The following is a 140,072-nucleotide window of genomic DNA, read 5'->3' on the forward strand; positions in this document are numbered from 1 at the left end:
CAATTTTCGTGTGTTTTGAAATCAAAGAAACCCTGAAAAGATTGTTGCAATTTGACAAGGACAGCTCCCATTGACTTCTACATGACCACAGCAACTTTTAAATGGTGTATTTCTGCATTCGCAGTTTTCGTGGTTTTCATGCATAATAAATGGGAAAAAATCAAATTTTTACACAAAAAAAAATTATGTTTCTAGCACAAAAATCATAAATTCGGAAAAAGTATAAAAATATGACCATTGGTAAATCTGCCCTTTAGTGTTGATCACGCAATGTGTAAAAATGATTTAAATCAATTGAGGTTAAGGAGACGAGAATGCTTGGCATGGACTGGCCATATGCCTTGCTTGCATGTATATTAGTGGAGCTCACTATGAGTGACTTGTATTGTGATTGTAATTAGCAAATGTTACATGTTTTTTACAGATTTTAGTTACAGAGAAGCACCAAATCCACTTCTTTGGAATATGGCTGAATACAGAATTTAACACAAAAGATTTATGTGGAACCTAATCAGAACAAGAACTTGGAAATTAAAAACTGAGAAAAGAAAAAAGTCACATGAGTCAGATTCAAATCACCTATACCCAGAATTTGTTTGAATTTAAATCCTGCGAACATTTCTGGCATTTGGCCAAGATTGGAACCAACTGGTAAAAGCAAATATATATTTTAGATGTTTTGTCACTTGAATTGTGTTAATTATATTTTAAACTGAATACAGAACCATACTGGCTGGCACCCTAGCCTCCCCTGGCAGCTATTTCACCCCCACCCATGTGCATACAGTGACATTGTAGGATGGGTCAGGTAAACAATGAGTTGGAAGATGGAGGGACAACAGCCCAGACTAGGGGTAGGTGACAGAAGAGGTACACGTCTAGCTTCCTACACCCGCATCCCCACCATTGCACCCTAGGCATGTGCTTCTTCTGCCCAGTCCCAGCCCTGTACAGAGCAATCATGGGAGAAACCTAATTTTTTTTTCATAGGGTTGCTCAAATGTCCTTTCCCATAAAACACAGGGACAAGTTGTGACAGAAGAGTATAAATGTGGTGAGCCCTACACAGAAAGCTGGGAATGTGTCTTCTCAATTATCAATTCTGCTGCAAATATCCTGGGTTATGTATTATACTGTATGTTCTAATACAATTAAGTAACTAAGTGCCCTTCACAGGCAAGGCTAAATAGGGATCTAAAAATCGCTGGAGGATCCTGCTCACAAACCTACAGCTGGACAGCCATGGCCTAATGCATCTGTATATACGCACTCTACAAAATCACTTGCCAACAAAACCAGACAAAATTACTGTTGTAATTATTTCTGTTTATTTTTTAATCAGGCCTTCTACTCATATAAACATTCCCACTGCATAGAGTGCATTTTTACAGTTGTGCAACCACATGTAGGCAGCTCATGCCAATAGTATTGATCAATAGTGCACTAATAGTGATTCCACCTGCTTGGTAAGTTGTATGCATTTCGAGGAATCTTAAAATGCATGAAAATAATTTCCCTAGTTAAAATTCACAGATATTCCTAAAATGAGTTCATTGGCTGACTATCAGAAAAGCATCGTGTGACGAAAAGGATAAAAACCATACAGGGGCGATTATAGCATATCTGAAATGGAAGCAACAAGATTGTAAATGGGATTTTCTAGGGGTGTCAGTCTGTTGCAATGAATGACAAATTTATGGTGTATGAATCTGGGAAATTTCTAATCACAAATATGTTTCGTAAATCATTAATAAGTCTGGGCAAATGGGAAGGGGAGAGATCCATGCCGAGAACCAACACATTTATTGCGCAAATCTTAGTCTGAGATTGATTGCATAAGAAATATTGTACAAAAATATAAAAATGAATGAGCTCAATGATAGAAGCATTCGGTGTGTCAGAATATGCCTCCCGTGCAAGGCGTTTGTGCTTTTCTTTGTGGTGAAGATACAGCCGCTCTCCGACAGGTTTCTCTGCAGTTCTGACGTCAGCTTTGTGCCAGTGTCACAGCTTCATTTGTCATTAGATCTGACGAGAGGGAACAGGCAACATGGGTTAGCTCCCTTCTCGTTAGAAGCAGGACAATTAAAGGAATACTGTCATGGGAAAACAAGTTTTTTTTTCAAAACACATCAGTTAATAGAGCTTCTCCAGCAGAATCCTGCACTGAAATCCATTTTTCAAAAACAGATTTTTTTATATTTAATTTTGAAATTTCACATGGGGCTAACCATAGTCTTCATTTTCCAGGGTATCACAGCCATGTGACCTGTGCTCTGATAAACTTCAGGCTCACTTTACTGCTGGGCTGCAAGTTGAAGTATCCCTTTAAGAACCATAAACGTCTCCCACCCCTTATGATACAAGTCAAGTTTCCTGGCTACCCCAGGTTGTGTTAAAGTCAAGATAGTACAGCTGAAGCACACAGAAAACTGGTAACCACACCAAGTGCATCCTTACAAGTCATCCCTGGGGGTAAAAGACTGTGCCCTCCACTTAGAGAACCCTTGTGCTCTGCTGTTGCTGCCCTCTGACATCAGGAGGTGCAGTTCAGCCCTGTCCTTACCACCTGTCTTAGGACAGGCTTTATTTGTGGGCTGTGCCTCCTGCTGCTCCCTATCTTCAGCCTATTAATGATGTGCCTGGTAGGGGGCAAGAGGTGGGATGTCTTTGTGCCTCCCCCACCTGCCTCCTTTAGATCAAATGCAGACTAAAGGTGGCCATACACGCACCGATATTATCGTACGAAACCTCGTTTCGTACGATAATCGGTGCGTGTATGGCATGTCAGCGAGCCGACCGATATCGCAGGAAGCTGCTGATATCGGACGACTCGCCGATCGGCCAAGTTAGAAAATTTTGATCGGGCGCCATAGAAGGCGCCTGACCAAAATTCTCCCTTCAGAGCTGAATCGGCAGAAGGAGGTAGAAATCCTATTGTTTCTACCTCCTTACCTGCCGATTCAGCCCTGAATGGTGTGTGGCGGATCTGACGATGTTTCGTGCGACCGACGGTCGTACGAAACATCGTGAGATCGCCACGTGTATGGCCAGCTTAACGCAGTCATGTGGGGCATGCTGCAGATCTCTTACCCTCTGGCCAAAATGGAGAACTGGCCATAACCACCCATGCTTCCTTTCACCGAATTTACAGAAACTGCCAGTCAGTACTGGTATAGGTTTCTACTAATACAAAGTCCTGCTGTCAAAAATTGCCTATACAGGAAGCGACAGCCGGCTTCAATGAAACTTAGTGGCACAGGCTGTAACAGGTACAGATGCACTGGAAGCAGCATATACCCAAGAGATGTCAATTATGAAAAGCCCCAGGGTATACAAATAAACAAATAAAAACAATAAAAAAATTATTTTAACAATGATATCCCTTATGTTATCCATGCAATAAACTAACATCCCCAGGGCCTAGTATATGCACATAGGACAAGCAGATAAAAGCAGAGAAAAAAACTTATAGTTACCACTAGTTAGTAAGTCGGAGGCAGACACTGCTAGCTTACAGTGCTTTCTGAGTTTTGTATAATCCATTCAATTGCATCCCACCCCTAGAGCAACACAGAAAACATTTAAAAACAGAATGTGAAAAAGACACAGCAGTTACACAGTCTGTGCTGAATCACTGAAGTCTTTACTTGTTACACAGTATTGTGCCATAGGGCATTTCTTCTACCAATACCCCTGCTAGCATCCAATTGTTACACACACATCTACTGCTGGGTGTATCACAATACATAAATAGAACTTTTATTTTAATTTTGTTTTCGAAATAATTGAGGCAGAATTTGTCTAAATTCCAAATGAAATAGCAGCAGGAAAGTTGCAATCTATCTTATAATGTTAATGTGGAAATCATATTGAATATCTATGGTTTCTGTTATTTCTGACACTAAACAAGAATATGAAACCAGTTTCACTTTAGCACTTCCTATCACTTCCTGATCCTAAAGGACTTCAAAGGAGCTGATAAAACTAATTACCAGTCCACTGAGAAGCCCCATGCTAATGAGCTGCTCAAAGGCTTCTACTTAGCTAACATAGGTTTGTGTAAAAGTAGATAGGGAGCTCTGAATAATATTCCTTGTTTGAAAAAGTAGGGGCTAAGGTCAAATGAGTGCTTTATAATAGCAAAAATAGGTGTATACCTTCCTTTTAATTGTAGAGTGACCTCTTCAACAGTTCTTAAACCTATATACTCTTTAAGGACGTGTAAACCCCACACACAAAAATGTAATCAGTGAACAGCCTCTTTGAAATCTTTCAATACCTGCCACTCTGGTTGTCCAGAGGTTAATAGTAAGGCTGCAACATCTCCTTAATCACTTAGATTTGCTTCTCCTCCTGTAACCCACTCAGCCCCCTCCCTCAGGAATTTGCTTTGGCTGTTGGCTTGTGGGCATGCTCAGTTGTTCTAAGCTCAGATTACTAAACACACCCCCAGTCTAGCAGCCAGTAAAGAGATGGCATTGCTGGTTCCCATAGAAACTCAGCTCTAGCTGTCTGCTTCAATTTTTTTCTCCCAACCAACTCTCCTGAGCTCTGCTCAAACAAAGCAGAACTTTTATCAGAGACAGTTGTGCCTGTGAGCCTGCATTCTTGATGAAATGTTTGCTGAATAAGGGTCTGTGTGTGTGTATGCTGCTTGCAGATTTAAATGTATCTGATTATGTATCAGAGGAAAAATGGCTACCAGGTGAAAGCTGCTATTTGCTTTAGGAAAATGTGATGGTGCTGGCAAGCGGAGGGGATATATGCAGTACAAATGATGCCATTTGGGTGGGGGAGATGTGCCCAACTGATTTACATTGTAGACAAATGTAGGCTTTACATGTCTTTTAAGCTTCCCTTGGTCTGTCTAATGCTCATAGACAGGGAACAAACATGGAATTCTCCCCGCTCAAACCAATAAGCAGAGTTCGGTAGAGATTACCCACCTTTCTGGCATTCGATGAGATTGTGCTGGCCATCAAGCCTTCCAAATAACTGCTCAGACTGACACCTTTTACAGTAATTATGGCTTCTTGGGTTAGTACTGTTCTGAAATAAAAAAAACAATGTGCTTATTTGTATAAAATATGGAATTCTGCAACTGAAATTATTTAATGCAAAGGAAGACATTGTTGTGCATTATTAGATGTAAAGGAGCAATGCCAAGAATTCCAGCATTTGTACAACTTACCCATTATTTAAGCTAGATAATAAGATGAATGTAGATATAGATAAGTGTTGTAGAGCTTTCCCACTTGATTATACTGCAGGGTCTGCTATTTCTGAGAAATGCTTTATAGGTTATTCAGTTTCAGACATTAGTTGTTAGTATGCAGCCCAAACTATTCCCAGTGGAGCCTATGGAAAGCATCTGGCTTCACAACTGACTTCAAGTGATAAAGCAATCAATATTTCAACTAAAATAAGTTTGAAGCTCCTCCCAGAAGCACACCTTAATACTGGACGGGCTCAAACCCATATACTTTGGGGAAAACTGCCCTATAAGTAATACTTACTGTTCTGGAAAATGTTCTGAGAATATTTAAAAAGTTTCTAAATCCAGACATCTGAATAATTAAACTAGTGTAATGTTGCCTACCAAGCAAGGAAGATGGGCACACAACCTATAAAAACTGATATTCTGCAGTGGAAAAATAAATGTCTTTGGGTTACTAGTTTGGGGATACTTACTCTTCTGGATTTTCAGGATGAGGAGTGTAAACCAGACGTTCATCAACAGAAACCAGGTTTGTTAGTGAAATCTGCACATAAAAGACACAAGTTTGTTTACTTTTGTCAAATAGAATTTAATTTTATAATAACATCGATAAATCATTGTCTGATCTGAATGATGAACAATCTAGAGCTGCATAAATGTGTCACTATATAAAGGATAAAAATATAAGGTTCCCATACATTGTTTGTTGGCACCCTATCTGCCCACAGTCAAACACTCTGCACAGGCACCCACTTGATTCAACTATAAGGCCAAGGGGTCAGATATTCAAATAAGCTTAATTCTGCCAAGCTTGGTGGACCATTAATGCTAACATCTGTTTTTATGGCAAAAGTTTGAAACAAGTGGTACTTTCTGTCTGAAACCAACATTAAGAGCATCTTACACATACCACTTACAATACACCTAGTCAAAACAAAAGCAAATAAAGGACAATCTGGCCAATGGAAACCAAAACAGCCAAACATTTGCCCATGAGTGGGGCCAAGTAAGCTTGCAATATGGTAGATTTAAGGAGAAGACACACGGAGCAACTAATCTGGCCAGCAAAAACTCGCATGTGATTAGTTGCAGCGACTTCTATTCTAGTCTATGCACGAAAAGTTGCTGTGATTAGTCGCTGCGACTGACTTCCTTAAAAGTCACAGCAACTAATCGCCCCGTGTGTCTTCGCCCTCGAATGAGAGAAGCTAGTAAATTAATTTGGCTGAACAATGCATTGGTGCATGTAAGCAAATGTGGATTAAACCAGCTGAATGGTCTTAGTGACTTCTGTATGATCTGTGCATTCAAACGCCTTAGCTGAGCTTTTGTTGTGCAGTTTGGCCTTTTATCTCTGTTGCCAAACCCAGAATGGGCAGAACTGTCTGTAGCCAGCTTCAAAGTCTGCTCACTGTTATTTATATAGATAGCATTAAGTACAGTAACAGATATTTTTAAGACTCTGGAATCACACACATTGGGCTTTTGCCGTGATTTAGTGGAAATGCAATCTTGACACCAAGGCACTATGTGAGCAAGGCCAAGGACACACTATGCGGATTCACCACTTTGCTCTGGAGGCATTATTTATAGATGAGGAGCTACATGGAACGCAATTCAGCATGGAAAATGAGAATTTCACTTACCTCTTATCGTAAATTCCATTTCTTCTAGTCCCGACATGTCAGTACGCATGGGCAGTATTGCCCCCACAGCTAGGAGGTAGGACCTATATACCAAAGCCAATCAAAATTAGCCCTTACCTATAAGACCATGTGACTTCCTCCTCACCACTGTTATACATTTGCCAAGCAATACAAGAAGCAAATAATTGGGATGGGAAACCCCGTACTGACATGTCGGGACTAGAAGAAATGGAATTTACGATAAGAGGTAAGTGAAATTCTCATTTTCTTCTTCGTCCCTTCCATGTCAGTACGCATGGGATCTACCAAGCCATGCCCCTAAAATATAAGGGGTGGGAACAATAATATCAACAGATGCTAAAAAACAAATCAAGCATCACAAGAAAAAACGGACCATTCCCGGCTACAAGAATCCTCTCAGGGACCAGAGGGATTTCCACACTACGGTTGCCAAAAACATCCAAGCCCGGCTCGGGAGGATCCTCTGCCAACAAGAAGAAAATGGTCACAATCATAACTCTGACACTGGGCAGTTCACTGGTGTTACCAGCCCCGCAGCAACCGACCAGTTAACCACAACTCTGATGCATTATCCACTAGAGCTGTCTCTATGCCCCCAATCCTTAGCACTAACCTGGGGCCCTAGAAAAATAATTGTGACACACAAGCCTCTAGCTCCAAAGCACACCGGTATCAGCTTAAATTGGTGTTGAGAGCCGTCAAACTCAACAACCCCCAGAGATCAGCCAAAGATAATCCAAGCACAGATCTGAAGCAACGAACAGTGAAAGGGCACACTAGCCATCAAGCCCCCCTATGGCACAAACAAGCTAGGGACTCCAGCCTGTAACAGAGCATGACAGGCTGAAACCCAACTTCCTACCACTCACTGTAGCTACCAACCTTGAGAGGCTTCCTAACCAGCAATGTTAGGGCCAGGTTTAGGAACTGTACACGACCTGCAGATGGAAGATCAGCTAACCAGTAAAACATGACTGGAATCAACTGGAAAACATGCATGGAACGACTGGTGCACAGCCAGCCCATACTCAATGTACCATCTAGCCACCCTGCATGAAAGTCAGAAGCGCCATATACTATGCATGCTAAACAACCAGCGGACAAACCAACACCCTGCCAGAAAGCAGCGGTGGACATGTCAAGAAAAGCACTGGAGAACACGCCAGCTGCCATCCCTGCATGCAAGGGCCCAGAGTGAAAGACAGCTAACACACAAGCAATAGCAAAAAAACTAGCGCTGTGCTTGCAATACATGACTCTGCAACCACTGATGGACTGTTCAGATACTGTAACTGCAAAGAAACCGCTCCCCAAACTAGCCACTGCTAGTAAGGAGTGGAATACAAGGTGAAAAACAAGCACCCACACATGCCAAGAAAGCAGCTAAGGTAGACAGCCACAAGCGCCAAGGCACACCATGACATGAAACAAAGACCATATCAAAGGCAGCCAACCACATGCCTGCACCAAGGACCACAGCATGACTGGCAACCATATACGCCAAGGACTAAGCCAAGGCCAGCAGCCACCTGCGCCAAGGAGCACACCAAAACCGGCAGCCTCCTAAACAATTGCCAGCATCCTATGAGCCTAAGCTCCTAACCAGGGCCAGTCTCCCTGGGAGCCAAAGGACAGAAAACAGGGCAAGTTGGCAAGCAAACCAAAGCTAAAACCGGGGTCAAATGAGCCACAAACCAGGACCAAAGGCCAAAATTGGTAAAACGCCAAGCAAGCCAAAGGCCAGAACTAGAGCCAACGGCCAAGCAAGCCAAAGGGCAGAAACAGAGCCAACAGCCAAGCAAGCCAAAGGCCAAAACCAATGGGCAAGCAAGCCAAAAAGTCAAAACTGGAGCCAATGGCCAAAACCTGAGCCAATGGCCAGGCAAGCTGAAGGCCAAAAACAGAGCCAAAAGGCCAATCAAGCCAAAGGTCAAAACCTGAGCCAAAAGGCCAGAACCAGAGCCAAAGGCCAGAGCCAAGCGGCCAAGCAAGCCAAAGGCCAGAACCAGAGCCAAGTGGCCAAGCAAGCCAAAGGCCAGAACCAGAGCCAAGCGGCCAAGCAAGCCAAAGGCCAAAACCAATGGGCAAGCAAGCCAAAAAGTCAAAACTGGAGCCAATGGCCAAAACCTGAGCCAATGGCCAGGCAAGCTGAAGGCCAAAAACAGAGCCAAAAGGCCAATCAAGCCAAAGGTCAAAACCTGAGCCAAAAGGCCAGAACCAGAGCCAAAGGCCAAGCAAGCCAAAGGCCAGAGCCAAGCGGCCAAGCAAGCCAAAGGCCAGAACCAGAGCCAAGTGGCCAAGCAAGCCAAAGGCCAGAACCAGAGCCAAGCGGCCAAGCAAGCCAAAGGCCAGAACCAGAGCCAAGCAAGCCAAAGGCCAGAATCAGAGCCAATGGCCAAGCAAGCCAAAGACCAGAACCGGGCCAACGGTCACACCAGCCAAAGGCCAAAACCAATGGGTAAGTGAGCCAAAAGGTCAAAACTGGAGCCAATGGCCAAAACCAGAGTCAATGGCCAAGTAAACTAAGGCCCAAAACAGAGCCAAAAGGCTGAAACCAGAGCCAAAGGTCTGAACCAATGGACCAAGCAAGTCAAAGACTAAACTAATGTCCAAGCGAGCCAAAGGTCAAAACTGGAACCAATGGGCAAGCAAGCCAAAGGCCAAAATCAGATCCCACTGCCGAGCAAGCCAAAGGACAGAACTGGGAAAAACGGCCAAGCAAACCAGAAGACAGAACCAGCGGCCAAGTGAGCTAAAAGCCAGAATGGAAGAAGCAGCCAAGTGAGTCAAGGCCAGAACCAGGGCCAGCGACCAAGCAAAGAAAACTGCCAAACCAAGGACCAGTGGCCACTCAAGCCAACAAGGACCAGCAGGCAAGCAAGCCAGAGTCCAAAACAAGGACCAGCAGGCAAGCCTATAGCAAAAATTCTGCTGCCAGGGGTGAGAGGCAGTAGCAAAGCAAGCCAAAGGCCATAACCCGGAACCACAGCCAAGGGCAACAAAAGCCATAAACAGACCCAACAGCCAAGCAAGCCAAAGACCGTAATCTGGGCCAACAGGCACACAAGGCAAAGTTCATGACAAGGACCGGCAGCCAAGCAAGCCAAGGCTATAGCAGAAAGTCTGATGCCAGGGGTCAGAGGCAGTAGACAGATGAGCTCGAGGCCATAAGCAGAAACTGCAGCCAAGTTAGGCAAAGGCCATAGACAGAACCAACAGCCAAGCAAGCCAAAGACCATAATCAGGGCCAACAGACACACAAGGCAAAGTCCATGAAAAGGACCAGCAGCCAAGCAAGTCAGGGCTATAGCAGAAAGTCTGATGCCAGGGGTCAGAGGCAGTAGACAGATGAGCTCGAGGCCATAAGCAGGAACTGCAGCCAAGTGAGGCAAAGGCCATAGACAGAACCAACGGCCAAGCAAACCAAAAACAATAATCACGGCCAGGGTCAGGCACACAAGGCAAAGCCCAAAACAAGGAACATCAGTCATGCAAGCCAGAGACATAGCAAAAAACTGGCTAACAGGGACCAAGAACAGCGGTCACGCTGACCAAAGGCCATAACCAGGACAACGCCCAACAGGCACGTAAGCAAAGGTCATAGCACAAGCCGGCAGTCATGCAAAATGACAGTCACAGAGCAATCAAACATTTACTAATGTTGGCTCCTATCATGCTAGCAGACAGAAATATACCTGTAAACACACCAGAAAGAAAAAAGGAGTTGTTGAACTACAACTCTGTTCATACCTGGTAGGAAAAAACTGCCTTTTAAGCCAAAGACCCAACCAGGGCCTGCAGAAATAAAATAAGCAGGAAAAGGTACAACACTGCCACAGCAGAAACCCCAGTTAAACCAGGAAGCCCCTGATGAAATAAGAGCTGCTATACCTGCTGTGTCTGCACAGTAGATTTGACTCACAAGGAATTCTACATATATGAAATAGCAATAACAAGGAGCCCAAGAAGCATACAAGCACCTAACAAGATAACACTGGCTTGTAGGTAAAGGCAAATTCCAGTCAGAACCCTGGAGGAAGACTGGTTAAAAGGTGCAGACTCCCTGTGAGAAAAGGAGATACTATACTGCTACAGCAGTGCAACTCCCAGCCAGTCTGGGCACACCTGGTGTAATAATGAGCTCCCATACCTGCAGAGTCCGCATGGTAGACTCACAAAGAAAAGCTAAGAATATGAAACAGCAATAGCAAGGAGGCCTAGAAGCACACAAACACCTTACAGGATAAAATTGGCTTGTAGGCAAAATGCAAACTCCAGTCAGAACCCTGGAGAAAGGGAGATACCATACTGCTACAGCAGTGCAACTCCTAGAACAGTCTTGGAAGCACCTGGTGTAAATGAGCACCCATACGAGCACCAATACCTGCACCCATACCTGCTGTGTCTGCACAGAGGACTCAGGCTTACAGTAAAAACACTAAAGATATCAATAGCAAAGTGCCCTAAAGGAGCACTTACACCTTACCAGATAGCAGTGAGTAGTCAGCAGCATGGCAACTCCCACAAGAACCCAGACAGCCTTCAGCTGAGGGACATAATTAGCTCATTAGTATGCAGGCCTCTCAGTGCACTGAGCATTTCAAACACACAGTGGAGACTGAAGATTCATACTCACCAGATTCAGGCTTAGTTATCACTAGCCCATATCCATACCCATGGCCCTTTAGTCCGAAATGTCTTCAAAGGCTCAAAACATCATAGGAAAAAGGAGACTCAATTGATCACAGGCAGGAAAGTGGAAATACCCACACCTGTATACTTTCCCACTAAGCAGCTGTTCACATACTGTGCAAACATGGGAATAGAGCAGGGGGCTATTTTAGCACAAGGCTAGGACCATGGGTATGCCCACACCTGCCTTTCTTCCCAATAGGTGAAAGTTTGATTACTTTACTTATTGGGGCATCAGGTAAAATCTTCTCCATTACCTGGGAATCATCCCTCTATGTATACACAGAGGTAATAAATAAAATGACAAAAACAAAAGAAAAATCAAACTGTGAAATCACAAAATGGTGAGGAGGGAGATCCTACCTCCTGTTCAGTAGGACAAAAAATAACAGTGGTGAGGAGGAAGTCACATGGTCTTATAGGTAAGGGCTAATTTTGATTGGCTTTGGTATATAGGTCCTACCTCCTAGCTGTGGGGGCAATACTGCCCATGCGTACTGACATGGAAGGGACGAAGAAGAAACACAAATATATGCTTTTTTACATCAATATGCGATCTGTGTAGCTCCATGCAGGCCAACACCGGGCCTGTCAATGGGGCTACGGTGGGGTGTGCATAAGAGCAGATCCATTTTCCTTTGCGCCTATAAAAAAAAAACCTGCTGAGGAAAGTGATGATTCTGCTTAGTGTGCCGTTGCAAAAATGGACAGAAAACAGGGATGTCTGAGCAATAAAATCTTCTAGCACATGGGGAAAACATTGTTGTCTGTGCTCTGCATTTTAATAGAAACATCACATATTACTCACATTTGTTGAGCACAGAACCATTTTCTTCTCTATTGGATCAACCACAGAATGTTCCTTTATGTACGTCAGTGTTCTGTTGGTTCCAAGTATCTACAAGAAACTCACAGAACTATCTGGTTACATATGAAACATGTTTCAATGTAAAATGTTACTAAACACAAAACAAACAAAATCAAAATTGCTTTTGAAATATTTAATTTGTATTTACTATAGTGGCTAAAACATCAGTATAGGAGAAGGAAACTTAAGCAAGTTGTTATTTTTCATAGGAGGCCAAAACACAATGCAGTAGTTGTTATAGTGAAAAAGGTTAAAATAAGTTCCCATTATAAGACAACCCTAACATTACTTACCGCTCTTACAAGGCTAGGCAGGCCCCACTCTGTGCACAGTAGTCTCTGACTGTGTAATCTGCCTTGGGGGTCGAGATTCCGGTCAACAACATCTACCCCCACTACACAGGGATTCATAGGATTTGGATATTTCCTCATGGCAGCTTTAATTACTGTATCCCATGGATGGCTACAATAAAAAAATAATTAGAAAGATAATATCTTCAGTTTTATACTGCAATTATTCATGCTTATGCACAGAGTACTGCTGGCTAGCCAGTCACCACAACGGACATAGGCGACAGCTAAAAGAAGCTCTTATAGTGAAATGAGCCTAGGGGGCAGGGCAGAGTTAAAAGCAGGAGGAAATGTTGTGGAAGAAAGTAAGGCCTACTAAGTGTTGATCTACTGAGATTTTTCAATTTTCATTCAATATTTTAAAAATATTTCTTTAAGGCTTAAGTGGGCTTGTTGTCTTCTTTAACATTTTAAGTGCCATCAACTCTTATGTTAAGGAAAAGTTAAGTCATTTTGCCAATCTAGCCAGAAGGTTATAGACCTGTTTATCAGGTATGTGAGTGCCTTATACATAATTTTGAGTGTTCTTGGAAACCTGATCTTGTTTACAGGTCAGTAATGTTGGGCTTAAAGGTAGGCTATGCTGCTCAATAATTAATATTTGAACTAAGCTAATAAATATTTTACAGTACATATTGCTGCAGGTAGGTGTCAGGCAGCGGGGATGGGTAACCTTGGCACCACCTTTCCAATGGCCTAACAGACAATAGGAGTAGATGCAAAGCCCAGTAGAAAACAATGAAAAGAAATTCCAGTTCAGGCTATTTAACATTTAAATGGTAGCTCTTAGTGCAAGCACTGATATAATCTCTTCATTAGAAGACAAAAGTAAAAAAATAAAAATAATAACAAATACTGAATGTTTCCCCAATCTGGCAAGTTTAGGAAGAAACAAAGGAACTCAAGCTTTCTACACAGACCAAACACTCCAGCTTTCTACGCAAATACAAAACCAAGAAATCTAAAGTTTGTGTTTTGTGATTACATCGTGTGGAACTACAGCAGTGATTTTATTTTTTTGTATCTTTTTGTTGCGGGCGACTAGTCTACCCGCGTGCCAAGTAAAAACGGTAGAACATAAGGTAATAGAAAAAATGAGTAGGGAAAATAGAGAAAAAGTAAGGCAGTGATTTTTAACCAGTTGGCCAGGAGGCAAAATTGGGTACCTGTGCTGTTTAGGGTGGGCCTTTATGTCTCCCTTTAACAAAGTGAAATAAAACAATAGGCAACAGTAATTAAAATAAGATGAAAAATGAACTATAAACGAGTCTTATAGCATAGAGGGCTACTTTTTTACACTTTAAGCTCCACTATTTCATTAGCTTGAAAATGTGCAGTCAAAGCAGCCCCAACTGCCTGCTTATCACTAAGTACTATGGCAATGGAAACCCCAGTGAGAATCACAGATGTACATATTCTCCTTGGTTCCATAGAAAAAGTAACTGGAACAAAATAAGGATAAGATAAAAGCTCAGGTTATCTCTCATTAGAGGGCAGTCCCACTCTCTCCCTCTACTATTCAGTAGGATGCAATGAAGTGCTTATGGGAATGTTGTGCTTAAGACTGCAACTCTCCAGCTCTTGCAGAACTACACCTCGCTAATTCATGATGATGATGGGGCTATTGCAGGATGCAAGAAGTTATGTAGCAGGAAAAAAGCCGAAAGAGCTTCTAATTCCAGTTTAGCGATACGATTTCTGGCCCAGGGTGGCTGGGATCAGGGTGCTGGCGCTAAGGCAATACTGAGAGGTGGCCCAGCCTGGCACCCTGAGACACCTGCAGCAGCACTGCACTCATCTCTACATTAGTAAATGTGTGGCGAGCCGCTGATGTTGCTACTACTATACTTCTAGTAGAGTCCTGGAGATTTAAAATCCCTGAAAGTACTAATGTTTTACAATAATTTGCGCAACATACTAAGCGCAATCCCTTCCTTTCACCTGAACACATGCTCCGAGCTCCAGATCCGCATGTCTCCCACTGGGCACAGTAGCCTGGGTCATACGGAGATGTGGCAGCTTGCTAAGGTGTCCCCCGGAAATCAGTGTGCGGCTGCCTGCTCCATCCTGCCGCTATGCGACTCTCTGCATCTTCCGATCTCCCGCTTCAGTGCCGGCTGGAACATGCGCGCCTATTGTGTGGGGAGAGACAGTGCAGCATCCCTACATGCGGCTCCGGCAACAGCCATTCCACCCGCACAAACCTTCCCGTGTGCCCCAGCACTCATAATAGGTGCGACTCACGATGGAGATGTCTCTGGGAAGCTGCTTCTCCTTGGGTACCAATGATGTAGTGCCCCGGCGCTGCGCATGCGCATCCATCCCTGCACCGCCTAGCCATAGGGGGCGCTAATAAAGCGCTGAGCGGCTTAATGGGCCGGGAGCCTTTTAGCAAGTAAAGAGCGGAAAGCATTTAGTGAGTAAGCAAAGGGTACAGCACATACTGACATTGCGAGGAAAATATATGCGATTAATGGTTTTCTTAATATGAGCCGCAGGTTGTGGCTGCCGATTGGACAGCGAGAGAGACGGTACCAATGTCTTGCACTTCCGGAAAATTCAAGACGTTTGTCTCTAACTCCGACATCACTGCATGGTTTTAGCTGTACTGAGAGTAGTGTAAAAAGCAATGTCTGGCAGCCAGTATGTTATTATGCTGCTCTACAGTTGGCCAAGCGTAGAGGCGAGTGAGCTAGGCATTACATTGGCTTTGGGGTGGTGCCCCAATCACTGCCTGCCTCGGGTCAGGGTGGGCTCTAGTTACCAAAAAATATAGGACTTGGTTTTAAAGGAAATATAAACCCTGACAATATTTGGGCTAAACATTAATCCTATCTGTAAAAATGGCCCCTTTATTGGTGCTTCTTATAGATCTGTAGGGACCCATAGGGTTAACATAGCTTTAAACCCTACAACTTCCTTAGTTTGTGCTGTTAGTGGGCAAAAACTCATGTATCAGTTTATAGTTTTACATATGTGTCTTATTGGTTAACAGGGAGACCCTTGTCACTTCCACATAGCGAAAGCCCATTCTGAAGGATTGAGTCGCGTGTACCCCATGCTCTAAACCTACACTAGCCGTGCTGTTAGCTTGGTTACAGCCAAGAAGGGGTTACAGTTCCCTCAGTTCTCAGTCTGTGTTTCAGATGAGGGGTGGGCTAGGATTTTCCTGGCCTTATTAACCTTTTGGTCTGTGGCCAGGGAGTACTTGCCCACTGAATACCTCCTAACTATGCAAGAATATGATATAGAATACCGCTATGTTAAAATAAATAGTGCTGTGTACTGGATGGGTAACACAACACAGTCTACACTCCTGGATCCTCTTTACTCAACAAAATGATTTCCATTATAACACCATCAGTATGAAGCAAGAGGGTTGCAAAAGTAATTTATTGTCATTTAGACAATAAATAGGATAGGATTAGGTTTATCTTCTTAAAGGAACAGTAACATCAAAATATTAAAGTGTTTTAAAGTAATTAAAATATAATGTGCTGTTGCTCTGCAAAAAAACTGGTGTTTTTGCTACAGAAAAGCTACTATATAAATAAACTGCTGTGTAGCAATGGGGGCAGCCATTCAAGCTGGAAAAAAGGAGAAAAGGCACAGGTTACATAGCAGATAACTAGTAGATAAGCCCCATATAATGGGGGTTTATCTGTTATCTGCTATGTGCCTGTGCCTTTTCTCCTTTGAATGGCTGCCCCCATGGCTACACAGCAGCTTACTTATATAAACTATAGTAGTCTTTCTGAGGCAAACACACCAGTTGTAGCAATGCAGGGCAACAGTACATTATATTGTAATTACTTTTATAAACTTTCATTTTTTGGTGTTACTGTTCCTTTAAGAATAAAGGTCATAATAAAAGTTGAATAAAACCTCTGTCCACCCTATACTACTATGCTAACATGTAACCCTGTACTTGTAAGTACAGTGCTAATTTTGTATACTTAATTGCAAACTTAAATGCTTAGACAAGTGCTTCTTGTCCATTGTGATAACATTTTGAGCTGGTGTAAATGTAATTTGTTTGTTATTGGAAAATCAATTAAAAAGTACCTTTAAAAGAGAGAAAGTCATTTTGGCATTTTACTGCCAAATGATTTGCCACATTAGTGCCACCTAGAACAATATATTTATTCTGCAGAAAGTTTTGCCATACCTGAGTAAAGAGCCTAGAAGTGCCATCAGATTAGTCACAATAGTACAAGCTAGAACACTATCTTTATTGTGTAGAATGCTTTGCCAAACCTGAGTAAACAGCCCTATTGTTTAAGATAGCAGCTGCCATTTTAGCTTGGTCTCAGTAGCTTCCCTGCTGCAGCTCAGATTATGCAGCACAGTTGGGAGGTGGAGAGAGAAAAGAAGGGAGCAGGAGAGAGGAGCAAACTGAGCAGACTTGTGTCATGCCCTGAAGGATTTTTCTGAGAGCAGGAAGTCTGACAAAGAAGAACATGTATACACAAAAGAACTAAATAAATCCTGTGTTTCTTTTGATAGAGGACCTTTCTGTTAGTGTTTATGGCTGTATAAACCTATGTAAAACATAAAGCTTACTTAGATTTTACCTTCCCATCTCCTTTAAAGTGATACTGACACTAAAAAACTACAAAAATATGAATGTACATTAAAAGCTACCTATAGGTCATGTTGATCGTTTTTCACTGATAGGGCTGCTTTTGTAAGTAATTGTTACTTGAAGTTCCCAAACCTGACTGTTTGCCAGCCTGACTGTCCCTTCTCAGCCTGTCAGTTATAGCTTCTAATGCTAACGGCCTCCTGCTGCACAAATATGGCAGCCCCTCATAGAGGGACATGGGGGATCAGATAGGGAATGTAAGAGTGTCAGGCAAATAATTTTCAGGCAAAATTATAAATAGCATGGAAATACAATGTTATGATACGTTTACTTTATTATAAATAAAAACTTTAATTTTAGGTCTCTTTAAAATGATATTGCATAAAACAGTTCACATGTAAAAACTGCTTCATCTAAGTCAAAGGTCCCCAACCTTTTTTAATAAACCATTTTTATGAAAATATACATTTAGTATTATGTGCCATTGGATAATCATGTATAGAAAATTGGCATTTTAAATACAAAGTATTTTGGGATCATAAAATTGATGATGCACACAAACATACCTAGGACACACATACATGTTAGGTCACATCTGCCAATTAATGGACAAAGTGTTTTACACACTTCTTCCTTTACAGTTAGAGCTACATTATTTCTGATCATGTGATTTCTGAGGGAACACACAGCCCATCTCTAAATGGAAAAGATGGAAAAGGGCAATATTTACTGATATCTATATTTCAAGGTTGGTAAGATTTTTTTAAAGGCCTCTTAATTTTAAGTATTCCTTCAGGGGTATCGTTTTTTGAAGGGAGATTTGGTATAATAATAATAAAGATTCTTCTGGCCTGGCAACAAGGTAGAGCCAAGAAAGTTTAAAAAAACAGTTTGTTGCAAAAATAAAACAGGGTAAAAAATATGCTGTGCAAAATAAAAAAATGTTTTCAATATAGTTAGCCAATGTCTAACATAATAGCCTGAATACAGCTCCCTTATTTGTATCTCTCTTACCTGCTATATAGTCTTGATGGACTTGAAGGGGGGCCACATGGGACATAACTGTTCAGTTAGTTTGCTTTTGAACGGATAAGATCTCCCAAAGACAGTGTGTAGAGGGAAAACAACAACGGCCCAAGTACAGAGCCTTGGGGTACCCCCACATTAAGAGGAACTGGAGATGAGGTTTTGTTAGCATAGGAGACAGAGAATGAACGGTTAGAGAGGTAAGATGAAATCCAGGATGCAGCCTGATTAAAGATACCAATCAAATGCAGAATTTGCATCAGGAGGGAGTGGTCGACTGTATCAAATGCGGCCGATAGATCTAGGAGGATTAGTATAGAAAAGTGACCTTTGGCAACCTGAAGATCATTTGTAACTCTGCACAGCGCCGTCTCAGTAGAGTGTGCAGGCCACAAACCAGATTGCAGCGGGTCCAATAAATTATGGTCGTTAAGAAAGTTAGTAATACGGAAGACAATATGCTCTAAGATTTTGGAGGCAAGCAGTAGGAGCGAGACAGGACGGGTCCAGTGTGGCCTTTTTTAAGATAGGCTTGACACAGGCCTGTTTGAATGAAGAGGGGAAACTTCAGAAGTCAGAGAAGAGTTGAAGATGTGAGTAAGAGCCAGAGTAAGTTCAGCAGCACAGTGTTTAAGCAGAGAGGAAGGCATAGGGTCAAGAGAGCAAGTGGTGAGCGGAGCCAACAAGAGAAGCTGGGAGACTTGGAACACAGTTACAGGACCAAAAGAGCTCAGACATGCAGAAGGGGGCTGAGGAAGGAGGAGCTGGTTTGTATTAGTAGAGGGGGGAATCTGATTGCAGATGGACTCCACTTTGTTCATGAAGAAATCAGCAAAGTCCTGGGGAGAGTGCATAAAGTGAGGTAATGGAGTTTGTGAGAGATGCAGAAGGGTACTGAATATAGAAAACAGGTGTTGCGGGTGTTGGATTTATTATTGTTTATAAGGGTATTGTAATATTCCTGTTTAGCCTCCGACTAGGCAGAGTTGAGGCAGGCCCATAGGAATTTATAATGGATAAAGTCTGCTTGCGTACGGGATTTCCTCCACTTACGTTCCGTAGACCTCACAAAGGAGCGTAAGAATTTACATATTCCTACTCATTTTAATGTAAGGCGTTTTACATAAAGTAAGGCTGATGCCACACCAGGCGTAGGGCTGATTTTTTCGGCAAGCGGAAAAACGCTTGCCGAAAATTCAGCCCTACGCCTGCTACTTGTGCCTGCACCCGAATGAATGGGATACGCTCGGGTGCAGGCACATGTAGCCGATATACGCACGAAAACGCGAGACTTTGCATTCTCTCGCGTTTTCGTGCGTATATCGGCTACATGTGCCTGCACCCGAGCGTATCCCATTCATTCGGGTGCAGGCACAAGTAGCAGGCGTAGGGCTGAATTTTCGGCAAGCGTTTTTCCGCTTGCCGAAAAAATCAGCCCTACGCCTGGTGTGGCATCAGCCTTATATAGTAAAATAGCTCAGTCAGCTCTGATGTGACAAGGGTGAAGGCCCTGCTCAGATAATTAAAAATGTTGATCGTGGGATTTTGCTATGTATGCTCTGAGCTTCATGTGCTGTCCCTTTGTACTGACAAACAGCACCAATGTGTAAAGCAGAGTTGGGGTGATAAATGTAAAGTGTTAATAAAGTATTTGAACTGTTACAATTTTTAAGGAAACCCATTTCACAAATATGTTTTATCCATAAGTTATTTTACTGTGGGTCTTCTGAATTGTTAACAGCAGCGACTACTACACACAAGTTACTCACAGCTGCTTCAGACTGATTTGAGCTTTGCAGTGTGAATGATTAGCATCTGCCTTGTTAGAGGATGCAAGAATGGATCCCCTGCATCCCCCAGCCTTTCAATAAACTTCTCATTATCCCTGCTTAACTACAGCGTAACCTCCATTTTACATATCCTGATTTTAAGTTTACCCTCATTTTACATCTTTTTTTTTATAATGCATAATGTATTTCTTTGATTTCACATTTTCACAGATTTACACAATTTTTTTCTGATTCTCTGAAAAATTGAAATAGGTTCTACTGTATTTGATTCAAACTTTGCTGATAGCTCCTGTAGCATTTTAGCCATCATTTTAAAGATTCTAAATCATTTTTTAAACTATTAATTTTTTTCCTTACACATTTTCTTTCTATGTATTGGTTTTCTACTGTTCTGCTAACCAGTCTGAACCACAACTAAGTGCTAAATTGCCCATTTTAATTAGTCAGTTTCTTTTTAATAATTGCCTTTTCAATAATTGCCTTATTTACATTTTTTACATACAGTCATAAATCTACAGACCCCTGCATTACTTCAATAAAGGCCCCAGTATGTAAAAAATAAAAAAATAATATTTAGCAACTGGACAGTATGTATCTGTATGGTTTTTGATTTTTTTTTAATTTTTCAATAGATTTAACAGATTAAACATACAAGTAAGTCATCTCAGCAAACTAACATTTCTGTGGGCCTTAAGTGGGGTGTGCCACCTTTTCTGGAAAAAAAACACTGGTCTTACTATATTTTTTCTCTATTAGTAACATTGTCATCAAGGTAGCAACCCTAGCCTTAAGGAGAAGAAATTTTTTATGGAGCAAAACAAAACACTGCTGTATATAAGAATCAAAATGTATTTGGTCCTTTAAAAGTATGTTATGCATGTACAAAAATATAACCATACCTTGACGCGTTTCATGGCGTCACGCCACTTTCTCAAAAGCTGCAACACGTCAAGCGTATGGTCCTATTCTTTGTACATGCATAACATGCTTTTAAAGGACTGAATAAATTTTGATTTTTATATACAGCAGTGTTTTGTTTTGCTCCATACAGAGTATCAATCAGGACAAGTATTCAAAAACAGTATACACCCTTAATTAAAGCACAGGCAGGTAATACAAAACAGAGAGGTAAGTAATGGCAAAGCCAGGGTAAGCAAGGTAAGGTGGTAAAAAATGGTGACCTTAAATCCAAAGCAAGGCACAGAAGAGGTTAAACAAAATCTGACACAAAGAGAAAGAAAGTTTGCCAGCGCTTAGTTTGCCTTTAAAAATAATTTTTACAAAAAATGAGGTGTTAGTACCACACTTTGGCCAAAATATGTAAGCTCACGTGCCACGTCAAGGCCCCTCATTGTACGTGAGTCCTACACTGTGTAATGACTTTGAGTCTGTGATGCAATTAAAATAAAGTCCCCCAGAAAACAATGTGACTGAGTATTAAGACCTATTGCACCTACCTTTAGCTCAAAAAGGCTCTAGTGGAAAAGCAGGGAGCTTTTAAGCCCCAGCTCATTAGCACACACATGAAAGTGATTCATTGGTTTAAAGGCTACATAGCATCTAGAAGCAAAATTTGGCTACAATTTGTACACAAAACACAGAAAGAAATCGCCAGCACTCGGTCTAACCCACGCTGTAGTGTTGACCAGCTGCTAGAAACACACTATTGTGCCAGCGCTCGGTCTAACCCACAATCTGGAGTTGACCAGCTGCTATAAACGATAAAAAGCCATTAATTATACACAAAGAGAAAGAAAGTTTGCCAGCGCTTAGTTTGCCTTTAAAAATAATTTTTACAAAAAATGAGGTGTTAGTACCACACTTTGGCCAAAATTAACAAACAAACTAAGCGCTGGCAAACTTTCTTTCTCTTTGTGTATAATTAATGGCTTTTTATTGTTTATAGCAGCTGGTCAACTCCAGATTGTGGGTTAGACCGAGCGCTGGCACAATTGTGTGTTTCTAGCAGCTGGTCAACACTACAGCGTGGGTTAGACCGAGTGCTGGCGATTTCTTTCTGTGTTTTGTAAACAAAATCTGAGTCCAGGCAAATGGACAGGGCAGTCAGGTAAGGTCAGGAACAGGATTAAAATCAATAAAATAAATCAATATACAGGAAAACCTAGCACAAGATGACATAATAACAGACATTAAACCAGTGGGCTTTACATTTTGACTAAAATAATAAATTAGCCCCTTAAAGTCAAGAAGATGATGTAACATCAATCTAGTATTCATTTATTATTTACATGATTTAATAAATATTTTGTATGTTTACAATAATTAAATCAGTACTTTTTAGACATGCCCTGCAAACTGCAAGCTTGGACGAATTGTACTGCTATAAATTTAACATATACATTTAGGCTCAAAAATCTAAATCTACATTTGGATCATGTAGGAATAACATCTCTATTCCAGATTCAGATATGAAAGATGCATATTTAAAGAAACTTTAGAATAAAATACTGCACTGTTGCTAGCAGAACAGCATTATGTGCCAGGTGTCCAGCAGGAGACCAGCACTGTGACATCATCACATGCCCTACAGCCAGCAGTTACGCTTTATGATTAGGAGTCATGTGTTTAGCAGATAAGCATTGTGACATCATCACATGCCCTACAGCCAAGAGATTGGCATTATAGCATAACCTACAAGTCTTTCACTGCATGTGTGAAGTTCAGATTGTAGATCTTCACACTGCAGAAAAGACTATAATTTTAAGCATATCTATTGAACAGAACTGTAAGTACATTATAGTGACTATTACAAACAGCAGTATTTTGATTTAAACTTTTTAATGGAACATTTTAAATATAATTTAAATTAGAAAAAGTATGATTTCATGCAGGGCCTGATCTAGGGGGTTGGCAGAAGAGGCATGTGCCTAGAGAGCTATAGTGAGGGCCCTAGTCTGGGCCCTTATCCCCCCATGGTCTCTGATCACTTTATCTCCCTCCCCTGCCCCTCTGTGCAGTTACCTGTGCACCTTGTTACTGCATACTCGTGCACGTTGGGTTGGAGGTGAGGTGTCCAACCAGCTTGGCCTGGCTCTGATTTATGGAAAAGCTAAATAGGTTAGAGGTTTAGATTTTAAAGCAAATTTCAAGCAAATAAAGCATTTGAGTTTATATAGAAATAAAACAGCATTATAACAGGGCAGGTTTAAAAATTCTGTCTTGTGGAGGAGAGGACAACATTGCCTTGTTAATGCAGTTGTTGCCCTGGCGGCCTGCATTTCCCTTTGTTGTGATCTGATTACTTGGCCCTCGATATTGCCAACCTCAAGGTGGGCATATCAGGGTAAGAGCCACTTATTTGGCATCCTCGCCAAATGAGCGTATATTTAAATGTATGGCCAGCTTTACACAACAAAAGTTTTTATTGACTATTTAAATTTATTTTAGCACTGCCAAGATACTGGACATAATTCTAAGTACTCAGAATTAAGGGTAGCTGACTAGTACATACTCTCAAGAGAATATAGGCTCTAGTTAATTAGTTAATTCTACCAGCTTTTTATTATCTCAGTAGCATGGATTCAAGCCTGTGTCTGTTATGTGTTAATTCTAAAATCTTATTTGTTTTTCTTGCCTCATTCTTGTTATTATTTCTCACCCCCACCCCCTTTCTTTTCTTGCATCTTTCCACAGTAACCACAATTGTATGATGTCTACTCTACATATTGTTTTATGGATTATCCTTTTAGAACTTTACCTTCTGTGCTACCATGCTATATCAGGTAAACAGGAAAATTTTTTTTTTAAAAAAATTAATTATTAAAATAATAAGACAAAACATTTCAATTATTGTCAACTGAAATTTACTATTTTTTTTTAATTATATATCAATAAATGAAGTACTTAACTTAATTAATCACCAGTAAAACATTTTTTTAAAGGAAAATACCCATTTGCATATTAATTCATTTTCATAAAATAAAACTTTGTATTTTGTATTTTATTTGTTGGTTTGTTATAAAGTTCGAATAAATTTTATATTAAAGGACTGCTGATAGGAATTAGACATTGCCACGCAAATACACTACTTTAAAAGATGATTTTAAGTTTTTTTAAGCTAATTTAAGCAATGCCACACCAGGCCAGTTGAGGTTTTTCTTTCTACCATTACCTAAAAAGTTGATAAGTAAAATGAGCATGTAGTTAACACAAAATCTTAGAGGCCTCTGACCTTCCAAAAAGTCAAAGACTGATTTCCTCTGTCACAAAACCTAATGTATGCAAATGTATAACTATGGCAAATATATCTGTAAACACCTGTCCGAGAAGGACTGAAACAACCTATTGGATAGCCTTTTTAACAAGGGTGGGGAAACCAGGGGCGCCATCTTCAAGTTTTACAAAACCTTGTTTGTATTGCTCGACTACACCACACAACACGGTGAAGGGGGGGAGTGGGCTCAGCTTTTTCCTGAACTAGATTTGGAAGATATATTGTGACTATTTAACAGTTGTACTAAAACATTCTCTATACCTTCATATCAGGAAATGTTCCTGAAACTTTTTTATGATGCTTATTACTTCCCCATAAAACTCGGAATTGAAACTATAAGAAACTCACAATTGCCCAAAATGTAACCAAGGTGAAGCAGAGGTGAGGGACTCCAAGGATTCTCCGGTGCCTATCTCCTTAACTTTACTTCTCTTACTCCAGAATGGCCCATATGAGGCCTTGTGACAAGACTCCCAAAAGGCAGCAGACAATTATTGCTAATTATCTCAGCAGTAGCAAAAAATGTATATTTTATAAGAATTCATTCAGCCAACCATTTATTAGTAGCGTATTATAAAACATACATGAAAGAATCACTAACATTGTATTTTTCTGTAGCAGTAGCAAAGGAAGAAGAGTCACAAATAAGTAATAATGAGTATTATGATGAATCTCAACAAGTTGAAAATGCACAGGCTACAAATAAGGCAGAGGAACAGAATTATGATGAGCCTAAGAACTTAACACCGTGGGGAGAAGCCCAGGTCCCTAGAGAACTGGAAATAAGAGAAGCCATATATGGTGTTTCAATTATTATCCTGTTTATACTTTCAGCTATAGGAGCCACTGGATGGTAAGTCTTACAATCTAAAAATCTAGTTTCTATATTTCAGGGTTTCAGATTTAGGTGGGTCAAAGGGGCAGTATAACTCAATTATTCAACATAAACTATCTCAATAGAGCTATCACTGAACATACTTTTGCCTGTTGTTTTCATTTAGAAATATCTTTGATATTTTATTCTAAACCAACAATAACTTAAACTGCGTTCACTATCCAAAATCCTGCTTTTAACTGGGTCACTTTGAGTAAGAAAAGAATAAATTACCAGTACACTAATAAACCCACTGGCAGTGGCGTTTCAGTGAGATTAGTCACCTGTTTTGAGATTAACAGTGGGCAACTAATCTCCCTGTGGGCTATGAGCCAATACAGTGGCCTTGTATATCAAATATTACAAAGGTTACAACTTGAGGAAAGGAGGGCTTTGTTTATGGAGAGCTCTTTATGTTAATTAAAAGAAATCACACAGTTCTCATGGAATGAGAAGGGGAGGTAGTTTAGTGTGCTTTCAGCAAGCAACAAGCTTCTATAATGCAGAAATTTAGAAAGTATGGATGATTTATATATGTAGATTACATTTAAAAACAAGTTCTATTTGTACATATCTTGAGCAAATGTAAAATGAAGGGAGCTGTAGGGTATTAAATATGTTTTCATGGCCATCTTTGGTAAATATGGGTTGTAGATATATTTAAGAGTTGAAAGTATTACTGGATTCTAAGAGCTTTAAATAAAAAATAATTTCCTTTGTATGTTTAGGCTTTTGTTCTTACATCTCCTGGGACGCCGTAAACCTATTTTTGCATTCAAAACTTTAGAAAGAGGTGACGAGCAGTCAGAGTCAGAACTGCCGCCAACAAAAAGGTAAGGGAGGCTACTATACTTTAACTGATTTTTAATAGTTGTTTTTGAAATAAAGCTGAGCAGCTATCACATTCTATATAATCAAATGGTGGGGATATATACGTTAAGATGTGCTTGTTTGGCAAGGCCGAAATGACCTTAAAGGAACAGTAACACCAAAAAATGAAAGAGCTTTAAAGTAATAAAAATATAATGCACTGTTGCACCTGCACTGGTAAAACTGGTGTGTTTGCTACAGTAACACTACTATAATTTATATAATAAGCTGCTGTGTAGCCATGGGGGCAGCCATTCAAGCTGGAAAAAAGGAGAAAAGGCACAGGTTACATAGCAGATAACAGATAAGCTCTGTAGAATACAATAGTGTTTTATCTGTTATCTGCTATGTGCCTGTGCCTTTTCTCCTTTGAATGGCTGCCCCCATGGTTACACAGCAGCTTATTTATATAAATTATAGTAGACTTTCTGAAATAAACACACAACTTTTACCAGTGCAGGGCAGCAGCACATTATATTTTAGTTACTTTTATACACTTTCATTTTTTGGTGTTACTGTTCCTTTAAGCGATGCAGTCCCCAATGCAACAGGAAAATGAAACCTGTCCGATCGACACCTGGCCAATATTCAGCCAGATATCAGTCAGGGAGGTCTGTCGAAGGTCCCTATACATGGGCAGATAAGCTGCAGAATCAGTCTGAAGGACTTAAATCAGCAGCTTAAATCTGCCCATCTAAGGCCACCTTAAGTAGCCTCTTATAGGGTAAAATGATTTAGGAAGACATCTTTCAGTAAAGAAAACACTACTACTGCATTAAGAAAAATAAGCTTGAAATGTTTATCCATCAAAGTCTACTGAACCAGAACAGAAAGACACCAAAACAATTAGATATTGTCTAGCATTTGGCTTATTATACATACCACAGACATAGAACAAATACACATTTAAAATTAACACTTTAAATTTACTTTCTGTTCATACAGTAAAGTACATTTTGAGGATGAAATAAAACCAGAGCCGAAGAAGGTTTTATCTGAAAAGAAAAAGCAAGCAGCACCACGGGAAGTGACTGACAAATTATCACTGGAGTCACTTACTCATATAAAATGTTCACAGTGAGTATGCTAAGTTTTTTTTAAATGTTCTATACGATCATTTCATCACATTTTATAAACCTATATTTTTAGCTCCAGAGGAATATTAATGTTCATACTTGATCTAATTAAATAAATATATTTGTCATATTTACTTTTTACATTAAAGGAGCCAAAATATTTGTTGCTAGGGCCAAGAAGGAAATTTATATTCGGAATTGATGTGGATTGTGTGTACTTAAAAATGAGACATATGACAAAAGTAGTAGGGTAATAGTTTAAGAACATTGAAGTCCATAGATAAGAAATAAAGGCAGATTATCATGGGTTCCAGTATTGTTAGGAATTGTACAATGTGGGCATGGACATGAATATCCAAACTGCACAAATCTACGTGACTGGCCTTTGGTGTTGATATTAGTTGATATCAATTAATTTTATGGCCAGCTTTAGGCCGAAACTGCCTAAATTGGATGCTTATTTAAGCACCCTGTTGCCATGTGTGCAGCCTTTGAAATGAAAAGTACAATTATCATCTGATGAGGAAATATCTTTATTATGATTAGATATAATGTGTTAGCAATCTAATGCATCTAGTAACTAAGGTAGATGGATTTGAAGATTTTGCTTAAAAAATCAGGTCTGTAAACTGTGATCTTGGTCAGAAATACAGTTATTCAGGGTGGGTCCCACAGGTGGGTGTCGAATTGATGCATTTGCACTCCCTGCTACACTTGTACTTAAGCCGCTGATCATGATGTTTTATTATTTTTATGTTTTCATAGTTTAGTTATGTCTATTTGTCATTGTTGCTAATTGCTTGGCTGATTCTTTAAAATATAATATTAAAGGAGCAGCATCTTTACAGATCTTTACTATTATGATAATAAATCTTTTTTGTGCAGGATACAGTTTTATAAATGGAAAGAGAAGACTTATTCTGAAAAGGAAGATATAGTTTCAGGCAAGGAGGATATGCCACCCCTTACCACAATCACTCCTTGGCTCACAATATATCAACATAAGGGGTGAGTTTCCTGGAGTTAATCTTCATAGATTGTTTGCATTTCCACAAAAATTACCATATAACATTTTGTAGCTGCAGAGTGTTAGTAATGTCTCAAAAAAGCAATTTATGAATTTCTTATGCTTGTTTTTGGGGAAAAGGGAACCCAAGGAAGAAAGTATGATTAGGGATATCTTGGACTAGTGTTAGGAATAAATCTGGGAAAATAAGATTTTAATTTGATTTTAGCCCACAGGTTGAAGTAGGGTTTAACTGTTATTGAAATTCAGACTTATAACACATATAATCTAAATATACATTATTTAGAAATATTAGTCCTGTGATTATTGGGGGTGAAAGACAAATGCAGGGCAAAATATGCTGGGTATTTACTTAATTTTGCATTTTGCAGGACAAAAATCTATAAATGGGAAGAGAAGAGCCATTCTGAGAAGGAACAAGTTGTGCCAGGCAAAGCTGAACTGGTACTACCTTCTACTTCTGAACATGAGAAGTGAGTTTAACACATAAGATTCTAAACTGAAGAATGATGGGGATGTTCACTCTTAGCAATATGTAGGAAATTAACAAATGTGTGTAATGCTTATGGTTGAATAAGAGTACAAACAGTGATAGGAAAGGGGACAGACAGTACAAACAGTGATAGGAAAGGGAAACATTTTGGGGGATAACTTGGACTTACTGGTTAGGCTAAAAGTAGACTCATACAGATTAAAATTGGATAAATATGTTTAAGGTATGGTTCATGTGCCGTTTAAAGGCATAATTAGGCACAGGCATTGCATTTAAATGATTTATTTGACTTTATTTGATATTTAGTCAGTAGGAATAACTCAGCAAATAAAGCTTCATTGCACACAGTATAAAATCAGTGTTTTATAGATCTGCTTGCTACTTTTGTTTATGCAGGTAATTATTTTACGAATTTTGATGAAGACTTTCGTGAATCTGAGAGACAAGAGAGAGTTCTTGTGCATGGCCAATTCTGGACAAGTGCTATGCGGGCTGGTGGAGGGGGCTTTGGTTAGTGCTCAGAGAAATCTGCGCTGCCCTATGCCATATGAGCCAAAGCCAAAAATAGTACAGCTCTTAAATTACTGTACAAGTGGCTATACACTCGTATGGTCACTTTTCTGTTGGTCCATTTGTTAGGACTGACACAATGTCAAGACAATCTACCAACATCACAGGATTATCTGTCAAAATGGCACCTCATTTTGGCATCAAAATTGGACAAAAAGGGCAAAAGGCCTATGACTTAGTCATAAGGGCACACATAATGCTACTTTATTTGCACAATGTAAAGGGTGTTGTGACCTTTTAAATAAACATTTAATAAATGTTTAAAATAATTAACATTTAAGCAGCAGTTATTGACTGTGGTCCAGTTTTTATACAAGATTGTTACCATTTCCCCTTAAGCTGAAGGTCTGGGGCATGTGTACCTGGCTGTCTACAATTTCTTAATATAACCAGTTTCACCTGTGAGTTTCAAACTGCCACACCAAATCTTTATAGGCTAGAGTTTGGCACATCACACTGTTATTTTTTTTTTTTTTTTTAATATTTTTTGCTTTCTATGCATACTAACGGCACTAACTATATATGTAGTACACCTACTTGTATGCAGATAGATGTAACATGTATGACAAAAGTTATTCCAGATAAAAGGTGTGCTTGTGGTCCCCTACCCTGGTGGGCCCTGGGCAAATGCCCATTTTGCCCATTTATTAAAACATCCCTGGTTAGATTCCCAGCAACAAGGTTTGTTATCTACACAAGCCCAACACCTCACTTAAAGGGATACCTAAACTTGCATATATGCATCTTAAATGGCAATTTACATTGCTGCATTCACTTTTAAAGTGCATTGGTACCACAACAGGCCCAGACTGTCAATCTGTAAGTTCTGGCAAATGCCAGAGGGGCTGCTGTAAAATGCTATAGACAGTCACTATTTAGTGGACTGTTAGGGGGCTGTTTAGGCCTCTTTATACATGAAATGCAAGGGCCCATTTTGAATCCCAGTCCAGACATGTACCGCATATATTTTTCTTGTGGAAATTCTGACTCTTGTTTTGAAGGTGGGAAAGTACTTTTTAAATGTAGTTTCTGGGTATAAATAAAGGACATTATATTTTATATAATTTTGTTATGCCTTTAGGGAGATGTAAAAATAGTCAGTATAGTAATATATCATTTAAATTTGGTAATTATTTGTGATCTGATTGTAAAATCACCTTTTTACATGTTTAATGCACGTGGAGAAGTGTGGAAGAATAATATAATATTGTACTTACCATGTAGAGCTTAATTTTGGGCCCACTCGTAATTTAAAGTAACCCAGTAGTACAGTGGTCCCCAACCAGTGGCTCAGTAGCAACATGTTGCTCACCAACCCGTTGGATGTTGCTCCCAGTGGCCTAAAATAGATGCTTATTTTTGAATCCCTTCTTGGATATAAGTTTTGGTTGCATAAAAAAAGTGTACTGCCAAACAGAGTCTCCTGTAGGCTGCCAGTCCCCATAAGGGCTACCAGTTAGCCAATCATAGCCCTTATTTGGAACCCCCATGAACGTTTTTAGAATTGTGTTGCTCCCCAACTCTTTTTACATTTGAGTAAAAAATGAGTAAAAAGGGTTGGGGACCCCTGCTCTAGTACAAAAGAAACAACATTTGCAGACACATGTTACTTAATTGTACTATGACAGTAATGTTTCAGATGTGAGTATCAATGTACACGAAGGAGAGGTCCTGGCAAAAGAAAAGGCTGAGAACACCTAAGCAGTAGCATCCCTTTGAAAGATATGTGCTTGCAGGTTAACCCTTTTTAGGAAAATTCTTTGCAAGTAAAAGCAGCCTGAGGAATTAATCTGAGGCATTCTCCACCCATGCTGATTATTGAGCTCCGCCTAGGTTATGAAATGGCGATCGGCTGATTGCCCCGTCAATCTCAGAGAGCCTTGCCTGGCTTTCCTAATTTGGTAAACTGGGCAGGCAGCTTTGACCTGGACAGCCCTTTCCTAGAACGGGGCTGTCTGGGTCAAAACTGGACAGGTGGCAACCCTAGCTCCACCTTACTGGTGTAGAGCATCAGGTTGCACATTCCTGGAGATATGCATTACATATCCATATTCCTACTCATTTTAATGTAAGAAGTTTACATAAAGCAATCTGTAAGCTAGCTCAGTCAGCCCTGATGTGACACGATGGGTGAATATTATAAAAGTTGATCATGGGATTTTGCTATGTATGCTCTGAGCTTCATGTGCTGTCCCTTTGCACTGACAAACAGCACCAATGTGTAAAGCAGAGTTGGGGTGATAAAGGTAATTCTTAGTTCACTGTTTGAAAGTATTTCAACACTTACAATTTTTAAGGAAACCCATTTCACAAATATGTTATATCCATAAGTTACTTTACTGTGGGTCTTCTGAAATGTTAACAGCAGCGACTACTACACACCAGTTACTCACAGCTGCTTCAGACTGATTTGAGCTTTGCAGTGTGAATGATTAGCATCTGCCTTGATAGAGGATGCAAGAATGGATCCCCTGCATCCCCCAGCCATTCAATAAACTTCTCATTATCCCTGCTTAACTACAGCGTAACCTCCATTTTACATATCCTGATTTTAGGTTTTTCTGTTTTTCCTCAGTTTAATGCATTCCCCTGATTTCACATTTTACACCATTTTTTCTGGTCCTCTGAAAAATTTAAAATGGGTTCTACTGTATTTGATTAAATTTTTTTTTTTTTTTAATCAAAGTAAGTTCTTCCTGTGTAAGTCTGCATTCTTCATTGCATGAACTTTACAGTGAACATGTGCTGTTTGCAGTTACATCACACACGATGATTCAATGGGAAAATGCTTTGGAAAAATGTGATGGTGCTGGCAAGCAGAGGATATATGCATATATACATATGCAGTGCAAATGATGCTGTCTGGGTGGGGAAGATGTGCCCAACTGATATACATGGTAGAAAAATGTAGGCTTTACATGTCCTTTAAAGATGGATTATACATATTCAAACCTTTTTTCCTTAGTGTGTTATTTGGAATCAGAATTAATTACTAAACACTCAGAAGAAAAGCAGAGTAAACTTGTTATTATTAAAAATATAAAGAATATTATACATATATCTTCTTATATTTTACTATCAAACCAACAGTGTTATATAAGATGCACCTGATGCCTTCAGGTAGCTGCTGGAAATGTGAAACAGAGGTGGAAAACTTAGAACATATTTGAATGTTTTGCCCAGTTGTACTAATAAATAAACCAGGGGTCTCAAACTCGCGGCCCGCGGGCCATTTGCGGCCCTCGGTACAATATTTTGTGGCCCGCACCAACGCCTTCTCAAAAGCAATGAATGGATTGCGATTTTTATTGCGATTCAAGGGATAATGCAAGGCGGGAGCTAATTGTGCACACAGAACGTCTTCCCATAATAACTGTTATGATGGCATAACGTCATTTCCGCAATCAGCAGCTCCCGCCCGCCGTGCCTTGCATTATCCCTTGAAAGCCAATTTTTTGTGAAATCCCTTATGCGGCCCAGCCTCATCCTGACTTTGCCTCCTGCGGCCCCCAGGTAAATTGAGTTTGAGCCCCCTGAAATAAACCCTTTAACAATCCTACTGCTCCAGTTTTAGCCCAAGGGGGGCTACTAAACTATTAGTAGCAGCTAAAGCAATGATTCTCCTGTACTTGAGAAACAAATCCCCCACCACAACCCACAGTAGAGAGATGGTTTAAAGCAATAAAATGATACTTCAGCTCTTACCCACATATTCAATACCTCTCTGGCTTCTGGTACTTTTCCCTCTCTATTCAAACAAGCATCTGTCAAACCCATTCTTAAAGGAGACATTTCATATCACCTTCATATTCAGTTATATAATTCATCTTTCTTCAATCTATGTAATCTTGCAGAAAGAAAACGATTTGAATGCATTTTACCTGCTAAAATCGTTTTTATATCAGAGCTGCAGAGAGATCTTCACTCCTCTGAAGCTAAACTGAAATGAGAGATGGGAGTGTCTCTTCATTCTCCCACAGGAAATGGTCACAGCACTGACTGACAGGCTGAACTCTGCTGTAGCAGGGAAACCCCTCCCACCCCCCTGCCTGTGTATCTGTTACCAGTCTGCACATAGCTGTCCTGTGCTGCTGCCTGATCTTTACAAGTTGCAGGGAGTTGTTGCAGGAGAAAATGCAAAAAAACCCCAGCTTAGGTATCAAAGTACAAGTTGCAGGGAGTTGTTGCAGGGGAAAATACCAAAAAACGGCCAGTTTAGGTATCAAAGTACAAGTTGCAGGGAGTTGTTGCAGGGGAAAATACCAAAAAACGGCCAGTTTAGGTATTAAAGTACAAGTTGCAGGGGAAAATACCAAAAAACGGCCAGTTTAGGTATCAAAGTACAAGTTGCAGGGAGTTGTTGCAGGGGAAAATACCAAAAAACAGCCAGTTTAGGTATCAAAGTACAAGTTGCAGGGAGTTGTTGCAGGGGAAAATACCAAAAAACGGGCAGTTTAGGTATCAAAGTACAAGTTGCAGGGGAAAATACCAAAAAACAGCCAGTTTAGGTATCAAAGTACAAGTTGCAGGGAGTTGTTGCAGGGGAAAATACCAAAAAACGGCCAGTTTAGGTATCAAAGTACAAGTTGCAGGGAGTTGTTGCAGGGGAAAATACCAAAAAACAGCCAGTTTAGGTATCAAAGTACAAGTTGCAGGGAGTTGTTGCAGGAGAAAATACCAAAAAACGGCCAGTTTAGGTATCAAAGTACAAGTTGCAGGGAGTTGTTGCAGGGGAAAATACCAAAAAACGGCCAGTTTAGGTATCAAAGTACAAGTTGCAGGGAGTTGTTGCAGGGGAAAATACCAAAAAACGGCCAGTTTAGGTATCAAAGTACAAGTTGCAGGGAGTTGTTGCAGGGGAAAATACCAAAAAACGGCCAGTTTAGGTATCAAAGTACAAGTTGCAGGGAGTTGTTGCAGGGGAAAATACCAAAAAACAGCCAGTTTAGGTATCAAAGTACAAGTTGCAGGGAGTTGTTGCAGGGGAAAATACCAAAAAAACAGCCAGTTTAGGTATCAAAGTACAAGTTGCAGGGAGTTGTTGCAGGAGAAAATACCAAAAAACAGCCAGTTTAGGTATCAAAGTACAAGTTGCAGGGAGTTGTTGCAGGGGAAAATACCAAAAAACAGCCAGTTTAGGTATCAAAGTACAAGTTGCAGGGAGTTGTTGCAGGGGAAAATACCAAAAAACGGCCAGTTTAGGTATCAAAGTACAAGTTGCAGGGAGTTGTTGCAGGGGAAAATACCAAAAAACGGCCAGTTTAGGTATCAAAGTACAAGTTGCAGGGAGTTGTTGCAGGGGAAAATACCAAAAAACAGCCAGTTTAGGTATCAAAGTACAAGTTGCAGGGAGTTGTTGCAGGGGGAAAATACCAAAAAACGGCCAGTTTAGGTATCAAAGTACTAGTTGCAGGGAGTTGTTGCAGGGGAAAATACCAAAAAACGGCCAGTTTAGGTGTCAAAGTACAAGTTGCAGGGAGTTGTTGCAGGAGAAAATACCAAAAAAAAACCCCAGTTTAGGTATCAAAGTACAAGTTGCAGGGAGTTGTTGCAGGGGAAAATACCAAAAAACGGCCAGTTTAGGTATCAAAGTACAAGTTGCAGGGAGTTGTTGCAGGGGAAAATACCAAAAAACAGCCAGTTTAGGTATCAAAGTACAAGTTGCAGGGAGTTGTTGCAGGGGAAAATACCAAAAAACAGCCAGTTTAGGTGTCAAAGTACAAGTTGCAGGGAGTTGTTGCAGGGAAAATAAAAAAAAAACCCCAGTTTAGGTGTCAAAGTACAAGTTGCAGGGAGTTGTTGCAGGGGAAAATACCAAAAAAAAAAAACCCAGTTTAGGTGTCAAAGTACAAGTTGCAGGGAGTTGTTGCAGGGGAAAATACCAAAAAACGGCCAGTTTAGGTATCAAAGTACAAGTTGCAGGGAGTTGTTGCAGGGGAAAATACCAAAAAACGGCCAGTTTAGGTATCAAAGTACAAGTTGCAGGGGAAAATACCAAAAAACGGCCAGTTTAGGTGTCAAAGTACAAGTTGCAGGGAGTTGTTGCAGGAGAAAATACCAAAAAAACCCCCAGTTTAGGTATCAAAGTACAAGTTGCAGGGAGTTGTTGCAGGGGAAAATACCAAAAAACGGCCAGTTTAGGTGTCAAAGTACAAGTTGCAGGGAGTTGTTGCAGGGGAAAGTACCAAAAAACGGCCAGTTTAGGTATCAAAGTACAAGTTGCAGGGAGTTGTTGCAGGGGAAAATACAAAAAAAACAGCCAGTTTAGGTATCAAAGTACAAGTTGCAGGGAGTTGTTGCAGGGGAAAATACCAAAAAACAGCCAGTTTAGGTGTCAAAGTACAAGTTGCAGGGAGTTGTTGCAGGGGAAAATACAAAAAAAACCCCCCAGTTTAGGTGTCAAAGTACAAGTTGCAGGGAGTTGTTGCAGGGGAAAATACAAAAAAAAACCCCCAGTTTAGGTGTCAAAGTACAAGTTGCAGGGAGTTGTTGCAGGGGAAAATACAAAAAAAAAAAACCCAGTTTAGGTATCAAAGTACAAGTTGCAGGGAGTTGCATGTAAAAACAAACATTTCTTTTCATTAGGTACAGTCTATAGAATAGATTCCTTTAGTATAAAAAACGTTTTTTTTGGCAAAATATTATTTTTCAATAAAGAGAGTGAAGAGGCTTACTTACAAGGATCGAGTCACAGACGCTGCCAGCCAAGTGAACAGCTTTTCAGGAGGGCTGGGCGGGACAGTGAGCAGCACAGTGAGCAGGACCCCAGCGTGACTGATGTGGGCAGGGAAATGACATCACCAAAGTCCCCGCCCACATCTCACGCCCACTCCTCTCTCACTGGCTGCAGCGTGTCAGTAGGAAAGAAGCTGGGGCCGGCGGCCCTAGCTGAAGACAGAAACTTTGTTCTGGCAGGAAGCCCTGTGGATGGGAGGGGCTGCAGCGTTTCAGCAGGGATTTAACAGCCTTCTTGAAGAGTAAGTAGAAAATAAACTTTATTGTATTCAATTTTTCTGTGTTAGCTGCTTTTTAAGATAAAGTAAAAAATTATTGTATATGTCTCCTTTAAAAAGGCTACACTGGACCTGTCCTGCCTTTTTCACTACCGTCCCATCTCTCTCCTGCCCCTAGCCTCTAAACTCCTCTTTCTCGTGTCACTAACTTCCTCTGCACCCATAATCTGCTGGACCCTATGCAGTCTGGTTTTCGGACTGTACACTCCACTGAGACGGCCTTATGTAGAGTGGCAAATGATCTCCAGACTGCCACGGTCAAGTGGCGCTACTCAGTCCTGGACCTTTCCCTTTTGGACCTTTTGACTCTGTCAACCATTCTGTCCTTATGCAAATTCTCTATTCTCTGGGTACCCGGGATCAGGCTGCATCCTGGTTCTCTTCCTATCTTTCTAACCGCTCCTTCTCTGTTGCTCTTGCTAACAAATCCTCTACCCCGGTTCCGCTTAGTGTGGGGGTGCCTCAGGGCTCTGTGCTTGGTCCTCTGCTGTTCTTCCTGTACACTCTCGCTTTAGGAGACCTTATTTCTTCTTTTGGTCTTGAATATCACTTATATGCAGATGATACAGATATATTTAGACACCGCTGCACTAACCTCTGATGTTCAAACCCAGATTGCTAATTGCCTCCTGGCTATCTCCTCCTGGATGAACCATCGCCACCTCAAACTTAACATAGCTAAAACAGAGCTCATGGTCTTCCCGCCCAAACCTAGCCCTTCTCCTCCTTTCGCCATCACTATTGACGGCATGACCATTAACCCTGTTAATTCTGCACATTGCCTTGGGGTCATCTTTGACCAGTCCCTCTCCTTCTCTAACCATATTAATAACACTGCCATAACCTGACGTTTTTTCCTCCGGAATATTGCCAAGATACACCCCTTTCTTTCACAAGTAAAAGCAAAAACACTAATCCATGCCCTTATCCTTTGCAATCTCCTACTAACTGGCCTCCCAGACTCCCACCTCTCTCCCCTGCAATCAATCTTAAACTCTGCTGCCAGGATCCTCCTGCTCTCTCCTAAGGGCTCTGGCACACGGGGAGATTAGTCGCCCGCAACAAAGCCTCGCAAGTCTTTTTCGGTGATTTCGGGAAATCGCGCCGCCGCGTGTGCCATCCCGCCGGCGATTTACATGTTCGCCGGTGGGATGGCGGGTCATGACAACTCGGGGAGATTAGTCGCCCGCGAACAGGGAGTTTTGTCGCGGGCAACTAATCTCCCCGTGTGCCAGAGCCCTAAGAGGGAACACTCACTCTCTTTAAGATAAAACTCAGATGCTACCTTCTGGAGCACTAAAACATTACTTTGCCCAGTCCTGCGCTTAAGGGCAAATGCCCATACCTAGTGCACTCTTACCTTCCGATTTGTGCCTGTATGTTACCCAACCACTTACATTATAAGCTCTACGGGGCAGGGACCTCCTTCCTACTGTGTCTCATATCACATGGCACTTACTCCCTGTGTATTTATACTTATTTATTATAACACTTGTCCTCCCTGTGTGTAATTTTGTATATTGTAAGATTGTACAGAGCTGCGTACCCTGGCGCTTTATAAATAATGTGTTAAAGCAGTGCTGTCCAACTGGCAGCCCACAACCCCCTCTGTGTGCCCCCCCCTCCCATCTGTCTGGCTGCTTTGATGGTTTACCTATATTTAAATGGTATCAGTACCGAGATTAACTGGCCCCATGCATTGTTCACACATGTGTCTGCAGATTCAGGCTGTAATCCCCCTGTACTGTGCAAATATGTAATCCCCTGTATTGGTAGAAAAATGTAGGCTTTACATGTCCTTTAAAGAGACACTGACACCAGAAATTAAACATTTGTTTATATCTATCATAACATTGTTTTTGCACCCCATTTATAATTTTATCAAAAAACTATATATCCAATGCTTTTACATTATTTATCAGAACCCCATGTTCCTCTATGAGGGGGCTGCCATATATGTGCAGCAGGAGGCCGTTAGCATTAGAAGCTATAACTGACAGGCTGAGAAGGGACAGTCAGGTTGGCAAAACAGTCAGGTTTAGGAACTTAAATAACAATTACTTACAAAAGCAGAGCTATCAGTGAAAAACCATCAACATGACCAATATGTAACTTTTAATGTACTTTCATACTTTGAAGAGCAGTTTTTTAGTGTCAGTATTACTTTAAAGATAGATTATAAATATTCAAACCTTCCTTCCTTAGTGTGTTAATCAGAATTAATTACTAAACACTCAGAAGAATAGTGTAGTAAACTTGTTATCAGTAAAATATCACCTATAAGCCCCTGTGTTGTTCACACCTTTTAGTGTCTACATTGTTCACCCCCTGCATTGTTCACACCGCAGGCTCAATATACTACCAGAGATGAGAAAGTGAATAGCTAGTGAACCGATTTAGTTATTATTTTAATTTAATTAACAAGACTTAATTTCTGCTTTCATTTATTTTCTTTTTGGTAAATAACTAAAATGATGACAATTTTACTTGGCCCTAGTTTGCACAAAACCTCTTTCCTTTTTGGTCAAATTGGGAGAACAGGCTCTGGAGGAAGCATGTACTGTTGGCAACCAGTAAAGTATTTTTTTTTAGTTCCCTGGAACAGAGTTGGTACTCTGAGCAGAAAATGTAATAACTAAGGAAATTGGGAGCTGACGTGGCAGAGGGAATGGTGGGAAAGCAACTTTTTTTGTTCTCTAACAGAAGTTTGAGGTGCAAGCAGAGGGGAAAAAAAGTGTTGTTTGGGGAGCTAGAGCAACTTACTAGCAGCTTCCAACTATGTAGCACTGATTTACGTTGACTCATCACCCCCCACAAGGTGGCTACATGATACGTTACTGCACATCAGAAGTTGATCTGATAACCTGATACCCTGATTTTAAAAAAAAATCAAAAATATGAATCTCCCTTAATATACAATTTAACTGTACTATTTAAAGTGTTCAATTACAGTACAATTTCGTTAAATTAAAGTACATTATAGTAAAATTACATTTATACAGTAGAATCCTGAATTTACGTCCCCGGATTTAACGTTTTCCCGCCTTTTACACCATTTTATTGTGGTCCCACCAATTTGTATGCATTCCTATGGGCTCTCTTCCCGGAATTTAAGTTTGTATTTCCCGCATTTTACATTGTTTTTAACATGCCTCTCCCTAGCAAACCGCTTCATTTTAAGCTGAAAAGGGCGCTTACTTTAGGAAGTAAAGTTTCCGCATGTCTTGCAATCGCAGGCGCCATCTTGGGAAAGTCAGCATCACCACTATCGCCTCATAATACACACTGCGCATGCGCACCTATCCGGGAGCTTACAAAATACAAAATACAAAATTTTAAATCTTTTTTCCATGGTCCCTTGAAAAACGTAAAATGGGGGTTCTACTGTATACTAAATTAAAATACTACTTCCTAGCTACCCATTGGAGATTGATATAAACTTATCTCAAGCAAGGAATGCCACCCAGCCGGTAAAAATTATACTTGATGTCAATGTTTTGAATAGGGAATATATAGGAAGGCTTAGGGTGGCAACCCCATGTCAAGCCTTGCTAAAGTAAATTAGAATATGATTTATTGTTGCCTCGCTACAGAAACTCTATTATAGTTTTTATAAATACCCTGCTGTGTAGCCATGGGGGCAGCCATTCAAGCTGGAAAAGAGGAGAAAAGGCACAGGTTACATAGCAGATAACAGATAAGCTCTGTAGAATATAATGGGGCTGTTATCTGCTACATTACCTGTGCCTTTTCTCCTTTGAATGGCTGCCCCCATGGCTACAGAGCAACTGTGTTTATATAAACTATAGTAGTCCTTCTTAGGCAAACACAACAGTTGCACCAGTGCAGTGCAACAGTACATTATATTGTAATTACTTTTATACACTTTCATATTTTGGTGTTACTGTTCCTTTAACTTCATCTTTATTATAGCAGTCTCAGATCTAGGGGTAGGTAACACATGTCTTGGGTGCAGTTGGGGAGAATGCAAATCTGAGTAACCATCCTTGGAGGAGTGGGAATAAGTGCCTAGTGGGGATGGGTGGATGTGGAAGCAAGAGAAGGCCAGGGTGGGAAGTGGGGAAACAAGCAAGCCAATGACCTGGGGTGGGTCTGATAACAAGGGACTGAGTGACAAGCTTGGGATGTGTGCTTTCAGGGTCGAGGTGCAAGTGGTCATGTGGCATGCTGCTGGGCTAAGTAGCATCACCTTGGGTGGCAATACTATATGGTGCATCTTTGTATTATAGTTTAAGCAAATATATAATCAACAGTATATATGCTGATATTTACTAATATAGTAGCTGTAAGATGTTTTTGATGATTTTTTTTTACAAAAATCTAGGGGCTGATTTATAAAAGACTGAACTAGGGAATATTAATAGATTCCCAGAACCTTGAACTGTTATAAATGATCAAAACATGATCAAAACATTCCTGACTGAAATTTTATGCTTAGTTCTATTACTCCTGAACAATCAAACTGTGCAAAGAAATATCAGGAGACACCTCCTGTATTAGTAAATTAAGCTTTTGCTTTTTAGACTACTATGACTACTATGAGTAATTTTACATTTAGTTATATGAGAAGGTATATATCATATAAGAAATCATGCAAAAACATAAATATATCTGCATGATATCTTTACTGGTATAAATATACATTTAATCTAAGCACATTGACTTACCTTTGAGCACTTAACCTTTTGTACACACATTATGCCTATTTAAAATACTTTTTTTTTTACTGGTCAACAACCCTGACCTTAATTGTAAGTTTGTTGTGATTGGTCAATTTTGTCTTCATCTGATTGAAATTTGTCCTTAAATACTCAGTGTCTATAAGAAATTTTCCAGCCTATGATTAAGTACCAAGCAAGGTCTGTTTCCTTTACAGTTATGCTCCTGTCCCCAACAATAGGATATGATTTAGTAAGAGTAGCAAGAAAGGTGAAGTTAAACAGACTTATTTATGCCTACAAAAGAATTAAACTATACTTTCTATTATTTCTTTTTATTTTGTTGCCCCTATTTTTTTGTAACTGGTTATTTTGTTGCCCCTATTTGGATTGGCAGACAACAGGAGGCTCTGCTTGGTAGTACCCATGGTCTTTATGCCTCCAAAACTTGCCTCCAAGTTAGAAACTCAGGAATGAAGACCTGCTTTGAGGCCACTGGGAGCAACATCAAAGGGGATGGTGAGCTTAATAATCAAAGAAGGGGAACTACGACTCTCACACTTATTAGTACAACAAATTCCTGCCGAATTTCCAAACCAACAAGGGTATATGTAATTAAAATGATTTCGAAAAAGAATAAAGAAAACCCTTTTAATGTTAGCGAAGAATATTAATTAGAAAAAGTAATATTGGTCTATAAACTTTTTGGTTGCCTAATGTTGGCTATTAGGCAGCTGACTCTCTCAACCCAGCAATAATGTTTCCAATATAAACAAGTTCAACACCTATTTGAATCTCGGTGGTTATACCAGGTAATGGTGAAATAAATTCAACTAATTCAAAACTGTGTCCTATGTGCACTTCATAACTGCAATTCATCACTGAATTAATGCAATTGCTAAAAAAACAATTAATAGTAAAGTGATTGGTGCTTACTTCAGAAAATCAATTACACAAAAGATCAATTGATAATAAAGTGATTAGTGCTTACATCAAAAAAATCACTGCACAATTCATCAGTGTATTCACTTCAATGAAAGTGCCATATCACTAAAGTAAACAGTGCATAAATTCAAACAACAATTCTGGTTCACTAAAATAGCCAAATAGATGAATAAATAAATATTATTGATAAAAAGGTATAAACCACCTTGATAAAACGTAAGAATGGAAACTGGAAAAATACAGATGGTGGAGATATTCCCAAAGAAAACTGCTGTCTCACATTTGCCCTGGGAATACCACAAAGAAAAGAGAAGATAGGAACCCAGGGGCTGCAGTCTCAATTATTACCTTAATCTAGGCTAATTGAAAGACCTGTATAATCTAACAAAACTGCAAACCCCTAGGACCTTCGCCAGAAAACAGATTTGGAGATAAAAGATCAGGAGCAAAAATTGAATTGATTTTTAAAAAAAAAATAATTTTTAACAAGGCTACACAAACACCAATCAACCAAGAAACTGGCGTTTTTTTAAAAAAACAACAAATAGTAAAATTGTCCCCCCAAGGAACTGGCGTTTGATTAGAAAGTATCAATAAAAAATGCCCTGACACACGTTTCGTCTGTGGCTTTATCAAAAGGCAAATTATTTCCCTACAGTCTGGCATCTTTTTAAACTCTCCAGTTTGTTGAAAGTCTCCACCCTTCTCCAACATTGCCACTTCCGCCCCACTTCCTTGACCCTCTCTCCCAATCCCCTCCTCCCCATTGTGCTTGCATCCCATCAGGCCTCCTATCCAAAATGCTGCCCCCCACTCACGTCCATCACATCTCCCACCTCTCACATGACTGCCACAAGCACCGAAGAGTTCACCAGGCTATAGGCAATGTTCCTAAATTTAATTCTCTCAACTGCCCAAAAGGTCACTTTATGTGGGTCCGAACTGTTGAATTTCCTGAAATGTGCTGACACTGTTGATAAAGTTTTCTTTGCTTTACAGTAGCTCTCTTCTGCTTAAGCATCTGCGTGGTCATTACATTACATTAACATTTATTTATAAAGCGCCAACATATTCCGCAGCGCTGTACAATAAGTGGGTTACATACATTGGACATACAGAGTAACATATAAAGCAATCAGTAACCGATACAAGAGGTGAAGAGGGCTGTTATGTATGTGCATAAGCTGTGTTATGTTTTATAAAGTTATATGCTGTTGAATGTTGCAGCCTTGGGAAATAGTGGGAGGAGACTAGGAAGCTGGTCTCTGTGTGTAAGAAATAAAGATGGTGAACTGTTAACAACCTGCCTGCATTACTGTCCAGCATCACTGATATAACAATGGCGACGAGGACATCTGAACCCTCTGCGCAACCCCCTGAAAAGTTTCTGCAGCACCCTGGGGAGCCTGCAGTGCCCTGGGATCTCTGGTATGAACAGTTTTCTATCTACTTACTTGCTTCTGGCCTGGATGGGACTTCCCCTGAGAGGAAAAGGGCCCTGTTACTTAACTCCCTGGGCTCCGAAGCATATCGCATCTTCACAACTCTGGGAGCAGACTCCTCATACACTGCTACAGTACAGGCCCTGAAGAATTATTTTCAACCTGCCCCAAATGCTTTAGTGGCCAGAGTGCGTTTTCGCAAGCGCTGTCAAGCTGAAGGGGAAACTATACGTCACTATGTTGCTGAGCTGCGACAGCTAGCAGTCCCCTGCAAATTTGGGTCCTTACAAGATGAAATGATTAGAGACCAACTGATTGAAAAAAACAACAAACCCTAAACTCAGAGAGAGGTTGCTTATGGAGCCAGATACACTTACTTTACAAAAAGCTGTGGAATTGGGGTGCCAAATAGAAATGGTTTTGCTCCAGGCCAGGAATATGCTGCCCCCTGCAGGAGGGAGTGAGATCCCCATTCATGTACACAAATTGACTGACAGTAACTCTAATGCACACTGTTACAATTGTGGAGGCAGCCGCCATAAAGGTGGCATGAAACTGTGCCCGGCACAAGGGAAACGCTGCAGGTGCTGTAATAAAATGAACCACTTTGCTAAATTGTGCCGCTCCATGCCGGACACATCAGTTCATAATTTAGTGCAAGATGACTGTGTACCTGATGAAAGTCACATTCATGCTGTGGGTAAGGATAATGCAAATTTCAAACTCTGCCACTGTGTTATTGCTAATGTCACAATACCACTACTTTTGGACACCGGGGCAAAGGTCTCCATTATAAACGCTGCTACATACAATGCATATTTTCGGCATTACCCACTCCAAGATACACTAACTTGCTTAACAGGCTACAGTAATACCCAAATTTCAGTCTTGGGCAAGGCAACCTTACCTGTTACACACCAAAACAAGCATTTGGGAAGCTTTACATTTTATGTCACTGAGAAAGGAGCAAACATACTGGGGCTGGACTTGTTTCATGCACTGGGATTTAAAGTTCTTGACCAGACAAATGCTGAAATACATATAGTAGACACTGTCTGGAAAGAAAAATATCCTCAGGCCTTTAATGGACTGGGTCGCATTTGCAAATTTTCTCACAATCCAATGGTGAACACTCAAGTATCTCCAGTAATGCAGTCCTTGCGCAGGCCCCCTCTAGCAATCCACGCTGCAGTAGAAGCAGAACTCAATAAGCTGTTGCAGGAGGGTATTATAGAACCAATTGACTCCTCCCCATGGGTCTCAAACCTAGTAATTGCAAAAAAAAAGGATGGGCAGATTCGGCTATGTATGGACTTACGTCAGGTAAACAAAGCAATTATACCTGACTGTTACCCTCTGCCCACTACAGAAGATTTAATTTCCCAATGCCATGGATCAAAAATTTTCACAAAGCTGGACCTCCGTCAAGGCTATTTACAAATACCCATGTCTTGGCAGGCTAGAAACCTGACCGCTTTCATTACACATCAAGGACTTTATCGTTTCAAACGCATTCCATTCGGACTGTGTTCTGCCCCAAGCTGTTTCCAGAAAGTTATGGTCTCTGTTTTTGCAGGAATCTCTGGGGTAACAATTTATCTGGATGACATACTTATCCATGCACCCTCTCTGGAGAAACACAATGCAATCCTTGATCAGGTGTTCCACAGGCTGATGGACTATAACCTCACCTTGAATGAAGCAAAATGTGTTTTCACACAATCGGAAGTTGACTTTGTGGGTCATAGATTATCCTCACTGGGGATTCAACCCTTACAATCCAATGTTGAGGCCATACATAAATTGCCTGAACCAAAAGACAGAGCAGAACTTGCTTCTTTTTTGGGATTTACAAACTATTATTTACGTTTCGTAGCTGACTATGCAGAAATCACAACACCATTACGTTCCTTGTTAAAAAAAGATGTACAGTGGGAGTGGACACCAGCTTGTTCCCAAGCAGTCTGTACACTAAGGCAGTGTATTGCTTCAGCACCAACACTTGCACATTTTTCACCAAATGCACCTACATTTGTCTCTTGTGATGCTTCAGCTGTTGCCATAGGTGCAGTCCTATCACAGATTCAACATGGAGTGGAACACCCTGTTGCTTTTGCTTCTCGAAATCTCTCTCCAGCTGAGCAGAAATATGCTGCGGGTGAGCGAGAGGCATTGGCCTGTATATGGGCTTGTGAAAGGTGGCATCATTTCCTTTATGGCAGGAAGTTTACCCTGAGAACAGATCACCAAGCCCTAACTTCATTGCTGTCTACATCAGGATCAGGCCATCGTCCCCTGCGTATTCACAGATGGTCAGACAGGTTATATCAATACAACTTTGAAGTACGCTACAGACCCGGAAAATTAAATCAAGTTGACTACCTGTCCCGTGTGGTCCTCAAGCCTGAGGAGACACAGACTTCACAGGAGAAAGAAGACGGTCTGGTGATATCCAATTCATTTGTCTTTACAGTTACGCCACAAGACTTAGTGACCTCATCTCAGAATGATCCAGTGATTCAAGAAATACTAACATACTTAAGCGGAGAATGGCCATCTGTTCTACCAGGACACCTTCAGTCATACTACCAAGTGAGAACAGAATTGTCACCTTGGAAAGATGTTTGTTTAGTACGAGGGCACAGGGCAGTTATGAAGTGGCCCATGAAGGGCATTTAGGTGTGGTGAGAACAAAACAGCTTTGTAGAGAAGCAGTATGGTGGCCTGGCATAGACAAACAAATTGAAACCTTGATTCGAAACTGTGAACCTTGCTTACTCTCTGGAAAAAATCTGAAGAAAACCGCTGCTCCACTACAAGTTAGGCCTTTCCCACAAGCGCCATGGGATACAATTCAGCTGGATATATGTGGAGAAATCTCTGTTGCACCACAACACCAGAGGTACTTGTTGGTCGCATATGATTTGTTCTCTAAATGGCCAGAGGTAGCTACAGCAGGAATCATTACCTCTAAAGTCGTCATCGCAACCTTAGAAGGATGGTTTTCACGGTGGGGACTTCCACTAGAAATTATTACAGACAATGGGCCACAGTTTGTGTCAAAAGAATTTGAAGATTTCCTTCAACTGAAGGGCATAAAGCACATTTTAACACCTCGATACCATCCACAGGCTAATGGAGGTGTGGAACGCTTTAATCAGACTTTAAAGAATGTCTTAAGGTACATTTGCATGAAGGCCTTCTGTTTAGCAAAGCTTTAACTACAGTCCTGCAGCACTACCGGTCTGCACCCCATAGTGCAACTGGGGAAACACCAGCAAGTCTACAGATGCCCCTAACACGTTTACGGCCACCAATGGAAATCAGTAAACCCCAAGAGTTGCGGGCAAGGGTAAAAAATTATCAGGACAAAACAAAAGCTTACAATGATTTAAAACAAAAAGCTAAGACAATTACCCTTAATGCTGGGCAATGGGTAAGAATAAGAAAGCCCTCAATCAGATCAAAATTTGATCCTATTTTATCTGATCCCATTCAGATTCACAGTCAGTTGGGACCAGTAACCTACAGACTGCAGGATGGATCTACTTGGCATGTGAGCAGTTTAGTCCCCATTCCTGAGCCCTCACAGGTGCGGGACACTACCTCTAACTGGCATCTCTTGGATGATCCACCCAATCTGGTTGCACAGCCACAAATACCGGACAACCCTTCAGGCAGTAATGAACTGGCCAGTGAAATTCGCCGAAGTTCAACTCGCACAAATAATTTGCCTAAGCATCTGGCTGACTATGTGCTTTATAATGTTTCCAGGTTTTTAAACATAATGGAAGGGTGGAGAAATGTTATGTATGTGCAGAAGCTGTGTTATGTTTTATAAAATTATATGCTGTTGAATGTTGCAGCCTTGGGAAATAGTGGGAGGAGACTAGGAAGCTGGTCTCTGTGTGTAAGAAATAAAGATGGTGAACTGTTAACAACCTGCCTGCATTACTGTCCAACTCCTTCTACAACAGACCCCTACTGGGATGGTGAGCAACATGTTGCTCACGAGCCACTGGTTGGGGATCACTGCTAGAAAGGTATAGTGGTGCTCGCATCACTACCACTGTGCTGGGAGATAGATGTAGTACGAGTTGATCCAGGGACTGGTCTGATTGCCATTCTTCCTCTGGATAAACTAGCAATTAGGCAGGTTATATATAGACATTATGGTTGAATGTGATCAACGTCTTTTTTCAACCTAACTTACTATAGTGTTATGTTATTTATCTCTAGGGACAAAATGATACAATTCTGCTACCTGCAAAATTTCATATGATAAACCCTAATATTCCTCATATCTGTCCCAAATGTTCTCAAGCAGATTGTATGCATCTAGTCTGGGACTGCCCTACCAGGTTCTGGACAGAAGTGACAGGAGAAATTGGACTTATTTTAGCACTTATTATTCCACTTACTCCAGAAACCCCAATACTGAAACAAGTAGCAGAACAGTCCCTACAATAGCAGAACAAACCCTCCTCAATGTTCTACTTCTAAAGACAAAAAGACTCATTTCCATGAAGTGGAAGTCGGACCATCATCCCAAAAAAGAGAATGGATCCAAATGGTCAGTAATCTCTTTATATCAACTAATGTACCTGGCAAAAGTGTTGCCCCAAACAATCTGAAAAACTGTTGTCTTCTGGGATATCAGAACACCTGCCTACATTATCATCTTAAACTGTGGAATCCCCTCAAATTTTGGATCTGGCCCAACCAAATCTGAATCCCTAAAATCATGTGACTTTTCATGACATGAACGCGGAAGTTGAAAATTTGTAATGTAATTTGTAGTTGTTGTAATGTAATTTGCATATGCAAATTGGGATTTAGATTCTGTTCAGGATTTGGCCAAATCTTTTGTGCAGGACTCGAATCCCAAAATAGCAGATCTGGTGCATCCCTACTTGAAACCTGGGGTTCCACGTTGCTGAGTTTTTTGGAAATGTGTAATAGTGGCAGAATTCAAGGATAGTAGATACAATTAGAAAGCATATCACCAAAAATAACGAGCCACTGAATAATATTGATATCCATTGTCCATGTCCCTATTCAAGCCTGTAGGTATGCATGTCTGAAGAGCAAAAATCCATTTAGTTTGAGTAGTTTGGGAATCAAATCTCCACCCCTAAATATGAAGTGTTTATTGAGGTGATGGATTACACAACATGTTTTGGACTAGGCACTTTTGAGTGTAAAAGAAGTTAGATGTAGATATTGAAACCACGGTAAAAAGGTTATTATAATAACAATTACGTATTCACATTTTACCAACTTATGAGAGAATTTAGACCTAGTATCCTGTGTTAATAGTAAACTTGTGGCATGTACCTAGCTGGCTTTTAAAAATCAATTCAGTAGTGTGAATGAGAGTCGCGCTAAGTTTCCTCCTGCAGGCAACTTCACGCGACTTCGGAAACTGAAGCAATGCATAGGGCTTTCCAACAGCAATTTCTATTTTTGCTGGTGGAAAGCCTTTTCGGAGGTCCATGGGTTCTCACCCTTAAAGGAGACATTTTATATAAAGTTCATATTCAGTTATAATATTCATCCTCCCTTAAAATGTGAAAAGATGCAGAAAGAAAGATGTTTTGAAAGCATTTTACCTCCTAAAACTGTTATTATATGATAGCTGCATACACAACCTCTCTAATCAGAAGCCAGAACAAAATGAAAGATGGGAGTGTCGCTTCAGTCTCCCACAGGAAGTGGTCAAAGCACTGACTGACAGGCTTTACTCAGCAGTAGCAGGGAAAACCCCTCCCAGTTTCAACCTTCTGTGTCTCTGTGCTTGTGCTGCTGCTGGGGGGGGGGGAATGGGGGAGGAGTGAGTAGAGCAGGAACCCTGCCTGTGACATTGCTAAGCCCAGCCCACCCTATACATATTTACTGCACTTTAAGTAGCTCTGCTGTGTCACTGAAGTCTATCTGGCCCTGCAGCTCTGAGCCACATACTAAAGAGGCTAAACCGGAAGCTTGCAAAGGGTCTGGGTAGAGAAGAGTTTTCAAGCAGTTATGGACATATTTGAACCCAAAGGTATTAAAATAAAAGCACTTACTTCTATTTTACATTATTTTACATGGTTTAGTGCATTGTAAACATTTATGGTACATGTCCCCTTAATCTTAATATAGATGTTTTGATACAATTTCTGAAAATCCCTTTAAGCTTCCACTTTGAAGCATCTTATCTCCCACATATCATTAGATACCACTATAAAACATCCTAAATATGAATGCCCATTGTGCATAGGTTTACCTATGTGGCTAAGTATGTGGCATGTAGGGGCCCCAAAATATACCTTGTGTGTACTAATATCATGGCTTACATTTCAACAAATTAAAAAACACTGCCTGGTATATGTGGTGTGAGCTATAAAAAAGTTTGTACTCCATACTGCCAAATTTCAAAGCTTTGCTAAAAGCTACCAGTTTTGATAACAATCAATGGTTTAGTTATGGTCATAAATATGTCTGCATAAAGGCTTTGTTTGTATGTATGTTTGCCCAGTTGTATACCCAAGATTTTATTATCTAAAAAACTTTTTCAAGCTCATACACAAAAGGTTTCCCAAACCAAAATAGATTTGGGCATTGAATACTGTAATTTCTAATAAAGCCTCCTCTATATATCTAATCCCCTCATTTTATGATATAGATGTAAATAGACTATGGATATCTATACTGCAAAGCAAGGTTCTGGCAACCAACTCTACAGGTGATGATCCACATATTTAGAGAGGGGTTCCAATACTAAACCAATGCCTGACACTATAGGCTGGGGGGAAGGGGGGTGTCTTCAAGCATCTTATGTATCATAGACAAAATATACAACATAGGGATCCAAGAAAAATCTGTGGTAAGGAAGTCTTACTGCTTTCAATCAGTTTTAATTAAATAAATATGTTTCCACATAATTAGAAGGTAAGGGGCCATAGCAGGCTGGTGGGTGTGGTAGGGGCTGCGAGTCTGCCCAAGCAGATGCGTGCAGGACTTTTGCCCATTAGTACTATAGCACTTGGCCACTGTTTCCATGTTGCCATCTTTGTTCCCTGTTGCTGCAAAGGTACTAGGCTTGTCTTTGATTCACACTGAGGTGAGCAAGCAGGCCATCCTATTTTAACCTGCCACATATATGTGTCTATAAATAAGATGAAGCCTGTTATCCAATATTATTACTATCCTTATACAGCACATAGTTGTTACACAGAAATGAGAAGAATACACATGTACAACTGAGGGTTCATACTCACAAGCGTTTGTTTCTGCGTTCCCCTGCAGTGACATTCTCCTTTGTTCCACCGCAGGGGCGCACAGAAAGAAACACATTCCATACTTCTGTATGTGCCTCAAATGGGCGCATGTAAGCATTAAACATGCGTGGAAAGCAGCATGCCCTCATTCCTGCACTCTCCTGCTGTGGAACACAGGAAAACACTCTACAGGGGAATGCAGGAAGGAACTCTTGTGAGTATGAGCCCTAATGCCAGCATCCGCACAGACTTCTACACACCTGTGTGTCATATTAATGCTAAATACACAACAAGGGGTATATTTATCATACTGTGTAAAAAGTGGAGTAAAGCATTACCAGTGATGTTGCCCAGGGCAACCAATCAGCAATTAGATTTCAACAGTTAGAAAACTAAGGATGCGCCGAATCCCGAACCGAATCGGAATCCTATTGAATCCTATTGAGTAGATAGTAAAACATTTACTAAAGCTACAGAAAACATTGGAAACATATTTAGAGCAGGGCTAGGGTATTACAGAAAGCAAGCCTTTGCCTACAGCTTGTTTAATTATTGTAATATATGGTAAACACTTTTTAGTTGCCAAAAAATAAAAATGTATGTGACTAACTGAAATTGATTGTAATTTTTTATTGTGCTATACTTTAAAAAATAAAATAAAAAAAGAGATGTTTGATGTGTTACTGATTGATTGAGGAGTTGTAGAAGACATATTGAATTGACATATTGAATTGAAAAAAGTCTAGAATTCACATGCCATACTGAGTTGAAGACTAGACTGTTGAAGACTGTTCTAATAAAGGCATCAAGCATAATGAAATACTAGTAATACTATACTAGTAGTAGTCACTTAGTACAAGAAAAGCTTTGCCATTATGTGCACATCAACATCATCATCATTTATACATTAAAAGCAGTAAAACTGTAAAAAGGGTTCATTAATTTGCATTTTTGCATAGCTTGAACATGTGGAATTCCTCCTGGTAGTGGCAAGTTGGAAACTTGAACTAATGATAACTAACTTGAACTTAGTGACACTCATTAGAAAGAGACAGACAACATGCAGAAGTCACTTTTGCACAGTCACATAGTAGTAGTCTATGTCATAAACTATGCAAAAAACCTACAACAACAACAACAAACATTTGTAAAGCACTTTTCTCCCGTAGGACCCAAAGCGCAACCTAAAAATAATCATGTTCACCATCACTAATACCAATTAACAATTCACATATATACAAGTACAGCAACCAATAAATAAATATAAATTAGATCATAAAGCATTAAAGTTTAGGTTCAGCAACACCTTTGAGGCACTGATTAAGTTAAAAGAAAGTAAAAAAATCAAATACATACCTGCAGAGATTATACTGTACTATATTGTACTCAGGGCCGCCATCAGAAATCACGGGGCCCCTCACAACAAGATTTTCTGGGCCCCCCCTCCTCCCACACTCCCAATGGCCCCTCCCCCAGTGACCCCTCCCATCAATACAAAGGACATACAGACATTGGTAGCCAGGGCCCCCCTAAAACATTGGTGGCCAGGGGTTACGTTTTACATTGGTGCCAGGGCAGGTACCCCCTAAATCAATGCTGGCCAGCCCAGGGCCCCCTAAAACATTGGTGCTCCCCCCAAATTACTCATACTATGGCCTGCCCTCTGCTGCTTCCTTCCGCATCCTTCGGCTCCCCCCCAGCGTCCTCCTGTTTCTTCCAAGGCCACCCAAGCATTCTCCTGCCCCCCCCCCCAGCATCCTCCAGCATCCTCCTGCTTCCCTCCAGGCCCCTCAAAGCATCCTCCTGCTCCCCCCAAGCATGCTCCGGCTTCCCCCCAGGGCACCCCCAGCATCCTCTGGCTCCCCCCAGCATCCTCCTGCTTCCCCCAGCATCCTCCTGCTTCCCCCAGGGCCCCTCAAAGCATCCTCCTGCTTCCCCCAGCATCCTCTGGCTTCCCCCAGGGCCCCCCCAGCATCCTCCGGCTTCCCCCAGCATCCTTCAGCTTACCCCCAGGGCCCCAAAGTATCCTTCAGCTTACCCCCAGGGCCCCCCAAGTATCCTTCAGCTTACCCCCAGGGCCCCCCAAGTATCCTTCAGCTTACCCCCAGGGCCCCCAAGTATCCTTCAGCTTACCCCCAGGGCCCCCCAAGTATCCTTCAGCTTACCCCCAGGGCCCCCCAAGTATCCTTCAGCTTCCCCCAGGGCCCCCAAGTAACCTTCAGTTTACCCCCAGGGCCCCAAGCACCTAACATTTCCTGCCACCCAGCTCGGCAATGTCCTCCTCTATGTGCCGCGGCTCTCTGCTACTTCCGTGCTTTTATAAGGTTGCGGCCCGTGCGTGTGACGTCAGTACGCACGGGCGCAACCTTATAAAAGCAAAGATGCGGCAGCGAGCCGCGGCACAAAGAGGAGGATAAAACTAAAGACGGGGCCCGGGCTTGAGGAAAGGGGGCCCGAGCTAAGGAAACTCTAGCGTGGCCGGGCCCCCTTTAAAGCTCGGGCCCGGGACGATCGTACCCCCTGTGCCCCCCTGATGGCGGCCCTGATTGTACTGACCTATCCTATACACTCGCATACATAAACCATATATACAAACATTAATACTAACTGTAGATATTAGTATCACAATAGCCTTGGATACTATGCTTGTTCAAGAACTCATCCAAGCCCCTCTTATAGGCATTAAAAGAATCTGCCATTACCACATCACTAGGAAGGGCATTCCCCAACCTCACTGCCCTCACCATGAAAAACCCCCTACTGTACGTTTCTGCAAATGAAAGTTAATGGTGATGGTGGCGGGAAAGATCTGTATATGTATTTACTTGGCACCAAGGCAATTCCACATTAAGTAAATAATTCAAATAGCATTAGCAAATTGCACATCTCCTGCCCCCTATCACTGCAGCCCAGCATAAAAGAGGGAATAACACTGGTAGGAATAGGATTTACACTAGTAGTAACAATGGGAATGTACAAGCTGAAGGTACAAGGTTACATTTGCTTTGTATCTACAGGTTTTCATCTCTGCAGAAGTTGCCATGTAACCTCCAGTATAAGACCCCTCTGTTCAGCTATACCAGCAAAATGGAAACCTGACTTCATTTACTTTAACCTTCTCATCTGTGCAGTTGGCACTTTAACTGTGTTAGGTATAGATTGTAAAACCTCCAAGTGATTGATTGAATTTGAAATGCGGTGCGCATGTCATAATTGTCAAAAGTGGATTCAGCTGTGCGTCCGTGGCTGCCCATGGTGGCAGGGCCGCCATCAGAAATCACGGGGCCCCTCACAACAAAATTTTCTGGGCCCCCCTCCTCCAGGGCTCCTCCCATCAGTACAGGACACAAAGACATAAAAAGTATTAGGGCCCCCTACCACAGTGCCCCCTAACACTATGCTGGCCAGGCTAGTGCTGGGCGGTATACCGGTATATACCGAACACCGTTTTTTTTTTAAAAAATGATAAAAATTTTTAACTTACCGGCATACCGGTGTGGGCGCCTCCTGGCAATTTTTCTTACTATTTCCGGGTTGTGCGCGCTGACGTTACGTGCGCGCTGACGTTACGTGCGCGCTGACGTCACGCTCGCGCTGACGTCACGCGCGCAACCCGGAAATAGTAAGAAAAATTGCCAGGAGGCTCTGTGAGCTGTCGGGGGTGCCTGCGGCTGCCTGGCCAGTAAGTTATATTTATGTGAAGGGGATGGGGGGGGTGTTTGGGGTGGGGGGTGCGGATGGGGGGTGTTTGGGGTTGGGGGGGGTGTTTGGGGGTTGGGGGGGGGTGTTTGGGGTGGTCACCTAATCATGCATGGGGAAAAAAAATACCGTCAAATACCGTGATACCGATATAATAAAAAAAATACCGTGATATAAATTTTTGGTCATATCGCCCAGCACTAGGCCAGGCCCCCCTAACGCTATGCTAGCCACAGCCCCCCCCCCCATACAATTGCCCCATAGACAGTACCCCCATACACAGTGCCCCCAATTGCCCCATACACCTTGCCCCCCCATAGAAAGTGCCCCCATACACAGTGCCCCAATTCCCCCATACACAGTGCCCCCAATTGCCCCATAGATAGTACCCCCATACACAGTGCCCCCAATTGCCCTTAGACAGTGCCCCAATAGAAAGTGCCCCCATACAGTGCCCCCAATTGCCCCATAGACAGTACCCCACACACACAGAGCCCCCAATAGCCCTTAGAGACAGTGCCCCCAATTGCCCCCATAGAAAGTACCCCCAACAGACCAAGTCATTGTCGGTGGCTCCTTCTCTCTTATACGGCAGCAACAGGCCCATCTATAAGGTTGCGCCTTGCTGCTGACGTGTGATGTCATAAGCACGGGCGCAACCTTATAAAAGGGCCTGTCGCTGCCGCATAAGAGAGAAGGAGCCGCCGACAATGACTTGGTCTGTTGCAGGTACTTTCTATAGGGGGGGTACGGCACAGTCTATTGGGGGTACTTTCTATGGGGGGGTACTCTCTATGGGGCAATTGGGGGCACTTCCGGATTCAGATTCGGTTCGGCTTAGAGCAAGGATTCGGCCGAAACCGAATACCTTGAAAAAAGGCTGAATTCGGCCCGATTCCCAAACCGAATCCGGGATTCGGTGCATCTCTATAGAAAACCAAAGCAAAGCATCTGATTGGCTGCTATGAGCAACATCACTGGTAATGTTTTACTCCACTTTTTACACAGCATGATAAATATAACTGTAACGCACAGTATCCCAAAACTCAGAACAAAAGCCAAGGTCCCGGTCTGAGCTCACTCTTCTGCCTATAACAACCACCTTTCACTTCGGGAGGAGCCCTCCGCTACTCGGGTGCCGCCAGGACTTATTGTGAGAGGACCAGGGCAAATGTTCTGAGCAAGCTAGGGAACCTAGCGTTATGCAAAGTTTGGGAAGGAGAGACGATATGAACAGGCCGAGGTCAAACCGAACAGGCAGCGAGGTACAAAATCGAATTCTGGAAAACGTAGTCAGTAACAGGCAGAGGGTCAGTACAGGCGGCAAACAGCAAGGTCAGAGTCAGGCAAGGGTCAAATCACGAATCAGAATCAAGAAACAGCAGAAACAGGAACAAGGAGGCAAAACCGAAGTTGGGCACTGAAAATACCCACAGGCGCCTTTAAATATTTGAATTTCGTGCCTAGCGCGATGATGTCATACGTGCGCCGGTCTTTAAAAGGATGCACGCGTACCTTCGCGCCAGAGGAGCTGGAGACGCGCATCGGCACGCACGAAGAGGCGGCGTCCCCGCCTAACCTCTGGACCACGAGGTATTCTTACAATAACCTTATCGTCTTTGCTCAGTATTTTTTTTTTTGTGTTAGTCTATGTTTGCCTTTATGTATAAATCTCACATGACAATGCTTACCCAAAAGGCCTGTTTATGAAATAAATGGTTTAATTATAATCACTGTGTCAGTTTAAGGAAACACTGAATGTTGAAAACAGTGACTGTGGAATCCAGCAGTCACCATGACAAAGCATTTTTTCATCCTTCTCTCATCAGGAGTCACTACTATTTTTGTCAGAAATATAAGGTGTGACTTGTGATTGCATCATCTGTACAGTGCTTACAGTGCTAGGGCTGCTTTTGATTTGCCCCTTAAAGGAACAGTAACACCAAAAAATGAAAGTGTATAAAAGTAACTAAAATATAATGTGCTGCTGCCCTGCACTGGTAAAAGTTGTGTGTTTACTTCAGAAAGTCTACTATAATTTATATAAATAAGCTGCTATGCAGACATGGAGGCAGCCATTCAAAGGAGAAAAGGCACAGGCACAGGCACATAGCAGATAAAACACTATTGTACTCTACAGAGCTTATCTGTTATCTGCTATGTAACCTGTGCCTTTTCTCCTTTTTTCCAGCTTGAATGGCTGCCCCCATGGCTACACAGCAGCTTATTATATAAATTATACTAGTGTTACTGTAGCAAACACACCAGTTTTACCAGTGCAGGGAAACAGTGCATTATATTTTTATTACTTTAAAGCTCTTTCATTTTTTGGAGTTACTGTTCCTTTAACATTGTTCTTCAGTTGAAGTTTTAAGGTCACAAAAACCTTGACCTAGACCCTGACCTAGGTTTTCACATTTTGGGGAGTAGCAAGGCACCTGTAGGTCACATGACTGATGCACAAGTGATAGAGGGCAAATGAGCCACACTGGGGACTAGGTGGAAAATTCAAAGAGCTTTCAAATGTGCTGACCAGCCCAAGACTGGCAATCTGTATGCCAGAGGGACAAGAAACTACTTGAAAGCATTGGTCAAGAGACAGATATCCTGCATGGCTTCTCCATCCTTGTGATATCATTGAATTACCCCCCCCCCCCAGGGATGTGACAATGTCATTACAGGGTATAGGTTGCATTATGCTACAGAAGTTGGCAAATTTCTAATTTGTGCATTCCTACCTCCAACAGTCTTTTGGTTTCTCTATCAATTAATCCCATTCCAATAACCATGCAGACATGGATTTTTTAAAAACGAGGCTGTATTTATTTGAAATAAGGCATAGACAATGTCCCTAAGGGATCATTATCAGCTTGATTTCCTGAGGTTAGATTGGGCGCGTCGTCCCTAGACATATTACCTACTCTAGTCTGTCATGTATTTTGGCTTTGCATGTGGCGCAGTCAGCCAGTAACCAAGCCAATACTACAGAGGGCTGCCCACCCTTTATATTACCGCTATTTTAAAGCCACTAACTCGATTTTGCCACCGTCAAAAAAATTCTAGTATCCACCCTCCGAACGTTAGCAGAATCACCTAGGATTCACGCGTCATCCATTAAACTTCAGCGCCCAAGATCCTCAGCACTCTTTTCCTCTCTGCCTGCTACGTGCTAAAAGCCACCCGGAAATTCCTTAACCCCTATTTTGGCACCTCGCCACTTTACGTAGCCACAGAATGTCTCTGTAACTACCAACCTATGTAATGTAAAGGGGAAAATACATCTTACGCGTATTGTGTAACATTTACTCAGACGCCAATCATGCAGGGGCGGTGCGACAGCCACAAACCACGCCTCCTCCCCCCATAATGTTGTCTGAAGACTGGGGTACGTCATCACGTCGGTCGCAAATGGGGCGTGGTTGTGTGCGGGCCAAGTGGAGGTCGCACAGTGAAGTGCACTTTTAGGCAGACGCAAAATCTATTGGTGTTGTGCTGCGGGTACTGAATGGCGCATCGCTGTCTGCTGCTCCCCTGCGCTGGGCGGGCACTGACGGGGACCCTTGTACAACTTCTACCCCGACCTGCTACTGGCAGAGCAGGGGCCTGCTGTTTGGGCAGAGTGAGTCACCTTATATTCCTACCTGCTTCAGGTGCTGGGTACGACTGGGGAGCCTACAGTACTGTATTAAGGGGTTCTTTAGGCATAGAGTAGGAGTGAATACGTGTTTGTTTTATAATTCATAGACACGTGTGTCTGGTTGTTAAAGTGTTAAGGGCAAATATTACATATCTAGCGTCTAGCTTTTATAGTGGGTAGAATAATGAATGCAGTCACCTGGTTCCTGTTGGTTAGCTCCAGCTGTGCCCATGCTGTTACACTCATACCCTTTTTTTAGAACTTACTGACGTGCTATACTTCTATTATAGTCACAGTAAGTTAGGTTAAAAAAGAAGACACACATCCATCAAGTTCAACCTTTTATGCCTTTTTAACCTGCCTAACTGCTAGTTGATCCAGAGGAAGACAAAAAACCTTCTGAAGCCTCTCCAATTTGACACAGAGGGTGAAAGAAATCCTTCCTGACTCCAAGATGGCAATTGGACCAGTCCCTGGATTAACTTGTACTTTGAACTATCTTCCATAACCCAGTATTCCATCACTTGCTACCCAACCCATTTTTTAAGATATCTAATGCATCAGCCAGTATGACTGAGTCAGGTGGAGAATTCCACAACCTCACAGCTCTCACTGTAAAAAAAAAAAAAAAAAAAAAAATCCAAATATTTAGATGGAACCTCCTCTCTTGTGTTTGGAATGAGTGCCCTTTTGTCTGGGGGAAGGACCTACTGTAAAACATTAGAGATTATTATACGATCCCTTTATATAGTTGTACAAAATCATATCACCCCTTAAGTGCCTCTTCTCCAGTGTAAACAACCCCAACTTGCCTAGACTTTCTTCAAAACTGAGATTTTCCATGCCCTTTGCCAGTTTAGTTGCCCTTCTCTGGAATCTCTCTAACTCAATAATGTCCCATTTGAGCACTGGAGACCAAAACTGCACAGTGGAAGTGGAAAAAGAAACCCCTTCCTCCTGCAAATATCCCCATTTACCTCAGATCTCACAATAGGTGGAAACATCATACACTCTTTTTGGCCACAGGTTAGGATTCTATTCTCTAGACCAGAGTATTACCGTTTTTTGAAGATACCCATATAAAGAAAATCACTATATTCATGTGATATGTAGCATAACGTTAATGGTTATGGAAATAAGTTCAGAAAGCAACACTAATTTGGCACATCAAATTTGCAAATTTCTCTTTCAGATTCACACCCAAGTAAATTCATTTGGGAAAGAAAAGACATGGGCCAATATTCTAGCTGCTTACAGAAGACTCACTTCTCAACCCCCAAAAGGTACAACTCAGACAGGAAAAAAAATAGTTCTTATAAGTAAGGCATGATCTTAAAGCACTCTCATAATGCCACTGGATACTCAGTTCATATCCATGAACACATCTCATTGAATGCCAAATGTATTTTTCATTTTATATATTATGTACTTAGCATTCTTTTTTTTCTCCCCAGGTTTTGAGAAATATTTCCCTAATGGCAAAAATGGCAAGAAAGCCAATGATAGCAAGGGGACATCAAGTGGTTTAAAAGGTATTTATTTGGAAGGGAGAAGCCTGTTTTGTGGGACAGGTTCATTTTTTATTGGTAGATCTGAAAGCATAGTATGGATTAAATACCCAGTAACACATATATTGTTTATACAAGTAGGTTCCACTTGTAAAATCATGGATGGAAGTCCGATACTGTGAAAAGTACATGGCATGTTGCTGCTACATCATTTACAGCAGTTCACATATGTTGGAGTTTTTACATTTGCTTTGTTTAAATTCCCGTTAAAGCTACTCTATTTTGCAGTACTCATGTCACACTTGCACCATCATTAAAGTAGTGTTGCTAACCTGATAATATTTTTAATGCATAGTAAGCACTGGGGACAGTGTAAGTAGGACCTGATCTTCATAATGCAATGTGTTTTTGCAATGCAAGCATTTATTCAGTATAGCAGTAATGTTTTCTAAAACTAATCGTTTCCTGCTCCTATAGATGCCAAACGAAACGATAGCCAACAGTCCACAGGAGGGAACAGTAATTCTGGTGGAGGGGGTAAGCGAGGTGGAAAGGGAAGTGGAAAGAAAGAAGACTCAACATGGTGGTCAAGATTACAGAAGGTCTCAGAATGATACTTTTTATAATGTAATGTCTTATGGAAGATAATGTAGATGCAAAAAAAAAAATCACCATATCTGACCTACCTAGACCCTTACCTCTACCCTTAATGCAGTTATTTGATGTTTACCCCCTCCATACTTACCCCTTATTTTAAATCTTGAGCGTTACAGTTTTAACTGTAACGCAGAAAAAAAATTCAAATAAGAACAAAGAAAAAAAAAATCACTAGTCTATTGAGCAGCAGATGTTATTCTGCAAAGGGCCTTTGAGTTTACACTAAAGTATTTCCCTGTAAACATGCCTAGAGAAGTCATTTGTGTCATGTAATTGTTATATAGTTGCATCATTTTTATAGATACTGGCAGATTCACTTATTTGAAGTAACTTTCATTGAAGAAGAATGTCATTTGTTTTTATTTTCTATATCTGGAATTTTATTTGCAGGGAGAAATTCCATGGGATGATAAAGAATTCCGGTTCTATTTTATGGCAAGTGCTGGTTTTTGGGCCAGTGTTACCTATTATTTCTTCTTCAGAAACTCTGGCAGAGAGATAACTTGGAAGGACTTTTTCAATAATTACTTATCTAAAGATATGGTAAGTGAGAACATTGCTGGCCAACTTGATTGCCCAGATTTTTGTAAAAACAACTCTCGGAAAGCCACTGACATTTAACCCTTTTACTGCCAGCTGTTTTGGTCATAGCGGAACTTGTATTGCCAGACAGTTTTTGAAGATTTTGCACTGTTTCAATTTAGGATCCTTTCCTTGGGGGGACTTTTAGTTTAACCAGAAAAACAATATATTGTTTTTTTCAGGACAACCTAAGCTTTCAAAATATGGTAGAATTTTTGTGTAATTCCAATTCTGTAACAAGGTATAGGCTTCTAAATGTCTAAAAAATGAAAATAATTAATATTTTCCATAATATAAACACATACCAGAAACAAAAAACATTTTATGCACAAAAATACAACTGATTTGGAAAGTCCCATATCTTCTGAATATGCCAATACCAAATATATATAGTTTTATGGAGATTTCTCACTTGTATAGGTCAAAAACTCCCAGCAGTACACTACCAAATTTCCAAAGCACTGCTCCAGAAAGCTGCATACTTTAGATTTCCACTAACCGAAGCTTTATCCCAGAAAATTATACATTTTTAGAAAGAACAGATTCTGAGGAATAGGTAGAACTGTCTGTCTACTCCAAACCACTAAGTTGCAGTGCTTTCCTAAAGTTACTGGTTTTTATCAAAATTGCATCAAAGCACCCAGTCTATTGTATCTTATCTCCTACAGGTCATAAAGTAACCAAAGAAAACACCCTAAATATGAACACCAGGGATTCACTGAACAGTTTGAGACCCAATATGTATAGGTTTACCTAAGTATGTAGCATGTAGGGGCCCCAATGTGAACATACCCCATGCAATCTATCATTTCTGTCATTTCAGCAAAATTAACACATTCTATGTGGGATAAAGCTAGTAAAAAGTACACTCACCCCAGAAAGCCATATATTTATGGAAGTACACATTCCCTTGAATCTAAAATGGGTACCCATGTCTTTCTACTCTAAAGTACCAAGCCGCAAAGCTTTTCAAAATTTGGCAATTTTGATGACATTTCCAAATATCCCCTCAAAGCTTACACTTTGCAGCATCTTATCTCCCACATAGCATTAGGTACCAAGATAAAACACCCTGAATTTGAACGCCAGGGGTCCACTGAACAGTTTGATGCCCAATATGTATAGGTTTCTCTAAGTATGTGGCATGTAGGGGCCCCAATGTGAACATACCCTAATATGATCTATCATTGTAGCTCCTGCAAAATCCACACATTTACATCATTTTATGTGGGATAAACCTACAAAAAATTACGCTCACCCCAGAAAACCATATATTTTTGAAAAGTACACATTCTTACAAATCCAACATGGTTAAAGAAGTCTTTCTACACCAGAGTACCAATCTGGAAAGCTTTCCTAAAGTTAGTGTTTCTATGACTTTTCTGAAAAACTGTTGCAATTTGCCACATTTATCTTACAACATTTCTTACATACAATGACACATCACCATAAGTATGAATGCCAGAGGTCTACTGAACAGTTTGATGCCCAATGTGCAAAGATATGTGGGGTATAGAGGCACCCAAATGAAAATAATACATATGAATTTTCTCAGCTGTCAACTCAGTTTCTGCAAAAAAAAAAAAAAGCCCAATGACCATGTATTATGTGTGTAAGACCCCCTAACTATACAGAGACCCCCAGAAAACCATATATTTTTGGAAAGTACACATTCTGACACATAAAACATGAGTAAAGAGTAATTTCTACACCAAAGTACCAATCTGCAAAGCTTTCCTAAATTTAGTGGTTTCTATGACATTTTAGAAAATCGCCTAAAATTTGCCGCTTTTATCTCACACAATTTCTTGCATACAAAGGCAAATCACCCCAAATAGGAACACCTATGGTCTACTGAACAGTTTGATGGCCAATATGCATAGATATACCAAAGTCTGTGATATGTACTGACCCCAAAATGAAAATAGCACACATGGATTTCTCGCCTGCCAACTCAGCTTTTGCACACAGAGCCCCCTGACAGCGTATTATGTGCCGTAACACCCCCTAACTATACAGAGACCCCCAGAAAACCATATATTTTTGGAAAGTACACATTCTGATGAATTCAAAATAAGTAAAGTTATTTTCTACACCAGAGTACCACATGGCAAAGCTATGCTAAAAACAGATTAGGAACACTAATACAGGGATAAAAATGCAATTAAACCACAAAAATTGTGCAAATCAGTGAAACAACAAAATAAGTCACACGACAGTGTAATTAGTGGTCAGAATATCTGATCCAATTGTCACGCTGTCAAAATAAACAGTTTTTAGGGAAAAACTAAAGACAAAGGGGTAAAATAAATAAGTAAAAAAAAAAAAAAAGTGTTTCTGTGAGTTTGTGTATACATGTGTGTACACATCTAAAAGTTGTGATACAGTGTGTAAATGTGTATTTGAGTGTATATAAGTGTGCAAAATTAGAAAAAAAAACAAAAAAACAAACTGTTCTAAATTGTGTGCTGTATGTGTGTGTAAATGCATGTAAGTGTGTGTAGTAAGGCAAATAAAAGCTACTTACCTGTCCTGGAGGTAGAGGGACACACTGATCACATGGAGAGGTCCTGAGTCTGCTGGAGGGTCCGTGTGCAGAGCTCATCAGGCAGCAGGAAGTGAGTGGGCGTCGCTGGAGGGGGGGAGAAAGCAGGGGGGGGGGAAGGAGCAGGAGATCAGTCCTGCGATGATCGCATCGCAGGACCTACATGACAGCCCCCCTGGCTCGTTGCCCAGGGGGCTGTCATCGCTCTGAACTCTCTGCAGAAGCGGCATGTGCCGCTTCTGCAGAGAGAAACCTTAATCTGCCAAACAACATATGACATACGTGGTTGGCAGAACGCATATTCCTGCAATCACGTATGCCATACGTCGTTGGCAGGAAAAGTGTTAAAGGCTGCTGGAGTTTGCTTGGTGTTGTAATGGTAGATCAGATATTGATCTTACTATTGTTTTTCCCTTAGACAGTGAAGTCACTTGTTCACACACAGCTGCAGTGGTGTCATAATGTCATCATACACTAATAAAGAACATGGACATTATTTCAGTTGTTTGCTGCTAAATGCCTTTATTGGCTCCACCGCATGACATGTTTTGCAAGTTGTACACTTTGTCCAGTGTGAGACAATTAGGGAAGTATTTTGCATTAATACACAACTCCACCCCTCCAAAAAGGGCTTCATTTCCCAGTCACCCTCTGTCCATAGCATATTTATAGTCCTTACATAATCTGTTTTATGTACCACAATTTGACCTAATAAAGTTGAATAACTTGATAAAAGTTGAAACATTTGGAGCCTAACCATGCGTCAATTGTAGTTATATTTATAATTATATATATATTTTTTTTTTTTATTTTTTTGTAGGTGGACCGCCTTGAGGTTGTTAATAAACGCTTTGTTAGAGTCATATTTACGCCAGGAAAGTCACCTGTTGATGGGGTAAAGTCATTTTACAATTTTTTTTTTAATGGTTTTAGTATGCAAACAGTTTCTCAGGTGCCAAGTCTAGGAAATGCTGCACTTATACTTTGGGTGTTCCCTAGCTTTCCAGTGTTTCACCCAAAGTCGGCCTGTAATACTATAGGTCTATTGCAGACATAAATTGTTATTAGAACAATATTTGATGCAGCTATATAAAAGCTAGAAACATGCAATTTTTCCATATGACCCCCCCCCCCCCCCCACCAAACTGTAGAGTATGCATGTTTGCAGTTCTAAAGCAGAGAAAAAGGTGCCCATTTTTACATTTTTACAGCCTGTCCAAGGGGGAACTTGAAAACTAAATGCTTACATACTTAGTTTACCAGGGTTGGATTTTTTTCACCCCTGGAAAGTTGCAGGCTGTAACATTGTCAATTAAATATGTAGTTCATTATTCTTAATTGTATGATCTGTAAAACTATATTGCTGTATAATTTAAACTAGTGAGTGATTTAAGGGAGTGGTCATGGTAAATTTGTTTCTGCTCAGCACTTCATAGATAAAATGTATTTTTAGGGATGCACCGTTAAACATAATCCACATTCATTCTTGCTAAAGAACAGTGGAGTGGGAGGTTCTTAAAGGATATGCTTTGCTATTTTTCTTTGCCCTTTAAAAAGCTTGGAGAGGAGGGTTCTACCCTGTTACTGAATGCAGTCGTTTTTGTTGCAGAAAGTTGTGTCTTGTCTTTTTTGTGTTTCAGAAGAACTTAGAAGTCTCTTTTTTTTTTTCATAGCGTTATGTCTGGTTTAATATTGGCAGTGTGGACACTTTTGAGAGGAATTTGGAAACTGTGCAGCAAGAGCTTGGTATAGAAGGAGAAAACAGGATACCAGTTGTGTATTCTTCTGAAAGTGATGGGTAAAAGCAATGTTGTGATTTTAATAATACAGTGTATTTTATAATGCAGCTTTTGTATTTTAGAAAGTGTTTTGTTTATGCTACACTAACAACATGCATGTGCATATTCAATTGCCGATTGAAAATACTAGGTAGTGATTTCAGATATTTGCCTGCCTGTGGAGCTGTTAATGATCTGGGTAAGGAAACACTGGTAATAAATATGTGTGCCATTGCCTGCCCTTAAAGGTACCAAATATGGCATTTAAATTGCTATGCAGTTAGTGCATGTCTGTCACGCTATTCATTAGCAAAGTGGTGCTAAATGGTAGCACACAAAATTATGTTATTGCATTATTTATTTTAGTAATATGTAATCATGGCACCTATATGTAAATTCCACCAGTTTCATGTATTGAGTCCTGGAACTGCAATCAGAGTCAGTGTCCCATTAATAAAAGTTAGGTTGATGTGAGTAAGAGACAAGCTTACATATCTCTCTAAACATTTCCATTAGATAAATATAAAGAAAAAATAAAAAGTTAAAATGGTGTTTTAAACTTTAATAAACACCCTGGAATACACAAAAATTAAAATGGTACATTATATTCCTGGAATTTTTACCGAGAAATAGGTTCTTGTTTCACAAATGTTTTTGGATCTGTTCATCACTTTTACAGCTCCTTCCTGCTGAGTATGCTTCCTACAGTACTGATAATTGGCTTTCTCCTGTACACACTGAGAAGGGGGCCAGCTGGAGCAAGGCAAGGCCGTGGTATGGGTGGCTTGTTCAGTGTTGGAGAGACAACTGCAAAGGTGCTCAAGGATGAAATTGATGTAAAGTTCAAGGATGTAGCTGGATGTGAAGAAGCAAAACTCGAGATAATGGAATTTGTTAATTTCCTGAAAAATCCAAAGCAATACCAAGATTTAGGTGCAAAAATACCAAAGGTGAATCAGTACTCCAGTTGGTTTATATAAATTAACTTGTTTAAAGTATATATTAAATGGATTTTACCTAATGAACACCTATGTTTTCAAACATATATGCTGCATAAGAGCAGTTACAGGGAGGTGCATAATTGTGCCCAAATTAGTGTGTGACTATAAAACCTTTACATATTCACAAAAAGGCTTGAAATAAAAGCTCTGATACTTGTGCTGTTACTTTGCAATGCATTTTGTATGTATATAACAAAAATTATTTTCTCTATTTCAGGGTGCTGTTCTGACTGGTCCTCCTGGCACAGGGAAGACTTTGCTGGCAAAAGCTACAGCAGGAGAAGCCAATGTCCCTTTCATCACAGTCAATGGCTCAGAGTTCCTAGAGATGTTTGTTGGTGTTGGGCCTGCCAGAGTGAGTACAAAAGACAGCTAACTGTTGGGAGGGATGCACAGTAAAGATGAAGAAAAACTTCAAGTGCTTTAGTGAATATTTAGTGACAAATACAGGGGAATTTTACATGGCTGTTATGGGATATGTTATGAATGCTTAGCCCATTTTCATGGTAACTTTAGTTATTTGCCCCTATTACTTTGTTTTTGTGTTTAATTTGCAAATATAAATTTCCATTCTTTGTTTTCTGTCTTAATGTAAGGTGCGTGATTTATTTGTACTGGCAAGAAAAAATGCCCCTTGTATCCTATTCATTGATGAGATCGATGCAGTTGGTAGAAAAAGAGGACGTGGAAACTTTGGTGGTCAAAGCGAGCAGGAGAACACACTCAACCAGCTCCTGGTAGAAATGGATGGTAAGTACAGAGTTCTTGTAGATCTTGACTGGTGTGTTGCATTTTAGATGCATTACTGTCAATTTTGGGCCATTAACCAATATACATATAACTGCCTTCTTCTAATAACTATATGACTTTTTGTATACAATATAATGCCCTGCACTGGTAAAACTGGTGTGTTTGCTTCAGAAATGCAAATATAGTATAGTTAAGCAAGCTGCTGTGTAGCTATGGGGCAGTTGAAATATGGCTAAATGGCACAGGTTATATAGCTGGTAACAGATAAGCTCTGTAGAACATAGTTATAGTCAAAGAGTTAATCTGCTATGTAACGAATGGCTGCCCCCACTTCTACACAGTGACTTATTTATATAAACTGTGGTAGTATTTCTAAAGAAAACACAACTTTTACCAGTGCGGGGCAACAGTACATTATAATTTTACAACTTCCAAACCACACATTTTTTTCATGTCCTGGGGGACTCCGGAACCATGGAATTAAATCCCTTCCTATCAGGATGCAGGACACAAGAAGACCTCAAGTCATTTCCTCTATATAACCCGTGTCTGCCACAAGATACCTCCATTTTTATTGTGTCCTCGTAAGTCACTACAAGGATTCTATGACCTGAGGCTAGCATGGGCACCAGGGGTGGTACCTGAGACTGGTACCCGAGTCTGTCTGCACTGTACATAGGATTTGGAAGATTTTCATCTGATGGTGCTCTGACCATGTGGTAAGATATGAGGATGCGGATGTTCCGCTCCTACTCCAATTCCTTCAGGAGGGCTTGAATAAGGGATTGTCTTGGATGCCTGAAGGTATGGTTATCTACCCTTTCAGTATTTCTACAGAGGAAATTCGCCTTGCAGGAGGATGTGCCAATGCTCCTGCAAGGGGTAGCTCATATCCCACCATTCCAGTCTTCAGTGCCTCCCATGGACCTACATTTGGTACTGTTGGCCTTGTTGGGACCTGTATTTGAGCCTGTTTCGGTTATGGAAATGCAGTGGCTCACCTGGAAGGCCGTTTTTCTGGTGGCCATTTCATCTGCTTGTAGGATGTCTAAACTTGGAGTTTTATCCTTCTCTCCCCCTTTCCCATTTGATTTTCCATGAGGAAAAGCAGTATTAGGGACAGTATAATGTTTTCTGTCTAAGGCAGTCTCAGCGTTTCACTTAAATGAGATTTGCATTTTGTAGCTCTCCCAGGAATCAGAAGGAGTAAAAGCTCCACAACTTGGATGTGGTTCGTGATTTGTGCATGTATGTGGACCGCACAGCATTTTTTCACTAGTCTGTTGCCCTGTTTATAATTCCATTGGGTAGACGTAAAGGTCTCCCAGCTTCCAAAGCTACCATTGCACGTTACACGGGCAATCCATGCTTGTGCAAGACGGCAACATGGTCGTCTCTTCTACCATTTCGATACCTTTGTCTATGCAGGGGTGTTTTACAATCTGTGGTTTTGTAAGTTCGCCAGTGGCGGCGTTCTTGTTACTTGCTAATCCTACTCGGTTGAGGGGACTGCTTTGGTAGCTCCCCATGGTTTATTACTTACTGTTAAAGCCTTAGCTCTTCAGCCCCAAAATAACAGGGAAGTGTTTTTGTCTTTTACTTTTCAGCCTACTTATTGTCTGGTTCGGATAATTTTGTATGACTTTGGTTGAAATTGCTGGGTTCTTTGATATGTAACTAAGGTATTGTAGCAGATGAGGGTTATATAAAGGAGAGGTCTTCAGATCTTCTTGTGTCCTGCCTCCTGATGGGAGGGGATTTAACCCCAAGATTCCTGTGTCCCCTTTTTTTGGTGTTACTGTACCTTTAAGGACCGGAAGGGTCTAAAATGAATCGGGCTTTAAAGGAGACATATTGAATAAATGTGAAAAACCCTAATTTTGTAGGCAATTAGGAATAATATAAGGTGCTGGTTTCACTTTGTGCTAAAAATTAATCCTATCTGTAAATATGGCATCTTTATTGGAGCTCCTTGTAGATCATATCACTTCACTGTCAGAGTTTGAAATGAAGGGTGGGCGTGTCCTAACGGTTCCTGCCAGAAGCACAGTAGGAGGGGGAGAGCCAATCACAGCCCTGCAGTCACACAAGTACAGACAGGCTTCAGTACCCTATCAGGTCAGCCTAGCTGCTGATTGGTTCCTATCCTACAGTGCAGGGTACGGAGGGCCGCCAGCTCATCCAGAGAATTCAACCAGCAGGAATTGGAACAGATGGGCGGGACTAGTGGGGTTTTGGGCGAATTTCTCAATAAATCAGTCTGGAATACAACTTTTTTAGCACAATCCTTCTATATCTAGAGGAGTACAATTCCCTGGTACATTGTTCATTTTTATAGGATATGTCTCCTTTAAGATCCTGCCATGTCTTGACACTTTTGGTGTTTTTAATTTGCGCCATATTTCTTTCTTTCTTTGGATTAAAAAAAACCGAAACCTGGAAAACTTACAATTTGCAATTGGTTTTCATTTTTTATTTGTGGTTTTTATTATTATTTAGCTTTATATTCAGCAGCTCTCCAGTTTGGAATTTCAGCAGCTATTTGGTTGCTTGGGTCCATATTACCTTAGCAACCAGGCACTGAAATAAATAAGGGGCTGCAATACAAGTAGGAGAGGGCTTTAATATAAAAATGAGCCATAAAAAGCGGCAATGACAATAAAATTGTAGCTGTATAGAGCATTTGTTTTTTTGGATGTTGGGGTCAGTGACCCCCATTTGAAAGCTGGAGAGAGTCGGGAGAAGAAAGCAAATAATTCAAAAACTATATAAAGAAATAAATAATGAAGACCAGTTGAAAAGTTGCTTAGCCATTCTATGACATACTAAAACTTAACTTAAATGTGAACAACCCCTTTAATTCTATATAAATCTTCTGAAAACCTAAAATTGAGGGCATCTTAATGGGCATTTACAGTGAATTGCGTGTATTGTATTTTAAATTGGTTACCTTGTTTAGCCACTGTCAACCTTTTGGTCATCATTTGATAATTACAGGAAATGTGTTAATGTGTATAGTTCATGTTGATATATTGGGCACACTGTAAGCCATTTTCTACATTTCAGCAGACTGTAGAAATCTACTACTCTTCGGCTTTTTCATATCTGTGCTTTGTTACCAGCATATGTGTTCCTGTATTATATTAGGAGGTGTCAGTGTCATTATCACTTTAAAAGCTGGGTCCTGTTCTTATTGTTCAAATCAATCAATATTGAACAGTATGTATGAGTACTCTTGTACAACTATAAGGGCCGTGATACACGGGGAGATTAGTTGCGCCGCAACATATTTCCGTTGCCACGGGCGACTACGCAATGCCATGCCACGGGCGACCACGCAATGCCATGCCACCGGCTAGAATGTAAATCGCCGGTGGGTTGGCGTACGTGGCACCATGATTTGCCAAAACCAGAAAAAAAATGGCGTAAAAGCTGTGTAAAATAAATGGAAAAGATCGGAATCTGAATGCCGGATATTATGCCGCTATTTTTCGTACATTCCGGTGGAAGAAAAAACGCATAAAAATTTCGCCATTTTTACATGGCGAAGCCTGGCAATGTGTGGTGAATTTCCTCGCTGTTTTTTACACAGCATAATAAATATGCTCGTAAGTGTTAACAAGCGGCCTTCTTCCACCTAATTCCATGTGATGTGAATTGTCTAATAGGAATTGGCGCTCTCATAAAAATTCACTCACTTCAAAATGTGATTAAAAACAGCTGAGAAGTTTTTTTTATTTTTATTTACTCATGTTCTAAATCATAAAATATTCCATGACATAAAATAGAGAAAAGGAAAAAAATATATACACATACATACACACTCACTCACACACACACACACACACATATACACTTGCACTCACACACACACATATACACTTACACACACACACACACACACACATATACACTTACACACACACACACACATATACAATTACACACACACACATGTACACACGGCACACACATGTACACGCACACACAATGTACACACGCACACACATGTACACGCACACACATGTACACGCACACACATGTACACGCACACACATGTACACGCACACACATGTACACGCACACACATGTAACCACGCACACATACACGCACACACATGTACACGCACACACATGTACACGCACACACATGTACACGCACACACATGTACACGCACACACATGTACACGCACACACATGTACACGCACACACATGTACACGCACACACATGTACACGCACACACATGTACACGCACACACATATACACGCACACATGTACACGCACATACACATACAATGAATTTACAAGCATGAAGAGTGCCTTAAAAACAGAGAACACGATCCCTTTATGGGCTAAAATAGACTTTAGTGGGTGGGTAGAATAGGTGCATTATTGGACCATACACAAAATTCTATTTTAGCCCATAAAGGGATTGCGTTCTCTGTTTTTTAAAGGCACTGTTTATGCTTGTAAATTCATTGTGTGTATGTGTGTGTGATATATATATATATTTTATAATTTAAAAATTATATGTCATGGTATAGTTTTTGTTTTATGATTTAGAACAGAGGTCGGAACCTTTTTGGCTGAGAGAGCCTTAAACACCACATATTTTAAAATGTAATTCCGTGAGAGCAATACAATATGTTTGCCCGCGGATGCTGCGGGGCAATGTAGGGTGGGTCCCAAGGATGCTGGATGCGATGCAGAGGAGGGCGTGGCCTACGCTCAGCGGATAGAAGACGTGTTCTAAGGCTTAGAACATGTCTTCTATCCGCCGAGCGCAGGCCAGGGCCCGCTATGTTATAGCTTATTTTTTTTATTAAAGATTTGGCAGCAAGCCAGATGCAGCCATCAAAAGAGCCGCATCTGGCTCCCGAGCCATAGGTTCCCTACCCCTGATTTAGAACATGAGTAAATAAAAATAAAAACTTCTCAGCTGTTTTTAATCACATTTTGAAGTGAGTGAATTTTTATGAGAGCGCCAATTCCTATTAGACAATACTAAACAGTGTTGAATATTGACTTTCAGGCCCCAACATTCACCCTATATTATGGACCCTGTATTTGTAACACCTGTATTTGACCCCTCCGATTTTCAAGGACACAAATTGTATTCTAAATGTAACAATCGTAGTAAAAGTTATATACTTTTCATGGTATGGCATCCATTGCTCATGAATAGGTACTTGTCTTCAGAACTGGGACAGTCTTCCCACACTGAATATTTGTAGTTTGAGAGAGGCTGTTGGGTGTGTGACTTTTCTTATTTTTATTTTTCATTGCAGGTTTTAACACAACAACAAATGTAGTTGTTTTAGCTGGCACAAATAGACCAGATATTTTAGATCCCGCACTCTTGCGGCCTGGGCGGTTTGACAGACAGATCTATATAGGTGAGTAAATATTAGTCATGTGACATGACAAATGATTATCGAGTTGGTTGAAATAATCTGAGTTCCGTTTTACAGGTCCTCCAGATATTAAAGGCAGAGCATCTATATTTAAAGTGCACCTCAGGCCGCTAAAGTTAGATGGAGCTATTGAAAAAGAAAGTTTGGCAAGGAAGCTTGCTGCATTAACACCTGGTTTCTCAGGTAAGAAGGTATAGGAGAAATGTAAACACACATACACAAATAAGAAAAGTCAAGGCATCTTTTGATATGCTTTCAAATATATGTTACTATCTGATATGTTAGTAGATTTTATTTTTTTGTTTAAAGGAGAATTATACCCCCCGGGCACAAAAAACACCCATAATTATCACTGCCTAGACCCCCCTCACCCTCTCCCTTATCACATATTTTTTAAGTTTAATGTCTGTCCCTATCGCTAACTAAAAATGCAGAGAAGCACAGCCACGTACCTCACCGAAATATTCTCTCCGCCGATACAAACCTGCTTGCACATGCACAGTTGGGGGTAGCAGGAAATCTGTGGCGGTGAGACCAGAAGTGTCTTCAGACAGTAAGAAGATGTCTGGCAGAAGCTGCGCTTCTCTGCATTATTAGCTAGCGGTTAGCCATAGAGACATTAAACTTAAAAACAATGTGATAAGGGAGAGGTGAGGGGGGACTAGGCTGTGATAGTTATGGGTGCTTTTTGCGCCTGGTGGTATAGTTCTCCTTTAAAAACAAGTCTGATATGCTTGAAGTTTTTTTTTTTTTTTGTTTTTTTTTTTTTTAAATTAGCTTTTTTCACTGAATTGTGAGCTGTATGTATGTGCATCTCTAGCTTCTATCCAGACTTTTTTCAGAGGCATTTTAATCCATCTTTGTAAAAACCAGTTAATTTGTTTTCTTCCCTTGCCGGTAATAAGGAGCTGACATTGCGAATGTGTGTAATGAAGCTGCTCTCATCGCGGCAAGACATCTTTCTGATGCCATAAACCAAAAGCATTTTGAGCATGCCATTGAGCGGGTAATAGGAGGTAAAGAAACATATCAAGTGACTTTTTCTAATTAATGTTTTTATGTCTCTTAGCAGAACTATGTACTGTGCACTAAAGCATCAGATTTTCACTCACTACCAGGAATAAGATCTTTTGAATACTATATGTTCTAAAGAACACCTTGTATAACACAGAAGTATAATACCTTGTATTATACATCACTTTTATATGTGTATTTCAAGTGAGTGTCTGGACTGAGCCACTTGTTCACAGTAAGTTGGGATGAAAGTATCAGTTCACATTTGACTACAACTCCTAGCTCCAAGTTTAAAAAAGCTTTAACTGTTGGTGAGATGGCCAGATGTTTAACACCCTACACTTGAGCTCTTTTACCAAAAGACTACTGTATACACACATAGCTGTGATTAGGACCAGAAATAATAGAAAACCTGTGTAGCTTATCTGTTTTGTACTCTGCAGGGAGGGTGAAGGAACAAATAAATATATATATATATATATATATATATATATATATATATTAATTCCTTTCTTCATTAATTATTCTAATGTTTCATTAAAGCTTTCAATCACAGAGCTATTTGTCTTGTTTTAGGTTTGGAAAAGAAGACCCAAGTTCTTCAGCCAGAGGAAAAGAAAACCGTTGCGTATCATGAGGCTGGCCATGCAGTGGCAGGGTGGTTTCTGGAGCATGCAGATCCTCTTTTAAAAGTAAAAGCAGCACATCTTTATTCAAAGTTGTAGTCTTGTTTCATGCACGTTTCACCTTGGATATCCCCAATTATTGCTACTGCTTGTTCTGGAAGGCTTTGTATCTCTATAACACACAGTTAACTTGTGCCATATGAATACAACAGCACTGCTATGGGAGAAGCACAGGTCTCTGTGCTTCATTGTGACATGCTCTTAGGGTGATTTTTGCACAATGGGGATGCAAAGTACAAAAAACATGGTAGTTTGTGCCCATTTTTTAAACTTTGCATCCTGCCTCACACTTTATAAATGAGGCCTTAGGTGTTTCATTATGCATGTGTAAGTAAATTTTGGTTCCATTGTGTTGTGTAAAGGATTAGGAATTGTCCATTTTTTTCCTCAGGCCAGTGCTTTTATTTAAGGAAAAAATGCACTGCCATTTAGTAGAGTGCTACAATTTTACTTCTTTTTCCCAAGCATTACTGGTCACTGATTTACAATTGAACATAAGCAGTAAATTAAAATCTGCAGATTTTACTCTACTGTGCATGCCCAAACACAAATGCCTGGGAAATCTGTTAGAGAGGAAAACACTAACAGGTGAGTTTTTCAGAGAAGAATCACCGGCACAGATGGAAAAAAAAGTACCTGTTGATTTCCCTTGGCGTGCTTAATATTTTGCCCCCCACCCCAGTGAATTAGGCTTTGCTTGTCTTTGAACTGTAGATCCGCAAAGCTACGAAGACTTTAAGACAACAGACATTGTAGGAATGTTATCTCTGGGACTGTTGCCCTCTGATTGTTGAAATGAATTTTGGCCTAATAAATATATATATATATATTCTTCTTCAGGTTTCTATCATTCCAAGAGGCAAAGGATTAGGTTATGCACAGTATTTGCCTAAAGAACAGTATTTATATACAAAGGAGCAGCTGCTGGATAGGATGTGCATGACACTGGGAGGTCGTGTATCAGAGCAAATATTTTTTGGAAGAATTACAACTGGTGCACAAGATGATCTGAAGAAAGTTACTCAAAGTGCCTATGCCCAGGTGTGTCACCTCATTTTATTACAGACATCTTGGTGTCCTGGACTGACTAAATGATCTTCACACATTGTTTTTATAATTGTTTATAATTCGCATCAATTTTCTGGGGCTCTGAAACTGCTGTAGAAGAGTAGCCAGAGAGACTCTATTTTGGACAGTTATTTAAGGGCATTGATAACAAGGAATGAAACTGTGGGTACAATATCGAAAGGGGGGACACAATATATGAAATATTCTCACTGTGCTTATGAGAAATCCAGTTTTATCTTTTATACAGGTATAAAACTTTAAGATCTTGAAACCATATATTTGGGTATATTCTCACTTTTTTATCATTTAAAATGTAACTGTAATTGAATTCTATAATATCATCCTCTACCTTCATATGTATTTAGATTGTGCAGTTTGGAATGAATGAAAAGGTTGGCCAAGTGTCTTTTGACCTGCCACGTCAAGGAGATATGGTGTTGGAGAAGCCTTACAGTGAAGCAACTGCCAGACTGATTGATGATGAAGTTCGAGTTCTTATTAACACCGCTTATGAGAGAACATTAACGCTTCTAACAGAGAAGAAAGCAGACATTGAAAAGGTATAAAATACTTCCAGTGTATGTGCAACTGATTAGTGCTGGGAAAACCTCAAGGTGTTGTACTCTGATCTGGTATACTATACTCACTGTAGCTCTGTGCTTGAATTTCATATAAAGCAGCAGTGTATTCTTGGGGGGCTAGCAGAGGTGGAAGGGACAGGCTGCGTCTGTCAGTGCTACATTCTGCATTAAAAAATCTGGAGTGAGATGCCAGGTCCCAGATGAAAGTGGTGATCGAAAGATCATTCACAAAAAGATCATTCACAATTGAAATGAAATATTTTCTTTGGTATGGAAATGGAATATTTTTTTTTTCCAGAAGAGAGCCTTTATATACACCCTGTACACTTGAGTTTTATTCTGTGTGCTTTTTTTTTTCTTCAAATTGCATTAATATAATGTGGATAGCTCACTGTGTAGACAACTGCTACTTTTTTCTATTTTAGATTGCCCTTCGCTTGCTGGAAAAAGAGGTGCTTGATAAAAGTGACATGGTTGAATTACTGGGCAAAAGACCTTTTGCAGAGAAGTCAACTTACGAAGAGTTTGTTGAAGGCACTGGCAGTTTGGATGAGGATACTTCCCTCCCTGAGGGTCTAAAGGACTGGAACAAAGACAGAGAAAAAGAAAGGGATGATTCTTCTGACGAGCAGATTACCCGACAGATTGGTGGGCCGATGCCCTTTTGATCAGTTATACAATTTGACTTGTAGCACTTTTTTTCATTATGCTGGAACTCTGGTCAACACAGATGAGAACAGGTGGTTTCTGATAGAGGGAAAACTTCTAAGAATAAGGGATGTTTTAAAATGTTTATTCAAGCAATTCTTATGTTCTTTAAATCTTTTCTTTCAGTATGAATTGATGAATGCAAGTATTGCACCCCTCCCTGCATATGTGACCTTTATGCACAAGACTTAAGTTATTATGCATTTTTTACATTAAATGCTGCTGTGTCATAATGTCACTGCAAAAAGACCCTCTAATATTGATGTTCATTTTATATGGGGAATTGTGTTATTGGTACACATTAATTTATGATAAGATGGTAAGGAGGTTGCAAAATAACATAGTAGCCTGGGCTACAAAACGACTTTCTTGTTTTGGCAGATATCTGTACACTCTTGTGCAATCTGTAAAGAATTTGTCTTGTTTGAAATTAATTGCCTCTGTGGAATCCAAGAGATCAGAAAATGACCCAAAAATGATGCAAGTTCTGCTATCGTAAGGCAGAAGCATCAGTGAGAGGCATGCCATTAACCCAACACAGAGACCTTCACATTTTCAGCTCTGGGGATCATTTCCTGACAGGCACCAGGGATAGTTCTGCACATTGTGTTAACTCGTAGTTCACAGCAGCTGCTTCCAGTATTACAAACTAAATAATATATTTGTTGATGTGGAAAAAAAATGTTGTTTTAAAACAACTTAATGACATTTGGGACTGCATTTCTAAGATGAATTGCAGTTTACAAATATTATATTGATGATGACTAATGTGCAAGAAAATTATGATTTATGTAAGTATTTATGCCTACTATCCAAAATCAAACAGAATGCACACAATACAAATCGTCTGCTGTTTCCTTTTATTCATGGGTTGCCAGTGAGCTTGGCAAGAAAACTGCATGCTCTCTCTGTAACATGTTCCAATGTAGCCTATGAAATGTCACCCTACGCCAGTCAGTGTTTTTAAACAGATATCTACAATTTTTTTGAGATTTTGTGATGTGATATGTATTCTGCCTTCCACAACCAGGGCACATACTAGAATACTATGTCTTCCCATCCCTGCAAAGCCTAAACACCATACAGCACAGTAAAATAATTTAAAATAAGTCTAAAAGGAATAAGGAAGGATTAAAGGTATCTATGGGGCAGTTTATTTTGCAATATTGTCGATTTTATCCAAAGGTTAGATTTAAGTTAGTTTTATCCAACCCTATGCATGTTTATGTACTATAACTCCTTAACATTGTGGGTACTGGGAACCTTTTGATACGGAGTTCAAAAACATTGCATCTTAACTTACCAGGCACAGTTCGGTCAGTAAGCCTTTGTTTTCACTTGTTATATGGAGCTTGTAAACCTGTGACTGAGACTGAGCATCTTGGACTCAAATTATAGGTCCCACAGAAATGGCCTTTTATTCATATTTTTAAAGGACCTATAATGAATCATCATTTTTTTATTATATAAATATTACAGCAGCACTGAATGTACATGTAGATGTACTGTAGCACTTACCTGGGTCTTTTCCTGTAAGAACTTAATTGTGGCATTACTTGTGGTTGTACTTTTAACACTTTCACTGTACGATGCTTGCCAAGATGTACCGCAAATCCAGTTATGGCTGAAAGTTTGAGTTTTACCAAATTGCACGGAATATATTATAGTGAAATTGGTAAATGGAAGCAGGTCATATATAGATAAGCACTTAATTTTGATGAAATACAAACCCTAAAATTTGTTTGCCGGTTCAGAAAAAATAAAATAAAACAGGATGTATTATGTATTTTGTACCAAATGTTCCACTTGGAAAAAAATAAATTGTATGATACTTTAAGTCTGCACCATGAGACTCAAACTTGCAGCTCAGCAGTAAAGTGTGACTGAAGTTTATCAGAGCACAGGTCACATGTTTGTGGCACCCTGGGAAATATGACTAGCCCCATGTGAAATTTCATTACTAAATATAAAAAAAATCTGTTTGCATTTTTTGACAAATGCGTTTCAATGCAGGATTTTGCTGGAGAAGCTCTATTAACTAATGTTTTTTTCCCATGACTGTTCCTTGAAGATTTAATAACTTAAAAGATTCACCTTTCATTTACTGTCCTTGTATTACAAATGTAACTGACCCACGTCAAGATGCCAGTCTGCCAAATAGAATTGCCCATTAATATAATGTGTGTGTATAGTTTTTTTTAAGGTTTTATTTTGCTGTTATACAGACAATCATAACAGTTCTGCTGCTGTTAAGCCATTACACTTAGCCTGATTATGCAACGTTAAACTATGATACAGGTCGTTAGCACAGGGTGACGATATGCAGTCAGGTGAGTTAACGGTTCATTTTACTTAAAGACTGTCAGTTTATGGACCCCACACTGGAAGTACTTTGTTTATTAGATCTACCCATTGTTGAGTTGTAAGTATCTGTGGGCCCATCCCTTTGATAGCAGTTCACTTTTGGGCAAAAATAGGGCCGATCTCCACAATATTCTAGTTTTATTTAGTGGGAACCCAAAAGACAGCGAGCGACAGATGCTTTGAGAGAGCTCCAGTTGATGCGAGGGTATCCCAAATCAAGTGGAAGAAATTAGCATTAGAGTTTTGGCATTTAGGACTATCTGCAATGGTCATATGTTGGGTGTATTATTCTAAACTTAATCATATTGTCTCTTGGATATTAAGAAATTGTAGAAATCATAGGCAGTGTCATCCCAGCTGTCTTTATTTAACTGAGGAATGACTATCTCCCACTTTTGCCTTGCTCAGGCAAATGAGGTAGGTTGGGAAGTTATCATTTTCTTAGAGGCTGGGTCCCACAGTCTTGCTGCATGGGCCTGCAATTTTCCTTTCATTGTTGTGGGTGCTTTGTGTAATAGTTTGACCCAATGAATAAATCCAGGGCCAAGGCCAAGTTTCTATTGTACTTTCCACAGAAATTGCTATTTGATGAGTCAAAAGCTTTTGTTGCATCTATGGATGCTAGCACTCTGTTGCCAGTATTAAAATATGCAATTTGCAGGTGGGTGTACAGGCACTTGGGTTGATGGCTGTGCTTTTGTTGGGCATACACCCTCTCTGAGGCGGGCGGCAAGGATCTTGCTATTTATAAGTGAAATTGGCACTTACAATTCGCACAAGTCTGGGTTTTTGCTGAGCTTCTATATAAGGGTGATAATGGCCGAATAGGAAGACAATGGTATAGTTCCTGATTCCTCAGTTAAGTTTAGTGTTGTGGGGAGTTTGGCTATTGAATTTTTCCCTAGCAAATTATACTAGGCTATGGGGAGTTCGTCTGGGCCTGGGGTTTTATATGGGAAAATTGCTGCAGCAATTTTGTCTTTAGTAATAGGATTATCTAGGTAGGTGGATTCTTCTCGTTAGCTTTGTGAGGTGTAGAGATTTTGGGTCCAATTGTTGTTCTGTGTGGGTATAGAGATTTTGATAGTAATTTGCAATTTGTTGGCTATACCTTATGGTTTTGGAGATGTTAGATCTGGCTAGCTGCTTGGGCCCTGGCTGTGAGGGATTGAGGTAGTGGTCTAGGCAACTGTCCAGTTTGGACTTATTGCTATGCTTCTCATAGCTGCAGTGTCTTAAGCTGGTTATACTACAGTGACTTAAAGGTGAGACTTTGGGAGACTTGGAATTTTTCCAGGATAATTAGAAGGTGCAGGATAGTCTGCTGTGACAGGCTGGCTACAACCTAATGAATTGTCATCCCTTGAAAATTCAATGAAGAGTCTGTCAGGTCCGGTACTGCCTCCCTGCATACTTAGCTGAAGATTATGCAAGAACACTAAGTAGTGAATTTACAGCCCTAAATTAAAGCAAGTGTTGTAAGCGTTAGCAGCTATGGACAGGGATTCAAAATAGGCCCTGGCATTTTAAGTACACAGAGAACAGCCCCCCATCTGCCCAATAAATAGTGACTGTGGCATCTTACAGCAGCCACTCTGGCATTTGCCAGAATCCACAGATTGATAGTCTGGACCTGAGCAGTAGCAATAAATTTGCTAGTTTGAGTGTGTGCAGAGGGATGTTCTGTAAAAATGTGTTTTGTTTTCTATAAAATGTGTAACATTTGTACGTGAGCTACATGCCAGGCTTATGTTCCTCTTGCCTATAACCACAGTGATCAAAACTATTCAACAGAAGTCTCTTCCAAGTCAGGTGAGTGGGAAATGGATCCTCTGTGGCATACAATATATTAAGTAGGCTTGGATTAGGAATGTGGAAGTTGTTCTTTCTGAAATTTCTGCCAGTGGTTATGTGCTTATTTCTTGCCACTGTTGGGTTGCAATAAGCATTTGACCTCTGGTCGTTATTTATCTTCATTGCCTAGCTATGCATTGCTTGAATGAACAGAAAGGAGAATGCATGCTAGGTATATGGTGTTGGCTGTAAAGCAGGCCTCAGCCAGTCTCATTTAGAACACCATACAGACCGCTGTCTATATACATTTTGTGGTCACAGGCTCATTGCACCCCTGCCTAATGGTTTATAATTTAGTGGTGAGCACAACGTCCCCTTTTTGCTATAGTTTATCCAGAAAAGCACACCCTCTGACCAGCAGATATAGTGTTGCCTCCCTGTAATATCTTTTACTGGGTGGCTTTTGCTTGCTTGGGGGCAGCTGGCATTTGCTTCTAGGGATGTGTATGTGCAGCACAGGGTACTGGAGATGCATTGTGAGTGATGCTTCCTATGGGTGGCTAAATAACGTGGCCTTGCCGTATAAACACTAACATCAGGGTTGTCCAGTCTACCAATCAGTGTAGCTCTAATTTTCAGACAAACATTTGTTTAGGACCCCTTTGTTTTATAATATGAATTCATATTATCCATCTAAGAGGGCAAAACAGAGCATCACAAAATTTACAATATTTGGCCTGGAGGCTGGTCTTCAGCAAATAAGCATTCTGCCCATATGTAGCTTTAGTTCCCCTTTTAATTTTCTTTTTGTTCTCAAGGCCATTCAAACTGTACCAGAAATAAGCTAATGAGAAACAAACAGGCCATGTAAGATACAAGAAAAAAAAAGTATGTAGAAAGACAAGTTACAGAATTAAGGTGGCCATATGTGGGCGGATTTTAGCTGTCCTTAAGAATGATTCGGCAGCTTATCTGTCTGTTTATGGGCACGAATGACGGTCCTCCCTCACCACCCTCTGGCCAGAAACTGGGCTCATCTCGATCAGGCAGGTTGAATTTTTCCATCGGATTAGGGACCGGATCAGCTTGTCAATGCGGTCCCATAACCGACAGTGCCTATATCCGCCATTTTAATTCAATCGTTTGGCCCTAGGGCCAAAATTACATTTCTTAGCTATTAAGTCAGCCTCATGTCTTCAGTTATTGTAGATAGCCTAGTGTAGGTTTCATAGCGCAAGAGTAAAGAGTTTGAACCCTAGTATATAACACAATGAAGGTAATTCTCTTTTTGTGGTTCCTATGCTTTTTACAAAAAAAGGCAAGTGCATTAGTTAACGCAAGTAATGGCTTAAGGGCTTGCAAAGGGAAGTGGAACCAAAAGTAGCATTGCAAGCTTTATGGCTGACGCCCTGGAGGCCTTGTGCTTTTATATAGTCATGTAACCGCTCATGTGACCTCTAATATCTTTATAAATACAGTAAGGGACTCATTCTCTATATATTATATAATTCCTTGAAATATGAAGCATGCAAAAGATGCATCTGTAGAAAAACGAATTAATTTCTATTAATTCCTTTCCCAAATCTGATTTAAAACAACACGGTTACAAATAAATGTATTTATAGACTCATTTATTGATCACAGTAAAAATGTTAGTCTGACCTGGAAATAATGAAGTGTGTGCAGACATGCCCGTATTGCATTTCTGTGAATGTGTCAGAATGCTGCACCTTATATCTGCATCACTGCACACTTGTATACCACATTTTTGCTTTGGCTACTTCGGCTAATTTCACTTGCTTAACCAAAAATGATTTTTTTTATTTTTTGCTACTCATTAACTTCTTCCTCATCTTCCTCAAACGCCTCCTCCCCATCATTGGCTGTAGCTTCTTGATACTGCTGGTACTCTGAGACAAGGTCGTTCATGTTGCTTTCAGCTTCTGTGAATTCCATCTCATCCATTCCTTCCCCTGTGAACCAGTGCAGGAAAGCCTTTCTTCTGAACATGGCAGAGAACTGCTCAGAGATCCTCTTGAATATCTCTTGGATTGCTGTACTGTTGCCAATGAAAGTGGAAGCCATTTTCAAGCCACGCGGAGGAATGTCACACACTGCTACTTTGACATTGTTGGGGATCCATTCAACAAAGTAACTGCTATTTTTGTTCTGAACTGCTAACATCTGCTCATCTACTTCCTTCATTGACATAGGACCTCTGAAGACTGTGGCTACAGTCAAATATCGTCCATGACGTGGGTCACAAGCAGCCATCATGTTCTTGGCATCAAACATCTGTTGTGTTAATTCTGGTACCGTGAGGGCTCGATACTGCTGACTTCCTCGAGCAGTCAAAGGTGCAAATCCAGGCATGAAAAAATGGAGGCGTGGAAATGGGACCATATTGACTGCCAACTTGCGAAGGTCAGCATTGAGCTGCCCAGGAAATCGTAACGATGTGGTAACCCCACTCATTGTTGCAGACACCAGGTGGTTCAGATCCCCATAGGTAGGAGTAGTGAGTTTCAGGGTACGGAAACAAATATCATAGAGGGCTTCGTTGTCAATGCAGTAAGTTTCATCTGTGTTCTCGACCAGCTGATGTACGGACAAGGTGGCATTGTAAGGCTCCACAACAGTGTCAGAGACTTTAGGGGACGGCATAACACTAAATGTGTTCATTATCCTGTCTGGATATTCTTCTCGTATCTTGCTTATCATTAGTGTTCCCATACCAGAACCCGTTCCTCCTCCAAGAGAGTGAGTAAGCTGGAACCCTTGCAAACAGTCACAGTGCTCACACTCTTTTCTGACAATGTCCAGTACAGAATCAACAAGCTCTGCACCTTCTGTGTAATGTCCTTTTGCCCAGTTGTTTCCTGCCCCAGTTTGCCCTAAACAAAATTAGCAGGGGAAAAAAAGATGTGAATGCAAAATCAGAGACACAAGCTGAATAAGCGTGTACAAAGCACACTCTATGCAAAACAAATTCTAGCCCTTTATAGTCCTACAACCACCATGCATCCCCACCGCTCTTGCAGGTCACATAACAGACATGCTCAAAGCTGATTTATCTAAACAGCAACTACTGGCAACAAAGAGGCTGTGCTAAATGTCCAAAGGGGTGAGTAACAATGGGGAGCTAGCATTTAAATTGTATAGAGACTGGGGGAGGGGATATCTGTTATTGTAATCAGTGGATATTATTCCACATTTAATAATTGTTTAGACCTTTTGCTGTATGACAACCTTTCCCAGGACATAGGATGGACCTTCAAACAATTTATAGAGGGACTACGTGATGACTAAATAAACATAATGCAGGGAGGCTACATGAAGAGCATGCTATCTAAATAGAGGCAAGTTTTTTCTCATGGAAGAAGACATGCTCTAGGGTGTTTTTGTGTTGGCTGGGCCCAGATCAAAATATTTAGTGCAGAGTCAAATTATTCCAAATTGTACTCATAGCCCTCTAGCTATGGCTGAACTTCAACTTCCCTGAGCTGGTGGTAGCTGTAGTTTAACAACTGCAGGGTGCATGTTGGACAACCCATAGTGTACTGTTGCAGTCATGTCCCTGAAAAGAGATCATCTATGGTTTGCAGTGGAATTTCTTTTCTCAAGTGGCATAACTAGACCAAGGTGCACAGCAACCGCAAACCTCCTCTTCCCCTCTGATAGTTTGCACCACCCTCTTGCTTTTTAGGCAGGAGAGTGACTGTGGTGGCGGGATTTCTACAACTATAGAGGAAGCAGACCTGTAATTGTGAGGGGTCAGGGAGGCCTGGACCATGGGCCTCTGTATTCATCCCTGTTTGTGCCCATCCCAATCACAGTAACAGATGAGGGGTTAAACTTGTCCCACACAAAGTGCAAGTACAACTAAAGCAATTGCTTACTGGTGCATACCAAAAATAAAATTGTCCGGTCTGAACAACTCTCCAAATTGTCCTGATCTCACACTGTCCATGGTTCCTGGTTCCAGATCCACTAGAATTGCCCTGGGCACATACTTCTGAGCTGAAAGAAATTAATAATAACCTTGTAAGTGACAAGCTGGAACCATAAGAAATTGTTTCACTTTTGCTCATAAATGTACAAATGAGTAAGAATGCACACTTGCAACAGAGGTTCAGCACTTATTTGTATAAATGATGCAGATAAGCTATAAGTGCTTCATGTTATGCAGTCCGTTCTAAACCAGTTCTGAGTCAGTCAAACTAATTGTCATTTTGCATATATGTTTCCCCAGTAGCTCATCTTCTTTTCAAAATTCAAAACTAGAGTTAAACAAGAAGCTAAATAATTGTGAACCCATAAATTATAAAAAATGAAGACCACTTGCAATTTGTCTCAGAAAATTACTCTCTACATCATACTAAAAGTTAATTTTAAGGCAACCATGGCCCTTTAGCAGGGATGATCTGATGATCAAAGATGCTCCCATTAGTTCCCCATCTTCTTTTCTGCTGATTCACTGCACTGCTCTGTGCTGCTGTCAGTTACTGAGTTTAGGGGCCAACTTCAGGGCCGCCATCAGAAATCACGGGGCCCCTCACAACACAATTTTCTGGGCCCCCCTCCTCCCACGCCCTGCCCCCCAATGGCCCCTCTCATCAGTACAAAGGACACACAGCATTGGTAGCTAGGGCCCCCAAAAACATCCTCCAGCTCCCAAACCCCCCCAAGCATCCTCCAGCTTTCCCCCAGCTCCCACCAGAATCCTCCGGCTCCCCACTGCATCTGCACAGCCCTCCCCCAGCATCCGCCTGTGGCTTCCCTGTATCCTCCAGCTCCACCCCCAGCGACTTACTCCGGCTCCCCGCCCTCCACCCCAGCTACTTACACCCGCTCCCCGCCCTCCACCCCAGCTACTTACTCCCGCTCCCCGCCCTCCACCCCAGCTACTTACTCCCGCTCCCCGCCCTCCACCCCAGCTACTTACTCCCGCTCCCCACCCCAGCTACTTACTCCCGCTCCCCTGCAGCTTCCTCTGGCAACTTCCTTCTTCTGCGTCCTCTTCATATGTGCCGGCTCCCCGCTGCATCTTAACATTTTATAAGGTTGCGCCCCATGCGTACGGACGCACGGGGTGCAACCAATCAAATTTCCCACTGGCCACCAATGAACCAATGACAGGGCCCGGAGTTCTTTAAAGGGGGCCTGAGCTAAAAAACTGTATCACGGCCGGGTCCCCTTTAAAGCAACCGTCTTCCGGGCCCGGGACAACTGTCCCCCCTGATGGCGGCCCTGGCCAACTTACAATATACTGTATATATAGAATATAAATGTCACAATATAAAGCTGATTAGTAAATAATACAGATTATTTGTGCATGGCAGCTCTGAAAACAGAGCAATTAGCATCAGAAATTAATAATCAGCACTGCGGCTCTCAGTACTCAGCACTGTAGGATAGGAACCAATCAGCAGCTAGGCTGACCTGATAGGGAACTGAAGCCTGTCTTTGGTTGTGAGAGTGCAGGGCTGTGATTGGCTATCCCCCTCCTACTGTGCTTCTGGCAGGGACTGTTGGACACACCCACTCTTCATTTGAAACACAGACAGAGAACTGATAGGATCTATAAGGAGCTCCAATAAAGGGACCATTTTCACAGATAGGATTAATTTTTAGCCCAAAGTGAAATCAGCACCATATATTATTCATAATTGCCTACAAAATTAGGGGTTTTTTTTCCATTTATCCAATATGTCTCCTTTAACAGCTGCTCAGAGCATACATGTAAGTGTTGCAGACACCTCTAAAAGATTCCAGAATGGTGACCCTCTATGACAACTTTGAAGTACTGTTATAAGGATGCTAAACCTTAACAATGCTTCAAAAAGTTCAGTATATAAAATATGGCATTTCTAGTCTAGTTTTTAAGTACAGTAGCTGTAAATTATTACAGGCATTTTGTGACATTTCTACTTCAGTTGGGAGTAAAAATGAAGACAAAACGTGGATCAGTGAAAGAAGGCATTATGTAAGGAACCGGGGTAATCACCTTGGAAACAGCTCTGCCTTCTGCAGCTAAAGATTTAAACTCCTGTTTGTGTAATGGCTTTTACCCCACTTTTGATGACAATATATGCAGGTCGTAGTCCAAAAGGCTTCAGTGGGAGAACAGCACCATTTTTAGACTTGAAACTGTACATTTCAGACATACCAGCTCTCCCGCCTGCCACATATAAACACATCTATTTTACTAGGCCAGCTTCTGTTTACAAGATACACACTGTATATCAGCAGCAGCTACCTGGAGTCTGAGCATTACACAGCAGGTCACTGTGCTGTCACACAAATGTTATTTCTCCAAAGGGTTAGACTTGGTCTTTTGTTTATTTTACCTTAAAAAGGCAAGTAAGAGGCCATATCTTATTATGGGCACAGAATATTCATTTCTGCATATCTATTTGCCTACTGTAAACACAAGAGTGCCTTGGATGAGGCAAACTATATAAGAACTTCCAACCACAATATGAAAATATGGAGTGTGCATTCTGTAAGCACAGTAAGGCACTTTTTCATACTTTACAGTCCAGTTAATGAAACATAGAATGCCCCCTTAATTGTGCATTATTTAGACATCTAGGAAGTCCTTGAGGCAGGGCCGCCATCATTAACTTTGGGGCCCCGTACAAGATATTTATATAGGGCCCTCCATGAACACAAGTGCACAGTGCCAAAATTTTGGCCACACCCCTTGTGTGTGCAAAATAAACAGCTGATTCCCCTATAATAAGCAGTTCATAGAGTTTCATTAATAAATGTGCTAATTAATTGTCCGTTCATTAACAGTCAGTGGTGTTTGCCCTAATTTCATCTCCTTCCTGTCCCTGCCCTTGACCTTTAGGGGCCCAATAACTAGTCAGAACACCACTGAGTAACCTCGACAAGAAACGCCCACGGATACACAACCTCACTGTGTGCATAACAAATCTCATACAGAAGTTTAACTGTGGCTTTTTTTTTCTGAAAATTCATTTTTTAATGACATTCAGACAAAATTCCAATCAATTCCCTAAGAAACAGAGACCTAAGGAGAAGATAGGCAAGGGATCATTTAGATTTGGTTCAGAACTGAGCATGCATTAAAGCTGGACTGGCAATCTGTGGATTCTGGCAAATGCCAGAGGGGCTGCTGTAAGGTGCCATAGGCAGTCACTATTTAGTGGTCTGGGGGGGGGGATGTTTGGGCCTCTGTGTACTTGAAATTCCAGGGCCTATTTTGTATCCCCATCCAGGCCTGTTGCCACCTTGCTATGATTGCCAATGTACCTGCTCTACTAAATTGTATGCATTAATGCTTAGGACCTTGAACTACCAAAAATTGGAACCTGGCAGTAATTCCTGGGTACGCCTAGAATCTATGTGCACATGCACCAAGTAAAGCAAATACTAATGGTCATATTTTTTCTCCAAACTGCAGCATTTTTACCATAATTACAATGTAATTGTGGACGCAAGGGGCTGTCACCTGACGCAACTTCACTCTATGCATTAAAACATTTGCAACTGTGCATGTACTTCAACACAAACCAGCCACAATTGTGCTGATGGTATGTTATCAAATGACGTTGTGCATGATTCTTTAACCATCAATGTGCTGCATCTATTGATGAAGGCCACTATGGGAACCCTGCAGCTACAGCCACCCTCTTGGCAATGGGATTGTGGAAGTTGTAATTTAGAACACAAGTTTGACACTGTTGGTCAATGCATCCCCATTTGCATTCTTTGGTAAAACTGAAAGGGTGCAGTAATTTTAGCGGAAGACAGACAAATGCTCTCTATTAGGAGCTGATGATTTCATGTTATGTTGGCTGAAGGGTCTAACCATTTGACCAGTTTATTGTACAAAAGGTTGGCCCAACCCGTGGGTTTTATTTACTGTACAATAAATATTACTCTGAGCTGTCAGCTAACAGCCTTTGTACTGGGCTAGAGTGGATTACCCAAGAGACCAGGAATGAGTCCAGCCTAAAGCCGTCACTAAGCAGTGCGCTCACATAAAGCAGATGTTGAACTCACACAGACCAAATAAAAATGGATGCTGGCCAGCAGCAAAGCATCCAGTAAAATATATATTTTATCTTAGCTGTATTCACTTTCTATCCAGGATATAGAAGCTTGTTTCAAAACACAACCACTCTCTAAAAAAGGGAAATCTTTATCCCACTATTTTTTGCTGCCTAAATTACAACTAGTGTGATAGATATGAAGAACTGAAGGAGGCTGTTTTCTTTCATTTCCCCTCTTAATTACCCTGAGGACAGTTAAAATAATCAATTATTTTTATCTCCCTTGGAGTGATACTGGCACTAAGTTATCAAAACGCATAGCAGATCAGAGAGGAAGACTGATGGTTACTGGCACAAGTAAATGTATGTATAACTTTATTTATATAGTACAGTTACTAGGATACACAGTGCTGTACAGTTTTATAAAGTTATTCACTAAGATGGGTCTTGACTAAATGTTAAAATGCAAAGGCAGGGTTTGAACCAAAAAACACTCAGTTGCACCTGTGTCCTAGCCCTGTTATAACAGTTGATGGTGTTTGTTCATGTGCAGATGTCATGTCACGGTGAGCATATTTTACATTTAAGTGGTAAATGTACATGACAAATGGGACAGACATCTAACTGTTTATGGGAACCACAACTGTTGGCATGTATACTTGTACATAGAAGAGACTGATGATGGTTTGTTTTTATACAGGAAAAATATGGATGATAGTAAGTTGCCCAATAGCACTGTGCAGGGGAGCAACAATCAGAATCTACAGAAGATTGTGTACACATGGAGAACATCAAGCAAACAAAACTTCCAAGGTATGCAGTCAGAACACGGCCAGATATCTGCCAACGCACACACAGGTATCAGCCAGTTTGTACAAATAAGTGACTGTGCTTGTCGACTTTGGACAGACATCATACTGTTTTCTGATCACACTGTTTTCAATCCCAGAAGAGCATTTATGTATGGTTGCAAAACTACCCAGGCCTTGCCCAGACTTCCCAAGACGCTGTTCTACTCACAAGATGATTCATTGTAGTACACGTTAATCCTCTCAAGCTGCAGAGCCGAGTCACCAACATATCCTCCTGCTGGATCAATTCCATGCTCGTCACTGATCACTTCCCAAAACTTGAAGAAAAACAGTAAAACAAGAAGAGGAAACTGTTAGCTGAGAAACAGAACTTGTATAGTGCCAAGCTGTGCCCAGTACTTAGCGGGTGTTATGTGTAAATAGCTGAGGATGCCTTGACTTTCCTGTGCAGAGTAGGAGCCCATCTGACTTGTGTCTAAGCATCTCTTTGTCCTGTTTGTTTTCTTAGGAATTCAGCAGCTCACACACATCCCTACAATCAACTATTCTTTCCACCAAGACACTATTACATACACCAAGCTGGGGTATCTAATAATGTAACAAAGAATATTTGAAATACTTATAGCACATTATCTAGACAGGAACAACAAAGGATCTGCCATCACTATGACTATGGACATATTTGGTTTTAAGTATACACACACATATCACCTGGAACACAGCATCCATTGGCAATTACCACAGCATTGTAAATACACAAAAACTATGGATATTGAGCTTTATGCTTTGTCATTTATTTCCAAGCCACTCTATTACGTCACAGTCTGAAGACACATAAAAAGTACCTTCCTGTCAGATTCCTGTCCCAGCCGTCTGTGATGTGCCACAGATTGTGCCAGCTGAGGCTTTCATTTTACATAATGAAAGGACAATTCCCTGACTTACTGGCTAAAAGTCTGAGGACTCTATTAACTGACCATGTAGAACTGGAAAGGGGCAGAGTATACTGCTGTAAACCAAAAGGGTGGCCTACTCACCTCAGTCCAGCCTGTAACACTTTAGGAGGCAATAACTATACCAATACTCTAATCTATCAAATTTGCCATAGTATGACTGGGCATATTTAAAATTATTTATTTAATCAATAAATGTATTTTTTTAGTTGTAATACTGGTGTGTAGGCAGCCATCTCAGGTAATTGTGCTTGATCTTATGCTTTTACAACGCAACTGCTTTTAGATTTGCTATTGTTTCTCCTACTCAATGTAACTGGAGGACTTGGATTTTTACTATTGAGTGTTATATTTATATCTACCATTAGGTGGAGAATAGGAGAATTTTTAGCAAAGCAGGTGTCAGGGAGCTGGTATCTTGTAACTTGCCCATTTTTCTGTTGATAGACTGCTGGGGAGGGGGAGCGGGGTGACGTCACTTCAACTTGCAGCACAGCAGCAAAGTGTGAAGTTTAGCATAGCATAGTGTAACCCAGCATTCTGTTAACATATAAACGTTTGCAGTGATTTGATTTATAAAGTGAAGTGATTTATAAAGTGAAGTGATTTGATTTATAAAAGCCACAATATAAGGGCAGTGGCAGACGGGGAGATTAGTTGCCCTGTGACAAATTTTTGTTGCCGCCCAACTAATCTTCCCACAATGCCATCCCACCGGCAAGAATGTAAATTGCCGGTGGGATGGTATACGCTTTGCACGAAGTTGCCTTGAGAGGAAACTTTAGGCAACTTTGGAAAATCGTAGAGACATTATGCCATCCCACCGGCGATTTACAATTTTGCCAGTGGGATGGCATTGCGGGGAGATTAGTCACCCGCGGCAACGAAGATTTGTTGCAGGGCAACTAATCTTCCCATCTGCCACTGCCCTAAGAATACAATTCTGATTAATTGGGTTTGGTTAAAGAAACAGTGCTCACCCCATTAGAGGTGGGTTTGAGGCAAAGAAGCAGTATCTAGGTAAGGACTGTCCAACTTGAGATCCACAGGCCAGATGTGGACCTCCATAGTAATACTAGTAGTAGGCAGTCTCACACATTAAATTTATATTTAGTGTACAAAACAATCATAGATTTATCTGAAATTCAAAAAATTAACCATACCAAAAGGACAGAGGTACCTTAGTACCTCTGTCCTTTTGGACAGAAAGGAGGCACTCGGGGACCATGGAGCACTTTTGGTATGGTATATTTTTTTAAATTTTCATCCAATCTATGATGCACCAAATAAACTTTCATGTGTGACACTACTAGTTCTTGCGTTAGTTCTTGCATTAGAGGAGGCTTGTGCTTAGGTACTTGTTTTTGACAGATTTGGCCCTCCAGGAGATTTGTATGGTCCCCAGACTGCTCAAGGCCTTTACTCACCTCTATAGATGGCTGGGTGTGCCCATCTATTACGAGTGTAAGAATCTGTACTTATCAAATAAGAGAGATGTAGTTCAACAAAATTTGAAGGGCCATGGGGTAGACTGTGTTTTTTAATACATAATGACACACGCTAAATTTGTTTTGCCCATGACCCAACCTATACTAAAGACTACTCACTGGATCCCCTGGACCCCAAAAGTGCCACAATGGACTACCCTTATTAATGGGAAACTACCAATGATTAAATGAAGCTATCCTGCAATGGGCTGCCCCCAATAACCCTGTGGAGCCTTTGAATCCCCCTACTGGCTTGTACTGGCTGTGAATATTGAACTGTACAAATGAATTATCTGCCTATGTAACCTCTCAAACCCTGGTTAGTTTTTCGATGTATAAATTAACAAAATAAAACAAACAAAAAAAGAAGATTACCTTCCTATACTTTGCCATCTTGCATTGCTGTCCAAACTGACAGACTTCATATGTAAATATGTATCTTTATATAAGACATTTATCTTATATAATATATATGAGGATAAATCTACCATGGGGCTCTATGTATACACTGTCATCACTGACACATACAAATAAAGTCTGGTTTATTGCTTAAAATATAAACTTACATTTATGGGTTAATATAACACATTTTCTGTTGCTGATCACAGTATGACTCAGGTCTTATGAAGAATAGCCATGTTGCTTCACCACAGAAATATTTCACTCATTTAACTTTTAACTGTAAACAAGTATCTCAAAGTCAGCACTGAAAGGCTTTCTTCATTAGGCTAAAAATTGTTCCCATAATATCTCATTCATGAAGACTTACAGAAGCCTCTTAAATCTACCTACGAGCCTGCTGAAATGGTGATATGTGTATTAAAGGGAAGGTTACACTGAAATTATCTGTCACCATGTCACAAACATTTCTGACACCCAAACCACCTCTAGCTCCTAGTAATTTAGAGCTTGTCCATCCATAGACTTGGTAGATTTAAAGATATACTGACTCCATAAATTAAACCTTGTTTTACATCGTAATAACATTGTCTTTGCATGCTATTTATAAGTTTGACCAATTCTCTTACATTACCTATCTGATCCCCCATGTTCCTCTGTGAGGGGGCTGCCATATTTGTGCAGCAGTAGTCTGTTAGCATTATAAAACTCAGGTTGGGAAGGGACAGTCAGGTTGGCAAAGCCCAGTCAGGTTTAGGAAGTTCAAGTAACAAAGCCCTAACAGCTAAAAGCGATCAACATGACCTATAGGTAACTTTTAATGTACATTAATATTTTAAAGAGTAGTTTTTTTTTAATTTCAGTATCACTTTAAGGGGCTTATGATCTAATTAGGACTGAGTGGACCAACAAGGATCACTGATCAGACAAGATTGGTCCAATGCTGACATCCTTGCACAGGCGCCCTATGTGATATGATCTTTGACAAAGGGCAGCTTAACCAAATCAGTAGATTTTTATGTCCAGTTTAAAATAAATATGGATGTTTACATGAAAACTGACCAATATCTCTTTTGTATCTTCAAGAAGGAAAAAAAGCATATTGGGCAAAATAATCACTACTATATACATTTGCTGCACACCATTTACCAGAACTGACTGAGAGGTTAGTGATATGGCTGAAAGATGATGTGGCTGTGCTCTGCCAGTCAGCACGTGGTGATGGTACAACAGCTGGTAGCATTCCTGGCATAACAACAGGACACTCCCTGCTCCAAATGCTGCCAGACACAGAGATTGTGGGGGCTTTTCTGGATTCCAAAAGAATGAAAGACACATGTTTACTAAAGAACACTCCCTTCCAAAAATACAAAACCAAAGTGGATGTGTTATCTTTCGTTTGGCTTCCAGTTACCTTCAAGGGACATACTGTATGAAGACCCTGTTGATGATGTCACTGTATAATAATCCCTTAGAAGGACAGCACCCATGTTACAGTCTTACAATCACTCTCATATACTTTTAATGACCAGAGCTTTAAGTGCAGTCATCACTGTACTACAATAAAAAAGAGCTACACAAAGTAACAGCAGTAAATGCAAATGTAATAATAGTATTTTGCACGTTCAGCCACTGGGCGTTGTCATCATGTAAAATATTTGCAGACACCTGCAATTCTTGTCAAGTCCCACAATCAGAAAATAAAGAGGCTTATAGCGGCACTGTGTATTGCAGGGTTGTGGGGGATCTATTAGCCAGCCACTGCCAGTGAGAAAATAAAAACAACACATGATTTCATGAGTCTCTTACAGAGGCAATATCTTCATTAATAATAGCACCCACACAGACTGGAGAGCTGCAAGGCTGTTTTACACAGGCTGAGAACATAAATTAGAATATGTATGGGTATCAGTATCTGCCCCAAAATAGGAAAAAAAATTATTTAATGCTTGCAACTGTATTTTGCTGTTTCGTAGGAGAAAGCAGAGATCAGCCACAGAGCATTTTATTCAGCTCTTTGCTCACAGGGCACAGACGTGCTCACCCTCCAGCTGTACAGGAATGCTGCACACAACAGTGACACCTGTGATAGTGATAGATTCTGCAAAGGTCTTCTAAAAATACACTTCTGATTCACACTGGAGCAACCAGTTCCTTATGTACAGCTTTCTCCTATAAAGCTGCTTTACATTCTGTCATATACAGCAGCTCTGTACATGGCTTTTGAAGGAACACACACAGGGCATTTTCATCCCAACTCCACTGGGCACTCTCACAGCAGGCTGTGTGCTTGTAACACATAATGCTGGCACTGAGTGGGGCACAGAAGAGCAGATTATGTCACATACAAAGGCAAATTAACACTCCTGTTAAGAAATAATCAGTTTTATAGAACTATGATTCTCCTGACTTGTCATTGTCATGGGACATCTGCAACAAGAAAGGAAGCAAAATCTGTTTTAGTTTTATTTTGATGAACCCTATAACAGGGAGTGAAAAGAGAAGTGTCACAACATACTACATACCTTATATTTACTGTATATAACCCTTATATAGCACAATATCACAAGCTCCCAAACCCAGAATGTGCCCATCTCTGCAATAGTAATACTGAGTGAGCATGGGAGATGCCAGTACTGGGCACCTGATGTACAGTTCCACCTCTGGGCACTACAATCAGGACATGAGATGGTGACCAGGTGGTTGAGTGATGAAGAGTCACCATTGTGTCACCATTGTAAAATGCCCTGGTACCCCAGAACTGCACTGGCTCAGCCATTTTCCTGCCCTGCCTTGTATGGACACAGGCCCATTCCCTTCTCCAGGAAAAGGAAACGTGCGCTGTTGGAAAGGGAAAAATGATATTTTCAGCCAAGAGTCAGACACACCCAGGCAAGAACTTCTCTTCTAAACGCCACTTGTTTCAAGTTCGAGGGGAACTTCGGAAACAAGCGTGGCCATTCATCACCCTCTGTGAAAAAAAAATCCCTTCTTTGAACTGAACTAAAACTCTCAGCATCCACCAGTTTAAGTCAGCTCAACTACAGCTGGAGGGACTCTGACTGGGCATCGCTTCTGATATTCTGGTCGCTAGTTACACAGCACCCACTCCGCTACTTCATCAAATGCCAGGCAGCATTATCAGATTTGTATCAATTCCCTCTCGTATTTACCTTGGTTCCGATCTGGTTCCCGCACTGTCCTGCTTGGATATGCACAATTTCCCTCATAGCTGCTGCTTCCCTTCAGCCCGTCCCGTTAGCCCTTGCAGTGAATGGATCCTCCCTGTCCCTCAGAGCTCTGATATATCCGAGCCTCACACTCTGCCTGCAGCTGCCTCCTCTGGGCTGGGCCTGGGGAATGACACTTCTCACCCGGGCAATGGGTGGGAATACAGCTCTGGCCTTAAAGGAACAGTAACAGCAAAAAATGAAAGTGTATAAAAGTAATTACAATATAATGTACTGTTGCCCTGCATTGCTACAACTGGTGTGTTTGCCTCAGAAAGACTACTATAGTTTGGAACAAACTAAAGGAACAGTAACATCAAAAAATTAAAGTGTTTTAAAGTAATTAAAATATAACGTGCTGTTGCTCTGCAAAAAAAAAAAAAAGTTTTTGCTACAGAAAAGCTACTATATAAATAAGCTGCTATGTAGCCATGGGGGCAGCCATTCAAAGGAGAAAAGGCACAGGTTACTTAGCAGATAACAGATAAAATGCCATTGTATTCTACAGAATTTTTTTGTTATCTGCTATGTAACCTGTACCATTTCTCCTTTTTTCAGCTTGAATGGCTGCCCCCATGGCTACACAGCAGCTTATTTATATAGTAGCTTTTCTGTAGCAAAAACACCAGTTTTTTTTTGCAGAGCAACAGCACATTATATTTTAATTACTTTAAAACACTTTATTTTTTTGATGTTACTGTTCCTTTTAGCAGCGGCAAAACTATACAACATGTAGTGCTAAGTAGTTTCAATACATGTTTAGGAAAAATATATTCCCAGAGAGTTTAGGGGGCCATCATAAAATGATTTTGCTTTAGGGCCCAGTGACTAATTCTTACCCGCTGCATTAGAAAGCAGTGTATCTGCCATGCTATGACTAGAAATCAGCGAGGAGGTTTTCACTGCAAATCTTACAACTGTGGAGGGCTGCTTCCATTTCTGTGGATGACAACTAGTGCAGTAATGGGCATTTCTCACTGACTGAATTAGTTTACATGAGAGTGGCTATAAAAAAATATTTACCAGATTGGGTTGTTTTGCTATTAGTATGGGGTTATGCTGTCTCAGTAAACATACTGGCCACCTATTGCATAGGAAAAGCAAATTACTCAATGAAGAATTGTTTGTTAAATATGGGAAATGGCATAGTTGTATTTTGGAGCTATGTTGGTAACAGGTTTCAAGATAATAGGACCCATGACTGTGCTGCAGTTGCCCAGTTGTGTAGTACATTTTATTGTATAGGTATTGTGGTGTGTCCTTATTTCTTATCAGAAGAGTTCATACACGTAGAGACACAGCTAGAATTAGTAGCCCAGAAAGAATCTTTAACTTGCATACATATGTTAATTTACACACTGTTCCCATACACTCATAACTACGAGCAATTGTAGAAGGCCAGACACTGGCTGATTGTTGAGGGATCTGAAAGGAAGTGAGGGAGATTTAGCTCCTCTTGCTTCCACGTCTGAAAATGCCCAATCTAACTGCTGAAGATCACACCAGCAAACCTCAAGTAGGTCTGTCAAACCTTCCTGATGCCACTGGTGGCAGTTCCCAGTTAATAACTGCTAGTTCTTCTGGAAACAATGTGCTATGAGTTCCAGCTCCATGAGGGCACATGTAATGTTCTGACTGGAGCTTCCAAGGAGCAGTAATCAAATCTGAGTATTTATAATAAGTATATCTCCTGGATGCCGTGGGCAGTGACACATATAGCTAATGGCCCGCAGGGTAATGACTTCTCACTAAACTTTTTATAACCATGAATGGTAAGAAGTAACCACCCACCCAATTCTTTCAGGGCTGATCAGCACTGCTCAGCACCTAAATCTTGGGCAATGTTACATAGGGCTCTTGAGCTTCTTCCTTACAGAGCACTCTGCTACAAAAACACACATAACTGTAGCATTTATAGCAAAGGCTTTTTGGTGTGCCCCAATATATGCTCATGATACACTTACCTTCCCAAGCACCACACATTGATCTCTTGCATCATGCAGAATTAAGACACTTCCTTTGCTCATTTGGGCCTATGTCCACACTGGCCATAACTGCCAATGCATATGAGAGTAATTATCAGATTTAATTATAATCGGAAGAGTAAAGAGTAAAAGTATAAGAGTAAAAATAACCTTAATTACAAGGATTTGTAAGGACGCATAAAGTACAAGATTAACTTAAGCTTTCATTAAAAACCTGCAGTGGATTTATGGTGTTTGACATCCAGAAATAAAATGGACACAAATTAATCAATTAATATTGGAATATAATATAAAATTCTTGTTAAATGAGGAGATCCATTTGAACCCAAATAATTATCTTCTATATTAATGTTGTATTCATCAAGTCATACCTGGCAATAGCCAAGTGCCAGCAATCTCCTCTCAAAAACAGGCTCACAGCCTTTTCTGATACATTTCATAGAGTTTATATGTAATATATATACAGGCCCATTCAATCTGTATTTCCCAATACAATATTAAGTATTGTATTGAGTTTGATTTTGAAGCATCACTTTTTACTTTAAAGCTGGCCATACACGTACCGATAAAACTGCACAAAACCTAGTCTTGTACAATTTTTGGACTGTGTGTGGGCTCCGAATGATCATACTGATAATTTTTATATGGTGGCGAACAGTCGTTCATTAGATTAGCCAGGTTAGAAAATTTTGGTCGCTACTAAAAAATTCTGTGCATTTATTGCAGGGGTCCTCGAACTTTTTAAGCAAGGGGCCAGTTCATGGTCCCTCAGACTGTTGGGGGGCCGGACCAAAGTCCTTCCTCCCTGTCCTCATTCTATGGCCCATTCCCCGCTGCCTCCTCTGGCTCCCCCCTGCGTCGCGTCAGATCATAGTGGGGGCGGGGTAAATTACCTTGGGGGGCCGTATCCGGCCTGTTGGCTGTAATTTGAGGATGCCTGATTTATTGTGTATAGGACAATATCCTTGGGAGATCTACAATGAAAGTCACTTTCGTATGATTAGTGCTTGCCTACTGTTTCATGTTCAGAACATCCTCCGATTTGTATTTAAGAGCTTTATCCTACAATTAAACGGTATGACCAATATCCGAAGGTTTGTCGGAAGACTAAAATCTGAACATGTATGGCCAGCTTTACTCTTTAGAGCAATGGCACAGGGCATAATTTTAATAGACCTGGGACTGTATTTATATATAGGCACATGTAGGCCTGTGCCTAGAGAGGCAGCATTGGGGGAGCAATGTATAAAAAAAAGAAATGCTTAAAAAAAAATTCCCCTGGCCCACTGACCAGACACTTGCACCTAAATCCAGCGGCATAGCTGATGGAGTAAAAAAAAAAACAACCGAGACCGGGATATTATACATGCATGGGAGATAAGGGATCTTTCCATAATTTGGATCCCCATACCTTAAGTCTACTAAACAAACACTTAAACACTAAATAAATCCAACAGAAAAGTTTGCCACCAATAAGAAATAATTATATGTTAGTTAGCATCAAGTACAAGGTACTATTTTATTATTATAGAGAAAAAGGATTATTTTTTAAAATTAGAGTCTATGGCCTTTCTGTAATTGTGAACATTCTGGATAATGGGTTTCCGGATAACAGGTCCCATACATGTAGTATATGAGGACAGCAAGCATTTGGTTTGTATAGACAACATGTTGCTCACCAACCCCTTGGATGTTGCTCCCAAACCAGGTAGTTATTATTGAATTCCTGACTTGGGGGCAAGTTCTGGTTGAATAAAAACAGGATTTAATCCCAAATAAAGCCCCCTGTAAGCTGATAGTATGCATATAGGCTGCCTAATAGCCAATCTTAGCCCTTATTTGGCTCCTCCATGAACTTCTATGATGCTTGTGTTGCTCTCCAAGTCTTTTTTCATTTGACTGTGGCTCAAGACTAAGAAAGGTTGGGGACCCCTTGTATAGACTATACCCAGGACTTAGTTTGGGGCTTCCAATTTACACACACACAATTGTTTAGATTTTGTTACTGCACATTACCCTTGAATAACCTAATTAAGTTTTTCTAAAAGTGGGGTGAAAATACAGTTACTAAAGCCAAAACAAACAGCTGTCACCCACTCATCTGCACTGACATACTCATTAGGGTGCTACACTGCAGTTTACTCAGGCATGTGCTGAACTTGCTAACTGAGGATATTTTAGGTTGGCAATTTATGGCATTACTAAATATTTACATTTGTTCAAATTCCAGTGACTGTGCTTGTTTTCCAGCTACACAGGGAATGGCCTTCATATCATATAAAAAAAAAAAGACATCTCTTTAATATTATTTTTAAGATAATACCTGTTTATTTAGGGGACAGGAATGGTTGTTCTCACTCTAGGTAAATCTGTGTATGTCCCTCCAAGCCCTTGATTTTCCAGAGGAGTATACGTTACTTGGCATACTTTATGTAGCTAGGGGGTTATAACAAATTAAGTACATAGTTGACCAGACTGTATTGAAGTGATAAAATCATAAGAAGCCTTTTAGGCCCATGGGCAGTCTTGGAAACATCAAAATATGATGGAAGGCTAAATCCTGCTCCCTAAAACCTGTATCATATCATATTTACAATGTGCCCAAAATTGCTATATGCACCAGGAGCCCTAAATCAGTCAAATCTTTACTTATTTACATAGCACAATCAATAAGATGCACTAATCCCTGTAAGAGGGATCTTTGCACTTGTATTGTGATGTCCACAAAGATGCAGGCTAGAGCTCTAGTCTAAACAGTCTTGTTTCCTGGTAATAACAATTTTAATCAAATGTTTGTGTAGCTATATGTCATTAGTGTTTGCTTTGGACATGGTGACTATGCAAAGAAGAAGATGAGTGAGAGAGAGTGAGAGGAACTAGGATTTTGACTAATGTTTTTTGCTTGACCTTATGAAAACCTCTGAAATTCAGTGGCATGCCTGCATATGAAATCATTAGCCATTTTACTTTATCACAGTGGATATAATCAGCACATCTAGTTATAGTGTAAATATAGCTCAGTACAATTACAATTCTGCCTCATTGTAAAAGCCATATGCCAAGCTAATATAATGACACATTTAAAATTTCTAAATAATAAGCCCTTTGTTTTTGAAGCAGACACACTTTCCTGCTGTATAAATATATCTACCATAGGTGTATACATTGTGACATGTAATAGTCTTATATATATATATTATATATGGTTGTACAATAATAGCTTATATAGCGATTGACAGATCTTAGTATGTGCATAAAGGCAGTCTCATGAAAGCTAAGTTAGTAAGTGCTGATTAAAGGGGTGGTTCACCTTTAGGTTAACTTTTAGTATGTTATAGAATGGCCAATGCTAAACAACTTTTCAATGGGTCTTAATTTTTTATATTTTAATAGTATTTCAATTATTTGCCTTCTTCTTCTGACTCTTTCCATCTTTCAAATAGGGGTCACTAACCCAGGCAGACAAAAAACAAATGATTGCTCTTTGAGGCTGCAATTTTATTGTTATTGCTTTTTTTTTATTCATTATCTTGATGTTGAGACCCTCTTCTATTCATATTCCAGTTTCTCATTTAAACCACTGCCTGGTTGCTAGTACCATTTAGACCCTAGCAACCAGATTGTTGATAAAGTTCTGAATTCCGAGAGCTGATGAAAAAAAAAAAGCTTAATTAATAAACCACAAAAATTGAAGGCAAATTGCTTATTATAAATATACAGTTTGGAATGTTAGTATTATACACAGTTTGGCACAAACTAGTACTCACAACCAAAATTAAATTCTTCATAACCCTGTTCTTTCGTCATTCACTCGCATAAAACAACTTCCATTTAAACATTTCTTTTCTTTAACCATCAAGACAAATGGCAGAAATATCAGTGTCATTCCTCACAGCTCCATCTGTTCATATTAGAAACACTGCAAGGAAACCCCTGCGGCTGCCCCTGCACTATTTTTAAACACTAGGCAGAATACTAACAGATACATGAATGATTGAAAGCTGAGTCAAAACCTTAGTCTTATCCCATGTAAACAGCTGAGGTGACTGTACAAAACGGCAATGCTGTAAAGCATTTGTACATCACACATTCACAGATGCCAGGATTAAAAGGACTTTTCTTTTGAAAAGATTGCAGCTTTATGCCACATAGATATTGGGAAATTATCTTTAATGAAAAGAAAATAGATTACTGAAAAATATTCATGAGAATTATTATTTACCAAAGGAGAGAAAGTTTAAAGAAAATGGCTTTGCTTTTCATAGACATACCCCAGACACAAGCACTTCTTGAATGGGCACTAAGGGGCATGATTTTGAGTCACTTGCCTGGTAGTCCAGAGCATTAATAAATGACCCATCATAGCTCAATATAAACACTTTCTCTGTGTAAAGAGGAAGCAGTCTGAGGGCAAGGGGTCTGGATGTTAACCAGCAATCTATTGTGAGCAGCCAAAGGGTAAAGATGAGCAACTGAAAGTTACATTTGCAACCAGCAGGTAATAGTTTACCATGTAAAGGTGGGGGAGATGGATTTGTGTCACTTCAGAATTACAAACTTTAGTAATCTCAATCAGTCATCAAAATGCCTAGCCTAGTGCTGCAAGTCTGATATCCTTGAGGTTAGACTGTCGAGGTTGGGGTTGTTTTCTCTGGAAAAGAGGCGCTTGCGAGGGGACATGATTACTCTGTACAAGTACATTAGAGGGGATTATAGGCAGTTGGGGGATGTTCTTTTTTCCCATAAAAACAATCAACGCACCAGAGGTCACCCCTTTAGATTAGAGGAACGGAGCTTCCATTTGAAGCAGCGTAGGTGGTTTTTCACGGTGAGGGCAGTGAGGTTGTGGAATGCCCTTCCTAGTGATGTGGTAATGGCAGACTCTGTTAATGCCTTTAAGAGGGGCCTGGATGAGTTTTTGAACAAGCAGAATATCCAAGGCTATTGTGATACTAATATCTACAGTTAGTATTACTGGTTGTATATATAGTTTATGTATGTCAGTGTATAGATTGGTAAGTATAGGTTGTGTGCTGGGTTTACTTGGATGGGTTGAACTTGATGGACAATGGTCTTTTTTCAACCCTATGTAACTATGTAACTATACTTACAATGGGACTGTAGGGACCCATAGGGTTAAGCTCCCTATAGTGTTATCCCTTATCTTTTCCTTATCTGTGCTGTTATAGGGCAGCGCCCTCTACACTCAGTTGTTAGGCTACCCCCTATAGGTTAGCCCAGGTTGACCACTCCCCTTGGCAGACTACATAGTATCTTGCACAAGGAAGTGTCTTCCTCTTTTGGCTGCATGCTGTGTTCTGGACAGAGCCCCAACTGAGCCTGGACCAGAACATAGGCCCAGAAGCCATTTGTACCCTAGGGGACCTCATACCCTAGTGATAAGTCGGGGACAGGGCCCCGTGAATGAGGACAAGCCAGCACAGACAGTTTATATCATTGCACCCTCTAGGAGTGGTGAGCATAGTCAGCTTATTTAGCAAGGGCAGTTAATAGCCCCAACCAGGAGTTGTAAAAGGGTTTAGCCTACCCCGGCTCTGTTGTCGTTCTTTAGGGACCGGTAAGAAGCTCTCCCCTGGACCACAGTCGGCCGGAACACTCCCTTCTGAAAGGCCTATATCTCGGGTATCAGCTTATCCTCTGTGCATCCTCCAAGTGGGATATTCTGTTCCTAAGTGTCACCTCTGCATTCTCCATTGTGACATAATCCTATACTGCTGTGTCTGTGAGTATAATCCCTGCTGCACTATTAAGTTGTGCCTTGTCCAATAAACTTGTACTATAGTTCATCAGCAAGAACCTTTCTGGCGTCCATTATTCTATCTGCACCACACAAGCTCTATCTAGTTGTAGTTCAACTATACCCTCAGCTCCATTAATACCTCCCATATAGCGGAGGCCCACTCCTGTGTATTAACGTCGCATGTAACACATGCTCTATACCTATCACTAGCCTGGGTTTTGCCATATCTAAGCCAAACAAGTGTTACAGGACAAATTCAATCATCACATAATATTGCTTTACACCCATATGCAGTGTGGTTTATAAAGAAGAAGGAAAAATGTCCTGCATCCACATTAATGCCTCTGTGTGTCCATGAATAATCAATTTTTACGCTTCATTAGGCAGACTGTGTGCCATGACATTAAGTGAGCAGAATCGCCCTGATGCTTCCTATACAAAGTAAGACAATGCATTGTTGAGCCCACTGAAACACTGGTAGGAAATTAGCAAAGTTGACAGTTCTTTCAAATCATATTATGAACTGCTTTGGAATATTTTTAAATTAAAGATCTCTGATATGTATAAAGGGTAAATTACAAACACTGTGCAGTGTGCATTTTTCAGACAGAGGTCAATATATTTTACTCACAATGCAGTGTTTTTCCCCCAGAATAATTGGAGATGCTTAGGCAGTAGCATCTGCCACAACTTTGTTTGATATGTTTAGGGTTTCAGTAGCCCTAGGGTCCCCCAATGTCCATAAGGAGACTAAGGACTTCGGGCTGACCTGTCCAAAAAGAAAATCTGGTTTACTAAAGCTCTCTCCATATGGGTCCAAATTCACATTTAGCCTATAGGCTGATTGATGGAATCATATTAATATTGGCTTGTGTATTGTTTCATTAGTGGACAAGGAAACCCCAAAAAAGAGTGTGGACTATTTATTAGTAAGCATTAAGAAGAATGTGCATTCCGAGGGTGAAATGACAGAAATGATGGATGATGTCAGCAGAACCAATATGGTGGTCAAAATGGGTCAATGGTAGTGTCATTTTCTCAAGGATTGCACAAAGAAAAGTAAGCAGCTTTGTCCAAAATAAATATGATGTTTGCCAAGGGGCTAGGGTTGACAGTTATTTGTGGGGGAATCCCTAGAGTAGCATAGTTTTATCCCTATGCGCAGGTATGAAAAAATAAAAGGAGTTCAGTTACCTTTGTGATGATGAGTTCCATTTAGGGTCCATTTGGCTAGCTGGCCCAAATTACAATACAGTATTTCATCCATAACTGTAGAGTTATGGGAGGCTACAAAGTAGGTCGTGGCCTGCCAGCCTATGAGACAATGGCAGAACAGGCTAAAAACTGCAAACTGTGATTTTTCTCATTGGCAGGTCTTTTCCTTACTGAATATCATGTGTCTGGCGAGTCTTGCTGGTTACCCCAAATCACATGAAGCATGTTTTCCTATATACTCACTTTTGGTGGGTTAGACACAGAGATGGAGAAAGTAAGGCACAACATGCTGGTTGAACAGAAAGTTGTGTTATGCAGCAACATGATAAGCCAAATGGTGTCTTATGAGTCCCTTTGTTTCAAAAGTGTCATGTAGACTGAAACCATTTTTATTTATACTTTATTTATAATTTATTTTTTCCTATTTTACAACATAAAAAGGAAACCATTTTTGCCAGAAAAAATAATGAAATGCCAACATTTATCATATCATAATCATTATGAGGTAATAAGACAATGCTATAAAAAAATGAAAAAATATCTACAAAAGTAAGAATTTAAGAGGATTTTTACTGAATTTTATTAAAACTCTCTGTATGTTGTAACTGACCATAATACCCTATCCTAGGTTATATGGCAACAATGGAATGAAACAGTAATTTTTGTTATCTCTGTGAGGGTGAATGCATTTGTACTGAGGAGAGGAATTTGATTGTGTTGATGGCAGAGCTGGAATGCCAGACAGTCGTGTAGGCACAAGCACTACCAATATTTATGCTGAGACAAGCTGAGCTTATAGAGAGCTGCATAGTTTCTACATTAGGTGTCTCTGATTTGTTATAGATAAATGGCGATTGGGTGCTTTGGTAGGAAAAAAGTTGCCTGGGAAACAGGTTTCTATGAGTCTGCTAGAAGACTGCTGGTCCTAACATCACACGCTTTGGATGTCAACTAAAATTTAGAGCATTTAAACAAAATTTGATGAACACTTCCTGCTTGCTAAACACAAGTGTACCTGTGAAGAGATTCTGTTGCTATTGTACCTCTCCCTGTAGCTATGGAACTTAGATTAGTAAATTTCCTAATCATTACTGCATTTAGCTATTGGGATTCCGGTGAGTGGGACATTGTTTGATATCTTTGTAATTCAGTTTAAACTAACAGAACACAGCTGACATCTCTGGGGCAACTGCTAGCATGGACCCAACAGAATAAAGCAGCAGCACTCGCCATTGAATACAGACTAAAATCTGGAGCAATTAGTTACTGGGATACATGAAAACAAAGCAAACTTTATGCAAATGAATCATCTGCCCCAGACATGGTGGCCCTGATTGTCACCCCACTAGGACCCACAGCAACAGCCCAGTCACTTGCTATATGCAATTAGCAACCTGCCATTAAAAAGACCTCAAATGCACCCAAATGACAAATGCCCTTAATCAAGCACAATCCATCCACAAATGTAAGGCTCTCTACCCACAAAGGCAAATCAGTTTCAGATTTTTAAATCAATTTCAAATGCAGCATATCCTCAAAGTGCACTTTTCCAGATGCAATTTGACATTTTTTTTCACCATAGCGCAGCATTTTTCCTAGAATTCCATCACCATTGCAGCTGCACATTAATTTGTGGCCCCAGCAATTGTGAGCACCCTAAATGCATGTGGCTTCCCTTGCACATTTCTGTGAAGTTGTGACTTATATTTGCCTTGTGGAAATAACTTCACTTCTAGTGCTTCAATATTCGCAGCATTAATAAAAGCATTAATGCCAAATCACTTGGCGCAAATTAGTCCTGCTCATTGGTATCGGTATAACCTGCTAGCAAAACCCTAAAAATACTGCCACATCCAGGCTGGCAGTAATCCCATGGGTCTCTTGTGTCATTATGTGCAGTTGCCAGCAATTCCTCAAAGCCGAGCAGGCTGAGCGGGCACGTTGACACTTCCCACAAGTGAAAGGAGCTTTTATGGGATACAGCTCATTTTATGAATGGCATCAATATGTAGTATAAATCTTAGTCAATTGTATAATACTAATCTATGTTTTTCCATTATTACCTTTTCATTCATTGCCTACTGAAAAATTGTTCTGAAATGTTCAATTCACTAATCTACTTATATTATGTACCTTATTAATCCCCTTTGGGATTTGCTTGTTTCTCAATGGTTGTTGTATTTGTCTAATCTAATAAATAATTAAATTAAAAAAAAAAATATGTGTGCAATTTTAGTATTTTAGTAAACCAAAGTGTAGTTGCATTCAACCATATTTAATAAATGACATTTTGTATTGATACAATGTTTTGGATAATTTTCAAACGTGTAAAACTTAAATTCCCTTCCCCTGTGAGTCAGAGAAGGCTTAATTACCCATTTAGGGGCAGATTTATCAAAATGTGAGTTTAGAGCTCACCACAGCAAAGTTAACTCACTTTCTATTTATTCCTATGGATTTTTATAGGTGCATTTATTAATGGTTGACAGTTACAGTTTACAATTTGATAAATATGCTTTTGAAAATGTCATAGGAATGACTAGAAAGCAGGTAAAATTTTCTTGGTGAGCTCTAATCTTACATTTTGATAAATTTGCCCCTTAGTTTGTTGTAGATAGGAGCCAGTATAGCTATTGCCTTTCTAATTCAATGTATTCTTGTATTGCTTGCAATGCCTAACTTCTTGTTGAGGCCTCTTTATTTATTTATTTTTTTTGGTTTTATTTAGTTTTGTTGAGGCCTCTTTCCAGGGTCGGACTGGGGTGTGAAGGGCCCTGCAGGTGCACTCAGCCGGGCGCGTCCTCTAACCCCCCTCGCAGGGCCCCTACCCGACGTCCTCCCCATAGCGCATAAATTTGACGCGCCAGGGGAGGAGCGTTCGGAGGGGGAGCGCCGGCAAGGGTCCGGTCTGGGCCGCTGGGATTTTTCCCAGTCTGACCCTGCCTCTTTCTATTACCATTTCCATTTTGTATATTTAAATTTCTGCCACGTTCCTGTGGTCAGTCACCCTAGTAACCAGATGATTTAAATTATTTTACTGGAGAAATGTAGATCAAAAAGTGTAAATTCCAATAATTGCCCTTTTACAGTCAGTAATTGGTTGTGCCACCATTTATGCAAGTTTTTAATGTTGGCAATTGGGCCCACTCCAAGCTGAAATGCTTTAATCAACATGTGCAGGTTTGGGCGCATGATCAGCTTTTATACAGGTCTAGCCGGAAGCCTAAACGTATCAGTCGGATTCAGGTCATGACTTGATTAGGCCATTCCATAACTTATTTTTTCTCATTCAGCTGTTGACTTGCTTCTATGTTTGGGATCATTGTCTTGCAGCATGACCCAGTTACAGTTCAGTTTCCACTCATTGCCTGATATTTGGCTTGCTTTTCAAGTGGAATTCATAATTTCTTCAGCAACAGCAGAGAATTTGGGTCTGCCATTGCTAGGAGTTTTTTTTTTGTGTATGAAATGATTGGTGGTTGACCCTCGGTCCCATGGGTTCTGGTCCCTTTTCCCCATATATTAAAGAAGCCCTGATATTAATTGCCTCTATGAAGTGCTCTATGAATCTGTTAGACTGACTTGTATTGGTAATTTTCATTATATATAACTCCTCTCCCCCTGAGTGCTATGGAAAATAAACACCCTGAAGTCTTCCTGTTTAGTGTGTTCCTGTAAACTGCCATTAAGCTCAGTTACTCTGTATCACAAAGCAGGTATTTATGTTCTTGGCTTGATGAATGGTGGGGGTCAATAATTTGCAGTGTAGGGGTTAATAACAGACAGAAGGATACACCCACAGGATATATATATTATACTCACGCTGTAGTTGCATAGGAATTTGTATTACACTACATGCCAGCCAGCATAAATCTTCCTTCTGTACAATGACAGGAGAAATGTTGGCTGCTGGGAATTCTCTGCATCATGCTGCTTCCCCACCCAACATTACCCCATTATGAACATTAGTATGAATTATGGAGCCAGCACCTGTCATGCTCTCTTGTGCACGTAGTTTTGATCAGTCATAGCCCTTCTCTTAAAGGAGTACATTCTTTAACATATGTCCATAAAAACAAGGGAAAATAATCTTCATTTTTTTTTTTTTAGGGGAAAAAAAACCTCAAACATTAAAGTAGATTCTGGGTGAAGATATTAACCTTATATTGGAATACAGATATAACTTGACATGATGTACAACTTTTAATTAATGACTTCCATGTTTCCAAAAACTAAAAATAAAGGGATATTAATTATGTCCCATCATTTATACCATCTAGTTACAGAGAAAAACATGGGCTTTTGAATTATTCCTCTGATTGTATTTGGGTCAAAAACTCACTCACCTTTTGATTTGCCACTGTCCTTTTGCATTGTCAAGCCATTTGAGTAGTCCAGACACATCTTGATTTATGATTTTACCCACATGCCAAAATTCAAACTATCCACTTCCCGCTGATTTCTTTGATAACTCAGTAGTTCAGCTGAACTTCATACATCTCGAAAACTGTTGAACTCAGGATTGTGAAAACTCGAATCACAAACTGTTGACCGATAAAGCTTTCATAAGTAAAAGGGTACATGGGGTTAGTAACTCACATTAACATATTACCTTTGAACTAGACAGAATGAGCGAGGTGGTGTAAGGCTGCAGCTTGCTTTATTAATCACACACTATATCAAAGTACAACTTAAGGTTCAGTAAGTAATAACTTGTACATTTTATATGACTGACCAGCCTCTGCTAACACGTGACCCCTACCCGTGGAGCGAACCCGGAACTTAATTAGACCCACACCAGAGCCTGCTTAAGTTTCCGAACAATAACATTATTCATGGCAGCAAGATTGTTTTGCTGGCAGACAAGTTCAGATTTTTTCTGCATAATCTATATTACTGAATAGGTGAAGGAAAGGGGGTTGACACAGCAAAATCCCTTGTTCTGGAAAAAATATTGAGAGCCTTTCTCAGATCAGGCTGCTTCTGGCATTTGCCAGAAAGCAGAAAAAAAAACCTTGCTTGATTCAGTATGAACTTCACTGCACAGATTTCAGGATCAATCTTAGCACATGATATGTCCACATCTCTTGGACCTGGCCGACGGTCACTGATGTTTCAGGTTTGTCAAACCGCTTTGCCAGGGACAGCATAGGCATATGCGAGAAGGCCTGGACTGGCAATCTGCGGATTCTGGCCATTGGGGAGGGTGACTTATGTTTAGGGAGGTTGAAGATGGGCCATACATGGACTGACTTAGTTGATTTGCTGCTGAAGTAAAAAAAAAACCTCCCAACTACTTGCGGTTTCCACTGACTTCCAGGGATACTGTGCAAAAGTGCAGATGGGAGTGCTTTTTTTCACTCTAAAATGCTTAGGATGTAAAAGTATTCCTGCATCCACTTCTGTGATGGGTTCTCTATCCATTTGTGTTTGTGATCAGTTAGCTTAAATGTGTTATAGTTAGTTATATAGTGAGAAAGGCAGTGGGTACTGACATCCCAGGCACATTATATACAGTAAAATGCAGTCTGTATTTACAAAATCAGCAGATTAGATGCAGTGGGCACTGATGGCAGATATTCAGGCCCTCACACTATAACATTGGCATTGATACACAACATGGTTTTGTTTCCCAGCTCTGCAGTTCAAGAGGGCTCCACCATAACTAACTAGACATGAACAAAACAATAACAAAAGTAAGAAAAAAAGTAAGGGCAAAAAAACAACAAATATATAAAAGCACAATTATCTTTTTTTCAGGGGGAACAGTTAATTTAGTACTGGGTGATAGGCAAGAGTGATAGGGATATTATGGATGCCAGGTGACAAAAAACTATTTAATTTCAGGTAGTGATTCAGTCTTTGAAACATATACAGTATAATACCTGTGGGAATGGGATGAAATCTGCAGCAAAAGTTCAGAGTTGGTGAGGTTCTTAGATAAAGTTTACAACCTGCAGATCCTTCTTATCAATCTTCATTTCTGCACTGCCTTCAGTTTGTAATACCACCCCAGCCCTGCCTTGATTGGTCAATTTTACTGTCCAATCAGAGCACAGCTCATTAAAACAGAACTGGAGCTTGCAGGAATGCAAGATTTTTAGATGCTTAAGGTTCCAGAGCAGTGCAGAAACAGAGTGAGTTTTTTTTTGCCTCCCCTCCCCTATCCGCTCGCTTATTGCAAATCCACCGATTCTGGCAAATGCGAGAGGGGCTGCTGTAAGCGACCATAGACAGTCACTATTTAGTGGGCCTGTGAGGGGCTGTTTGGGCTTGTCTGTACTCAAAATGCCAGGGCCTGTTTTAAATCCCAGTCCAGACCTGTACATGAGGTATTATTAAGTGCATAATTTGTATGCGTGGGGCAAACTCTTGCATTGTCTTTCGGGTGATTTGCTATTGCAGACAATGAGGCCACATTTTCTGGCAATTTAGCTCCCAGTCTAATCTCAAATCTGCCCTGTGTGCCTGTAAACCACTAAGCCAAAGGTACAAAGCTGGGTACCGTTAACCTCAAATTATTAATGGCTATTTTCACTGTCAGTGTAAATATCTGACAAAGCCACAAAATGACAAAGAATCTAAGGAAAATTGTGAAAGGATTTATTGGAATTTTTCCTTTATATAATTCCCATATCAAATCATGCATTTTAGTAAACCTTTACATCTTATACCGAACATATATCCAGTGCTCATTTAAACAATTTATATAGATATACAGCAATTAAAATGTAAACAAGGACTAAAAAAAAAGATTGTTAAAAGTTAGCTTTGCATTAAAGCACAATATGAGGTGATCAAGTAGCTTATTCTGTTGGATGAGAAGAAATCTCTTCTGTACATCTGACACATCCAAGGTTTAAACCAATTACGGACTGGAAAAGTAGAAACCAAGGGCCACATATGAGATATGAAGCAAGTCTGTGACAATGGATGGATTTTTTATCTCAATGATCTTGATAACCCACACAGATCATATATTTATAAGGATGCCTTTTATGATAGTCTGTTAATTAGGTGATATATCAGGCATACATAGTTTGTTTATGCTCTTTTGGAGTGGAGCTTTTTATTTAAAATGAAACAAAAATATCTCTAAAATTCCACTGTAATTACAGCTATGTTAAATAAATATTTTAAGCAATGAACACATGAGGTTATGCCATGTAGCAGCAACTGAAGCTTCCTAGCACCGCACTATTGAAATCAATTGATTCCCTTTCAAAAATACAACAGATAATGAAGAGAAACATAAGAAAAAGCAGGCTCTTCTATATACTGTCGAATTCTGTAAACAACTGACACAATAAGTTATGGAGGCATTTGTCCTTTCGGTAAACGAGTTATACATTACATGGTTTTGCAGTAGAAACATAGAAACAATACTTTCATTTCCTCAGTCCCCAATGATAAATCTCTTGCATTCTTACTCACAGATCTGACCAATGACTTGCTTAGACAAAAGAGTTGTATAACTTAGTTTTAACTGTTTAGAGCAGGCACTACAATATACAAAAAATATGCTCAAAAACAAAGTTAAAAGGTTTATAGAGGACAGAAATACAAAACATGTAAACGGGTAAATTTGGTAAATGATGGACTGATGCATTAGTTTATAAGAAAGACATGGAGTATATCGCTTCCACTGGCCGGAACTTGTCACAAGTGAGATTCATCTGGGTTAAATGAGGCCATGTACAAGGTTCTGCTTGGGTGTTAGGAGCGCTGAGACTTTGGAATTGGCCTCTCCATTTCTAAGTTTTCAGTCCATTGCATTACGAAAGAGCCACCGTACAGAAGCAAATGGCCAGTTACCTGGGCCAGATAGGAAAGTCCACGGATTAGCTGCCTAAAATACAAAAAATAAGGCAGTTGTTGAAGACCAACAATACTAACATCAAGTTTAGTTTTACTCGACCACACAGTGCATGCTTGGATATGTTTTATTCTGACCGTACAGCATTCTATAGAGTAATGGTTGCAAGAGAGAGCCCTAAGGTTTTACAAGCTGACAGACACACACTGAGAAAGCCCCATACAATTAAACTTTATATTACAGTAACACTAAGCACATCATATTCCTTAACATCAGAGAGATGCAGAACCCAAACAAATGCAATAAAAAAAATGAAGAACAAGATCTTAGACTGCCAATAAGCCGAAATGACTAGTCAACAGGACAACAGGACAATATGAGACTAAATGTCTGTGTCAGTAAACCCTGCTTAAGAACTGTAATGATGATATGCTGGCAGGTGTCACCAGGGACTTAAAAGAACAGCTGCTCTTTGTCCAGTTGTGCCCTGGAAGACCAGCTGCTTTATCATATAAAGGCTTTTATTTGAAAGATTAAAGTTGCTTTACTCTTAGCTCTAAATTTAGAACTAGTTTGAAAAAGGAAATGCACTGGGCTAAATTAACAAGACAATTAACACTATTTGTACTTCTCTACTATTAAGGTAGCACTGAACACAGTTAAACGTATATACATTCTGGTCCAGACTCATTATTATACCCATACTGGCAAACAAAACAAAAAAAAATATTTTTCCTTCTGCCCAAAAGATCCAGTCTCTGTCGGCAATAAATCTCCATATAGAGGTAAAACATCCTACAAACACACAGATTATGGGTATCTATGGGTATCATATCGTTATATGCTGAAATCATACATTCTTGTACTTTCCAGAAAATCTGAAACCAAACAGCATGGAACGAAAAGCAACGACAAGTCCCAGAATTCAGACATGGAACACAAAAAAAAAACAGGTGCTCCAGTAGTTAGCATGTGCTGACCCCCCCCCCAAGGGAGCTCTCTCTGATACCTAGTAGCTGACTTACAGTCAAAGCAAAAATTTTGACAGTTGCTTGCATGCACCCTAGGATGGTAATGGAGCCTCATGCTAATTGCTGGCTCTGCTTCACATTGAAACACACAAGAGATTTACTTCTTAAATCAAGAAAAACCATATCCATACACTGAAGACATACAGTTAGTATGTCTAAGTGTAAGCAGGTACTTCATTCTACTCACCTCAACACCTTCTTAGCACCCAGGAACTGCATGTCCCAGGATATGGAATAGATCTCATAAAAAGTTGCTTTAATGTTTAGGCAGCCACCAAAATCCTTTGGGTTCAGTTTATACAAATCGAACGTCAGGTTTGCAATTCCAGTCTTTTTCTCATGCTGCACTGCACGTTTAGAGTTTCTCTCCTAGAAAACAGAACAGAATATTGCGTTCAAATTTCTCTAAAAATACAAAATCCTGCAATCATAAGGTCTGAATGAAGGTCTGTCAGGTAAAAGACTATCACTTTTTGTTATTGCTTTATTGTATTAAAATTAGATAATAAAATGAATTATGATAAACAGTAATCGTTCTCATAGTTACCACATAACCAGTTACAAGCTGGGGCCAATCTAATCCCATCTGCCAGCACAATAGTATAAACACACAGTTGCTCCTTTCTAGGAATGAAAGATCGTGTATATCTGTGGCTTGTGTATATATGTGGCTCACTGTATATGTGATGGATGGATCAGTTAATATAGAAAAGGAGCACCCACAGCGATCTTCTACTATATGACATTTAGTATGTGTGAAGATTTACGTCAGATCAACCTATAATTTGTATGCAGCATACACATATAAATTATGCAACGTATAACCAATGTCAATGAATGGCATGGTTGTATGGATGGTAGTGCACAACACAGAAAGCAAGCTGTGATATTGTGCAATCAAACATCCACAAGCCTACCCCTATACCATCATGTACACACATCCACAATCTAAATCTTTTCCTATCAGTGACTAAATAAATTGCAGATGACTGAAAATGACTGATACCAAATAAGGTTTATCCTGCCCAGGTCTGGATTTAGATTCAAAGTAGGCCCTGGCATCTCGAGTACACAGAGGCTAAACAGACCCCCACTGGTTCTATAAATAGTGCAACATTGTCCTTTCAGGGCCCACACCCTCCCCCACCACAAATAATTTGGGGCCCCCTACTGCACACCCATAAATTTATGTGTGAACTCCAAGTTCATGTGTTTTGTGTGTGTGTGTGTAGGTGTTCCGTGACCCTCAAAGCCCCCTATACACCCAGGCTACCCTGTGGCTGCTGGGTCTGCTTCTTCTGTAGTTATGCCACTGAAACAGTGACTGTCTATGGCAACTTACAGCAGCCTTTCTAGCATGTGCCATAATCCACAAAATGCTTATCTAGGTCTGATCCTGGCAATGCCTTACATAATAAAAAAATATATAAAATAAATACATTTTAATGGCTTAAAGTTACTTTTTAAGCACAATAAAAAAACAAAAAACAAACCCTGCAGCCTTTTTCTTGCTAGCACACCCATGAGATTTTTACAGGACATCTCCAGATTAAAGAAGTGAGTGTGCCATCTAGTGTTTGATTTTATTTTTATTATTTGCTTTTTATTCCAAACTTACTACTGACATTTACCCTCTGTCATGAGTCTGAGCTTTCAGAAGGAGCCAGCGCAGCACATTAGAACTGCTTTGCAATAAGCTATTGTTTACTCCTACTTTCAATAGGACCCAAGTTGCATTATAGCAAAACAGGGTTTCTCCTGTTTGGGTGCTGTTCTCATGTCTACCACTAGGTGGTACATGTGAGCATGATTACCAATGCAAACAATTCTTGATTTTTAAAAAAAAATTCTATAATGCAATGTATAATTCCTTCTTGGCTATGTGTGCAAAAAAATTATTTTATGCACACACTTTAAACCCATGTGCTCAGGTCAGTGCTCAGGTGCTCGTGTGCACAATTTGTGTTTTGGCACAAAATTCTTTGTGTGCACCACAATTTGTTATGTGCAGTGGCCTCAAAATGTGTGCGTGTGCACAGCTTTGAGGGAACATTTGTGCCAGGAGTACACTACCTGCCTGCCTGCGTAATGCAGTGCAAAATTTCACCAAAAAGAACGAGGGGGCATTAATCAACATTTGGATTTTCATGATTTTAGAGTTTTTTTTAATCCAAGACTAAACTAATTTCCACAAAATTACAAATGTCTAGTCATTTATTAAAAGATCCAAATGAAAAAAAGAGAGACACGGCAAAAAGATGTAAACTGCTACTTTTTTGTATTGTGGCACAAATGAACGCATCGAAAAGCCTGGAAACCACAAAGTAAAGAAAGATCTTCCAGTTGTAAAGGGAACGCCTGCCATTGACTTCTACATGATCTTGACAGCTTTTACATGGTGTATATTTTCTTTTGGATTTGTCACGGTTTTGTCACTTTAGTAAATACCCCCCTAATTGTGTGGGGCTGTTTCCCATTCTTTGGGCCAGAGCTCCTGGTTCAATTTCAGGTTTTTTCCTTAAGGCAACAGCATACAATAACAATTCTACCTACTTTGTGGCTACAGTTTGAGGAAGGTTCTTTCCTGTTTCAGTAAAATTAATGGCCACATGTACAAAGCCTTTAGAAGAACTTGACTGGCCTGCACAGAGCCAGAGGAACATTGTCTTCAGCTCTCAGGAAACCTGCTTTTTGGAAGGGTAATGGGGTCTGGGATGTCAGAAATCATTGCCTCTCATTGTAGTTAATGTATTAGGGAATGAAGCTTCTCACTGTATTTAGGGGTTGTTTACCATTAACTTAACTTTTATTATGATGTAGAGTGATATTCTGAGACAATTTGCAATTGGTTTTAATTTTTTATTGTTTGCGGTTTTTGAGTTATTAAGCTCTTTTTTCAGCAGCTCTTCAGTTTGCAGTTTTTGCAATCTGGTTGCTAGGGTCCAAGTTAAGGTGGCCATACACGCACCGATATTATCGTACGAAACCTCGTTTCGTACGATAATCGGTGCGTGTATGGCATGTCGGCGAGTCGACCGATATCGCAGGAAGCTGCTGATATCGGACGACTCGCCGATCGGACAAGTTTGAAAATTTTGATCGGGCGCCATAGAAGGCGCCTGACCAAAATTCTCCCTTCAGAGCTGAATCGGCAGAAGGAGGTAGAAATCCTATTGTTTCTACCTCCTTACCTGCCGATTCAGCCCTGAATGGTGTGTGGCGGATCTTACGATGTTTCGTGCGACCGATGGTCGTACGAAACATCGTCGGATCGCCACGTGTATGGCCACCTTTACCCTAGTGACCATGCATTGATTTGAATAAGATACTGGAATATGAATAGGAGATCGCTTGAATAGAAAGATAAGTAATAAAATCTCACAACAACAATACATTTGTAGTCTTACAGAGCATTTGACTTTTAGATGGGGTCAATGACCCCAATTTGAAACCTGGAAAGAACCAGAAGAGTAAAGCAAATTACTCAATAACTCTAAAAAAGAAAATATGAAGACCTACTGAAAAGTTGCTTAGAATTGTCAATTGTCAATTATAATAGGTTACTCTCCAATCCCTTCTCTCTCTTTCTCTTTCTTTTCTACATGTTATTTTATTGTTAAAAATCAATAAAAATCAACCTTTAAAAAAAAAAAAAAAAAAAGAATTGTCAATTCTGTAATATACTAAATGTTAACTTAACCACCCCTTTAAATGTATTTGTGGTGCCATTGACCTGTCTTTCACTGTATTCAATGTATTTTGGAAACCACTACTTTTGCCCCTCACTGTATAATGTATTTAGGATATGGAGTTATTTTTTTAATAATGTACTATTATTTACAAGTGCATACTGTGTGTATATATCCTTTACTGTACCAACTCATGGAGGCTTATGGCACATGGGGGAAGCTTTTCCACAGGGTATTTTAGCTGGAAGAAAAAAAACTGAAGCCCCCCTAAATTACTGTGGAGCAGTATAAGCAATTTTGGCTGTTTACCCATTTGCTACAATTTAGGATAGTATCGGCAGTGCTATTAGCCCATGGGGGCACTATCAGTTCCGTCAGCGATCTGCTATATTGTTACCCATTCTTCTACTGATCAGCTGCTGGGAGGGGGTGATATCACCCCAACTTGCAGCACAGCAGTAAAGAGTGACTGTTTATCAAAGCACAAGTCACATGGCTGTGGCACCCTGGGCTATTACGAGCATGGCTAGCCCCATGTCAAATTTCAAAATGAAATATTAAAAAAATCTGTTTGCACTTTTGGATTTCAATGAAGGATTCTGCTGGAAAAGTGCTATTAACTGATGTGTTTTGAAACAGTATTCCTCTAACAACACCAATCACAGTCAGACTGTTTAAATTTAATTGCTATTTTCTGGCTACCTTAAGCAAAGCTCACAAAATACAATACAGGTTTGCAGTTCTGACTTCCTACCTTGAAGTGATACTGACACGAAAAAACTACTTTTTAAAATATGAATCTACATAAAAACCTATAGGTAATGTTGATCATTTTTCACTGATAGGGCTGCTTTTGTGAGTAATTGTTACTTAAAGTTCCTAAACCTGACTGTCCCTTCTCAGCCTGTCAGTTATAGCTTCTAATGCTAACGGACCACTGCTGCACAAATATGGCAGCCCCCTCATAGAGGAACATGGGGAATCAGATAGGTAAAAGCCTCAAGAAATATGTTTATGGCAAAATTATAAAGCTCATGCAAAGACAATGTTATGAAAGATGTAAAAAAATGGTTTAATTTCTGGTGTCAGTATCACTTTAAAGTGATACTGACAAGAAAAAACTACTTTTGAAAATATTAATGTACATAAAAAGTTACCTATATATATATGTTAACCACTATATGTTAACCATTTTTCACTTTTGTAAGTAATTGTTACTTGAAGTTCCTGAACCTGACTGTCCGTTCTCAGCTTGTCAGTTATAGCTTCTAATGCAAACGAACTACTGCTGCAAAATATGGCAGCCCCCTCATAGAGGGACATGGTGATCAGATAGGTTATTAAAAGCATCAGAAAGTATGTTTATGGCAAAATTATATATATATATTTAAAAGACAGCTTTATTTCAGACGTCAGTATCTCTTTAATGCATGTCTTCTTATTTTGTGTGGCCAATAAGCAAAGTACTGATGCAGAGAATGGATTTTAATCTCTATAATGTAGTTATAAACCTTTTTTGCTACTGTCCCTGAAGGTCAAACTTTGTTCCCCCTTGGATTAGGTGGATGAGCCGATTACAGCATCCCATATGTATGAAAGAGCAGATATTCATTAATCCTAAAACAACCCCCCCCCCCCCCTCCTTAGTGTGGGCTTTCAGGACCTCCTCACATTAACTCCACTGAATTAAGCAGCAGATAGGATGTTATGGCAGATTGCTCACTTTTCATTCACTTGTGCACTCCTGGAGGTTTACATAGAACAGGATATTTACTACTAGAACATTAATGGACTTACTGTAACAGGTGGGTTATAATATCCTTAGCAGAACAAACATGTATGTTAGCAGCAGTGCTTACTTACTTGTGTCCATTTCTGTTTTGCCTCTAACAGCAAAAACTGTGTGTTATCCTCCAATGACTGGAAGAAGTCTTCTGTGTCCACTACTGTGCCATCCTCCTCCAACACAAGGGTTACCAGGTCAGAGTGTATAAAGAGGGTTTCACTGGCCTGTAGTAGAAATCAAGTTATTACACGGATGGCTGAGACATGGCAAAAATCACTTCTAACCTGTAACTTCTGCAAACAAGAGCTGTACTGGTGTAGTATCCCATGACAAAGAATGACATACTGATTTTGGGAAATGTAAATTGAACCATTGAAGCTATGGCTGCCCTTAAGAACCATCAACAGTCCTGATTTTCAGTTTTAAAGGATAACTGGTGCCATGTAATGCAACTCATAGTGACTGCTGCCCACCCTCCAAAATTATGCATGCAGGTTAATTGGCTTTTTATAAAAAGGTTCATAGTGTGTGTTGTGTCCATGTGACCGGGACCTTAAGGGCAGTAGTACATGGGGAGATTAGTCGCCCGCAATAAATCTTCACTATTGCGGGCAACAAATCTCTCCAATATGCCCGAGGATGGCATATGCTTCACTTGAGTTTTCCGAAGTCGCCCAAAATTTCCTTGTGAGGCAACTTTGGGTGACCAAAGCAATGCATATGCCATCCCACTGGCGATTTACATTCTTGCCGGTGGGATGGCATGTCGGGGAGAATAGTCGCCACAATAGTAAAGATTTGTTGCAGGGGACTAATCTTCCCATGTGCCACTGCCCTAAATTGAAAACTCCACTGGGGTAAAGACTATTGAAATCAAATGCAGCCTCTGTAATGTGCTGTATAGGTCTACCAACCCAAAAAAACCAATTACATGATTGTCTACAAACTGTTATATTCAAATTGGTCACTAAACATGGTAAAAGAATTTGCATTTACATTACCCCGTCACATAAGCAACTTAAACGACTAAAGCCAATTAGAAATGGGTTTGTTCTTTTCACTTATCTCTTTTCACATCTCACTATAAGCAAGCATCTCACACCTGAAAATGCAACTGGTCTATTAAACAACTGTATGTTACTGGTCCTACACATTGGACTTAAACTGAAGATATTGTATTTTTCGCTTTAGGTAGGAATTATTTATATTATTTCCTCATATCCTGGAAGCTGAACTCTGTATAGTGTGAGATAATAATTTAGCCCAATAGTGAGTATCCATGAAAAAAACCCCACAACTAATAAGCCACACTAAGGTTTTTGAAATATTCTACTTTTGTAGCTGATTACTGTAAATATACCTTTTCAATGAGCTCCTTTAAAGTACCTGCCACAATCCCCTTCTTGCTGCTGCGATCAGAGTTTGAGACTCGGAAAGGTCTTTGTGGAGGCTCAGGAAGAGGCGGAAATAACACTCTTCGTGTCAGTGATGTACCAACATTAGTAACAGATCTGGAAAATAGTAGACTTATTAGACATATGAAGAGAATGCTAAACCAAGGAAAATATTTGTGCAATAATATATTCTTAATTATTATATGGTACAGATGTAGGACCTGTTATCCAGAATGCTCGGGACCTGGGGTATTACCAGATAAGGCATCTTTTATAATTTGTCTACTAAAAAAATATCATTTAAACATTAAGTAAGATTCATACCCATCTAATTACCTACAAGTACAAGGTACTGGTTTATTATTACAGATAAAAAGGAAATCATTTTTAAACATTTGAATTATTTGGTTAAAATGCTGGAGTCTATGGGAGATGGACTTTCCATAATCCTGAGCTCTCTGGATAATGGGTTCCTAGATAACGGGTAATTTCCTAGATAATGGGTAATTTCTCATTCAGCAAAATGTGAAATGGGTGCTGGCAAGGAAGAATGTTTTGATTACCACTGTATTACCGTCACCCTCACACAGAACACTGCGGGTGCAATTATCCTAAAAGCGAGCCTAAACTCGTAACTAAGTCACATTACTTCCAGTCAGTCTTGGTTTAATGTAAATCCCTTAATCCACTTACGAAAATCACATCATTTGAATATGACAAGATGTCAACATCTTCCAAGCAAAAGATTAAAAAGAGTAGAAAGCTCAGTACCTATAGTACGAATGTATATGTACATACAGAATAATAGCAAAAAAGGGGGAAGCTGTGCTAGCCAATACATTTTAAACCCTAAGTGGGTGTGCAATGAGGCTGTGACTACAAAATTCATATAGACAACAATAAAAGGTCCTCTGCATTCAAAAGGCCACTGAAAAAAGGCTAGACTCAAAGACCAGTAAACAAAAAAAGAGAGGCTGGTCAGTGTCTCCATCTTGAACATGATTTACTGGCAATTACACAGGAGACACTTAATAGTTATTTCTGCCCTGTGAATGTAAAGTATTCCTTTGAAGCAGAAGTTCTGAATTTTACTAGTTTCCATTTACTGCCAGCTTTGTGGTCTATAGACATCTGTCACCTAACAGAGCTGCACCCTATCCAGTAATTCCAATGATAATTTAGATAACCCCTATTCATGACTTAGATCTAAATACACACACATGTTGGAAATTTTACAATACTTTGTTTCTCAGTTATACATCAAATGTACAGAGAAGCAAGATCTGTGTGCACAATAATTTATATCCACACATTTGACTCTATTTGAGTGAAATGCCTTCCCACTGGCAGAAGAGTGAATCGCTTTCGTTTTCCAAAGTTGCAAACGTTTCCTGAAGGAGGAAACTGTATGTGACACTTCATAAAACAAAGCATGTGTATGCCATCCCACCAGCAATTCACTTTACTGCCAGAGAAAGGCATTTTGGGGAGATTAGTTGCCAGCGGTAGCCAAGATTTAACTGCGGACGACTTATATCCCAGTGGGCACCATGAGGTGGAGTATCAGCCTATGCTTTAGTTATCAGTCTCACTTATCCTAAGTATCCTATGTGGTCTGAAATCCCTAAGCTCTTCTGAATCACAACACAAAAGCCTGATGGTACCTTTACTCATAAAAAGCAGAAGAAAAAAAAAAAAGAAACAAACAGTAGCATATCCTTTTTCTTATCTCTCCAGTCTGTAAACACCATAAATACTAATGATAACCATTCTGATTAACACAAGTTCATTGAATAGGGCTTGTGCTGAACATACTTTTTTAAACATGAAAAATCTATGGTTTTTGTTATCTATTGAGCTAAACAGAGTAAAATAGGAAAACTAAAGCTACGCCATGTTTGGTCAGTAGATAATTAGATCACCAAAGCACAGATAAACAGAAGTCCACTATCCAGGGCGATTACCTGGGCTTTAGTAATCTAATTATCTACTATTTAAGAACCAAATGTGTAGTAACTTTAGTTTTCCCTGTTTTTTTTTCTGTACAGCTCAAGAAATAAAAACAAGGTCCGGAGAGCGATTCAAAATAAGACCTGGCATTTCAAGTACCCAGAGACCCCCCCCACCCCAGGTCAACACATAGAGACTGCCTGTTGAATCTTACAGCAGTTCCTCTGGCATTTGCCACAATCTAGATTGCCAGTCTGTACCTGCCAAACACCACAGATTCTTTTGATTAAAACAAAAATTATGTTCAGCACAAGTTCACTGAACTCATACATGGTCCCTTTAAAGCAACTATGCATGAGCTGGTACTAGTAGGCACAGTCAGACTGGGGGGTGCAGGCCCCCCACCACAGGGACCCCCACCTGACATCCTCCCCTTAGCTCGCGTAAGTGAAACGCGTCAGGGGAGGGTACCACGGCTGGGGGAGCCCCAACAGATATGGGGTCTGGGCCGCCGGGGCCCACCGGGTTTTTTTCCCGCCCCGTTCCTGCCCAGTCCGACCCATCCAATTTGTTATGGCTACTCCTTACCTCTTCATCTGCCAATACACCATACACGTGATGGAACGGCAGATTAAATGCAGTTCAAATGTGTACGAATATTGGTTGGGATTGTTAATTAGTATAACTAAGGAAAATGTTATTAAACTTCATCCTTTGCATGAGGTGACACAGGGCACTCCTAGAAAGTCCTGCTAGGCAGGCTGAGCTGTCTAAATTTCATTTAAACGCAAATCTGTTTGCTCAGCAAATAGCATTTATTCAAAGTGTCACAGATTTTTTGAATGATAAGCTGGTACCTGGTGTTTTTGTCTGCTGGGATGCACTGAAAAAGAAATATGGGGGTTAAATCCTGCATTTCTCCTGAGGACAAAGGTGGTCCAAATCTGCTAGTGGGCAATCTAGCCAGGCAGGGGCAATAAAAAGCACAAGAAGACGACATTTATTAGCTGTTGTGTGCAACGTATATGACGGACATGACAAAGCTAGCATGCAGCACTGTTTCATGTACGTATTTTCTGTGCTGGTGGAGAAAATGCCAACCCACTCTAAAATATGTCCCAGGGCAGATCAGAGCAGAATGATGTTTTTCAGCATTAAAGAGATACTGACATCACAAATTAAACATTTTTTAGATGTATACTAGCACTGGCTTTGCATGCTATTCATAATTTCACCATAAATGTATTTGCCCAGTGCTTTTACATTACACATATAATCCCTACGTTCCTCTATGAGGGGGCTGCCATATTTGTGCAGCAGTAGGCTGTTAGCATTAGAAGCTATAACTGACAGGCTGAGAAGGGACAGTCAGGTTGGCAACACAGTCAGGTTTAGGGACTTCAAGTAACAATTACTTACAAAAGCAGCCCTATCACTGAAAAACAATCAGCATGACCTTATAGGCAACTTTAAATTTACATTAATAATTTAAAGAGTTGTTTTTTTGTGTCAATATCACTTTAAAAGTGTCACATGTGACATCAGTCACTAAAAATCTTTAATTAATTGGCCATAATGGAAGAATTTAATTATAGCAGCTTCAATGGTCATGTAAAAGGAACTATTCTCTTTGGCTGCAGAATTGAAGCACAATGTCATGTTAGCCTCTCTTGGCTCCCATTCATAGGCTACAGGAAAAGCAAATTAGAAACCTGTGATTTCTTAAATAAGAAGATTTAAAGTCAACACCTGTTTCTGCACTCAATCTTCTCATTATGTAATTCCATTTTCCACTTTTCTTCTCCCGAGTCCCAGTTTATACTTATCGTTATTATACAGTCAATCTTCATAATTACTTTAACAGCCCTGTTACTTACTTAAAAAGAATCGGCCATCTGTTCATTCTTAAAATAGTGCCCAAATTTCTAGGTACATGCCCGATGTATAATCTGCTCACAACCACCCCACCCCTACAGCTGCCTATTTGTCTTACAGAACATCGGAAGGAATTTCCCAACGACAAGCTGGGATTCATGCCATGAAGAAAGAATGGCTGCAGGTTTAACTACATGGGAAGACCTGTCTATTCCACATAATAAGGCAATTATAAACTAGCTTCAGACTGGGTGGAATGCTTAGACATGACTTTGTGTTCCTTTAAGTATGAAAATGCAGAATGCTATCAGATGGGAAATCTCTCATGCTGCTAAGATATCCAAATTTCAAAAGTATCAATGATTTTACTGTAAAATTATAACTGACTTATAATCTCTTAGGGCTCTGACACACGGGGAGATTAGTCGCCCGCGACAAAACTCCCTGTTCGCGGGCGACTAATCTCCCCGAGTTGTCATGACCCTCCATCCCACCGGCGAACATGTAAGTCACCGGCGGGATGGCACACGCGGCGGCGCGATTTTTGTCGCGGGCGACTAATCTCCCCGTGTGTCAGAGCCCTAAAGGTGGCCATACACGCACCGATATTATCGTACGAAACCTCGTTTCGTACGATAATCGGTGCGTGTATGGCATGTCGGCGAGTCGACCGATATCGCAGGAAGCTGCCGATATCGGACGACTCGCCGATCGGACAAGTTTGAAAATTTTGATCGGGCGCCATAGAAGGCGCCTGACCAAAATTCTCCCTTCAGAGCTGAATCGGCAGAAGGAGGTAGAAATCCTATTGTTTCTACCTCCTTACCTGCCGATTCAGCCCTGAATGGTGTGTGGCGGATCTTACGATGTTTCGTGCGACCGATGGTCGTACGAAACATCGTCGGATCGCCACCTTTATAGACAGAATGTAAACAAAAGAGATTAGCAACTATTGCTATGTACATAGGACATCATAGGTTTACTGGCCCAAAGCAATTTATGAAATGTTGTTGCTGTATGTTTCCATGGGTGAATATTAGCCGCAACCTAATTTCCTGCACTCCTTAGTGATTTGGATATGGAATATCAGCCTATACCTCTGAACACAAGGATTTGAAAAAGTGTCCCCCCAGTTTATTGGGTTCTGGCAATGTCAGAAGATGTTCAAAAAGTGAGATTGGGGGGATTGTTCACAATCTTTTTGGCAGTACAGGAACCTATACAGTAGTGGAAAGAATTCAAACGCAGTGTACCAAGGAGTATGAATAAGAAAGAGAATAAGGAAAAGAATAAGACATACAGAACTGGAAATATATATATAGATATATTTAAAGCAATAGATTTGTCAGGCTCTGTTTCAAGGAGAAGGCTGTTAGTTAGAATATGAATTAAAAGTCATACATTGGTTGTGTGCAGATTCTCTTGCTATGGAAATATTAGCTTGCAGTGTCCCACTCCCAAATAGCTGAACTGTTCCCCATCCCCCACTTCAGTCACAAATTCAAAATAAGTGGCCCCATGGTGTCTCACAGGAGAGACAAGTCCATTAGCACATGCAAATAAGGTTTATAAGGTCTTTGGCCATGGCTGTAGGGAGTCAGGGACCAAGAGAAAACATTGTAATATGCCCACAGGCAAAACCAGTACCTGGTATCACAAGAGGAACAGAGGGCATCAAATACAAAGTGTGTTATGGCAACAGATATCCTCACTATCAGTACACCCAGTCATATGCTTGAGAGAAACAACTCCCAAAATTACCAGTACCATGCAGGATATAGATAGAAAAGGTTATGGATAGTATATTATAATACCTTTTAGTTAGGCTAACACAGGCACATGAATAAATATTTGTTTACTAGAGGACACCAGAAACTAATATCCTGGGTGCAATTATATTGCAGGAAGTAATATAAAGTTACTATATTCATCAAACAATCCCCTGATTGATTGGTGTTAAATTGTAAAATTATCTTTGTAATGCATTATATCTGGGATGGTAATGCATGGTGTTAATTCCCACACAAGAGCATATACATGCATTTACTTTACATGGGCACACAATAGCCAATGCACCATCCATACAGCCCTAGCACTTGTAACTGCTGAATCAGGGATGAGTTACAGTAGGAAATTGTGCAAGTGTTACTGCCAGTGAAGTCATGATAAGCAAAGCATGCATGTAATGCTGAGCAAAGTGTGACTGTAATGCTGAGCAAAGTGTGACTGTAATGCTGAGCAAAGTGTGACTGTAATGCTGAGCAAAGTGTGACTGTAATGCTGAGCAAAGTGTGACTGTAATGCTGAACAAAGTGTGACTGTAATGCTGAGCAAAGTGTGACTGTAATGCTGAGCAAAGTGTGACTGTAATGCTGAGCAAAGTGTGACTGTAATGCTGAGCAAAGTGTGACTGTAATGCTGAGCAAAGTGTGACTGTAATGCTGAACAAAGTGTGACTGTAATGCTGAGCAAAGTGTGACTGTAATGCTGAGCAAAGTGTGACTGTAATGCTGAGCAAAGTGTGACTGTAATGCTGAACAAAGTGTGACTGTAATGCTGAGCAAAGTGTGACTGTAATGCTGAGCAAAGTGTGACTGTAATGCTGAGCAAAGTGTGACTGTAATGCTGAGCAAAGTGTGACTGTAATGCTGAGCAAAGTGTGACTGTAATGCTGAACAAAGTGTGACTGTAATGCTGAGCAAAGTGTGACTGTAATGCTGAGCAAAGTGTGACTGTAATGCTGAACAAAGTGTGACTGTAATGCTGAACAAAGTGTGACTGTAATGCTGAACAATGTGTGACTGTAATGCTGAACAAAGTGTGACTGTTATGCTGAGCAAAGTGTGACTGTAATGCTGAGCAAAGTGTGACTGTAATGCTGAGCAAAGTGTGACTGTAATGCTGAACAAAGTGTGACTGTAATGCTGAGCAAAGTGTGACTGTAATGCTGAGCAAAGTGTGACTGTAATGCTGAGCAAAGTGTGACTGTAATGCTGAGCAAAGTGTGACTGTAATGCTGAGCAAAGTGTGACTGTAATGCTGAGCAAAGTGTGACTGTAATGCTGAGCAAAGTGTGACTGTAATGCTGAGCAAAGTGTGACTGTAATGCTGAGCAAAGTGTGACTGTAATGCTGAGCAAAGTGTGACTGTAATGCTGAGCAAAGTGTGACTGTAATGCTGAACAAAGTGTGACTGTAATGCTGAGCAAAGTGTGACTGTAATGCTGAGCAAAGTGTGACTGTAATGCTGAGCAAAGTGTGACTGTAATGCTGAGCAAAGTGTGACTGTAATGCTGAACAAAGTGTGACTGTAATGCTGAACAAAGTGTGACTGTAATGCTGAGCAAAGTGTGACTGTAATGCTGAGCAAAGTGTGACTGTAATGCTGAGCAAAGTGTGACTGTAATGCTGAACAAAGTGTGACTGTAATGCTGAGCAAAGTGTGACTGTAATGCTGAACAAAGCGTGACTGTAATGCTGAGCAAAGTGTAAGCTGATCTGTGCCTCCCAGCAGCCCCAGGCCACCCTGCCTTTAGCTCCTAGCTCTCCCACACACTGGGAAGGAGATGGGACCTTGCCCTCTGAGTTGTACAGCTCTGTATGGGCAGCTCAGCCACTCCAATCTATGCAATGCCAACTGGTACTGCCATAAGGCAATGAGCCTCTTATAGATTTCCTTGGAAAAGTGAGAGAATATAATAAACCATAATATAGTATAATAATATATTATAAGATGGAGAATAAAATATACTACAACTCCTACAACCCCTTCTCCATTGCAAAATATACAAACGGCTCAACAAGTGGGTAATGATCACTATATACGAGACTATAACAATCCAGCTCCTGGGCTCCTCTCACACACATTTACACCATTGTCTGCCCCGATTTCCAGCACATTTCTACCCTGGCTCTGGCCCCTATGACAGGCCTTTACCCTAGCGGGCCACACGGCTCATCGCTTACCTTATGAGGGACTTGGGGGACAGGGCATTAGCGTAGTCCAGAGCGCCCTGCATCTTGTCAGTCAGCTCAGCATATACCCCGGGCTCTCTCACTGCTGCCACATCCCAGGCTCGGAACTGAGGAGGGGGAGCGGCTTCACCTTTCACCTTCTCGGATGAATGAGACGGCTATCTACTCCTCCCCCCGCCCGCAACAACAAAACCCAATTATTAGTGTCCTCACAGCACCCACAGCGTAGCAGCTATTTTACTTCAGTCACTCACACTGCGCTCCAGGCCTTAGATGGATACAGATGGACAGCGACACTTAGCGGTGCCGATTGCGCATTGCAGAGATGATAGCATAATGGTAGTATCCTTAATTAAAAGCGACAGTGTTGTTGCACGCAGTCGCAGTAACCTAGGATTTGGAGATTGCATTAGGACATTGTGAGCCCAGAATCAGGTTCAGTTTCTATAAAAAGATACATTGCTGAAGGATTGAACCTTAAACCAAGCACTCCCAGAGTATGGCACATATATGACTAGCAGATGTGGCGCTATTCCTGGGAGTTCTATTTCCCGTTCATAGGGGATGATATACGCATCAATTTTGGCTCGTAAGGAAACTTCAGGTGACTGGAAAACCGAAGCGATGCGTGTGCCATGCCACTGGTGATTGGCATTCTTGCTGGCGGACTGGCATGTTGGGGGCATGTCGCCTGCAATAGTGATTTATCGTGGGCGATTAATATCCCCATGTGCCACTGCCCTTAGGGTGGTGGCACACAGGGAGATTAGTCGCCTGCGATAAGGTTAATGTCCCACAGGGAGATTAGTCACCGCGATTTTTAAAAAGTGATTTCCAGCGACTAGTCGTTTGTCTTTTCCTAACAATATCTTACAAACTCCTTCTCTTAGCTTTCAAAGCCCTCCATTCCTCTGTTCCTCACTACGGGCCCGATTCACTAAAGTCCGAAATAAGGAGTGCTATTTATAGCATGCATTAAAAATCTTATCACTTCTTATTTTTCACTCGATTCACTAAAAGGACACTTGTCATAATTAAGAAGCGATGTTCTTGGCGTTATTTATCTTACGATGACATATTTTCAAGCAATATATTACGCAGCGCACAAGATATTACGCACGTAACCATTACTTTCTGAAAACCACCATTTCCCTGAAAACTGGAGGCTGCATCACTCTAGGGCCAACATATACTTGAAAAAATACGACTGCAAACTCCATGTTGTGTTGCCAATAGCTCACGAACCGCAATTTTCTTTAAGTACCTCCTGCCCCAAGTAGGGTTAATATTCACACAGATTAACACGATATTTTGCACGTTTAACGCTTCATATGTGTTTGTGAATCATGCGTTAGTACTATTTCTATTCGCTAATTAACGCAATGCGTTTTTTTTGTGCATGCGATATGCGGATTAACACATGCGAAATGACTTTGATGAATCGTTACTTAATTATCGCATGCTTTTTAATGAAAAAAACTATGCGATAAGCGTTATTGACCTTTAGTGAATCGGCCCCTATAACGCTTATCGCATAGTTTTTTTCATTAAAATATGTCATTGTAAGATAAATAACGCCAAGACCATCGCTTCTTAATTATGACAAGTGTCCTTTTAGTGAATCGAGTGAAAAATAAGAAGTGATAAGATTTTTAACGCATGCTATAAATAGCACTCCTTATTTCGGACTTTAGTGAATCGGGCCCTACATCTCCTATTTTGTGTCTCCGTACGTTCCTGGCCGACGTCTTCTTCCTCGCAGAGCAACTGCTTGGTTGCGCCCCCACTACTACTGCTGTCTCCCGCCTTAAACCTTTCTGCCTTGCTGCCCCTTACATTCGGAATGCCCTCCCTGATTTCCACTGGAGAGAATCCTCCCTCAGTCTTTTTAAAACTAAACTTAAAGACTACCTTTTGGAGCACTCACCCAGCACCTGATCTGGGAACTAGCACTTATATTATATTGTCACCCACTGTGACCTACAGCACTTATATTTGCCTATTTGTGTCTGTAAGTTACCCTCCCATCTACAGTGTAAGCTCTACGAGGCAGGGACCTCCATCCTCTTGTGTCTTAGACTCTTAACTTACTGCAACTGTATCTTGTATTTATTTGTATTTATTTATTTGTATTTATTTATTTGTAAGCTCTAAGCCTTATATGTTACTCTGTATGTCCAATGTTTGAAACCCACTTATTGTACAGCACTGCGGAATATGTTGGCGCTTTATAAATAAATGTTAATAATAATAATAATAATTTATTTGTATTTATTGTTATACTGTGTTTTAATGTATTAGCTGCGTATGTAAGTAGCGCTTTATAAATAAAAATATACATACATACATACATACAAGCGATTACTAGAGATTTCAACAACGGAGCAATCCTATGTCCAAGTCAGTGCGTCATATTCCCCAGCATTTCCAAAGGGGACATTTGCAAACAACTGCAGCGACTTCCCGCTCAGTGGGTTTTCCTTTAAAGGACAAGAAAAGTTAAGCACCCCCAAGTGACTTTAATCGCTTACCTTGTACCCCGGGCTGGTGGCCCTGTTAGGGGAAAAAAGCAGCAGCCCGGGGTACCTGTAGCGAGTGCTTCCTCCTTCCGGCTTCATTTTGCCAGGACCCCACGACCGGCGCATGCGCAGTAGAGTGAAAAGCCGACTTCTCTGTTAAAGTTCAGCTTTTTCACTCTACTGCGCATGCGCGCGCACGGAACCAGGAAGGAGGAAGCACTCGCTACAGGTACCCCGGGCTGCTGCTTTTTTCCCCTAACAGGGCCACCAGCCCGGGGTACAAGGTAAGCGATTAAAGTCACTTGGGGGTGCTTAACTTTTTGGCACCCCCAAGTGACTTAGCCTTTCTTTGTCCTTTAAGCGATTCCAATTGGTTTGAATGGCAATGCTTTCTTTATAAGATCGCTCTTATTCAGAGTGATATGCTATTCGAAGTAGTATTGTCGGTTTACTGGAGATTTATATTGTTCTTTACTTAGAGACAAAACGAGCGACATGTCGCTGGAACTCACTTTTTAAAAATCACAGCAACTAATCTCTCCGTGGGGCATTATTCTAAATCTTCACTACCGCGGGCGATTAATCTCCCCAATATGCCATCCCACTAGCAAGAATTTAAATTACTGGTGGAATGGCATACACATCGCTTTGGTTGCCCAAAGTTGCCTTGCAAGGAAACTTCGGGTGACTTTGGGATACCGAAGAAACGCGTATGCCATCCCACTGATGATTTACAATTCTTGCTGGTGGGATGGCATTACAGGGAGATTAGTCGCCTGTGGTAGTGAAGATTTATTGCGGGCGACTAATCTCCCTGTGTGCCACTGCCCTTAGCCGCCCTTCCACGTGAAAGACCAATACAAAGTGGTGTACACGTGAGAAGTGAAACAAAAATCATACATGATTCCAAACATTTTTTACAAATAAATAACTGCAATGTGGGGTGTGCGTAATTATTCAGCCCCCTTTGGCCTGAGTGCAGTCAGTTGCCCATAGACATTGCCTGATGAGTGCTAATGACTAAATAGAGTGCACCTGTGTGTAATCTAATGTCAGTACAAATACAGCTGCTCTGTGACGGCCTCAGAGGTTGTCTAAGAGAATATTGGGAGCAACAACACCATGAAGTCCAAAGAACACACCAGACAGGTCAGGGATACAGTTATTGAGAAATTTAAAGCAGGCTTAGGCTACAAAAAGATTTCCAAAGCCTTGAACATCCCACGGAGCACTGTTCAAGCGATCATTCAGAAATGGAAGGAGTATGGCACAACTGTAAACCTAACAAGACAAGGCCGTCCATTTCTGAATGATCGCTTGAACAGTGCTCCGTGGGATGTTCAAGGCTTTGGAAATCTTTTTGTAGCCTAAGCCTGCTTTAAATTTCTCAATAACTGTATCCCTGACCTGTCTGGTGTGTTCTTTGGACTTCATGGTGTCCAAACAAGGAGAGCGCTGATCAGAAATGCAGCCAAGAGGCCCATGGTGACTCTGGACAAGCTTTTAGGGGCGTAAACCAAAAATGCACATTCATCCTTATGTCAGTTAAAAGCAAGATGGCTGATGCACTAGTATGCAGCATTTTCCAATAAAACCTTGGGGTTAGGCCACCTACTTTGGAGGGCAGTGGGGTGCAATAGGAGAGTTATACGGAAGGTCCCTTTATATCAAGGCAAGGGGCTATGAGGGGCTGATGATGTTATTGTAGAATTCCTTGTACACTGTACGGCTGTTGCAGTTTTGGTTGCTCTTGGGCAGGCTAAGGAGTCATGGGAGATGAATGCGGAGGAGAAGCTTGAGCAGGGCTGTCTTGTGAAAGAGCGCGGAATCCAATATTTCAAGGTACCTCACTAATTGTCCCCAATAGTTTTATTTTTACTCAAATGCTAAATTTTATTGGAAGGGATAAAAGACAGTTTAATACAGTAATGAATAATCATGTTACATTATTACAGAAATAGGTATGCATGCTTAAATAACTAACATGACTTGCATGGCTAAAGGTGGTGATGGCGATGTCGCCAAGCGAGCGGATCTTCTCCCAATATCCTCACCACGGGTGAGCGATATCAGGCGAATCCAGGCTAATTTGAATTCGAATTCGAACTACGGGTATAGGCCCAGTCGGTTTGGGGACCGCATCAACGAGCCGATGCAGCCCCCGATTCAACTAAATTTTTAAACCTGCCCGATCGATATCTGCCCGATTTCAGGCCAGATGTCAGTCGGGCAGGCCCGTCGTTAGTGCCCCTACACGGGCCGATAAGCTGCCGAGTCGGTCTAAGGGGCCCAAATCGGCAGCTACAATCGGCCCGTGTATGGCCACCATAACATTGTTGAGGGAAACAACAAACACTGTATTGCAAAGGGTATCACCCCACACTTATCTTTTAGTTTGCAGTGAAAAGGAATATCTGAACAGTATGTTTAACCTTATAGCAACATAAGGATAATAAGCAAAAGGGAAACAATATAATAGTATTACAGGGCAATTCAGCCCTAGAAGCCCTAGTAGGGATCATAATTTGGGTGATGAGAGATTCCAAGGGAAAGCTGGTCTGGACTGTATTTGTTGTAGAAGTTAGTCCATGTTGTTCAGAACTGATCTTCAGTACTGAATATTTTAATCACCCTACAATCCCCTATCTTGCACCAAATATATTTGTTTTTAATTCAGGCAGTGGTGAAACCCGTGTGTACTGTGTTCTTACTGTCCATTCCTTCCCCTCTAGGATGGTCGTTACCGCCAGGCCACTATCCAATACAAGAAGATCATACAGTGGTTGGAACATGAGTCGGGCCTGTCGAAGGAAGAAGATGCCAAAGCTAAATCACTTATATTGGCAGCTTCTTTGAACCTGGCAGCCTGTTACCTCAAGCTGGGGGAGCACAGAGCGGCACTAGATCACTGCAACAAGGTAATGATAAGGGGGCATATTTTTGGTAAATAATAAGAATTTAACTGGTAATTAGTTTAACAGGGTGTAATAGGAAGTTTTAGTTATACTAAGTTAGCCCAGGTGCAGTAACCCTTAGCAACTAATCGGCTGGTAGAATTTACTAGTCACCTGTGTGCATACTGTGAGCCCTCTGTCAGGCCTATGGGATTTTCTGCTCTGGCTTCATCTTCGGACAAGGTCCTAGAGAAGCCTGCTTCTTCTACCAGCCCCAAAAGATCTCTCAAGCGCAGATCATATGTGCCACATCAAAAAAGCCAAAGGGTTTATTTAGAAGAAATACAGACCATTCCATTTCATTCCTGGTCCATGACCAATTACAGGCCATTGTCCAGGAAGAATGGAATGCTCCAGAATATAACTTCTAGATCAAGAAGTTTACAAAACTATACCCCTTCCCCAAGGGCTATGGGTAGGTCGGACATTAGAGGCTTTCGAGAAAACTATTGTAATCGGGATCAGGGAAGACATGTCAGTAGAGGACCTGGAGGCGGTAGCACTGTGCATACAGGAAGTGAGCTCATTTCTTTGTGATGCCTCTCTGGATAGTCTTGAGACAGTAGCAAGTTCCTGTGCTCTACCCATAGCAGCACACCACGCACTATGGTTATGTCTATGATCTGCCGATTTGAGTTTCTAAAAGTCTCTCCCGTTATTCTCCTCTGGCAACTAGTGGCAAATACACACTCTTGCCGCAAACAAAACCTAGAGGCAGTTCTGCGACTGGGAAGAAGTCCAGATTTTTTCAAAGTCAGGGATTTTGTGGCTCCTTCCCATTCAGGCAGTTCTCCTCAAGGGCACGCTACTTTGCCAAGGGCAAGTCAGAAAAAGACCACAATCAAATCTTCCAGCAATAAGTAATCCTCAGCAGGGCCGGAACTAGGGGTAGGCAGAACAGGCAGCTGCCTAGGGTGCAACGATTGGGGGGCGCCAGGCAGCCTCTCCTGCCTACCCCATGTCCTCGCTCTTTAGTCATTGCCCCCGCCGCTTGTCCTTACGCGGTGGGGGCAATAATGAATCACAACGCGAACCCCACCCCCCGCATTTAACTGCGCATGCGCGCCAAAGGGGGGTGGGGGGGGCGAATGAGGAAGGTGCAGGGGCGAGGTGGCCGACCGGGTTGCCTAGGGTGCCTGGTCGGCTTGGCCCGCCCCTGATCCTCAGCATGACTGGCCAGACTGGAGTCTCCTCAAGCAGATCTTCCACTGGGTGGAAAGTTGAAACATTTTGCAGCACCTTGGGCAAAACAATGGCTGATCGACACCATTTCATCAGGATACCATCTCGAAATCACATCACATACCCCCCAATTTTTCTTGTCCAGGGTACTAAATTAACCTGGGAAACGGGGCGCCTTTCATTCCATCATTCCCAATTTGGTGCGATCCTGTGATCCGAGGTAGTGGTTCCAGTCCAACCAAACAATTATAGGCAGCACTCCGTCAATTTCTTTAAAATGCCTTTATTGTCACAATATGGGCAGCAGCAATGTTTCAAGCCTAATTGGCTCTTTATCAGGTCCACCCATCCCCAAGAAGAACAGAACATTCCGTTTTGTGCTCAATCTCAAACACCTAATCAAATGGATAGTATGCCGATGTTTCAAGATTAAGTCTGTGAGGTACCTGATTCAGGCTATGGAACCCGGGGAATTTCTGGTACCATTGGAGATGAAGGATGCTTACCTCCATGTCCCAATCTTTCCACCCCACAAGGTTTATCTTCGCTTCACCATCCAAGAACAGGAAAAACTGGGTGGAGCCAACAACAGCCAATCAGATTTCATTCAGTGACTTCACGTTTTTCAAACCAACATGGAGTTTGTTCTCAAACTTCCCTTTCTAGTTACACGGAAGTGAAAGTTAAAATCTTGTTTTCATTGGAAGGTGTAGTGGCAGGCTTTATTATAATTATATAAGGAACAAAGAGGAGCACTAGCCTTTACTATATAGGTCAGCTGCCCCGGGTGCTGGTAAAAAGTAAATATAAACCAAAAAAGGTACCACACTCATTCGGGAACTAGTGCAAACAAGTGATTTATTTAAGAAAAATCCGAGCACTCCTGTGCTCTTTCTCAATGGTCTCTGTGGACAGTACGTTGGATTTTTTTTTCAATAAATCACTTATTTGCACTAAATCCCGAATGAGTGCAGTACATTTTTTGGTGCTTGTGTGTATATATATATATATATATATATATATATAAAACCACAATATAATTATTCAAAGGGGTACAAGGGTCCTATACAGTAAGGTCCATTTTAACATAACATTACCGATCTGCCTACTAGACTCCTATCCAGTTTTTTTGACATATATAATGTAACGTGTGTGAGTTGCAGTTCAGCTGTAAGGGTTGTGGATGCAACTTTTTTTCTTTTTCTTTCTTTTCCCCTGGGTTTCTCCTCTCTACTTGCTTTTTATACATTAGTAGGTTCTCTGTTACGTTTTTATAAGTTATTGTGAAGTTAATGTATGTAACACTGGTGGGTGGTGATTGGAGGTACACAATGTGACGTCAGCTACACTTTGGCGCCATTTTGGGTTTAAGAGTGGGTGTGTAATTAGTTTGTTCACTTTGAGAAAGGCTGTGGACACGGCTGAAACGTTAGATAGACGTTTTTCATAATAAACACCACTATTTTTTCACTAAGTCCTGTGAGTGCGGTATTCTGTTTCAATTGTAAACATCTGTATTTTGTATACTGCACCCAGGAAATTTTGATATATAATAAGACGTGAGTGGCCGAACGATGGTTCCTGATCCTTTCCCGTAAGGTGGTAACAGTTTTGCCAACGTAGTACAGCCCACATGGGCAGGTGATAATGTAGACAACATACGAAGAGAGGCATCCTAGCCTATAATAAATTTTCAACCTCTTGCCAGTTTAGGGATGTGGGAAATTAGGGCCAGTCAGTAGGCATCTACATGTCACGCAGTCCGGGCATTTATAGCACCCCAGCTTCCTAGTGTTGGATAGCCAGTGTGCTTGTTTGTCACCACAGTCTTTGAAGTCAGTTTTGACCAAAAGATTCCTCAGACTGCTACCTTTCTTGTACCCCATCATTGGTTTATTAGCCTGAAAAAGAGCTAGCGAGTCATCTTGGTTGATCATAGGCCAATTCCTATCCACACTTGCTGCAAGGGCTTTGGATGTAGAGGAAAAAGTGGTAGTAAAGATGAGAGGCGTCTCATGTGCCTTCTGTGTGTGTACCCGGTCGAGTAGAGTTGTCTGGGAGTGGCCAAGAGCTCTTTGGAGCTGTGTCATCAGTATGTCTTCCTTATATCCATGTTCTAGAAACCTGTGAAACATTTCATCTAATTGTGTTCTAGCCATATCAGCGGAGCTGTTGTTCCTGATCACCCTTAGGAACTGGGAGTAGGGAATACCCCTAATCGTGGCTGGTGGGTGGTTGCTGGCAGCATGTAGAATAGAATTCGGTAGTTTTGCGGAATAATCTGGTGCCCAGTCTACTACCATCCTTAACCATCCTACTTACCTACCTGCTATCCTGTCTGCTGGTTTTTCTTATCTACTTACCTGGTGTCCTGCCATATGGCCTCTACTATCGACCTACCTACTGTTCTCTCCTACCTACCTACTAAGCCACCTGCTGTCCTGTCCTCTCCTGTCTACCTACTCACCTACCTGCTGTCCTGTCCTGTACTGCCTACCTACTCACCTACCTGTTGTCCTGTCCTCTCCTGTCTACCTACTCACCTACCTGCTGTCCTGTCCTCTACTGCCTACCTACTAACCTACCTGCTGTCCTGTCTTCTCCTGCCTACTTACTAACATACCTGCTGTCCTGTCCTCTCCTGCCTACCTACTAACCTACCTGCTGTCCTCTCCAACCTACTAACCTACCTGCTGTACCGTCCTCCCCTACCTACCTACTCACCTACCTGCTGTCCTGTCCTCTCCTGCCTACCTACAAACCTACCTGCTGTCCTATCATCTCCTACCTACCCACTAACCTACCTGCTGTCCTCTCCTACCTACTCACCTACCTGCTGTCCTGTGCTCTCCAAACTACCTACCCACTTATCGGCTGTCCTGTGTCCTCTGGCCTTTGCTACCTACTAACCTACCTGCTGTCCTGTCCTCTCCTGCCTACCTACTCACCTACCTACTGTCCTGTTCTCTCTTGCCTACCTAATCACCTACCTGCTGTCCTGTCCTCTCCTACCTACCTACTCACCTACCTACTGTCCTGTCCTCTCCTGCCTACCTACTCACCTACCTACTGTACTGTCCTCTCCTACCTACCTACTCACCTACCTGCTGTCCTGTCCTCTCCTACCTACGTACTCACCTACCTACTGTCCTCTCCTACCTACCTACTCGCCTACCTGCTGTCCTGTCCTCTCCTACCTACCTACGTACTCACCTACCTACTGTCCTCTCCTACCTACCTACTCGCCTACCTGCTGTCCTGTCCTCTCCTACCTACCTACGTACTCACCTACCTACTGTCCTCTCCTACCTACCTACTCACCTACCTGCTGTCCTCTCCTGCCTACCTACTCCCCCACCTGCTGTCCTGTCCTCTCCTGCCTACCTACTCCCCCACCTGCTGTCCTGTCCTCTCCTGCCTTCCTACAAACCTACCTGCTGTCCTGTCCTCTCCTGCCTACCTACTAACCTACCTGCTGTCCTGTCCTCTCCTGCCTATCTATTAACCTACCTGCTGTCCTGTCCTCTCCATCCTACCTACTCACCTACCTGCTGTCCTCTCCTCTCCTACCTATAGTCCTACCTGCACTCCAGTACTCTGCCAATACATAAAAGGTGGAATTTCTAAAAATGATGTTTCTGAACGTTTGAAAATCAGCCTTGTTCCTTCAGGTTAAGGTGTTTTCTAAATTCTACTCCTAAAATGCACACACAGTAACAACCCACAGTGCACAAGTCAGAGTCCAAGGTACTGTACCCATATAATGCCATGATCCATGTTACTGATATTGGGCCCAATAAAAGTTCTGCAGGGAAGTTATAATTGCCACGGGGTAGGTACCCAGCATGTAGACTGCACCTGGAACCAAATGCACATTGCTTGTTAAATGTAACTATAGATTAGCCCAGTAATTACCCCTTAATATAAACCTGCCCCAGTCATGGTTTCCCGACAGTTCCCTTATCCTTCGGCCTTTTACAGCAACAATTCCTCTCTGCAACACCAAAAGCCAACTGGTCCAGTTTGTATCCCATCATGTACGTGTGTAAATGTACGGCCAGTTCTTTATAGTTATACTGTATGTGCCTAACTTACCCACGGGCTTGATCTCTCATCCTGGACTCTCTGCCTTCCGTTCTCTTCTTTCTCTTTTTTTGATCTGTGATTTTGGAAATCTGCAAAAAAAAAAAAATTATACAAAATACATTTAAAAAAAAAAAAAAAGTCCTACAAGCACTCCTATAAGGTGTATGAGAATAGGGGTGTTCCCACGCAGTACACCCTCCTGTCACAATCACTGCCTGCTCTATGCAATGTTTCCAACTGATTTGTATAAGAAGTGGGGATAAGTGCCACCCATTCAGTTTGAACCAGACTGCCGGTATTTTAGGGAGCTGCCCGGTTTAAAACTTTCTCCCTGGTTTATAATAATATATATTTTTTTTAAATAAACTTGGCCGCCCCAGGTGGCCAGGACCCCAGAGGCAGCGCTGTATAGATGAGTAGGTAGAAGAGCAAAGGGAATGATACAGGGTGCAAGTAGGAGGGGATAGGAGGGATACAGGGCCAGATGGATAACTAGAAGCAACACAGAGCGCCACAGCATGATCTTTTAGGGCCCATGAACCCTGGGAAGATGCCCCTCTTGCTAACATTTACTGGAACTGCACATCTTCACCCCCTGGAGCTCTCTCACTCTGTCTCCCTCAATCTCTCTGTCACTTTCACTCACTCTCACTCACTCTTTCTGTCTCTTACGCACTTTCTCTCCAACTCTCCCTCTCGCTTTCTCACTCTCTCTGTCTCTCACTCACGCTCTCACTGTCTCTCACTCTCACTTTTTATGCCAAAGAGGGCTGAGTGACTGGGATAGGGGGGAGTAACCAACTAAGGGTTCCCTGTGATATGGGGGTTTGTGTAACATGCAGGGCATATTGTGTTACTGGCATCAGTCTGGGTGTGGTGCCACTTCCTGTTTCCCAAGATGCCACAGGTTCTACTTAGGGAATAGTTTAAGGCCCAACAGCCAAGCAGCCCGGTCACTGCCAGAGTAATGAATGATTTGAGCTGCTCCCCACCCAACCTGCCCCCCATACATACCTGTATATACCATTTCCCCTACTAAGGACAAAGCCCGGCCTATTGTTGAGGCTGAGTGTCACCCCCATCTCTACCCACTATTCAGGCTAAGCCCTATAAGCTAAGGGCCCCCGGTTACACAGACTTAGCAACAGCAGGAGCAGCAGTGGGTGAATCCATGGCTGATGAATGGGCAGATCTTTCCAGCAGATATGGCAGCACAGTAACTGGGCTGGCTAAATAGGCCACACGTACAAGGCAATGTTCTGGGTACACAATAAGCTATGTACGTACTGCCCATCTAAGGGCAAACAAAGCCCATATAAACCTGTCATGTGATGAGAGCTGCCTTCACCCTAGGAAAGTGACAGTTGGTACAGTCCGTTGGTTGCCACTGTGGTAAGAGGTAAGTGTGCATCTCCTCTGATAGATGTTTTGCCTAAAAACCCTTATTTTAGCTAAAGAAGAGGGGCAATAGTTGGGTGA

General features: G+C 40.8%; 4 protein-coding genes across 7 annotated transcripts; 1 reads left to right on the top strand and 3 right to left on the bottom strand.

The window, feature by feature from the left end:
- Nucleotides 1-1,305: 1,305 nt before the first annotated feature.
- prelid3a (PRELI domain containing 3A) lies at nucleotides 1,306-57,689 on the bottom strand. Of its 4 annotated transcripts, none has more exons than XM_012964293.3 (7): nucleotides 57,667-57,689; nucleotides 12,742-12,910; nucleotides 12,389-12,478; nucleotides 5,695-5,765; nucleotides 4,950-5,052; nucleotides 3,480-3,563; nucleotides 1,306-2,028 (listed from the first exon to the last, which is right to left on the bottom strand). In XM_012964293.3, the coding sequence occupies exons 2-6, from the start codon at nucleotides 12,877-12,879 to the stop codon at nucleotides 3,510-3,512; spliced, it is 456 nt and encodes a 151-aa protein (XP_012819747.1). In that variant the 5' UTR covers nucleotides 12,880-12,910; nucleotides 57,667-57,689; the 3' UTR covers nucleotides 1,306-2,028; nucleotides 3,480-3,509.
- Nucleotides 57,690-57,835: 146 nt separating this feature from the next.
- afg3l2 (AFG3-like AAA ATPase 2) lies at nucleotides 57,836-78,053 on the top strand. The gene is given in 17 exon segments (NM_001079291.1): nucleotides 57,836-57,999; nucleotides 59,210-59,300; nucleotides 59,472-59,549; nucleotides 60,003-60,127; nucleotides 60,573-60,725; nucleotides 64,130-64,204; nucleotides 64,983-65,107; nucleotides 65,767-66,037; nucleotides 66,306-66,443; nucleotides 66,685-66,838; nucleotides 72,131-72,238; nucleotides 72,314-72,439; nucleotides 73,162-73,272; nucleotides 73,847-73,962; nucleotides 74,797-74,997; nucleotides 75,390-75,584; nucleotides 76,031-78,053. Coding segments are annotated over 17 exon segments (2,424 nt in total). The 5' UTR covers nucleotides 57,836-57,885; the 3' UTR covers nucleotides 76,274-78,053.
- A 4,032-nt stretch (nucleotides 78,054-82,085) lies between these two features.
- Nucleotides 82,086-95,460, bottom strand: tubb6 (tubulin beta 6 class V). The gene is made up of 4 exons (NM_001008055.1): nucleotides 95,320-95,460; nucleotides 89,516-89,624; nucleotides 84,381-84,491; nucleotides 82,086-83,365 (listed from the first exon to the last, which is right to left on the bottom strand). Exons 1-4 carry the CDS (start codon nucleotides 95,374-95,376, stop codon nucleotides 82,302-82,304), a joined length of 1,341 nt encoding a protein of 446 aa, NP_001008056.1. The 5' UTR covers nucleotides 95,377-95,460; the 3' UTR covers nucleotides 82,086-82,301.
- A 15,459-nt stretch (nucleotides 95,461-110,919) lies between these two features.
- cidea (cell death inducing DFFA like effector a) lies at nucleotides 110,920-127,936 on the bottom strand. The gene is given in 5 exon segments (NM_001007986.1): nucleotides 110,920-112,186; nucleotides 113,372-113,553; nucleotides 118,737-118,883; nucleotides 120,020-120,170; nucleotides 127,844-127,936. Coding segments are annotated over 5 exon segments (666 nt in total). The 5' UTR covers nucleotides 127,897-127,936; the 3' UTR covers nucleotides 110,920-112,053.
- Between the last annotated feature and the right edge of the window lie 12,136 nt (nucleotides 127,937-140,072).

The sequence above is a fragment of the Xenopus tropicalis genome, chromosome 6 (genome assembly GCF_000004195.4).
Source record: "Xenopus tropicalis strain Nigerian chromosome 6, UCB_Xtro_10.0, whole genome shotgun sequence".
Taxonomy (NCBI): domain Eukaryota; kingdom Metazoa; phylum Chordata; class Amphibia; order Anura; family Pipidae; genus Xenopus; species Xenopus tropicalis.

Coding starts and splice junctions, on each gene's coding strand:
- prelid3a (XM_012964291.2), bottom strand. CDS start 30,646: ATGTTGCTACTGAGCCACTGGTTGGGGACCACTGTACTACTGGGTTAC. Junction 12,911..30,560: donor CCAAAATTAAGCTCTACATG/GTAAGTACAATA, acceptor TTTTTATTGTAG/CCATCCATGGGATACAGTAA. Junction 12,479..12,741: donor TGCCTAGCCTTGTAAGAGCG/GTAAGTAATGTT, acceptor AGTTTCTTGTAG/ATACTTGGAACCAACAGAAC.
- tubb6 (NM_001008055.1), bottom strand. CDS start 95,376: ATGAGGGAAATTGTGCATATCCAAGCAGGACAGTGCGGGAACCAGATC. Junction 89,625..95,319: donor GGAACCAGATCGGAACCAAG/GTAAATACGAGA, acceptor TTTTTCTTCAAG/TTTTGGGAAGTGATCAGTGA. Junction 83,366..84,380: donor ACCGGACAATTTTATTTTTG/GTATGCACCAGT, acceptor AATTTTGTTTAG/GGCAAACTGGGGCAGGAAAC.